This window comes from Copadichromis virginalis, linkage group LG5 (genome assembly GCF_057382275.1).
Source record: "Copadichromis virginalis isolate Kocher_CV1m ecotype Utaka linkage group LG5, C_Virginalis_male_GT1.1, whole genome shotgun sequence".
NCBI lineage: Eukaryota > Metazoa > Chordata > Actinopteri > Cichliformes > Cichlidae > Copadichromis > Copadichromis virginalis.
The window spans coordinates 20,330,220-20,434,447 of NC_140622.1; the positions used below are offsets into that span (position 1 = coordinate 20,330,220).

At 40.1% G+C, this 104,228-nt stretch overlaps 9 protein-coding genes across 25 annotated transcripts in view; 4 read left to right on the forward strand and 5 right to left on the reverse strand.

Annotated features, from left to right (window-relative positions):
- Positions 1 to 10,918, forward strand: part of b4galnt1b (beta-1,4-N-acetyl-galactosaminyl transferase 1b) — an 11,785-nt gene extending 867 nt beyond the window's left edge. Inside the window, exons 3-14 of one of the 2 annotated variants that reach the window (XM_085456567.1) lie at positions 1,129 to 1,230; positions 2,170 to 2,392; positions 2,470 to 2,646; positions 3,809 to 3,915; positions 4,159 to 4,196; positions 4,283 to 4,463; positions 7,041 to 7,133; positions 7,238 to 7,425; positions 7,505 to 7,645; positions 7,740 to 7,977; positions 8,966 to 9,054; positions 9,210 to 10,918. In XM_085456567.1, coding sequence (XP_085312693.1) covers positions 2,178 to 2,392; positions 2,470 to 2,646; positions 3,809 to 3,915; positions 4,159 to 4,196; positions 4,283 to 4,463; positions 7,041 to 7,133; positions 7,238 to 7,425; positions 7,505 to 7,645; positions 7,740 to 7,977; positions 8,966 to 9,054; positions 9,210 to 9,269 — 1,527 coding nt within the window. In that variant the 5' untranslated portion in view covers positions 1,129 to 1,230; positions 2,170 to 2,177 and the 3' untranslated portion in view covers positions 9,270 to 10,918. Of the gene's footprint in view, positions 1 to 1,128; positions 1,231 to 2,169; positions 2,393 to 2,469; positions 2,647 to 3,808; positions 3,916 to 4,158; positions 4,197 to 4,282; positions 4,464 to 7,040; positions 7,134 to 7,237; positions 7,426 to 7,504; positions 7,646 to 7,739; positions 7,978 to 8,965 lie in introns of both variants that reach the window. The other variant, XM_085456566.1, reaches the window with a different exon arrangement.
- Positions 10,919 to 13,754: 2,836 nt separating this feature from the next.
- On the reverse strand, positions 13,755 to 47,101 carry arhgef25b (Rho guanine nucleotide exchange factor (GEF) 25b). 8 transcript variants are annotated; one of them, XM_085456570.1, is made up of 18 exons: positions 46,435 to 47,101; positions 39,412 to 39,567; positions 38,305 to 38,410; positions 26,527 to 26,849; positions 26,318 to 26,422; positions 20,636 to 20,757; positions 20,247 to 20,313; positions 20,005 to 20,108; positions 19,725 to 19,794; positions 19,017 to 19,106; positions 18,830 to 18,922; positions 18,087 to 18,137; positions 17,913 to 17,990; positions 17,620 to 17,811; positions 17,366 to 17,546; positions 17,070 to 17,275; positions 16,832 to 16,972; positions 13,755 to 15,201 (listed from the first exon to the last, which is right to left on the reverse strand). In XM_085456570.1, the coding sequence occupies exons 2-18, from the start codon at positions 39,466 to 39,468 to the stop codon at positions 15,100 to 15,102; spliced, it is 2,088 nt and encodes a 695-aa protein (XP_085312696.1). In that variant the 5' UTR covers positions 39,469 to 39,567; positions 46,435 to 47,101; the 3' UTR covers positions 13,755 to 15,099. The 8 variants fall into 8 exon arrangements, with proteins under 8 accessions (XP_085312696.1, XP_085312695.1, XP_085312694.1 ...); XM_085456569.1 differs by having other exon boundaries at positions 45,419 to 47,101; XM_085456568.1 differs by lacking the exon at positions 46,435 to 47,101 and adding an exon at positions 42,112 to 42,169.
- ankrd33ab (ankyrin repeat domain 33Ab) lies at positions 41,266 to 50,438 on the forward strand. The gene is made up of 5 exons (XM_085456577.1): positions 41,266 to 41,329; positions 42,081 to 42,387; positions 42,487 to 42,616; positions 43,471 to 43,611; positions 48,672 to 50,438. Exons 2-5 carry the CDS (start codon positions 42,127 to 42,129, stop codon positions 49,496 to 49,498), a joined length of 1,359 nt encoding a protein of 452 aa, XP_085312703.1. The 5' UTR covers positions 41,266 to 41,329; positions 42,081 to 42,126; the 3' UTR covers positions 49,499 to 50,438.
- Positions 50,439 to 51,225: 787 nt separating this feature from the next.
- On the forward strand, positions 51,226 to 61,164 carry LOC146709553 (activin receptor type-1B-like). The gene is made up of 9 exons (XM_085456576.1): positions 51,226 to 51,450; positions 53,776 to 54,021; positions 54,536 to 54,787; positions 54,896 to 55,126; positions 55,305 to 55,472; positions 57,114 to 57,270; positions 57,395 to 57,519; positions 57,645 to 57,775; positions 58,882 to 61,164. Exons 1-9 carry the CDS (start codon positions 51,384 to 51,386, stop codon positions 59,005 to 59,007), a joined length of 1,503 nt encoding a protein of 500 aa, XP_085312702.1. The 5' UTR covers positions 51,226 to 51,383; the 3' UTR covers positions 59,008 to 61,164.
- Positions 61,165 to 61,287: 123 nt separating this feature from the next.
- Positions 61,288 to 67,575, reverse strand: prkag1 (protein kinase, AMP-activated, gamma 1 non-catalytic subunit). Its single transcript, XM_085456578.1, has 13 exons — positions 67,400 to 67,575; positions 66,335 to 66,386; positions 66,154 to 66,254; positions 65,991 to 66,072; positions 65,835 to 65,893; positions 65,624 to 65,669; positions 65,482 to 65,536; positions 64,146 to 64,272; positions 63,788 to 63,953; positions 63,652 to 63,689; positions 63,348 to 63,494; positions 62,496 to 62,595; positions 61,288 to 62,388 (listed from the first exon to the last, which is right to left on the reverse strand). Exons 1-12 carry the CDS (start codon positions 67,406 to 67,408, stop codon positions 62,497 to 62,499), a joined length of 981 nt encoding a protein of 326 aa, XP_085312704.1. The 5' UTR covers positions 67,409 to 67,575; the 3' UTR covers positions 61,288 to 62,388; position 62,496.
- Positions 67,576 to 70,219: 2,644 nt separating this feature from the next.
- On the reverse strand, positions 70,220 to 75,518 carry rhebl1 (Ras homolog, mTORC1 binding like 1). Its single transcript, XM_085456589.1, has 8 exons — positions 75,085 to 75,518; positions 73,296 to 73,367; positions 73,110 to 73,177; positions 72,918 to 73,000; positions 72,444 to 72,500; positions 72,273 to 72,320; positions 72,045 to 72,126; positions 70,220 to 71,942 (listed from the first exon to the last, which is right to left on the reverse strand). Exons 1-8 carry the CDS (start codon positions 75,134 to 75,136, stop codon positions 71,850 to 71,852), a joined length of 555 nt encoding a protein of 184 aa, XP_085312715.1. The 5' UTR covers positions 75,137 to 75,518; the 3' UTR covers positions 70,220 to 71,849.
- LOC146709556 (zinc finger protein Eos-like) lies at positions 74,778 to 82,773 on the forward strand. 9 transcript variants are annotated; one of them, XM_085456584.1, is made up of 8 exons: positions 74,778 to 74,976; positions 79,331 to 79,388; positions 79,494 to 79,601; positions 80,235 to 80,489; positions 80,733 to 80,900; positions 81,014 to 81,163; positions 81,374 to 81,505; positions 81,860 to 82,773. In XM_085456584.1, exons 2-8 carry the CDS (start codon positions 79,349 to 79,351, stop codon positions 82,744 to 82,746), a joined length of 1,740 nt encoding a protein of 579 aa, XP_085312710.1. In that variant the 5' UTR covers positions 74,778 to 74,976; positions 79,331 to 79,348; the 3' UTR covers positions 82,747 to 82,773. The 9 variants fall into 9 exon arrangements, with proteins under 9 accessions (XP_085312710.1, XP_085312708.1, XP_085312705.1 ...); XM_085456582.1 differs by lacking the exon at positions 74,778 to 74,976 and adding an exon at positions 78,117 to 78,217; XM_085456580.1 differs by lacking the exon at positions 74,778 to 74,976 and adding an exon at positions 78,239 to 78,303.
- Positions 82,774 to 86,438: 3,665 nt separating this feature from the next.
- On the reverse strand, positions 86,439 to 88,116 carry LOC146709557 (small ribosomal subunit protein eS26). Its single transcript, XM_085456590.1, has 4 exons — positions 87,997 to 88,116; positions 86,942 to 87,119; positions 86,724 to 86,854; positions 86,439 to 86,533 (listed from the first exon to the last, which is right to left on the reverse strand). Exons 1-4 carry the CDS (start codon positions 88,099 to 88,101, stop codon positions 86,498 to 86,500), a joined length of 450 nt encoding a protein of 149 aa, XP_085312716.1. The 5' UTR covers positions 88,102 to 88,116; the 3' UTR covers positions 86,439 to 86,497.
- A 1,737-nt stretch (positions 88,117 to 89,853) lies between these two features.
- fkbp11 (FKBP prolyl isomerase 11) lies at positions 89,854 to 101,168 on the reverse strand. The gene is made up of 6 exons (XM_085456591.1): positions 100,644 to 101,168; positions 100,492 to 100,554; positions 92,419 to 92,506; positions 92,263 to 92,296; positions 92,070 to 92,140; positions 89,854 to 90,106 (listed from the first exon to the last, which is right to left on the reverse strand). Exons 1-6 carry the CDS (start codon positions 100,770 to 100,772, stop codon positions 89,898 to 89,900), a joined length of 594 nt encoding a protein of 197 aa, XP_085312717.1. The 5' UTR covers positions 100,773 to 101,168; the 3' UTR covers positions 89,854 to 89,897.
- Between the last annotated feature and the right edge of the window lie 3,060 nt (positions 101,169 to 104,228).

The window sequence follows — 104,228 nt, forward strand, 5'->3', positions numbered from 1 at the left end:
GGTGTGCTAATTTTGTGCTAATTATCCCAAATAGTCCGAAACATGCGAGCAAATCTTTGGTAGGAACCCACGGACTATATGCATGCCCATAGCATGTTCACCGCGGCACTCCCTACCATAGGCTCGTTTTTAGGTTAATGACAACAGCGTGCAGCACACAGCTATGCTATGTTCTGATTGGCTTAGATTATCTGTTATGTCTTAGGGCTGTTCCACTATCGCTGCTAATTATCATTCAGACGGGGAGATCAAATCTGGGAGGCCTGCAGTAATGCAAAGCAATGTTTTGCATTACTGCAGGCATATCTTCACAGATATGCATCATGTCATGTTGTCTTACCTTACAATCTCTGTTGAAATACAGTACTATGCAAAAAGTCGAGACCAACCCCTCATTTTTTATATTTTGTGAAACCTGGATGAGAGTTGAAATGTCTTCAAGCAACTTAAAGAAGTCCAGACGCTTTTCTTTGCAAGCTCCTTTGACTACGATGACCTGGATGACTGAGAACCTTCACAGACATGCTTACAATACATATAATCTAGGAATGTGTCAGGCCTGAGGCCTTAACTCATTTAGCTTCCAACTGCATTTTAGCCTACTTGGTAACAGATGACCGGAGTCGACAACCAGCCCTCAGAGACCTCGAAGGCTTGAAGTTATTACCTTGTTTGGAAGATGTTATAGGAATGAGAAGTTCTATGTCTGTTTATAGCCATCTAAAATGTACCATTTACTGTAACTGACGTCTTTAACCTATTTTTACGCCATGGGGGGGCGGATACCTCACTGCTTTAAAAGTGTTCTCAACATGTATTTTTGTCAGAAGACATATGCTGATGTTTTCTCCTGGGTGTTAATAAACTCACCGTTTGATTGCACTTTCCTGGGGCCTCCGTGGTTTGTGACACTGCTCTACATTGATTGATTTCGTGACAAAAACTAATTTCCCCCGGCAGCTGTGGTACCATGCAGTCACTTAATGACACTACATGGTCACTTACCTCATGATAATATAAGTTTATATGCACTTCAGGTTTCTTAAGAGTACATTCTGTTATATTATTATTAGTTGTTATCCACTTTTTCAGTCTGTACTCTTTGAGTTGTTTTTTTGTTCTTTCCAGATGGAGAAGGCGCTTGCTCATTTCCACGAATGTTTACATGGTTTCTGGAGATGCAGGTGTCAACAGAGGTTTTCCTTTCAATGACTGGATAGAGGCAGTGAGGTATATATTCCTATAAATACTTTTTAAACTGCTAGAAATGAAAGTCTGTCTGCTAAATGGTTACAGAATGTTTAATTTAATGTCTTATCTCCTCCATTTGTGGCAGTGAATTTTGTCATTGTAAGCAAGCCTACACACACACACACACACACACACACACACACACACACACACACACACACACACACATACAAGAGACAGAGTCTTGATTCCATCACTTCAAAGGTTTTCTACATTATTTCTAACACTAGACTTTTCCTACTCTGGACATAAACAAAGTCGTCATCATTAGATGTAAGCATTTATGTCTTTAACAAGAAGGCTGGATTCCTACTTTGTAGCTGTGTATAATATTTACGTTCCCACAATATGAGCAATCCATTTACAAGAATACCATCTCGCCCACACCCAAGTGCATGCAGAATCAGAAATGGAGTTTTTGTTTCTCACAGCTGGAGGAGAAAGAAGTAATTGTGTGCTGGCAAGTTTCTAGAAGAATTTTCTAGAAGAATCGAGGAGAAAAAATATGGGAGGGGAATGAGGGATCGGAAGGCATTCATGATTTCATTATGCTGATCCTTTCAGCAGATATATAGATCTCTTTTAATGGCTCCACTGTGAGTGCAACCACAAAAATGCGAATAATTTTCCATCGATCTGTAGCTGTGGTGACGACTTAGAAAATCTTCTGAGACTATAATTAAACAACTGCGATTAAACAACTTCCTGTGGGCTGTTTTTGGGGTTGAGCTGAAGTGGAAGGGGTGGTGCAGGGGGATGACATAACCTTTTAACTTTAGCAAAACCTCACAAAGTTGTCACACAAAACAGAGACTGTTGATTTTGTTCCCGTCACTTAAATCGCATTCCTGTTCGGAAATATCGTCAGAGTATAATTATAGAAACCAGAGCGTCATCCAGCATTCTAATCTCTGACAGGTTCCAGGATGCGGTCCATGAGGAAGACGGTGTTGCTAGTCATCTTGGTGTCTGTGGTGCTAGTACTGGCTCTCCTCCATTCGTGGCCCACTCGGGGTTATACCACAGTGGATGTTTGGCAGCGACCAGCGTTTATAGTAGAGAGGCATCTGGAAGAGAGGGTCCCTGAGTCAGACCATCGATTGAGCAATATTCCCTTCCATGTAAGGGATAATGTGGCGAGGTAAGTAATGCTATTTTGAACCAAAGCGGACGGACCTGAGCTTAAATCTGATCACACGTGTCTTATAATCTGTCCAGTTTGCTGGCACGTAATGGATGCATATGTGAGGGCGAAAGTGGGGGGGTAAACCTACCGTTCGCACAACTCTTGTTCCCGCGGGTGTCAGCTCACCCGCTGCACACTGCCTTCGAGGCTTCAGAGCTGGAGGAGATGAAGAGGAGACGGGCTAAAGAGTACAGCAGCTTTCAGACGAGGTAAGGAGTACTTAAGAGATGTTTCACATTTTTTTATCTGTGTGGCTAAAATATTATTATGTGGCCTGATGTGTTGTTTTATTTAAATTAAATAATGATGTAACAAAATGTGTTACTTGAAATAATCCATCTGTCTCAGTGCACGCTACAGGAAATTGTTTTTTAGACTTATCTATCTCTAACATGGAAAATCATCCATGATCTCACATCACTATCTGCTGATCTGCTTCGCTTTGTGGTTTGTTACTACGCGGTTTGAATATACATGCATTAGAACATATATAAACACAGACCTTGCTTTTTGCTTGCTTCCTGTACACAACTGGCAGCCTTAAAACCTCCCCGCATCTCTGTGGATCGTGCAGGAGTTGTGCATTAGTAAGGCTACATAGACGGGTATTTTTGAAAATGCAGCTTTTTCTATTTGTTCGGGCCTTTCGTCCACACGTAAAAGCGTTTTGGATCACTGAAAATAGAGGTTTTTTAAAAAGTCAAGTTTTGCGTTTACGTCTGTACAAAGAAAACAGAGATTTAGCCACGCAACGTCAAAGGTGAGCGCCTTTTTTTGACGTCAAGCTGTGCGTCACGTTATTGTTTACATGAGATGAATTTTGTACAATGGCAAGTATAGATAAAATACTGTTGCTTTTAATCTTACTATCTGCAGTTTTTACACGCTTACATACACACACACAGTTACTGTCCCTCCATTTAGAAACACAGAGGCATCATAGTGAACATCGACGCGGCTTCTACATGCAACACAGACGCTGTCACAATCCAAATCCCGACGCCATTATTATGAATCACTCAGACTAAATTTTCAGTTTCTTTATTGAATAAACTCTGGCTGAGAGAGCCAGTGAGACAAAATCCACTGAATACTGACTCTAGTTATTAACATTTGAAATGATGAAGGCAATTAAAAAGTAACACAAAATTAGCCACCTTTCCAGAAAAATTTAAACTTTTCAGAAGTACTGAAATTAATTCCTAATACGACAAAACTTGTTTTTATCAAAAGCTTTGCTCTCCAGTAAGAAACGTGAGGTCATTTTAATAATGATATCCGCGGATAATAGTAATTGTGACTGTTATTTGCGAAGAGCTTCCTGCTTTCTGCTTGCTGTGCTTGTTGATGGAAAAAAAAATCTCATTTCAGGTCAAAGACCCCTGCAGATCTACTCATTATTGCTGAGGCTAACAGCCCCTTGCAGTATCCAACACAGGGGGTGGAAGTACGACCCCTGAAAACAAGCATCATCCCAGGTACGACTTCAGCGAGTGAGCAACTCAGATATTTTTGAAAGTCTCATGGTTTTATCATTTGAAAGTAGTTAAACTGGCCCCTAAACATTAAAAATTAACCTGAACTAGAGGTGGTTTATATACTGGATATTCTTTGTACCTACATATATTGTAAGGTCACCCCTCTGAAAGGCCTTATTTATCCAGCTGGTGCATACAGGAAATGGACTGAAAATCAATCAGTGTTTGTTTCTCCTTTTCCAGGCTTGGCCTTACATGACCTTCCCAGAGATAATTACTCAGTGAGTGCTCAAAAGTGTCTGTCTTTAAATATTTTAAATGCCTGCAGTCCTCTGACCTTGACCGCTATTCTTTCCATCATATGCAGATAAACATCACTGCCACGCTGGGAACTCTAAATGTGGCCGCGGAGGTAGACGAGGTGAAAATCAAAGGTGATGGCGAGATGCACATGACTCTTTCCAGCCGCCTGCTGCCGAACATGAACCGACAGCTGCAGTTCGTCACCTACACGAACACGCTGTTTCATCCCAGCACGGCAGACACAGGTGAGCCCTCGGAAACAATCCACCGTCTTATCAGCTCTGGACTTTGTTCTTCTGTATTTTTCAGCAAATTCCACAAAGGAGAAAGTAAAGATACAGAAAAAGAATCATCTCACACCCTAATTTGAATCTGTGTTTAAATTTAAAGCAATATGTGGATTTTTTTTCACTCTCGGTCATTAGATGAAAACTCTGATACTTTGATCATGCATATACAGTATATACGAAGGTACAGCAGGAGGTGACTGACATGCATGCTTCCATCTCCCGTTTCTGGTAGGTGGCAACTCATACTTTTAGACTCTCCTTTTTCTCCCTCCCTCGTGCTCACAGACACATAACGGGTACAGCAGTCCATTCTCCCTGCTGCACGGACTACACTGCCCATGAGGCTACATTCTTTAGGGCTATGCCTGTAACACTCTGCCTATTGCCTTGATATTAAATCATTTTTGGAGTAAAAATTCAAAAAAATATTTCTTCACGTCATTATGCGGCCCGCAAGTAGGGCCGCGAGATTGAGACACAGGCATTAGAGCCTCTTCATGCGCGTTTTGTTTGGGTTTTCACCGGCGTGGAATTACCAAATATAGAGAGGGCATAGCCTAACATATGAAACAGGAAAATACCGCAGTGTAATCCATTTTTTTCAACAAAGTAACTGTAATAGAATACAGTTACTCATATTTTGTATTTTAAATATGCAACGGCGGTACATGTATTCCGTTACTCCCCAGCACTGTCTGTACAACACCAGGATTGTTTTGTTTGTTTGCCATCATCGCATTATCAGACGTGGCTAACCTTCCCGAGTGTCTCCAGCCTTTATACTAAGCTACTCTGTGTACCTTGCTTTTTTTTCCCTTTTCAGTGGCCTCACACCTGCTCTTGTATGGTATTCCTGGCAGAGAAAATTATTTGCAGAGCTGTTTCTCTTGAGCTAGAATTGGGCAACCAAGCAGGATTCAGTCTGATATCAGAGCCTCTTTGTTTCGCACAAAATTAACAATAGTAAGCATGCACAAAACCTGAATGGCTGAAGGCATGTTTGCCCTTGTCTTTTGACTTTCTGCCTGTATAGTATAACCCAGTTTCAAAACAGCTGGGGCACTTTTTAAAATGTAAATAAAAACTGAATGCAATCGATTTTATTCACAGCAAAACTTAGAAAATACATTGAGTCTTTATAATGAGAGTATGGACCTTTTACAAAAAGGCAGATCAGCATTTTGTCTTCATGACAGAATCATGTCTGTCTTTAATGCACGCGCATCTGAGTGATGTAGGACATTAAATCGAATTTGCCTAACCACAAGTAGGAAAGGCTTTCACAATCTTTCCGCTGAGGATGACAATGTATCTGAACACTTGAACATGACCATAGCTGGACTGGTGCATCAAACCCCGTGTTCCTGTCTCACAAGAAAAAGTAAAACCCACAGTGAAAAACTGTCTTTAAAGCTCTTTTAACAACTTTTTGCCATTTCAACCAACAGAAACAAGACATTGCCTTGTCTTGTCCCTTGCAAAAAGAGATTTATCAAGGTTCTCTGAATCTTTCGATGATATTTTTTTACTGCAGATGACGAGATATTTAAAGTCTTCACAGTTTTACAGTGAGGAACACAATTCTTTCACAATCGGTAGACACTGTTTTATGCAGATTGGTGAACCTCTCCCCTTCTTTACTTCTGAGAAAACTTTTTAAGATGCTTCTTTTTTCCTTAAATGGTCCTCTAGCTATTTCTTTTCTATTTTTAGTAACACTTACTTTTCCAGCATTTCCTGTCTCAATTGGGGACATGTTGCTTCCATCAAATTTAAACTGAACTAATATTTTCCTTAAACTGGCCGTTTAAACACTGGATATGCTTTAATACAGTGATCCCCAACCTCCAGTGTCAAACAATATTTTCACGAACTGGCCTTTAAGGTGTCGCGGATAAATACAACAAAATAAAATGATATGACCAAGACAAAAACCGTGGTAATTTGTAAATATGATAATAAATGCGAATTCACTTTGTAATTGTGTAACTTTATTAGCATTTTCCTCCTGAAAATGTGCCAACAACATTGCGAGTGACATCCTCCTCTCTGCCCCTTAATGCTCTCTGGTCACTATGGTAACATTTAAATATTTCTTTCAAAATAAGACACACAACTACAAAGACCCAGGGAAACCGAGTTGACAATAAAAATGCTGAAAACCATAAATTTCACACCTGAGCTTCAACTCTCGCGTCCCAGTACCGAACGACTCGGCCTGGGGGTTAATATCTGTTAATAACATCTGTCTTTACTTGTCATCCCAACCCTGTAGAGTTTTTATGAAAGGTAAATTAGCCGTAGGAGCTAAAAGTGCTTTGTGTTTTGTTTTTTTGTGTTGTTTTTTTTACTGGAATTGTCTATAAAATGCTGTAGAGTTTAGCATTTTAACCTGAGGGTCTGAAAAATTGGTTTTGTACAAAGACATGACATTGTTATGTCTACATGCTTTACGAGAACCAGATGAGAGTGAGGCATTCATAGTTTTATCTTAATGATACTCGTGTTTTTTTTGTGTCGGGGGTCTTTTAGTGCAGCTTGAGACAGAGGGACATCAAGCTGTCTTCAGCATCAAGATCCGACACGGAACAACACCTAAACTGTACAACACTGGATCCAAAGGAGGTACAGCACCGGCATGTTGACGGTGTTTGTAACTAAAGTCAGACGTCCTTTCTGAGTCAAACAGCACTTTCTAAAGTCAGTTTTCCTCCATCAACTCTCTGCAGAGTACAACATCAGCGCCCTCGTGACAATAGCCACAAAAACGTTCCTGCGTTACGATAAGCTTAGAGATCTTATCGACAGCATCAGAAGATACTACCCTACTGTTACCATAGTTATAGCTGATGACAGTGAAAATCCCCAAACCATCTCTGGGCCTTACATCGAACATTACATCATGCCCTTTGGAAAGGTAAGGACACACTGAAGTCTTCTCCCTGCTGTCACTGGTGATGCGATCTCAATCTAAACCTCAGCGTTGCGTCTCTTAGGGTTGGTTTGCCGGCCGAAACCTGGCCGTGTCCCAGGTGACCACGAAGTACGTACTGTGGGTGGATGATGACTTCATCTTCACAGCCAACACCAAGCTGGAGAAGCTTGTAGATGTTTTAGAAAGGACCACTCTGGATCTAGTGAGTAGCAGAAGAATATTTTTTTTCTTTTTCTCAGTTAATATTAAAGTTTTGGGGCTCTTGTAGAGACAGTGTATCTATGTGTGTGAACTAGGTGGGTGGTGCAGTGCGGGAGGCCACGGGGTACACCGCCACCTACCGTCAAACCATCTCCATTGAGCCAGGAGAGGAAGATGGTGACTGTTTACACATGAGGAGAGGATTTCATCACGTCATTGAAGGCTTCCCCAACTGCGTTGTGACTGATGGGGTCATCAACTTCTTTTTAGCTCGCACAGACAAAGTCCAGCAGGTCGGCTTTGACCCACGCCTCACCAGGGTCGCTCATCTGGGTGAGTACAGGGCTTCCTTTCATATCAAAGGAGCAAATTTAGCATCATGCCATCTGTTATTTATTCAGTGTTTTGACTGCCGGATGCAAAAATATGCCAAAATTGAAAAGAAAAAAAAATGTTATCATTATTATTATTTACGCATTTATACACAAGTCTTGAGCCACCATTCTTTTTTTTGTAATTGTCTTGGGAAATATTTCTTCAGGCATTCAGAAGCTCTTTGAAAGTTTTTCTTTCTTTGAGTGTCCAGAACCCAGGCCTCAACATTGTTGAAGCAGTGTGGGATCAGAAAACAGAACAAAAGGCAGCAAACACTCAGCTTTGAATGTCCTTTGAGAAGCCTGAAGAACTATTCCTGAAGGCTGCTTCAAGAAATTATAGGAAAGCTAAAGCTCAGGCTGTGTTTAAGGAGAAAGGTGGTAAAACCAAATATTTACTTTCAAGCTTGTTAGAATTGTACAAACACTGTTTTTGATCACCTATTTCCCATTTGTTCTAGAAAAATATATAGAAATGAGGTGTAACTCAAGACTTTTGCACTTTATCGTATATTCATATTCATTGTTTTTCTATCCTCCTGCAGCACTGAGTCAATTTGTGTGCCATATCAAGTTAATTTAATGTTTCCTTAATCATTTAAGAATAAAAGAGAGATGAATATCTCAGATTAAGGTATTGATAGCAACAATATCTTAGCAATTTAAGAAAAAAGATTCATATCTTATTTTACTTACTGAGACGATAACGTGTGCAAGATAATTTTTGCTAGCAAATTATGCTGTGACATTTTCTTATCAGCACACACCACCATGGAGGAGTCGCAGCTCGGCTTTAATTTACCTACATTAAACTGAATGAAATCTGATTTAAATGGAACATTTAGCTCACGCCACCTTCTCCTCACTTTCATACCTGAAATATTTCATCAATTAAAAGTGTTCCTGACCCACTGAGGGATGTTTACCCCTCTCCCTTTTTTTTCTAGAGTTTTTCATCGATGGCCTCGGCTCTCTCCATGTGGGCTCTTGCGATGATGTCATTGTCAATCACGCGACCAAAATCAAACTACCCTGGGTAAGCCAGTCAGAGAGCGACAAGACCTACGCCAAGTTCCGTTACCCATCAGCCTCCTCTGATGCCACGCACACCAAAAACGGCCTCCTGTACTTCAAGAATCGGTTTCAGTGCTTGACTCATAATTAGCTTCCCCTCTCCTCTTTTTCTCGAAGGTTCCTCCGCTCTCCCCGAGTTGCCAAAGAAGTTCTCCTCCCCCACGCCCTGTCAGATAAAATTTTGGTTTGCCTTCTCTTGAGAACCTTGAAATTATTTTTCCAGCTTCAGCCTTTAGAGCAGTTTTAGCATGTTTTATCTGTCAGTGCACAGCTCTGCAGTGAGCTAAAAAGTCCTCTAGCATCTAGAAGCCCAACAGAAAAATTTAGGCTTCCTTTTTGGTGTGAAGACAGGAGAAAATGAGCTGCAGTGCCCAGTAACATCTCGAGTCATAAAGGAATCTTGCTCATACCCTGCACAAAGACCAGGCTTTGGGAGAACCGAACAGGTAGCAGCCAGTGTAACTTCATTGTCATGCTGTTTTGGGTAGATGTGCATGCATTCTCCTTCGATTTGCACTAGCCGAATATAGAATTGAGCTTGGAACAAGGTCTTTCTGTCAGTGACAATAAACCCTATCAGTTAAGTGACAGAGCTGCAGACTCGGAGCTCCAGTGTGACCTCCTTGCCAATGCCACATGAAGAACGTGTTCCAAGTCTTTTCATTTGTCGGGTTCTGGTACTGACTGGCCGTGCCAAAGGTCTGGATGCTGCTAGCTCTTGGGTGCTTTAATCTGTGTGTGCATTATGGTTTTACTGCCCATTACCCAGAATCCTTTTGTGTCACCCATGGAGAGATAAGTAAGATCTGAGGAGGAGAACCTTTTGGTCTCAGTTCATCAGGTGTTACCTGGTTGCGGGAGCAGCTGTAATCGTCGTCTTCTGCTGTTTGTCTGTTTCCCCAACAAGCATCTGAGGAAAACGAGGCGTTTGAGTGCTCACCACCGGATCTTTACATGTGGCCAAAAGAAACATTGGTTGAACTAAAGTACTTGTAAAATACTCACATCATTATGAAAAGAGGATGGAGAAGGGGGGGGGGGATGAAGCAAGAATACAGTTTTTATACTCTTTGGAGCACTCCTGCATGTCAGAGACTCAAGTGGTGATGCTGTTCTTTTATACCATGGTCTTTAGATGGCACCCTTGTATCACTGTATTTGTTTCCTAAGCAAGTTTTTTAACTTTGTTTTGTTAGCAATAAGGTGCCAGAGATTTATCAACTGTTTTTTTTAATCCCCAAGAGAAATATCGACTTATTTGTAACTATTTTATTTATTAATTTATTAACAATTTGTTTGCCTTTTATTAGATAGAACAGTGAAGAGAGTCAAGTAAGCAGGGGGGTGTCGGGTCAGAAAGCAGCACATCGGAATCGAACCTGATCTGCTCTGAGCTACACCGGCATCTGTTTGTGACTTTTAATTCATTTCTATTTTTCACCAAAATGTGACGTTCGTTCTGTTGATGGAAGAAACTAACAGCAGTGTTCCTGCTGCTTGGTTTGTATGTAGTTGTGTACTGAAGAATTTGTCTCACATTTTAATTTGTAAGTGTTGACAGATGTAGAATTTTTTTTAACAGTGATGTTTATTGTGTGGACACAGAAATCATTTGCTGCCTGCTTCACCCACCCACCCCCACACCCAAAACAAAAAAATATGAGTTGTTTGAGCATTATGAGAGTTTTTACATTCATTTCAAATGTTATAAAAAATGTGTGTGGGGAAAAAAAACGAAATCTTGTGTTCAATGTTGTGATGTTGGTTCAAAGGATGAAGACGCTGACTTACAATAGATTACAGTCTTTTGATTACAGATTACAGAACTTAATTTATAAGCACATCTTTTATGCTACTGAAGCAAATGAACATGATAGATGAGAGGCAAAAACTGTCAAATAATAGCAAGCATGGTTTATATTTGAGACTAAAAGCCTGCGTCTAAAACCAGGTTTTGAATTTAATGACTGAAGTTGTCTGAGAGTGTCGGAGCCTGGAAGCTGAAGGCTCTATCCCTGAGCGTCTGAAACTTGGAGAGAGGAATGTACAGCAACCACATGTCAACACAGGAGGAAGATTTCTCAGGTGGGGCTGGGGGTGTAGAGCTGAAGGAGATCAGAGAGGTACTGAGGGCCATGAACATGAAGGAACATGCAGGTAAGTCTTATTTTTAGCTTCATGTTGCTCGTGCCAGGTTGTGCCCTGTCTTTCTTTCAAAACAGCTTTAATTATTTGTGGCAAAGATTCAACAAGTTGTTAGAAACATTCCTCAGAGATTTTGGTCCACATCAGCGTCACACAGTTGCTGCAGATTTGTCTGCTGCACATCCATGATGAGAATCTGCCGTTCCACCACATCCCGAGTCTGGTCTATTAGATTGAGAGCTGGTGACTGTGGAGGCCATGTGAGTACAGGGAACTCATTGTCATGCTCAAGAAACCAGTCTGAGATAATTTGAGCTTTGTGACGTTGTGCATTATCCTGCTGGAGGCAGTCATCAAAATACCAGTTCGATGTGGTGATAAAGGGTTGAACATGGTCTGCAAGAGTACTCGGATAGGCTGTGGCATTTAAACAATTCTGTGTTGGTATTTAGGGACCCAATCTGTGCCAAGAAAATATCCTCTACACCCTCACACCATCAACAGCAGACTAAACTGTTTATACAAGGCAGCATGGATCTGTGCTTTACTGCTTACCACCAGATTTTGATAGCAAAAGTTCAGTTTAACCCTCGGTTTCCTGTTCTTAGTTGACAGGAGTGATCCTCTGTGTGGTATTCTGCTGCCGTAGCCCAGCTGCTTCAAGGTTCTGCTTCTTCACACCTTGGTTGTAACAAGTGGTTATTTAAGTTACCGTTGCCTTCCTATCAGCTCAACGCAGTCTGGTCAGTTTCACCCAGAAAAACTGCATAATGGATGTTCCCTTAAAATTCCGCCAAGCACAAAAATAAAAAACAAAAGCCTTCGTATTAATTACAAGGTTTCGTCTTCATTTTCAGTAGCAATATTAAGATGTTAAACAAGCAGACAAACATGTAAAAGATGAGGCAGTGTGAGTCTATGCAATGCAAATGAACAACGAGACCACTAGGATGTTGTGTGTCACATAGTCAGATGACTGAAGGACAAATGGCCTCTGTGTGATGCAGAAATTTCAGGCAGTCTTTTGCTTGGAGTACTGAAATTTTTTATGTTCAGAAGTGTAGAGCAGGTGCCAGCAGCACGAGTTTATGCCTTTTCATGATTTTGCTTACTGTATAAAAATTCTGTTTATATGTATGTGTATAGACCCAGCTGCAATTTTTAATATAAAAATATAATAATTAATTAGTTAGACCATATAATTAATCATAATATAAAATATTTGACTTGTAAACTGGTAAATTAAAGAGCTCACATTGTGACTCACTCTTTAATTCATAATGATGAGCATTTCCCTCCACTAGAGGGTGCTAAGCACCATCTGGTTCCCTGCTTTGTAGACCAGAGATCAGATTGTGTGCAGCTTCGATGTTTCGTTTGGATTTTCTTTTTAAATAATCTTATAAAAACAAGACAAAACAACCTGATTATTACACATTTGGGAACATAAATCTTCTGGATAGCGACCAAAGGCATCCATTAAGTTATACACTGCACATTATAATGAGGCTAGGAAGGGGTCCTCTGGCCTGTATTAGGAAAACTAATTCATGGAAAAGACAATAAATGACAGGAAATAGCTGCTGACTTACACTCTGACTGATCGATTGCAGACTGTTGGTTTAAGATGGAAATAATTCATATTTCCCAGCAACTATGCTTTAATGGGTCATTTATATTTAAAATAGACGGGAAACATGGAAGGATAAATGAACTGACCTATCAGCCTTGAGACCTCATAGGCACAAGGGCCAAAGCAAATATCGAGAACAAGTTACTCAATGGGTCCAAATAACAAGAGACACACAACAGTCAGGAGACGCTAAAAGAGACACATGAAGTGAAAAACTAAAAATGATGATAACAAATATCTGAACAACTTCTTTAATTCCACGAGTGTATCAGGACAGCACGAGATTCACCGATATGATCCAACACAAAATTATTTACATTCAAGACGACAATGACGAATGAGCACCTCGGTTTTATCTGTGTTCCCTTTTTCCTCTCTCTGCTTGGTTATGACAAGCTTTGTGTAAGTCCACAAACATGTTTAGTTCAGATAAGACTGACAATGGCAGGGTTAAAACAGGCCACCAGACAGAAAGCACAGCTATTCGCTAATCTCCAGGGACTGCAGGGATACACATAACTCGTGTGGATTGAGATCCTGGACTATAACTGGGATTTACGGTCACTTGGCAATTTCATGGATACAGTTATTTGAGGAGGGATTTAAGATCTCAGTTCTCTGTGGGAATAAAGTGGAATTGGTCTCCTGTGAAAATATTACGCATTATGCAAAGATCCATCAAAGAATTTTCAAAGGAAACAGGAAGAAATGAATACATAAACACCGTGAAGCACAGTCTCTGTGGTGACACAGATATATACACTTCATGTACACACACACACATATACATATATATATATATATATATATATATATATATATATATATATATATATATATATATATCTATATATATATATATATATATATATATATATATATATATATCTATATATATATATATATATATATATATATATATATATATATATCTGGAAACTGGCGGGCACACCCTGAGAGGAAATATATGCCTGCATTTACACCAATCAGCCAAAACATTAAAATAACCTGCTTAGTGAAATGACCTCTTTGGAGAAAGGGTGTCAAACATAAGGCCTGGGGGCCAGAATCTTCCTGACACAGACACCAATCTGGTCTACTGGATAATGTGAAAGAGGGCGTAGTCTCGACTTTTAACTCTATTTTGGTATATTTAACAGCTTTTTCTGCTGATAAGGACTGCCCTCCTGCATTCATGCTACACTAAAGTATTAACAATTAGAAAAAAACAGAATTTTTGTTTGCCCCCATTTTTTTTTACTCTTAAATGTCTACTCTTAAAACATTTCTTGTTTGTTTGTTTTATAATGGGTCCACATTAAAAACAATAATAATAAAATAATTCTAAAAATGTGAATTAACAACAATGTTCTGTTTTATAATTACAGGACAGTCAAGGAAATGAGGTACCAGAACTTTTTCTGTAATTTTACACAATTATTTCTTACAATTTAACCCCAAAGTCATCCTGATAAAATTAGTTCATGTCTTATGGCAACATTTTTTTTAATCAAGCAGAAAAACTGAGACAAAATTTTGAAATTGCACTTTTTTCTTATATTAAGATATCACAGGCATTAAATGTGTAGATAAACCTAACCCACTTGAAATCAAAGTGGGCTATATGTGCCCCCTCAATGTAAAACAAATTTGGCATCCCAGCTTTGGAGGCATGGATGCAGGTTCACTGAGTCTGTGGAAAACTTTGTGTTCTGTGGAATGGACGTGTTGCCTGTGGACGGGGCTTTCTCGTGCCTTCGTGCAGATCCTCAGTCAGAATGGGTAAAGTTTGGAGGCCAAGTCAACAAATCTGACTTTACGTCCAGTTTTTGCAGTGCGTATTGTGCACTGTCCAGCTGGAAGAGGCTGCTTCGCTAATAAGGTGGAAGAAACATCCAGATGAATGGCAGCACCTAAGGCTTCGCAGCAGGTTTTTGCATTGCAAGAGATGATCGGAATTGTTCGGTTCATCTTGTTTTTAATGTTATAGCTGATTGGTAATGTATATGCAGATGCACTCAAATGAATACAGTCACACCAAAGTAACTTCACTAGAATAGTCCCCACATCATAAGCCTAAAGGAAATATGAGACAATATGTGAAAACAGAGACGCGCAGACTCGGACAGCTTGTGTACATGAGTGGAACAAAGTGTCCTGGCAGTCAGACCTAGTCGAGGTACTCCAGCTCCAGAAGGGTAAACTGAGTTCATGTGACACTGCAGCGCATTATTGCTCGCTCTCCTTGAGCTGATCCAAGTTATTTAGTTGATGCGCTGAATAAGTCCCAGCGTCCTTAAATGTGATCGTCTGGAAACTGGCGGGCACACCCTGAGAGGAAATAGGCAATTTTTACACTGGCATTTGAAGCAAAGACACACTGCAGATTTTCAAAGGCTTCCTGTTAATCAGGTGATTGATTCTGGCATCAGTGTAATTTAGTACATTTGCAAAATAAGACTGAAAAGGCAAACTTTAAAAATAACACGGAGATAAAAGAATTGTGCTGTTAAGGCTGTAATATTAGCATTTGCAGAATAAAGTGATTTGTTTTCACCACTTGAGGTAAATTTGAGGTAATTTAAACAAAAATTGTTAAATTATTTAATACAGTATGCACAAAAAAAACTATAAACATACATTTTAAAAATAGAAACTTTAATCAATTAAAGTAATACGAGAAGTAAATAAGGCTATGCTTGCATAATAAAAAGCCAGGAAACCCTGCTCAAGTAGAACTCAAAGCAAGCAAGAACAAATAGGGGTTTTTTAGTCATTAGGTAAATCATATGTGAAAAGGTCAGTTGTTGCACCGATTATGAAGGCCCTGTCACCTCTGCTCTTTTAGCCTGGATCTAGGAGAATAGGGCTGCAAAAGTTATGTGCAGTTACTTCATCAGTAATGAAAAATGAACCGGTACTCAGTGACTTTCTTTACATAAATGTAATTAAGAAGCTGTTACATAAAAATGGCACGGAGTCAGGAATCATGCATGACATGTGTGATAAAGGCTGTGTGAAAAGGTAGATAGGAAACTTTTATTTTATTTTCTTGTGCATTTAAAGCACAATAGAAACACAGCTGATCCAAAACACAAAGAGCAAGCCAAGAGGACAAGAACAACTTTGTGGAATCAGGCCAGATCAGCACGTCTAATAAGTATTGTAATCAAACTGCTTCCTCCTCTTGGTGGAAGTCTGAATGAATGAGATAAAAGAGCAGGTCAACGGGTTTTCCATAAACTGGCTGCAGGTTAGGTCAACCAGGTTTGTAAATCCATGCAGTAACAACAACAGGATATTTTCACAAAGGCATACAGAGAGTCATTTCCCATCACCATCAGTGATCGCCACAACAAACAGCCTCAGTCCACGCACACAGACCAGCTCCACAGAGCTGATCTACATCACTTTATTTTATTTAGAAATGCTGACTGCATTGAATTATATCACATTCTGCAGCCGACTGCAACTAGTGTTGACTAAATGGCTGCCCAGAGCTTGATGGTTGTGCACATTCACCATCCCTTTGATGACAGGGCAATTGTCCAGACGACTGATTGGATCTTTCTGCAAACAGTTGCAGTCTGACTTGGACGGACTGCAATCACTCTTAGAGACATTGTTGAAATTTTGCAAAAAAAACCTGCTAATTTATAAATGCAGACAGACTTGTGACATTTTGCCATCAGTCTGAATGAGTCTTTGACCAATGACCACAGCTCAAAGGGACCCGACTCAATTGGCTGCCTGCAAATGTAATCGTTAAATGTGAATTTCTACCTATACAGATAATTTGGGTTCAAATAGACACTTTAAATGTTCATTGATGACACCAGTGCATAACTATAGACCGTAAACAACTTTTACTGTATTTTCTTTCAGGAAGAATAAATTATCAGCATGGCAGATGCCTCATCTGTTAAATAACTGAGGTCAGTCAGTGTTGTGTATTATTTACCTGCAGGCTGTGATAGCTGCAGGGAGCCAGGCCATTGGATGTGCCACAGTCACGTCTCACCTCTGAGCACAGACTGAGCTGCATGGGGGAGGAAAGTGAGGGATGAGCTGCACAAACTGTTACCACGCAAGGGTTAGACACCTTAAAGAGACAAAGAAGTCAAAGTTAAATCGTGAGAAAAATACAGATGCATGTTTGTGCATAAATATGATGGTGAGCACTGCTGTTTCACACGCACCGTTTGCGAGGCCGGGCTGTGCTGGGATGAATGCATAGAGGGCAAGGAGGTGTTATAAGACAGAAAACAGGGCTGCTGACGCCTGTCCACGGATGCTGAGGAGTGAGGCCACAGGCCAGATGCTGATGTAGATGGAGACTTTGTGTTCCTGCCCAGGCTGTTTGACTTACTTTCCCTCCGTTGGTATTCTATCGGAGATTGAAGAGCTGCAGCAGACAGGAAGATATGTTGCATTATTCAGACAGACCAAACTCTTAAATCAACAGTCGTATAGAAGAAAGACTGAGCTCCGGTACCATTAAGGAAGTTCCTCTGAGTCTCTAATATCTGGACCACATCACTGTGCCAAGCCTGCTGTATATCCGGAGATGATGCCTGCATGATGAAGCGCGTCACACTGCCGTCAGTGCCTCGAGAAGTCAGGACCAGACAGCGGGGATCTTCTTCAGAGTGCTCCTCCACACCAAGGCAGCTTACCTGCAAAACACAACATGCTCATTTTGAACATTAACAAAAGCACTCAACACTCAGCACTCAAATATAATCTCACCTTGATGCTGTTTCTAAAGGTGTACCCCGGCAAAGGGAAACCCTTTTTCTTATCAATTGGCTCACTGAAGATGACCAGCTGCTCAAACAGGAAGACCCGCCTCTCCCTCGCTTTGGACAGGAAGCCACTTTCCTGCTCGCTGACGGAGAAGGTATCCTGCTGGAGCAGCTTCCCCTGAGCCGTGATTTTCCCCTGAGCAGTACATATATCATATACCATTGTCAAAGAACACAAGTCATCCCGGATATGCGTCTTATTTTTTAAGAACACATTAAAAAAACGGCGGATCTTACCTCAAAACCTTGGAGCCTTCCCACATTCATCATATCATTACATCGTTTTGGCACAAAACACATAACCTCCACTGCTCTCTGAGTCAGATGGATAGCAGTGAAAACATAATTTTAGTGTGCGATTGAAATGATAAAGCATTTTATTGGAGTTTCCATTTCATAATGAGCTCGTACCTGCAGCTCCTCCACATCCTTCCCAGCTTTGCTGTAATACTTCAAGAAGTCCTGAAGGTGCCAGTCAATAAGAGATTTATTTTAATTTTCATAAAATAAACTGAAACAACTTGAATAGAAAACTGTAACATAAAGTAAGGAAATAAGGACTTATAATGGTTCAGTATAATAAAAACCTCCTTGTGACTAGGATCAAAATCAGTGGCTGAATTTAATTTTTCATATTTGGCAACCGGTTGCAAAAAACTGGGTGACAGCTGTTTGCAACCAGTTGCCGAACCTTTTGCATTCACTTTGCACAGGTCACCTGGACCTGTGCAAAGTGAACGCACAGGTCACCTGGATTGAAGGAAACTGTCTCAAAATAATCTTAATCTCCCTCTGCAACCACTCTCAGACAGATTGGAGAAGGTTTTTAAATAGCTGCCCTCTAATTTATAAAAGCAAATGGATTTTCAATAAGTTGCAATCAGCATGAGCCTGAGTACAACTCGTTCGCAAGACATCTTTCTGCAATAGAGAACGTGACTCAACTGGTTACCCGCTAGTTGTATGCAAGGTTGCTGAGAGCCTACTCACAATTTTCAGTTGTGAACGTTTTAATTTAAGTAAATTAACCCTTTTACTATTTAATATTTTGATCATTTTGATGTTTCCTGAATCAAACGAATGACAGATTATTTTAATATTAACATGTAGCAGGTGCCATGCAAGTGAATAGGTCATCTTTTTAAGTAGCAAACCTTCAACAGTAGCTGATACTTCATGATCCTCTGAACAGGTTTGATAAGCAGGTCATTGAGCTGCAGCCTGTGACCCAGCTGTTGTCTGAGATCCTGTCAGAAGACAAAAATGGAAAGAAATGTGAAAAACAAGGGTTTTTTAGGCTGAAAAAGTCATCTCTGCGGACAGAGACCATTGGGCTCTCACCTCAAAGTATGTCTCGATGTATTCAGAGACAATGTGCTCGGACTTGGGTTTGTTCTGACAGTAAACCACATACATGTGAAGACGCCGCTCCTGGAAGTGGAAGAGGGATAATGGAAATTATTACAAATAAGTGTGGAGCAATGAGCAGGGTAAGAATTACACCTTAGTGTCCAAAGCTGAATTAGACATGCTGCAGAAACTTAAAGAAATAAAGATGTTTGGATCGAAAATCAAATCAAAATTATGAGTTTATTCTGTTTATATTCCTGCTGTAGCACAGCGATACGGATGCTCGACTGTAAAGTGCCAATAATCGTTTTCCACACCCTTCCAGTTTCTCCACATTTTGATGTTTTACATCAAAACACAAAATAAAAGTTGCTTTCTTTGTGTTTAATGTTGCCGTTTGCAATGATGATCATCAAATCTTCTGAAGTTTAGAGTAAAAACAACAAAAAAATTTAATAGAGCTCAGAGAGGTGTAGATTCAGCTCCTTTTTACAAACAGCAGGGTCTCAGTGGAAGCGTCTTCGACACTGATTGCTGCCTGTTATTTACCAGCTGCACCTGCAGTCAGCTGATCTACAAAAAGAAAACACATCTGCACAGCAGCAGGCCGAGGCATTACATCACTGGGGACTGTGATGACTAAATGTTCAGACTGAGAAAAAAAAAGGACACTAGTCTCTCACTGATCTTTAGGCTCACATGTTTGATGAAGAGCCGGGCCAGGCTGTCTGGATCACCCACACATTTCTCCAGCTCTCCCAGGAAATAACTGTGTGACACGAAGCACAGAAGGTCAGGCAAAAGCAGCCAACCAGCCAAACACACACACACACGTACTCAGAGGCAGGAAACAAACAGCAGCAGGGGGTATGACACATGCTTAACAGCTATGAAACATGAAAAGTTTAGGGGGAAAACTTGTTAAACATAAGAGATGTTCATATTCAGAGGAACTCAGGGGGGAGACATTCTGACTCACTCCTTATGCCAGTCATAGATCTGGTGGATATTTCCAAACACAATCCTGTCCTTTCCTCTCAAGTCCTCAGGAACGCCCTGATTACCCATGGTGGCCATGTAACCCTGTATAAACACAAACATGTATCTAAGTTGCTTATTTCTATACGGGAAATAAACTCCTTTGCTTTTGGTACAAATTAAGCAATGTCAGGTGTTTCTTACATAAATACAAATAAGTAGATCATTTGAGGTGAGGCATACCTGCACTATAAGTCCAAGATCTTCAACATATAGCCTTTCTGTCTCTATCAGCTCTGTTAGCACGTATCTGAAAGACAAACATTAAAAAACATGATGATGATCTCAGGGCTCTGTGCGAAATATCAATCATAGTTAGTCACAGTTCTCTCAGCATAAAGGCATGAAACAAGGGCAAACACATAGCCTTTATCTATAAAAGGGAAAAATGATAAAAGAGCAAGGGGATCATTCCACAATTTGGGGGAAATAATTGAAATCGGACAATTGCCCGTGGTTTTCAAAGGGGCTTTTGGGACTGCCAGGAGCAGCTGGTCCATGGACCTCAGCAATCCCGAGGGGATAAAGAAGTTAGAGAAGTTACAGTATTTGGTATAATGCTTTAGACTTACATGCTCTTCTCTAAAGCAATGTTTCTCTCTTCTTCACTGTCCACTGTACCAGAACACTGGCTGGTTGAGTCATCGGTTACAGTACAGCTGTCCTCCCGTTGCAGAGTGTTGATGCTTTGACTCTAAAACACAAAAGGAAAACATAACATCTTTTGGCATTTCTGTAACATACAGTATTACATTCAATCAGAGAGGTCAGTTGGTTAAAGAGCTCTGGATGACTGTGAAATAAAGAGTAGAAAAGTAACTCTAGGTACTTTTATTCAAGTAGTATTGTAGATACAGCAGTATTTTAATCTGTATGCTAGTTAAAAATTCTGTTACTTCTTCCCCCACTGCAACACAATGCTGTGGAGCAATCCATTCACACACACTAAAATCATTAGGCTTCATGCACGGCACATCCAAGGCAAGTTTATTTGTATAGCAGTTAGTAATCGCCGCGGGAAACACATCAGTGGGGCAATTTTGAGTAACCTGAGAATAATAAGCACATTTTCTGTGCTGCTGAGGAGAGTGTTGGGCAGACAGCAAGGTTAATAATGAGCAGTTTGTCAAGTCATATACTGTAACTGAGAGCCTGCTAACTGAAAAATGCACAGAAAGCTGTTAAGTAACAAACATCACTCTTCACCTAAAAGCACTGTAATCTAATGTGAATTTAACTGGAATCCTAATTTTTATCTTTTGCCTCAGTGAACAAGAGCCTATTGCAGAATCAGAACATGTTGTCAAGTAGATCAAATGTACATTTTATATTTGGAGAATGATTCAAATGTGTGGAGCTCAACTGGTTTGCAGGGATGCTCTGTTCTGCAATGACTTGCTGTTGTGCTGTCAGATAACTGGTAATGCTCTGAGATCAGGGAGCAGCTCAGCGGCTTCTCCAGCAAACAGTTTAATTTTCTAATTTATTCAAATTACTGAAAGAAAAAGCAGCAAGTACAAGTAGCACATGTACAAAGCACTACTACTTTAGACAATGTATTACACAACATCCCAACTTTCCATATCCTGGCCCGATTCACCTGACAGTGTCCAGACTTTTTGAGTGCAAACAAATTTATGGAGCTGCTCATACATGCTGGTGATTAGTGGTTGTTACTAGTCTCTGCGCCAGGCTAACTGCCTTTTGGATGTTTGTTATACTGACCATACAAACCATGTATCCAATATATTTTCCAAACTATTAAACTACTCTTTTAAAGGGACAGTAAGACTGTTTATAGTAACCCAGGCAGCAGCAGAGTAAACAGTTAATAACTGAAAATAAATATGAAGCTACAGGTATCTAAGCAATGACATTTTTCTGCAGGGCCATGAGTTAAAAAAAAGGCTAAAAGTGAGAGCAATCATTTATTAAGAAAAATAATGTGCTTTATGAGTTAAAGGATTAATTTAATCATTTAAAAATTCCTCTTATCACCTTTGCAAAGCTTACAAAACTTTACTCTGTCATCTTTGGAGAACTGTCCAACATCCACAGACCTGTTTCTCACCTTGCCTTTGAGGCTCTTCTTCTAATTTTGGCATGCACTCCGCCCTCAACCCTAACCCTGTTAAAGGCTGTTTTCTTTACTTAATTACTTCCAGATGCGATCAACGAAAGCCCACAGGATTCAATCTACTCCACTCCCTCTCAAAGATTACTCAGTACAGTGTAGGGTTTCTGAGAAATATTGTCGGTGCTTTTATATATTTATTTGTGTGTGAGCGTGCACATGAAAAATGCAGCAAAATTGAGTCATAATGCACAAAGGTCAGGTGGTGTATATGAATAGGAGTGCTTTTATATGGGCAGGATGTAGATGGAGACATGTGCAGTGTAAGTGTAATTATGCTTTAAGTTATTCATTATCTGCTACAAGCTCTGCATTACATTATCAGAAGATTTAATAACAAGAGACACTCCATGGAAAATCTGTGGGAAAGTGCAGAGGACTTTACTGTTTTTTGTGTTTTTAAAATATATTCTTAACCAACAAATTGCCCAATTAATTGTTTAATTCACAAATCAAACATTTGCCTTAAAATCTGTCTAATAAAATGTTTTTTATGGCCCAGAAGAGGCAGCGGAGTTTCTATTGATTTGATTTTGCATGATAGAGCTTTAAACTGAATCCATCCATGGCAAGTCAGATTGTGTTCACAGACAATGTTTTCTAGAAGTGTTCCTGACCCATGCAGTAATTTCCATGACAGAATCATGCCTATCTTTCATATAGTACACACAATTCTGATTTGTCCCGTGACCCTTTGATGATATTATGGACTGTAGACGATGACATATTTCATCTCTTTACAATAAGTCTTTACAATTTTACATTGAGGAACATTATTCTGAAATTTTTCCACACGTTTTTGCAAATTGGTGACCCACTGCGTCTTTAAGATGCTATTTTTATACCCAGCTATGTTACAGGTCTGTTGATGCTTAATCTAGGTAGTTTTTTTTTTTTTTTTTTGCTTGTTTTTTCTTTTGATTGTCAAATTGCAGTCCGAGAGTCAAAATACTTTAATTAGTAACATACACAGAGGAAAAAAAATAAACGAAGGGCTCTTGGAGTGTGCATATGAGTGTGTGTTTCTCAAGAATCTTTCATCTGATCTTCTTAACACTTGGCAGGTGTACTCCTGTTGTTCAGTTCTCATATTCTGGCTAAAAGCTGTTTTCTGTTAGGCTTTCTCAACAGTCTGACACACAGCCTGAGAGCAGGAAAGAGAGGCACATGCAGAGTCTCTAACAGAGGAGAACCATTACTTTAAGAACTTACATTTTAATCAGGGAGCTAACATAAGATAAATCTGAATGATACTCTATAGAGCTATGTCTAGCCCCCCACTACAGACTGGTGGCATGTCAAGGGTGTATTCCAGCTTTTAATTGAATTTCAATTCAACTTTTGTATAGTGCCAAATCACAACAACAGTTGCTTCAAGGCATTGCATGTTGTAAGGTAAACACCCTACAGCAGTACAAAGAAATAAGAGAAAACCCCAACAATCATATGACCCCCTATGAGCAAGCACTTTGGCGACAGTGGGAAGGAAAAACTCCCTTTTAACAGGAAGAAACCTCCGGCAGAACCAGGCTGAGAAAGGGGCAGCCATCTGATGCAACTGGTTGGCGTGAGTAAATGATGACAGGACAAAGACATGCTGTGGAAAAGGGCCAGAGATTAATAATAACAAAAAAAAATAGATGAAGAGAGGTGTATAAACATAGTGAGTGAAAAAGGTGACTGAAGAAGACTCAATGCGTCATGGGAATCCCCCAGCAGCCTAGACCTATTGCAGCGTAACTAAAGAAGGATTCAGGGTCACCGGATCCAGCCCTAACTATATACTTTATTAAAAAGAAAAATTTTAAGCCTAATCTTAAAAGTAGAGAGTGTGTCTATCTCCTGAATCCAAACTGGAAGCCGGTTCCACAGAAGAGAGGCCCGAAAACTGAAGGCTCTGCCTCCCATTCTGCTTTTAAATTATTTAGGAGCCACAAGTAAACCTGCAGTCTGAAGGAGATATCCTGGTCAGAAATGACTCCAAGATTCCCCACAATGTTGCTGGAGGCCAGGGTAATGCCATCCTGAGTAAGTATCTGAGTAGAAACAGCATTTCTAGGATTTTCAGGGCCGAGTACAATAACCTCAGTTTTATCTGAATTTAGAAGCAGAACATTTGAGGCCATCCAGGTCTTTATGTCTTTAAGACATAGGTGTCAAACTCTGACCCGTGGGCCAAATTTGGCCTTCAGCCTAATTACATTTGGCCCGCGAAGCCATACCAAATTACTATTAGAGCTGGCCTACTGGTATTATACAGCTAATATATATATTGTTTAGTATAAAGCTTTGCTTGTTCCATATTCAGTTTTACGTGTTTGAGTCCATAAGAAAAGATTCATTCTTATATCTGGAGGATTAAATATATTTCAATAAATATTAACGTTAGCCCGCGACTTTGTTTCAGTTTTGAATTTTGGCCCACTGTGTATTTGAGTTTGACACCCCTGCTTTAAGACATTTCTGCAGTTTAACTAATTGGTGTGTGTCATCTGCGTAGCAGTGAAAATGTATGCTATGCCTTCTGATGATACTGCCTAAGGGAAGCATGTATAATGTAAACAGAACTGGTCCTAGCACTGAACCCTGTGGAACTCCGTAATTAACGTCAGTGTATGAAGAGGACTCTCCATTTACATGAACAAATTGGAATCTGTTATATAGATATGATACAAACAACTGCAGTGCAGTAACCGTAATACCTACAGCATCTTCTGAGAGCTAACGGGGCTAAGCTACCTGCAAAAAAAACTGCAAAGAGGCTACATTTATTACAAGTATCATTATTACTAAAGGACACCGAGGAGTAACTAAACATCTGACACACAGAAGGAAGGTGCAAGAGGGCCATGCAGCTACCAAGTTGGCTACAAGCTAAGTTAGCGAATCCCTTAAGAAATAGTGAGTGAATACTGTGAATATAATTAGCAGCAACAGAGAGTGTGCTGTAGACTGTAAATGAGTAATTCAAACTTGTTGTGACAATTAAACAAGACTATTTTTTAAATTGCATTGTCACATTATTTTAGTAAGGACTCGTTAACAACAAAAATGTAAAAATGTATATATATTTTACACCAGATACCTTTCCTGTTGCAATCCCCAAGGAAAATAAGAGTTTATGTCTACTTCCGGGGTCTTTTGCTTGTTCTGCAAATACATAAACCACTACAATATAGAGCCACCATGTTAAAGAAATGAGCTCATTGTTTTTTATGTATGAAAGATTCAAAAATATTGACTGATACTTCCGATTTTTAAATCACCAAATATGGGTTGGAATACAAAGCTCTTCATGCACACATGTATGTTTGTGTGTGAATTCAATTATACCTCTAACGTAGTCATCATTTAATGTGTTATGTTGTGGATCAATGTTCAGTCCTTAACTGCCCACAAGTGACACAGATCATTTAGATGACGATGATGGGCTGATAACTCGTGGAATAATAAATGAATTAGTATTGTCATGTTTTGGCATTCCTGCTGTGCTTACTGTGTGAGTTATTTCCTGTTTTATTTTGTTATCCTTGGTTACGACCTCTCAGTTGTACTTCCAACCTTTGTTCTGTTTTTTTCTGGACAACCTGCATTCAATTAGTCAGTCAGTCCCCTGAGAATATATGCCATCAGCTGTCCACGTTTCACTTACCAGACTGACTTGTCTGGATAATAGTCAAGCTTTTGTGCGCATGTTTGTTCCTAGATTTCTCAGTGTATCACTTTTGGGATTTTTTTCCTTTTTTCTGCCCATTTCAGGATTTGTTTTCTTGGATTTTGAGTTTTCCCTGTGTCTTGTGTGTCCTATGTTTGGGTCTTGCTTCTTCTGAGAACCATCATAACTACCCTTTCAAGTATTTATTGCACAAATACACAACAAAATTGTTAGTTGTTTTTTTCTTCATGTGCATCAATGTACCAGGTTGTATTCACAGCATGCAAAAGAAACATTTACTGCCTGTGTCTGATATGGATGAATTTTAAAAGTGTGCTTCTAGCAGAGTTACTTTTATGACTTCTATGAGACCTATTTATGGTGTTTAACTGCTGAGAAAGAAAGAGGCTTTGAATCAGTTGCATTTATAGGTGTGTAAAGACAGGTTAGGCGTAACATCATTACTAGACTCTGTGCGTTTCTGCCTTGCAGGAGGTCCGATAAGTAGCTCGGAGAAGCTGGATGTAAAGGAGAATGAACTGCTGGATTCAACAGGCCATCTTTCCACTCCTGGCAACAAAAATAAACTGTAATTAGGAATAAATATATCATTATACTAATATAGCATATCTCAGTACCATAAATGAGTTTATATGTCTGTCTTAAATACTAACTGTGTCTCCAGAGGTGAGGATGGTGTAGTTATTGTGCACTTCCATAGGCCTTTGCTGAGTTTCAGTGTGGGAAAGGATCAACATTGGTTGCCTCCCATCTGACCCAAACATCTGCTTCTCGCCTTTCCCCGCTCCACTTCTGGCATCAGAGCTCAGCTTGCGGACGGGATTGGTAAGCCATTTCTTCAGAGTGGTGACAGGGTGCCGTGAGCCTCCAGACGAGGAGTGCGAGCAGGGACTGGAGCCGCCTGAGGCCTGGTGAGGCACAGAGCCCACTGAGGGAGTGATACTGCCATCACTGCCTGCCACAGAGTACGACTCTGCTGCAAAAGGAGCAAGAAAGAAGGGGGGGAAGAGAACATGAATAAAGTCCAGGAGCTAATTGCAGGGTATATCCTCATAGGTCAAATGTTGCAGACAGAATTCTGCACAAAAATGTTCAATTTCCTGTCTTTATCCCACACTGTAACTTCAGTAGCTGCAGCTACTGTACCTACGGGCACTAAATGATTTTAAATACCAGAGCTGGTCTGTTCTCACAAGGAAAGGCTAAATAAATTCAACTGGAAATGTTATAGTAAAAGTTGATTTGCGTGCATTTGTTGTGCAAATTCACAGGAAAATGTAGTTAAAGCAATACTTTTGTAAAATAATAATCATTTTTTTAAAAGATCTCTCCTATTTTAACATTCTTTTACTCAACACTATATAATTTGATTTATTTTGTTATGCATTAAAGGAAATACAAACCCAGCACCAGAAAACAGTTGGAGCACTGTGTAAAATGTCAAATAAAAGTAAGCTGCCAAACCATGGATACTATCAGAAGCTTTTCATGGTCTTGCTCTCTTCTGTTTCATGTTTTCCAAGCAGAATTTCAAATTTTGATTTGTCTGACCACAGAACAGTTTCCACCTTGTAGCCTCAGGCAATTTTAAGCGAACTTCGGCCCAGAAAAGCCAGCAATGTTCCTGGATCATATTCACATGTGACTTCTTCTTTGCATCACAGAGCTTTAATCTGCATTTGTGGATGGCACGGTGATTTGTGGAAGTGTTCCTGAGCCCATGCAGTGATTTCCATGACAGAATCATGCCTGTTTTTAAAGCAGTGCTGCCCAAGAACAAAATACACAACATCCAATACTGATTTTCTGCCTTGTCTCTTGCACACAAAGATTTCTCCAAACCCTCTGAATCTTTTAATGATATTACGTACTGTTTACAGTTTACATTGAGGAGCATTATTTTGAAATTGTTCATCCATTTGTAGATTGCAGTTTTTTGCTGATTGGTGAATCTCTGCCCATCTTTACTTCCGAGGAACTCTGCCTCTCTAAGATGCTCTTGTTACACCCAGTCCCAAAACTGATCTGTTGCCAGTTGTTGTGAGCTGTTTGAGGGCCACTAACTTTTCCAGCCTTTTGTTGCTCCTGTCCCAACTTCTTTAAGATGCGCTGCTTCCATCAAATTCGAAAAAATGTTTTATTGTGAATAAAATATCCACTTATGAGATTTACAAATGATTGCATTTTTTTTCTCAAATTTGGGGAATTGGGGATGTAGTAGTGTAGTAGTATTCACATCATTTAGTTAAAAAAGTAGGTATAAAAAGTTAAAGTTGGCATTATGAAGCAAATGAACTTGTTTATATATCGTGTTATATTATTTATTGTTAGTTAAATATTTTCATGGAAAACTAATGTTTTAGCTTGTCATTGTAGAGCATTTTCTTTAAAAAAAAATAATAAAAAAATAAAGTGGCAACTATGTCAGAACTCTTCTGGTAAATATAGCTAGTGACCCCCGGATATATATCATGTTCATAGGATCAAACCTTTCTGATAACACAAATTAAAGCATTTTAAAATAGTCACAACTGAGATCATCATGTTTGCACTGAATGTTCTCAGTCAGCAGCTCAGCCTGGACCAGTACCAGAGATGACACCGTTTAACACCACAGCTGGATCTTGTTTCCAGCTTTAAGTCTCTCCACTGTGGAAACTGGTATCAAATCGTGAACCACACGGTTTTAATCAAGAGCTGCAACCTTAAAATTTCACTCTGTTTTGCTGATCATAGCAAAATGAAATCTTTCAGGAGCCCCATTTTGTCATTTTGGATTCTTCCCAGAAGCCACTCTTCCCTGTCAGCACATTTATGTAAGCTGTAATCATAATAACAAGCTTTCTAGAAGCCAGTGGAAAACTGGGTCAGCCATTTGCCAAAACTGCCTGATGCAGCCATTAAACAAGACACCATACTGACAATAAAATACTAAATCATGTGGGATTTTTTTTTCCTGTTCCATTTTAACTCCTTTTATTTTAAAAAAGACTGGAAAAAAACTGTTCCCTGTGTACAAAAACAGACAAATATTAAATGCACTATTCATGATATTTGCACGATTAGTGATACCGACTGATGCTTTCAGCCGGCATGAAGATATCCTACAAAACAAAACAATACATTTAATGGAGGCTGCATTCAAGTAAGATTATATACTAAAACAATTGTCTGCTGCTTTATTCGTGCAGTGAATAACACAAGCCGATTTCTGTAATGGGATGATTTAGACAGAGGGGAGGTGTTTGTGTCTGTTTAGAGTTTGGGATTGTTGACACGTTCAGAGATGAACTTGTCAACAGCTTGCTTATATTCTAAATGAACATGCTGACCAAAAATAATGGAAGAGTCTGGAAATGTAAAAGAAATAATGGTGAATCCAAAACAAGTTGAATTTAGAGGATGAAGAACACAGAAAATAGATGCATGAGAAGGTGAGAACAAGAAGTAAAACAGCTAGAAGACATTATCCAGTACTAACAATTAGGTTTATAACGTTCTTCTCTTTATGTTAAAAACAAACAAACAAACTGTGGAACAGCGGTAAGCAAGCAAGTTCAGGGTTCAAATCTGACTGACGCTTGCATATTTTCACTGTGCCTTCATGGGTTGGATGCTTTTCTGTGTCCCTTTCTCATCAGTACTGTCGCAGATGTCGACCCTGTCCGGGTGTACCATGCATGTTGCCCACTGTCAGCTGGAAACTACTAAGATGACAAGTTAGGATAACGAATGCATATATTAGTTCTCTGGACCACAGCAGAGTCACATCACTGGTGAGTGCTACAGCCAAAATCACGCACAGTATAAAATGATGTTTTTTTCAGTTAATTTTTTTTATTTTCAAAGCAGATGTTTCAATCAGTTAAGTGACTGCAGCATCTTTATCAGCATCTCAACAACTATGTGATCCAAATAAGTACAGAACAAATTCAAACGAGTCACTACAAACAACCCCGAGCAGAGACTGCCATCTGGTCTCCTTTTTTTTTTTTAAATAAAAAAAAAAAACAACTATCAAGGTCATTCATGAATGCTGTCAACCACCCCAACATCTGTTAAAATGAGGTATGTACAAATCACTGCTCGTTTTTCTGCAAATACACTAACATTTACCCTGAAATGACTCTTAGTATTCATAGTGGCTTCTCTGACACCCAGATCAGCGCTGAGCTGAGCAACTCAGCCGGTCATGTTTGTTTAAAATTGTTATGTAAGGTGTCATTTTCCAACAGAGCAACAGCTGGACCACCATCAGGACTTAAGGGAGTGTTTGAAGTGCATGCAAGGATGCATGCTGCTAATGCATCCACGCATTCAGACATTACAGACATAAGATTTTTATTTTAAATACATAGTTTTATATTCAGTTTAAAACCTGTTGATTTAAACTGTAACATTAGCAACTATTTTCAGGTGGTTTCACAACATAAATGCTCAACAACATACAGATCCATGGATAGATGAGAGTTTGGAAGAGGATAATTTTCTCTGCATCCATGCCCAGATGGAAGGAGATGACAGTAAATGAGACCAAAACATTAAGGAGGGGTCACTCACTCCAACAGTAATCCTTTCTGGTGCATTTTACTACAGTATGGAGTTTGATATGTGAGGGCAGAAACTGACTCACTGAACTGGAGTAGACCATCTGGGTAGTTGTGGATTATTTCTAAAGCTTCTAGTGAGTCAGCAAATCTTACCCCAGTTGGAATCACATCGAGAGTCATTCATAGTCAGTTATCAAGGAAAAGGAGGCCAATTGACCTTTTTTGAGCATTTAACTTGCTACTTTGATGTTTTTCCACTTTAAAGAAGTGTAGGTCCTCCCATTCTCTAGTTTTATAGTTAGTCTCCTGACCAGTGTCAGCACTGACCACATTTCCTTGATGTGTGCACAGAAAGAATAACTGAATAACTTTTGCAACTGAGTGTTCAAATAACTCACTTAAATATTTTGAATTAGTACCATGTCTGGCTCACAGTGAGTGACAGCAATCGGTACATATTATCTAATTCTAATTTTCTAATGCTTTAAAAATTATGTTAAACATTTTGCAACATAACTGAACGCTTAATTACAGTTAAAGTTACAGTTAACATCATAAAGTATTATCCATCCAGGAAATTAAATTGATTGTATAATTTGATAGAAAATCTCTCTTAATAATCAGATGCCAACATGCGCTTTCATTTATTTAATTTATTTCAGTGTTTTCATCTCATTAAGCGTCATGTGAGGGAGCTGATTATTCATCTGTGCGTCACATTATCTTCCTGCTGATGGAAGAAATGATGATCACTGCAGTCTCAGTTTATACTTCTTCTGTCATTAAAAATACAAATCAAGCAAGGTGTATGTTTTCTGTGTACACCCACAGAAGTATATATCCAGTGCAATACACAGAGAGGAATATGTCTGTTTATATGCCAATGAGTGTTTTTACTCCTTAGCCACAAAGACGACTTATCATGTAGGCATGAAGTTATAATTATTCCAGTAAAATAGATTTAAACAGGATCTGATCGAGACCTACCTGTGCACAAAATACACACCTGTTTAGACATGAGCCGCAACTTAAAGCCCTGTTTATTTAATTCATAAAGACCTCATAGTACCATATTATACAAACTGATCACTTTGCTCTCAGACTGCTGGTTTACTTGTGGTTCCTAGAGTTTCTAAAAGTTGATGGGAGCCGGAGCCTTCAGCGATCAGGGCCCTCTCCTGTGGAACAAGCTCCCAGTTTGGATTCAGGAAACAGACATCCAGGAAACAGGATCAGGTGACCATAGGCCATCCTTTAGTTATCCTGCTCTTATAGGCTCAGACTGCTGCAGGTCCTCTTAGTACTTCTTCTCCACTCACCATTTTCCCTCCCTATGTGTTAATACACCACAGCAGCGAGTCACTACATGCATTTTTCCCCCACAAGGTTTGTTTTGTCCCGTCTCCCTCTGCTCTCTCTCTCTCTGCTGTTTTCTTTCCTGTCACCCCTCCAACCAACCACAGCAAACAGCTGCCCCTCCCTGAGTCTGCCAGAAGTCTCTTAAAAGGGAGATGTTCCTTCCCACTGTCACTTGCTCATAAAGGGTGGTCTGACTGTTGGTAACACTGTAGGGTCTTTGCCTTACAGTAAAAAGCACCTCATGGATTGCTACAAAATAAACTTGAATTGAACTGAATTTTGAATTACATTAATTTTACATGAGTGTAAATTAATTCTGCATGGGAAGTTCACTACAATATCAAACCATGAAAGATCCACAGTGGAACAAAACAGTGTGTCAGCAGCACGTACACAACTTCCTGCATAAAGTCTTACAGCAAGATATTAACTTATTGTACACATGAAGTGCAATAAGTGATGATTTAAGACACAGACTGTGGGTTCCCCTCAGTGCTTGGATTACCTAAGAATAAAAAATAACTTTGAACTAACCCGCTTTTACTCATACTGGTTACTTACACACACTGTTCCTGCTAACGTCATTATTGTTTGCATCGTGTAGCTAATGGTTCCCAACAAACACTGATGTAGAAATATATCACAACCGTGTTTCCTGTTCCATGATTTTAGGGCATTGTTTGTGTAAAATATGCACTATAAATAAAACTGCTTTGTCTTAGAGAAGACTGAAACCTTCCCTTGCTGCAGGTACTGTTTAACTTTATGCTGTGATGTAAATCTGGTTAAAATCAGACATTTAGTTCAGCAGGAAACATACCATTACCCAAAAAAGTGTAAGATGGCTAAGTGAGTGTGTAAACTCCTGTATATGGAGGTGATCTGTGAAACTAGACACTTTCATGCTTGTTACTCATCGGGTTTACTTCTACACATGCTGGCAAGGATGATGTCACACACACTGGCTAATTGGCTATTAATCAAGGCAGTTTCTGCGCCACAGTGAAAGAATGTCTGGTGACACACCGAAAACTGTAGATTTCCAAGCAAGTTACCCAAAAATACTTTAACTGGAAGTGTTTCTCTGTCTTTATAAATAGCACTTGGACATTGTGCCAAATGAAATGAGCAATCAGTGAGTAGGATCACAGAGTGAAGGAGAAGAAGGAGGTCTTGTAAAATAAAGGAGAAATCTCCATACCAAACAAGATAAACACTATAAAATGAGAAGAAAAAAAAATGCTGAATAAATAAAAGGCATGAGTTTAAAGATGTTAAAAAGCAGTTAGTGTTTTAGTGTCATCTATGACTAATCCACAAATAGAAAACAGATATTTTTAGAAATGTCTAGAGGGGGGTGGCGGGGGGGGGGGGGGGGGGGGGGGGAATCACATCACTAAGAAGATGAGTATCCCAAAGGAAATCAGGAGGTGAGAAAGTGAGGCAACGCAACGCTGCTTTCATTTTCACATTTTACATGCCTGGTTGCAGGGTCTGCCACAGTGCGGAGAGCTGCCCTGTAATCACTTCCTGAAACAACTGGAACAACAGAGGATTTAAGGGTTGCAGTTGTGGGACATGGCTCTGTGTCTATGCATGTGCCTTTGTGTGTGCATGTCTTAATATGTGTGTATTTACAGCCGCATTAGCTATGAGGCAGTGTCACAGTATTAGGGGAATGATTTTTTCTACATAGAACAGCACTCAAAAATGCATCCAACGTGAGAAACAACCAGATGAGAATTTTTTTTCTTTTCTAGCCATGGCTATGGGCATATCCACCTAATCTCAGTAAACTAATCCTTAATCAAACAAATAAGGAAATCCAGTGAAATGCAGTTTGTTTGTCAAAGGCTTTTTGTGGAAGTGATTCATTATTTGAGCCAACGAGAAAACAAGGGAATTTCTACAGCAACCCACACAACATGTCATAATGAAATAAGGACTTAGTCAGAACCCCTTGGCATCAAATTTTAATGCATCGAGTACCCTTACGTGTTATTGTTCAGTGTGCAAGGTTAATGTTGCAAATGTTCCAATGATGCAAAGGGCCATATTTTAACACAAACCACAATGCTTTCTTAAATCTAACCAAGTCACCTTCATCCCTAAATCAAGCCATGGACTAGTAAATGACATAGTGGGGGTATTCTGAGAACATGGCCCTGATCCAGGAGCTCACACCTCACACCACAGCAAGGCTGGGCCCAGCAGACGTCATTTACTAACAGTGCACTCGGACAATATTTAAGACAAAATGTAAACAGCTGTTATTAGTAGCAGTAGTAATCGTAGTAGTTATAGTGGTAGTAGTTTTAAAGACTTCCTAAATATACTAGGACAGCCAGACCTTGATCATTTTTTCATGCGCATGGTCACAGTATGAAAAACTGGATAAGATATGCCCTGACATCCTCAAGCATCTCGATGTATCTGCTGCAATACTGCATGGAGTTCTGAAATAGTGCCAATGGTTAGCAGACCGAAGAGGTGGTCCCCCTTTTTAAGCGAGGGTGCTGCAGAGTATGTTCCAGCTTCAGGGGATCACAGTCCTCAGCCTAGGAAGGTTTTTACCATGTTACTGGATAGAGCAGTCTGTTAACTGAACCTTTGAGTCAGAAGGTTTAAAGTTTAAACTTATTGATTTGGAAAAGGCATATCTCTGTGCTATTTGGTCCATGAATAACTGTTGTGAGAGCTTGGTCCAGATTCCAAGGATTAAGACTAGCTCCCAGTTGTGTAGGACTTTAAATGCTTTCCCTTTGTCAGAGATTCTGTTCATAATTTGTATGGACATGACATTTTAGGGGCAAAGGGTTTACCCTATGGTCATGTTAGCTTCACTGACCAATGACCTCCAGCTCACACTGGGGTGTATGTACTGTATGTGTGAAGAGGCTGGGATGGGAATTAGGACTTCCCAGACAGAGGGCATGGTTCTCAGTGAGAATGAGTTGCTACCCCCAGTGGAGGAGTTAGAGTATCTTGTGGTCACAAGTGAGGGAATCGTTGTGGTGAAGAGACAGCTGAGTGTGAAGTGAAAGCTGCTTATTAACTGATTGATCTACAGTCCTGCCCTGACCTTTGGATAACAAACTGTTGGTAGTCACCAAAAGAATAAGACCGTGGATACAAGCAGCAGAAATGAGTATCCTTCGAAGGGCATCTGGGCTCTTCCAAGGTCAGGAGATAGCTTAGGAACTCAATCATTCCGGAGGAGCTCAGCTCAATCAAAATGAACCAGTTAAGGTGGTTTGGGCATCTGGCTAGGGTGCCTCCTAGGGAGATGTTTCAGGTTCCACCCCAGGGTGGACCAAGGACACGCTAACGAGATTATGTCTCTCAACTGATTTTGGAATGTCTCAGTATCCCAAAAGCAGGTAACATTCAGATAATTTTTTTGAAAAACATCCTTCTTGGCAGTTTACCTCCATCCATAGGATTATGATGATCTTCTAACAGGTGAAGTCGAGGGAAGAGATTTTTGGTTGAAAAGTTTGCATAACTTTTCACCTGAAACTTTCCTGTTTCCTGTTTTCCCGTACAATGAAATGGAAAATATTAATAATTACCCGAAACCGAACAGATGAAAGATACATGCAAATAATTAAAAGATTAAAAATCAAAAGTAAATGAGGAAGGATCGATGGTCTTTATTATATTGTATAACTGAATAAAAGCTCTTACTTTGCAGTGAAACTACAGAGTCTGAATGCATCTCCTCATATTACAAAATATGAACACTCTGCAACATCTTGCAGACACCGCAACAACAGATGAATAAACCTGCAGTAAAACTTCTACGTACCTCTGGCTTTGACAAAGCAGCAGCCACATTTGCTGAGTAGTTTTCTAAACAGGTGCTGACACCCACACCCTCGGTGATGGTGACTCCCTCTCATGGTGATGCACTTCTGCCGGTCCATTCAACACCATCAGAAATAGGCATAGTGCTGAGCACACACACACACACAGAAGCACATGCACACATGCACACACACTATTTCTGTGGTAATCCCCGCAGGAGAGAGGAAAAGTGTACACAGAGCTTCACAGCCATATTCCAAATTCGAGCAACAACACCTGATGGGGAAAAAAACTCCACCACTATCCCATGATTTGATGGCAAATCGCAGGAAAACCAGAGAGGCTGTTGAGGGCTTCGGCTTATGAGCCTCTCTGCGCTGGGAGATAGTGGGCAAAGATTATGAGAGGGACCAAAAGTAAGTGAGGGAGCGACAGAGGGGCAGGGAAGGGGAGGGGCCCTGATGAGGGAGGGATGGTAGCGAGCATGCTGTGCTGCTGCACCAGCATCTGTTTTCCAGTCCCTCCTCTCAGCCTCTCCCCTCCCCTCCTGATCCACTCTCGCTTCACACCTCCTTCATCAGCTTCTATTATCAGTGTTTGCTCTCTGCTTACCATTAGCAGGCATGAATAACAACGAGCATGAACTTTTCCACTGAACAGGCAAACAGTCATTTTCATTAGGCAATGCCTGCCTGTTGACTGGTCCACGTTTGGTCTGGGCTGGGTTAGCAAGAAAGAAAGTACACTATAAATCATGTTTTTCAAAGGAAGAAGTGCTTATTTGAATAATTTTGATGTTGACAACTATTTGCTACAAATTTGTTACCAATTAATCTCAGGTGTTCCCCACTTCCAGATTACAAAAACTATTCTACTTCTACTATTCAACACCACTTGACTCCAAAGGTTGCAGACCGTGGACTCTTAGTTAAAACAAATCACTCAGCTAAAGTAATAAAAGCTGAGAACACATTGTGTGCCATCACAACCTACTAAGAGACAACAAGCTGCAGATTTGGAAACACATCAACGACCCACATTTGTGTATTTCAGGAGTAGAGGGGAAAAAGTGAGAAAGTGTGAAAAGAAATACCACAAGCAGTCATAATTTCGTTTAAAGTCTATAAAAAAAAAAGCACCCCCAGTTACTCAAATGGGCCCGCACTCTCAGCTTAATCTACGATTTATGTTTTCAAAACTTTTAACTAAACCATTCTCTCAAATCAGTATGACAGCCTACTCTTCCCCGCTCGCCACCCGTCGATACCAAAGCACTGCCGTGGAAAAGCCAACATATGAAAATATCCTGCACACAGCCCACCGAGGTAGCTAGATGGAGGCGGACCGATTTAATCTCAAAGCCAAGATTAAGTATTCTTGACGAGATGATCTTACGAGCACAGCTGTCCGTGCTCGCAGCGGTGACTCAAGAAGATTTACGGGTAAACTCGCATGATCCCAAATGTGGACAAAGTCAATGAAGAAGGGGGAGAAAAAAGGAATAGAAGAATTTGACACAGCTTCATTTTTTACTATATGCAAACTGCACAGTTTCACACACACATGCAAACCATCATTCACACATGACCAGTGCAAATGATGACATCTCAGTCCACAGAGGGGGAAATTACGGCTGCAAAAATGTCAAAATGCTCTCGTTCTGCCGGCCGTCGAGTTAAGCTTTTAAAAACTCTGCTGAGACGATGATCCCTCTGAGCTGAACTGCACTAATCCCGCCACAATTTAGGATTACAGTCCGTGCGTGCATGTGTATGTCAGCTTGCGCATGCCTAATCAGTCAATAACTAATCACCAGAATAACATAATGTGGGGTTGCATTCGGTGTTTATTTTGGTGTGTCAATTCTAACTCTTGTGCATGTGTTGCTTTTCTGTCAAACAGCTCCCCACTATGGGTGATGTAAGAGTTGCACCCAGCAGCAAACAGTGTGTGCAAATCACTCACTACTCACTTTATAGCAAGTATTGACTATATAGACATTTTATAGCACTTTCACTACACTACCTGAATTCAAAGTATCCCACAATTCCTCGTTAAATGCCGTGTACAACCAGTGGTCACTCCCCAACCACTGTATAGTATCATGGATCAAAAATGGCAGACAGATGAGAGGAAAGAAAGGAGCACATGACACTACTAACTTTGTGTATTAATTTTGGAAAAAATATGTTCTGTGTTTAATACAATGCTGTGTGTCAGTATTTATGTCATTATTTAACCTTTTTTCTTTTGCCACCTTCTGACTATCTAACAGCAATGGTGCATTTAATGGTGCAGAGAAAATTACTCATAGAACTCAGTAAACATGGAGCAGGGAGTCATGCATGAGTGAATGATTATCACTGGTCCAAACCGTGAACCTATCTTAAGCCAAAACAAGTTGTATTTGGTGCCGAAATCTAACCAGCAAGTAAACTTTAAAGTAAAAAGCAAGTGAAGATGAAATGAATCAGTCAGTAAAAACTAAGTAAAACATAGCCTGCTTTCCTGGCTGATAAACTCTGAGTTACTTCAGACTCTGCAGCACTTTAAAAGAGGACCATTATCACTAGGTGTACAGTAATGATGCAGGTGGTGGATTGTGAAACAACAGTGCAGGATAGCATGTGTTTAATATGGAAAACTAGTGAGATTTGACAACCAGGTGGCATGACATCCTGGGATACGAATCGATGCATACACTCACTGCGGTACCTTTGCAACCTGCGGTCACAGGTGACTTCCCGGCCCACTTCTCCCGAGTCCATATGTCCCGGCTATGACCATGCAACAACATTTTCTCCCTGCTGGTGTCTGAAATCTTATACATGGAAAAGACAAGTGAGTGATCAGTGAAGGGAATTGGATTTGTATTTTGATACATATATATGTGATAGATTAGGGGGGTAGGTAGATCCTACCAGACAGAGCTAATTATACCAGGCTAACATTCTGTTTCACCTCTCCTCCACCCCCTGTCTCTCTTATTTTTGCTTCAGCTTAAGTGGGTTCTTATCTTATCTGTGGAATTTCTCTTAGAGAACAAAAACGATCAGGAGAGTGGATGGTATCACAGCCTGGGGTCAATGATGTTCACTCAAGTTAAGCCAGGGTAATTGAATCTTAATAGTCAGCTTCTAGCCTACAAAACAAAAATGCAGAATGCAGCTAGATTTGCTGATCACCACCCCAACAAGTCTTACTGCATGACATGTGAGAAAGATCACATGCAGCTTATTTCATTTGAATAGATTTTTTTAAGGAAACCACACTGCTCTGCATGTTGTTGTCTTTGCATTTATGACAAATTCGAACGTGTGGCCATAAAAACAGCAAGAAGCGCGTGTCTGCATGCTGGCTAAATGACTAAGGCTCAGGATTTGGTTTTCCATAACAGATGACGAATTAAATTAAACTGAAATGAGCCCTATTTTAGGGCAAAATAGTAATAATAATTTTAATAATAATGTTAATTTGTTTGCACTCATATTAGCAAGAATGGAATCACTTTTAATGGATTTTGGAAGAAATTACATTTATGTGATTCTTTGCATTAGAAATCTAAAGACTACATGGCAAAGAGAACAAGATTTGAAAACAAAAAATATATAATTTGAATCAAATAATAGTTGCACAGTTTTTGAAAAATTACTTATTTTCCTGTATTGAGATGTCTTCTTGTGTTATGTAATTCAACATCCATTATACTGGATAATATTTGACATAAATTAATACCTAATTAAACATTTGTTCAAAAATATGCTGATATATACATAAGATTTTATATGAGACCATTTCCTTTTATGTCACACGGGTACTCACTTTATCAAGCTTGTATTCCAGAAGTTCTTCATTCCTCCCTTTTTCCAAAGTCTTCATTTTTCTTCCTCTTGAGCTTCTTCTATCATTGCATCATCTTTCTTCACTTGGTGCTGTACTCTTTCCCCTCATTAAATCATCCGTGCGCCAAGTTTTGGACTTTAATCAAAGGTAGAAAACAAGTTAAGCTTAGGCTTCAGAGAAACATCCAACTCATCCTGCCTGACAAAAAGACAAAAGCAGACAGCTTAAACTTTGCAGCAGGTCTCCTGCGGGAAGATGAGGACAGCTGGTCAATTTCAGTGGGATTTCTCCTTAGGCCGCTCTGGATTAGAGAGGGTCAAGCCATCCAGACAGGTCCTGCCATGTCCAGCAGATTCCTTGGGCTAATTTCAGACTGTTACTGCATTCCCAGAACAAAAAAATATACTCAGAATAGTTTATTAAAAACCTCAACTGTCTTATTATTATAATTATTATTATGATAAAGAAGTCTGTCCCATCTATTCCGAACACACTGGTCATGTCTAATGGGATTTGACTTTCTGCTAGTTAGTCTTAACAAATTAATTAGATTCCTTGGATTAAAGCAGCTTACTGTTAACATTTTATACTCGTAAATGAATTAAAGATGTCCACCAATAAAAATAATTTTGAAGACTGAAAAAACTTTTATATGGTAGTAGCTACTTATTTCCAGATTTTTATAAGGTGGTCAAAAAGAGGAGTGTATTCCTGTAAGCTACATCGACCTCTAGGTGACCCTGTAGAGATTGCTCTTTTTTTTCTCCTTCATAATTTGAAATATGAAGGAGAAGAAAGCTATAATCTTTTATTTCACAGAAACATTATGAAGGATTATATTTGTTTGTCCACAGCTACTCGTGCACATGTTTATCTTCATTCTTATGACCGATCAGGGGTAAAGCAGCTCATCTACTAATGGGAAGGTTGGTGGTTCAATCCCTCGCTGCTCCAGACTGCATACCAAATATGTTTGGGAAACATACCGAACCCTGAGTTGCTTCCAATGCAATCATTCAAGTGTCAATGTGTGTGAATGTGAGACAGAAAGCACTTAGGCATAGAAAATGGGTGAATGAGTCATGCTGTATAAAGTGTTCTTCTACTCAAGTTGAGTAGAAGAACCAGTCCATTTACCATGTGAAATGTGTGATTTTAATATGTCGATGTCTGTCTCAGTTTTTTTTTGTACACAGGTCTCTTGTGAAAAAGAGATTTCAATCTCAGTGAGACTTTGTGTTTAAATAAATACTTCAATAATAATAATAACAACTGCATAGATAAATAGTCCTCAAAATTCAGAATGGTATGGCTGAATATTAGTCTAAACCTGCTACTTTGTAGCTTAGCATAAGGCCTTTTTAAACTGTTTAAGAGCAGTCCACTGCAACAGAGGAGTCGGAGCGTCAATCTGCATATTCATAAATCGGCAGTAAAAGTCGTAAAAGCTATTTTATTAAACAAGGGTATTATTTATGAAAAGTAAAAATCCAGATGTGGAGCTGAGGTGCTTTTTGAGGTTTGCATCAATGCTAGCAGTGGAACTTGAATAATTTGTAGAAGGAGAAAACTTAGTTCATCCAGCTAAGACATACTTAGCTTTTAACTGCTATTAAAAGATGAAGAGAGCAACAGGTAATCCCCTCTATAAAGCTGTTACAAGTGGGATGAGCTAAGCATAGGAGATGAGCACACAGTGCCTCAGTGAAGACTCAACGAAGACTCCTCCTCTTAGTTTTATGTCATGATGACAACATGTGGGATGGAAATGGGTAAAGTATCTCTGTTCACAGGCCTGGGAGGAAACGGCTCCTCTGCAAACAAAGCAGGAGGGCTGAAATCAGAAGTCATTTAGCACGAGTCACAGACAAATGCTGACAGGTTCATGCTACTTATGGTAAGTGTATGTATTTCCTGTTCATGTCTATGAGTGTCTCATAGTTTGACAGTCATGGTATTATTATTTATTACATAATGATGAATGACAGTCAATGCAGCAGATGCGCCTCTGAATTTTTATTTCTTTACTTCTGTTTTATGAACTGTGGCTTCACAGTTATGTACTGATATAAAATACTTGAGAAGTCTATACTGAGCGAATAAAAAAATGTACAGTTCAGCCATAACAGGTCATGGCTGTACCATCAAAACACCTGTCAGTGATGTTCTTTTTAGATAGATCTTTAAATCATATATTTGCAGTTTTGATTTCAGCGTAAAAATATGTAAACTTAACTTTTTGCTGTGCGGAGTAAAAATTATACAAGTCAAAAAGCAGAAGTGATTACTTTCAATACCTATGTTGGCTTCAGATTGAAGCAAGCAGGTTCACATGTGACCAAGATTACTCTGAGGTGGGTTGTTCCTCATTTAGCCGTGTTGTGTGTTCAGCAGGGCATTTAGATTCTTATCCAGTTAACAGTGAGGCAGCGCTGAGCTCGGACTCATGTCACACTTCATCTGTCACCAAGTGAACCTTTGATCTTCCTGAAGCCTGATATATAGCATGTTGTGATGAAACAACAGCTTTATGCTTAGAATAAGTGGACAGATTGTAAAACAATAGCTTGCTTTCCAGGAAGCCAAAAAAACATACATCTGACAGGAGGTTTCTGCCTGACCAGTTTCTTTTTTTGATATTGTTTTAGATGTAGACAAAGGCATTTGGGCCCATTTCACCTGTTCTGCTGGAAGATGGCCACTGCAGCGGAGGACCCCCACCTGGGATCAGGCCCTGACGATAGCGAAGTGTCTCCATCCGGGAGAGAGTCAGACTCAGATAGCATTCTTTCGGATGACTCGGTGCTTCCAGACTACACGCCAGAGAGAAGAAATGGGAGTGCAGCATCAACACTGTATCAAGCGTGCGCCCGTAATGAACCGGTCTCTCTGCAGACAGTGCTTGAGAGGGGGGTCACAAAAGAAGAGGCGATGGAGCTGGACATCAATGGCTGGGTGAGAGTCTCATCCATAATGAACTCATGATCTCTATGACTAGCAGTGAGCAACATATTGCAACATCGCTGATCTTAACTGTTAACTTCAAACCAACAGAATGGTTTAATGGTGGCGTGCTGTAAAGGTTTCCTAGAGATCGTACATGGACTTCATACCTGTCCATATGTTGACATAAATCACCAGGACAATGAAGGCAACACAGCACTGATGATTGCATCCCAAGCAGGTATGTTTTACCAACTTATTACAACTGGGGTGCTCACGAAAAAGTTAATTTGATGCAAGTGACATGTTTGCTATAAAATCTGTTTCAGTAAAGATGGGGATGGGTTCCCCACTCACTCTGACTGCATGGACAAACAGTTCAGGAAAGAGATAACTAAATGCATTCCTTAAATGCTGGTTAAAGCTTTATCAAGCAAAAAAGAAGCCATGTAAATGGACTAAAGCTCATTCAAAATGAACTGAGACAAAGTAGAAAATGGTACTTTGGTCAGACGTATCAAAACATTTGACATTCTTTTTGGAAAACATGGACAACAGCTGTGTCCTTCCAACTGACCATCCAACTTCTAAATCTTTCATCAGCTGAAAACATCTGGAACAACATGAAATTAAAAATATGTCAAAGGAGACCCAGGACTGTTGAGCAGCTAGAATCCTGTATCAGACAAGAACAGGAAAACAGTCTTCTCCCAAAAGTCCAGCAGGTGGTCTCCCCCGTTTCCAGATGTTTATGGACTGTTGTTAAAAGAAGCGGGGATGCTAGACAGTGGCAAACTGCCCCAACTGAGAGTTATTGGTGCCAGTAATCTCAAAGTGAGCTAATATTTTTGTATGTATGTTTTTGTTTGAACCTTTGATATGGTTTATGTGTTCTATTGTGAACAAAATCTGGGTTTATTAGGTTTGTAATTATTCCATTTTGTTTTTATATTTTACACAGATTCCTGAGAACTTCTTTGGGATTGGGATTGCAAATAGCTTGAGCTTGATTTAATCGGAGATTTAACCAGTTGCAAATATGCACTCAACTCGTGTTTTCTGATGCACTGTTGTATAAATTCTGTGTTTTTACAGGTCACATCATGACAGTGACGTATCTCCTGAACTATTATCCTGGAATAGACACAGAAATAAGGGATTGTAGAGGTTTCACAGCTCTCATCAAAGCTGCAATGACTGGCCGCACTGACGTTGTGGCAGCCCTTGTTATGGCTGGTATGTAAGAGTAGAGTGCAAAAGCACACTTTATTTCACTGGATCATTACCTATACATTTCAGCTACCGGTATAAAAACAAAGGTATGGTATATTCTCTGTTTCTTAATGCTTTGGGAAATAGCAAATATGAATAAATATCCATCATTAATTGAGACTAGATTCTTATAGAAATATGTAGCACGCCCCTGCGGGCGGTTTATCCTTCAAGCTCGGGTCCTCTACCAGAGGCCTGGGAGCTTGAGGGTCCTGCGCAGCATCTTAGCTGTTCCCAGGACTGCGCTCTTCTGGACAGAGATCTCCGATGTTATTCCCGGGATCTGCTGGAGCCACTCGCCTAGCTTGGGAGTCACCGCACCTAGTGCTCCGATTACCACGGGGACCACCGTTACCTTCACCCTCCACATCCTCTCGAGCTCTTCTCTGAGCCCTTGGTATTTCTCCAGCTTCTCGTGTTCCTTCTTCCTGATATTGCTGTCATTCGGAACCGCTACATCGATCACTACGGCCGTCTTCTTCTGTTTGTCTACCACCACTATGTCCGGTTGGTTAGCCACCACCATTTTGTCCGTCTGTATCTGGAAGTCCCACAGGATCTTAGCTCGGTCATTCTCCACCACCCTTGGGGGCATCTCCCATTTTGACCTCGGGACTTCCAGGTTATACTCGGCACAGATGTTCCTGTACACTATGCCGGCCACTTGGTTATGGCGTTCCATGTATGCCTTGCCTGCTAGCATCTTGCACCCTGCTGATTGTCTCTGGGGCATCTTTACACAGCCTGCACCTGGGGTCTTGCCTGGAGTGATAGACCCCAGCCTCTATGGATCTTGTGCTCAGAGCTTGTTCTTGTGCTGCCATGATTAGTGCCTCTGTGCTGTCTTTCAGTCCAGCTTTGTCCAGCCACTGGTAGGATTTCTGGATATCAGCCACCTCCTCTATCTGCCGGTGGTACATACCGTGCAGGGGCCTGTCCTTCCATGATGGTTCCTCGTCTCCCTCCTCCATGGTGGATGGAACCATATATATATATATATATATATATATATATATATATATATATATATATATTAGGGGTGCAACGATACTCGTATCGATATTGAACCGTTCGATACAGTGCTTTCGGTTCGGTACGCATATGTATCGAACAATACAAAATTTGTAATTTATTTTATCAACTTTCCTTCTGACGATGCTGTCTGTGTTGAGCGCTCAGTAAATCTGCGTTCGACTACTCAGCCTAGGCTGCACTGTCGAGCGCAGATCCACTGAGCGCTCAACACAGACAGCATCATCAGAAGGACGAGCGCAGGGCAAGCTAGCGAGACAGAAGTTAAGCTCTCCTTGCAACATGGCAAATTGAACCTTCCCCACCCTCATTCAGATGTGGCGTTTGGAATTATTTTGGTTTTCATGTGACGTATGACCCTGAAGGTAAGCGCGTCATGGACTAAAGTAAAACAGTATGTTGGATGTGCCACGCAATGCTCAATTACATGGGTGGGAACTAGTGTGTTAGCGAGCAGTTAGCTCGTTAAAGTGTTAGCCGTCTAGCCCCACGCAGGGGTAGCTCGATAACGGAGCACTAGTGGGAACACAACGAATATGACTGCACATTTACGCCGACATCATCCTAGTGCAAAGACAAGTGGAAGCAGACAAAAACAACAAGCATGCATGTTACAAACTTTACCCGAGTCATTTAGACAGCCGTTAGCACATGATTCTCCTTATGGGGACCTGATATGTTTAATATTGTGGCGAGCTCAGACAAGGAGGAGAGGGAGGTGTCGTTTGGTCTTGCTTACCGTGAGCTAGCCAGGGAGCACAGCCGTTTATTGACATCTGCAGAAGAACACTGCCGCTAGCTAACTCCTCAGCGCGGCAACCGCACAGCAACAACAACACACAGAGCGCCCTCTGACCCCGGAAGGACACACCGTCGCAGCGAGAAGGCGTCACCCGTCACTATGGCAACATAAACAAAACATAACTGTACAAACAGAACCCTGAACAGCCCTGACCCGCTACATAGCCCCCGCCTAAGGGGTCAGTCGTCCCCGACGACCCCATTGCCCCACACAAAGTCCTGCAAATGTCCAGGTGCCTTCTTTTGGCGCACCGGCCGGTCACGACCGGCGGGGGAAAAGTCACTCGGGTCAGAACAGAACATGGGGTGCCACCATCATCCCACTTCTGACACTAATGTGGCGAGCTCAGACAACGAGGAGACGGAGGTGTCGTTTGGTCTTGCTTCCCGTGAGCTAGCCAGGGAGCACAGCCGTTTATTGACATTTGCAGAAGAACACTGCCGCTAGCTAACTGCTCAGCGCGGCAACCGCACAGCAACAACAACAACACACAGGGCGCCCTCTGACCCCGGAAGGACACACCGTCGCAGCGAGAGGGCGTCACCCGTCACTATGGCAACATAAACAAAACATAACTGTACAAACAGAACCCCGAACAGCCCTGACCCGCTACAATATGCTGCTGAGAATATAGCCCAGAAGAAGCGTATAGTATAGCTTTTATTTTGGAAAGAGCCTTTTCTCTGTAATAAACTCTCTTTTCCAAAGATGAGTGATTCCTCAATCAGATACAGGTGTTACCGCGCCAGATCCGCGGCCCCGAACCGTAGTAAGGAAACCTCTGGCAGTTACTTGAAGGTTCCGTAACTGACTCGTAGCCGGCAACAGCTTACTATACAGGTCAACTCCGCTAGCAAAAAGATCGAAGGAGGCGTAGGAAACTGCTTCACCGGACTTTATTTCTTCTCTAAGGCACGAACACAGCGTACAGTGGGCTGAAACAGTTTACTCACAGCGAGCATCGCCGACACAACTCTGGCTGTCGAGGGAGTTATTATATTCCTTTTATTTATTTTCTTTCCGTCTCTTCTGTAGCTAACCGTTACTTTTTCCCCTTCTCCGCTCTCTCTCTTCACACACACACACACACCAGGCAGTCCCGCTACACACATCCCGAATACATTTCCCATCAGGCTTCATCCTTAAAGGGCCATGCCTGTAACACAGGGCTTGCAAAATCGGGCTAGCGATTTTTCCAGTCGGGCTACCAAAATCTATCTCTGCCCTGCCCGTCGGGCTATTGTAGGAAGGAAAAATATATGTCAATGCTTTTGCATTCTTTCGGAAATGTAGCTGGGTAATTATGTCATTGGCATCGGTGAGCCACTGTCAATATGTGACATATTGAAATCGCGTTTGAATTTGCGCTTGTTTTTTGCTTTCACTTTGCAAATATCCAGGTGCCTTCTTTTGGCGCACCGCCGGTCACGACAGGCGGGGGAAAAGTCACTCAGGTCAGAACATGGGGTGCCACCATCATCCCACTTCTGACACCAATGTGGCGAGCTCAGACAACGAGGAGACGGAGGTGTTGTTTGGTCTTGCTTCCCGTGAGCTAGCCAGGGAGCACAGCCGTTTATTGACATCTGCAGAAGAACACTGCCGCTAGCTAACTGCTCAGCGCGGGAACCGCACAGCAACAACAACAACAACACACAGGGCGCCCTCTGACCCCGGAAGGACACACCGTCGCAGCAAGAGGGCGTCACCCGTCACTATGGCAACATAAACAAAACATAACTGTACAAACAGAACCCCGAACAGCCCTGACCCGCTACAATATGCTGCTGAGAATATAGCCCAGAAGAAGCGTATAGTATAGCTTTTATTTTGGAAAGAGCCTTTTCTCTGTAATAAACTCGCTTTTCCAAAGATGAGTGATTCCTCAATCAGATATATTTATTTTTTTAATTATTTTTGTTTCAGCAACATTAAATTTAAAAACTGTACTTTTGAGTTAAAATATATATTTATAATTTTAATAAATGACAAATTAAAAAGGCATAAACATTTTTTTGTATCGAAAAAATATCGAACCGTGACACCAAAGTATCGAACCGAACCGTGAATTTTGTGTATCGTTGCACCCCTAATATATATATATATATATATATATATATATATATATATATATATATATATATATATATATATATATAAACAACAGATTAGTCACTTACACATATGAGCTACTCAGCTAGCTCTTTTTGCTACAATTCAAACTATACTGATGTTCCATTAAAATAACTTTTTACAGTTTGAACATACAAATGCTAGCCCCAACTGATATCACTGGATCGTTTCTGAAACTCTAACATCAGCTCTTTAACTCTGTCTTTCACTGCTCTAAATAAAGACTAAGAGCACTGCTAGTGAGAACGGCTGACTACATGGTTTATCTGACCGTATTTGAACCCGGCTAACTCTGCGCATATGTCAACGTGTCGGTGACGTGAGACTGGTTTAAAGGATCAGTCTGAGGACATTATCACATCTTAACAGATACTGACTCTGTAATCTTTACCTTACTAGACTTGCGGGCTGGTCGCAGATTAGTCGTTTCCTTATTTTTGGACTGCACGTTTCCTCAAATCTCTGCCAGGAGTAACACTTAGTCCAACATTAATATCATACAATAAACTGCCCTCATAATGAAATCCATAAAGATGGATTTCTGAAAGAGACTGTGGGAAAGTCAGCTGAACTTTACAAACCCCTGCCTGCTTTATTCTACCGCATTTAGACAGCATATCACTGTATCAGAAAATTTAAGTTAGTAAGTCAAATAAAACATTAGTAAACAGGCATTGGCACACAAGTCATTTTCACATTTCACAGTATGACAACCACAGATGTAGATAATTTTAACTGTGCAAAACGGCTCAGGGCTGTGCTGTAACTTGCTGTCTCACAGTTTGTAGATAACTAACACGTTTATTGCAAGCCACCATGCGCCTCATGAACCTCGAGAACTCAGGTTTGGCATCAAGTCTGACGTGTGTAGGCTGTATGCGATAAGATTTACTAAAAAGTATTAATACATTATCAAGTCATTCACTTTGATGTTTAACATTTTTTTGTAGGGCAGCCCAAAACAGCACTTTAACAAGTTATTAATATGAACTTATTATTAATGAGTTATTATTAATCAGTTCTTGTGTTTGTTTTTCCTCGTGGTATTTCTTTTCAGGGGCTGACATACATGCAGTAGATTCCACCAGAGGAAGATGTGCTCGGGACTGGGCCTTTAAGACAGGTCGCTACGAGACCTTGCACCGTCTCCGTCGCCTCAATATGCGTCCAAGAGCTGAGCAGTTCTGTGAGGGTTATGTCCCTGAGTGGCCTGAGCTCAAGGAGAGAGTAGCCAAGGCCGTATCTCAGAAAACTCCCAGGGAAAAAATTGCCCAGCAGATCAAAGACACCTTTGGATTCAGATTACCTCATGACCCCGAGGACAACGGGGTGTTGGACCACATGGTGCGCATGACCACCAGTGTCTACAGTCCTCTGATTTCAACTGGATGTCACCCACTCTGCCCCACGAGCCCTCCAGAGATTGGCAAGAAGCGTCTGGCCGTACAAGAGCTGGTCAGCAAACATACAAAAAAGGACCTTGAGGAAAGCTCAGTGTGCCACAGTAATGGCTCAGTGTCGCACATTATCCCCACAATCCACTCTGCGGAGTCGATTGCTACGACATGCTGTGCCGACACCGAGCGGCGAGGCAGTATGCTCTCCACCAAAGCTGCCACAACTTTTATTTCCCGGAGTATGGGGAGGCGGAACAGCGTGTTCCCCTCTGGCTGCATCCCAAAGATCAATGTAGACAGGCCAACAGAAGCAACGCCAAAGAAAGAAAAGAAGAAGAAGAGGGAAAAGGGCTATCTGGAACCACCCAAGTGGAAGTACAAGGAGATCAAGGATGAGAAAAAAAAGGACAAGAAGAAGGCTGAAAAAGAAAAGGAAGAAAAGGAGAAAAAGAAGAAAGAAAAGGACAGCAAGAAGGCCAAAAAATAAGGTTTTAAAAAAGAAAGGGCTGTACAAAATATCCTTTGTGAGAAAAGTGAGTGTCTTTTCAACTCAGGGCTTAAAATGTTCAAACCAAAGAGCATTCAAGTGAATACTAAACTTAAATCTGAAAGGGAGTGACAGAGGAAGAGAACTGTAAAGACTCTTCAGAGAAGGTTTGAAGCATCTACGCTAAAAGCAGTACCTATATTTGGAGTTAATGTGAAAAATAAGTCTATTATTCTATTAGGGATTAAAAGACTTTAAAGAACTTCTTAAAAAAAAGAAGAATATGGCACAGTGCACAAAATCCATATTTACTGGCTCATTCTTACCGGTGCTAAAGCATCCATGATGTCTACCTCATTATTCAAATAAATCACAGCCACAGTACGAGTAGACCTGCCTCCATTTATAACATGAGATGTAAACCTAGAAGCATATATGCTACAGCTAATTTGTATTATTAAGTAGTATGTATAATATTTATACATAAGAAGAGTTTATGGATGAAAACATGAACTGAAAATACTGTATAGTGTTTAGACAACAAGCATCAAAACTCAGGATCTGTTTAATCCTCTAGGTTTATTGCCACTTTGTGATATTGCCAATAATGTTTATGTAATCTTTGAATACCGTGCACACAGTCATGAAAAAGGAAGTTTGCACATGACTCCGTACAGTTATGTACAAAATCATGTACACCCTTACTGAAGGGTAGCCGATCAAATGCACTTGATTAACTGATCATCAGCAGGTGTGAGTTTCTATACAGATGCGGAAGTTTTGGCAGTTTGCTGATCTGGAGCATTCAGGTGTCTGTAAACACAATGCCACAGTCTTCCCAGGAGAGGATGTCCCAGGAGATTCAGCCCTAGGTCAGAGCGTGCAATCCTCAAAATAAGCTGCAAAAAAAAAAACTCCAAGAGCTACATCTGAGACTCTACAGGCCTCAGCTAGAATGTTAAATGTTAAAATTAATTAGAGAACAATTAGAAAAGTGAGGCTTGTTTGCTTATCTTTGCAAAAGTTGCATTTGAACAGACCACAAGACTTTTGGAACATAGATCCAAAGAGGAGATGTCTGGTGGCGGCACATTTGGCGAAAACCAAACAGAGCATATCTGCACAAACACCTCATACCAACTGTCTAGCACGGTGGTGAGGCCATCTGCGAAATCTTGGCTGAAACTGGGTCATGCATCAGTACAACAATCTCAAACTCAGCAGCAAATCTGCAAACGCATGTCTGAAAAAGAATCAACGTGTTGCAATGACTCAGTCAAAGTTCGGACCTTAACCTGACTTAAATATTGTGGTGGAACCATAGATGAATGCCTGCAAACCTCAATAAAATGAGGCATTGCTTGAAAGAAGAGTGGGCTGTTAAGATGTGAGTCCTAATGCAAAAGACTGCAAAAGACTGGGTCAAATCATTGCTGCTAAAGGTGGCTCTTTATGCAGGACTTCATAGAGTCCAGTGAAAACTTCCTTTTTCACATGACTGTAGATGGATTTCAGCTGTTTGAAATTATAAAAATAAATGAATAAATAAAGGACAGTGAAGATCTATTAGTAGATTTGTTGGGTCTTAAAAGCACAGTGGTTAGTAATTTTATATCAACCAATTTGTAAATATAGCAATTTATAAATATTGTACCAGAGTATTGAAGGCACAGGATGTAACTGCGCAGTCTGCGTGTCTCCATTAAACATCTATCTATAGTTAATCTATAGATAGATAGATGTTACCTCCTCGCTGTCTGCGTGTGTCACTGCCTGCTGCTGGTGGAGCCTCTACACTACTTGCGCTGTCTCACTGTCTACATGACGGCTCACCAGATCCTTGGTTAACAACGTGTTAATGCGATGAACCTGGAATGCATTGATTATGGCTGACCTACGGATGTCACTCGCTGTCCTGGTTGTTCACACTGTCCTATACACAGCCTGCCAGGGTGAGTAACTTACTGTTTGTTTTGTCTGAGGACTGTCGCTACCGCTGTGGAGCCGACGCTCCGCGAAGTTAGCTGCTAGCTAGCGCTAAACTAACCATCATTAACCAGAAAAAAACAGGTCAAACCTCCTGCTGTCGATACGGGGAGCCTTTCACTGCATGTTTATAAATCATGTTATGTTATCTGTCTATCTATGTTATCTCGTCCACGTCGAGGTTTGTTAGGTGAGTCTGATACAGCAGGTAAAATAGGAGCTCAGGTAGCAGTCTGTTTATACTGAGAGCTACCTTAAACACCAGTTCCTGTATGCGTCCTTTAAAAGCATCCAGGTATCAGGCACCTTTGAAAAAATGGCTTAAAGTGTTGATGCAGAATCGATTTAATGAAATTACTCGTGGGTAGGAGTGATGCGTTGATGAAACTCTGCTAATCTTCTAGCTACAAAGGTAGTAATGTGTGCATTATAGCCTATTGGAGTAATGCTGGACAGTAGGGATTAAATCATGATCATGGGAGCGATTTTGCAATTACTTTATATGGCGCTATTGATGATGTGTATCATAATATGATATAGCCCAACTGGCATTTAATTGTCCTTAGATGAGATGGTCACATGGGGCATGTCTGCTTTGTGCATTCATCTGAAAATGCTGCTTCACGATGAAGTCTGATGTTCATAATATATTTTCCCTCACATATTGTGTTTCTGCAAAAGTTTATTTTTAATTTATTAGTTTTTAGTATATTGAAATGCTCTAGACAGCAAACTAATGCTAGTTATTGATGTTATTACATTAGAAAATAGTTCCAAAAACTTGGCGGACATTTTTTTCTTGTTTTTTCTTTAACTTGTTGAAAGCTTTCAGTGTGGTTGAAAACAGGAAAATTAAAGTGAACAAAGTCGGTGGCTCAGCCTGCCAAATTCCTGTGCTGATTATGAAGGCTTGTGTCACTGAAAAAAGCAAAGTAGCATGCTTCCATTGTAAATTACTTTACCCACTTGAAAAGTTTTATAGGTAGCCATCTTTGCTTTTGCATTTCTATTTTATTTAATTTTTTTGTCAGACACGGTAGCTTTGTGCCGCTTGACATCTTTGTGGTTTCAAACACAACAATGTATATTAAAATTGTGACATTTCTAGCTTTGGAAAATCTGAAATGTCAGTCTTGTTTCATGTTTAGTCAGCGTTTATCTTCCTTTTTTCTTCTGTGGTTCTTCTATTTCTTGCGTCCAGTATGTGTGGGCATCGTGTGAGTCAGCACTACAAAATACATTGTAGCCCATTATATTTCCCCCTTTATCTCCTGGATGTGTGGCTTTCTTGTTGTTGTTGTTTTTATCAATCCCATCCGGCACACAGGCTGTTGAAAGGTCATTTTCCCACTGAGAATTCCCTGGCAGCTCTTTGAGAATAACTGGAATGCCACATCCCATTCTTGCCTAAATAGCATTACTCCATTTCAGATGAACCCAGTCTCTTGGTTGCCTAATTATACTAAGTGAGTTATTAAAAAGAAAAAGAAAAAACACTCTCCTGCACCTAATGCAATGACTGCACTTTTAACACTTCCTCTACTTCATATTTTTAGCACTTTGCATTGAGATATTTAGTTATGCGGTATATTTTGGTTCGCCATCCTTGGCAGGAAGTAGCCTTAAACAGATCCCCCCACAAACCAGTAAGAAGCCAAAAAGGGAAATAGCTGCATGTTAAACAGCAAAGCTGATCATTTAAAAATATTTAGGCTTTATTTATGGCTTTATAAGTTGTAGTAGATAGTAAAGCTGTATGCCAAATTACCAATACCAATATCAGTTCTTCACAGGTGTACTACATGTACCAAATCATCAAAATCTTCATTACTTTAAGCTCACAGGAAATATAACCACACAGTAACATGTGCTTTCAATCAAACTGCAGCTTTAAAAAGGTGAAAAACAGACCTTTTTTGAATGATTTAAAGTAGTATGTATGTTTCTGAGATTTTCCTGAAGCTGCCTCACCACCCTCTCAAAGCACATTTCCATCATGCAATGTATTTTAGGAGAAGAGTGTGCTTATTTACAGGGCACAGTACCTCCTTTGAGGTGTTTTAATGTCTCCTGACATGCTAAAACCAGCCTACAATCCTCACATATTTGTGTGAGGTTTTGGGACACAGCGGTAAGTCTTCAGGCTGTTGCTGCCCCCTGCTGTGTATTATAGGAGCTGTAAAATTCTCTCGAACTCTTCAGTACTTAAACAGTTTTGTGCCAGCGGGTCACAGTTCGCTTGACTTCATGCAAGCTAATGGTCTTGCAAATGTTTTGCTATGTCTCTTCAGCTCTGTGGTGTAACTGCACCACTCCTCTGTGTAAGAAGTCTGACTTCCAGTGTGAGACCGATGGGGCCTGCACGGCTTCCACCATCTTCAGCAATGGAAAACAGCAGCACAGCCGCGGCTGTATCCCACAGGAAGATCTCGTGCCCCCTGGAAAACCGATCTACTGCCTCGGTGTAGAAGGCTACCTATACACGCAGTGCTGCTACACCGACTACTGCAACAGCATTGACCTCAGAGTACCCACTGGTGAGATTCACATTTAGTTACCTGTACTGTTTATATCACCAATGTCTGTGAAAGTCTGCTGTGCTAAATTAAAATTACATAGTGTTAAATGTCCTGCCTGTTCAGTGATCCCTCCAAAAGAAATCCACATAATATTCCACATTGGGAATCACCAGTAAAATTTAAATCAAAGCTGTGGGAAGTAGGGGGACAGGTTCTAGTCAGCTGTTTGCATATAGCCTTATTGTATTTCTTGACTGTCTTAAAAGACTTTGTAGTTGCAATGAATGCAACTCATTTACTCACATGCGTCTCTACAGAGGTTTAATTATTCTGGTGTCTTGGAGTTAAAATATAGTGTGTATATTTTTCCCAGCTGTGCGGATGAGTTCACTGAAGTTTTGGCTGTTTACCAAACAAAACAGAATAATTTGGATATTTTAAAGAAAATGAGCCTTTACAGGATTAATTTGCAATTACTCTAATTCAATATTTTTGTGATGCTTTTTCTTCCATTCCATTGTGACTCCATCAGAAATCGGGGGAGGCTACGGCCCGGGTGGGACATGGAGGCTCGTGGAACTGGTTGCTGTGATCGCAGGGCCGCTGTTCCTGCTGTGTCTGCTACTGTTGGTGGGTGCGTTCATATATCATTATCACCGGAGGGGCTACAACCACAGGCAAAGGCTGGAGGTGGAGGATCCGTCCTGTGACCATCTCTACCTGGCCAAAGACAGATCCCTGGAGGATCTCCTTTGCAATCTATCCACGTCTGGTTCAGGCTCTGGTCAGTACGCAGTTTGGTGGTGGAACTGCAGCCTGACAGTCATGTTGTGGATCTTCATCAGCTGGTATCTAGTAATCTTTTTCTATTGTCATTTTTTTTTCTGGGCAGGTCTCCCTCTCTTTGTCCAGCGGACTGTAGCCAGAACAATCGTCCTGCAGGAGATCATTGGTAAGGGGCGTTTCGGGGAGGTGTGGCGAGGACGCTGGAGGGGTGGCGACGTGGCTGTGAAGATTTTCTCATCCAGGGAAGAGCGCTCCTGGTTCCGTGAGGCTGAAATCTACCAGACGATCATGCTTCGCCATGAAAACATCTTGGGCTTTATAGCTGCTGACAACAAAGGTGCAACCCAGTTATATGCAATATTTAATTTATTTAGTCAAAGAAACACAGTTCATCTTTTCAGCAGTTTACAAGACCTTATTATGCATTTTTGTTTCACTGTACTGTATAATAACTAGTTATCCTAAAGTAAAATGATCATTTCTCGAGTATCTTCATTTATATGTCTCTCCCTTAGACAACGGGACGTGGACTCAGCTGTGGTTGGTGTCAGATTACCACGAGTACGGCTCTCTGTTTGACTACCTAAACCGCTACTCCGTCACTACCGAGGAAACGATCAAACTGGCACTATCAGCTGCGAACGGCCTCGCACATCTGCACATGGAGATTCTTGGAACGCAAGGTAGTGTTTGTTATTCTATTGTGTAATCATGTTAATTCTATTTATGTGTCCTAGATTACACTTTCAGTAAATATGCAGTTTTTTACGTATGTTTCAGGTACTACATGTAAACTTCTGCCTTGAGTAAATAGCCTTCCTTGTTCTTCTGTATTGTGGCTGTGTTTGGAGTCTTTGTCATAAGATGATCAAGACACCTCCCTGATAGTATTGTTTTAGATAAAGAGTCTCTTTCCTGTACAGCCACAGTCACAGTAATGACGCAGTAACACAGAGGCAGGTCAAGTTTACATTCTCATTTATACTCACCAGCCAGGCAAACCTGTTCAGGTGTTCCATATCTCCATATCTAATCAGCCAATTACATGGCTCGACTGCATGCATTTAGGCATGTAGACATGCTGAAGTTCAAAGTCTTTTAACATGGCATGGTCAGATGGGCTGGTCTGAGTATTTCAGAAACTGCTGACCTGCTGGGGATTTCCCACACAAACATCTCTATAGTTGGTGTGAAAAAAGAGAAACAATACAGTGAGCAAGACATTTGGAAGAAAATGTCTGGTTGATGCTGGAGGACCGAGGAGAATGGCCAGACTGCTCTCAGCTAATAGGAAGGAAAAAGTAATTCAAATAATCATGTATTACAGCCAATGTGTGCAACTTTCAATGCACAACGCGTCAAACATTAAAGCAGGAAACTGAGGCCACATTACACACTGGCTCAACAAAATTGCACAATAGAAAAACAGGAGATTAATTTCATGAATGTGCAGCAACTGTGTGATCATGTGATCTGTCATATCAGTATGGACAAACATTTCTGAGGAGTGTTTTACTGCACCTTGTTGAATCTGTCACACAAAGAATTAAGGAAGTTCTGAAAGTAAAAGGGCCAACCCAGGACTAGGAAGGTGTACCTAATAATTTGTCTGGTAAATGTATTCATGTAGAAACGACTGGCAGTTCAGAACATCAGTTTTCTGACTTATGTTTAAACTGGTATGCTGTAATTCAGTTTCATAAGCCAGTGAATTTAAGCATTGCTTGTGTGCACCTCCCTTACACTCTGTGCATATCTGCGTTATCAAAAAGTGCTTTGATCAACACCTTTTATCACTTCCACAGTAGTTTTAACTTTGCCTCCCCCAGCCACAGACAGGAAAAAGGCATCGGGCGTTGACAGCTGGACTTTTCCGTTTTTTGCAAGACTCTGACGTAACTGGCTTGAGTCAACAGACTATGTCACAACCTGATATTTAAATGTTACTCACAGAGATTGTGCACTGACAAAGGCGACTGTGATATTTTGTAATGTTTTGCATATTTTGGTTAATCAAAGAACAATGTTTTTTTTGTTGAATGGGCGTGTAAGCCGTGTTAAGTTACAAAACAGCTGCTTTTCAGTGATTTATGTTCCATTTTTTTAAGGCTTGGTCTCACCTATACTTATCTTTGAACATTTTTCTCTGTTGAGTCTGCTTGATCATAAATTGTTGCAAAAGTGGAGGAGTAATTCTAACTTGTAGTAAATGAAAGTTTAAAAAAATGGTACTTGCACGAACAGGCTCTATTTTCATGTTGACAAAACAATTAGATGCAGAAGAAAGTATTAACAAGTGACTGTTTTCCTTCATGTCATGATAGGAAAGCCAGGCATCTCCCATAGAGACTTGAAGTCCAAGAACATCCTGGTGAAGAAGAACTGCACCTGTGCCATTGCCGACCTGGGCTTGGCTGTCCGTCACGACTCTGCCACGGATACGATCGACATCGCGCCCAATCAGAGAGTGGGAACCAACAGGTCTTTCTCATCTGCTGACTTAACGCTGACCATCGTTTCTCACAGATATCTTCTGACATCTTTCCCAGAATATCCCTTTATCCTTTACGCCAGCACAAACCAGGACTGTGTTTATGTTCCCCAGGTACATGGCCCCAGAGGTTCTCGATGAGACCATAAACACAAGACACTTCGAATCATTCAAATGTGCTGACATCTACGCTTTAGGCCTGGTCTACTGGGAAATTGCACGCCGCTGTAACAGTGGAGGTTGGACTCTCTTTGTTTTCTCTTCGGATACTTGAACTGCCTTGTTTGTTGTTGTTATTTTTTTCCTCTCGTTGGATATGCCAGAGACGGCACTGATCTGACCTCACACTATTCTGTGTTATCAGGTATCCATCAAGAATACCAGCTGCCCTACTATGATCTGGTACCATCTGACCCGTCCATAGAGGAGATGAGAAAAGTGGTGTGTGACCAAAAGCTTCGACCCAATATTCCAAATTGGTGGCAGAATTACGAGGTATGAAAATTAAGTTCAAATCGAACTAAAATCTGCACTTACATCAGAAAGATCTTACTTTTGCAGTTTGGGCCTTTATTTATATTTCTAATTATAACATTGCATTCATCATCTTAAACTAACAGTGTAACCTCCACTTAGGTTCTTTGCTTGTGGTGTTTCTGAACTACACTGTTGGCTTTGTTACAGCTAGGACAACACATAATAGAGTTCATTCATTTCCAAGATTCACTAGTTTGTGAGTCTTTTAGTAATTTCTGTGCAGCTCCATGTGTAGCGTGATAAAGCATAGTTTCCCCCACCAGAGAGCAATGATTACTTTAGTTTGTTAGACTGAGGCCACACCTCTTTATCTTTAAATACACACATTTGTGAAAGAGGTAAAGAGAGCTCACTAAATTCCAGTGTGGTACTGTAACAGGATGCTAACAGTCAATTCATGAAATCAGCTGTAAGTGGTATCATAGCAAAGTGGATGCATTTAGGAACTACAGCAGCTCAGCCGCAGAGTGGCAGACCATGTAGAGTTACAGAGCAGGGTCACCAAGAGCTCTTCAGCAGAAAAACTGTGCATTAGGGGCTTCGTGGCATGGGTTTGCATGGCTAAGCAGAACGTGTGGAGGCACTCTGGTATTTTTGTTTGCATACATTGCAAATCTTGATCACAGTTCCCAAAAAATCCACATTTGTTGAGATTTTTTTTTAAGCCAATCATGAAAACTTTTTAAGTTTAAATGATATTTTTCACAATGATCTTATGTTTTTGTTTCAGTTTGTTATATATATTTCCGTGTTGCCTTTTCCGTAATGTGTACAGATCATTGGTGATCTGCATTCATGCTGAATCTGATAGCCCAAACTACAAAAATAAGACCCAGAATGAAATAAACCGGGTTATTATTAAAACTGCTTTTCTACATTGTTTTGATTCTTATTAGTGTTTTATGTGAATGAATTAGGGTAATCTGATACTTGTATTCTTCAGTATAAAGTAGCACTCAAATGCTGTTCATAGAGTGTCTGAACTACTTTGTGTCATCACCACCATTATTTATATTGCAATACAAGCTCTTAAGCCTTACTGGTGTTTTCCTTGTGCTTATCAGGCCTTGCGGATCATGGGTAAAATCATGAGGGAGTGTTGGTATGCTAACGGAGCTGCACGCCTGACGGCCTTGCGCATAAAAAAGACGCTGTCCCAGCTCAGCATTCAGGAGGACATTAAAATCTGAGCATGTGTGAGACAGCAGAGCACTGAAGAGGACCCGGCCCCTCCATCCAGACTGAGAGGAAGGGGTCAGGCCTTCTAAAGAGATGGCACAATGAAGAGTGGCACTTTGTAAAATTTTACCGCACAGACACTTCTGTCAGGTTTGAAACCACTTTATTTCTGACAAACCCTACCTCGCTTTACCCAGCCAAAACATACAGGAACACCTTCCCTGTCTCATCCTTAGCTCCCGCTGCCAAACCTCGCCCTCTTTCCTCACCCTGTACGCTGCACTAACAGTTTCCTGAATTTCTTGTGTATGCAGTCATTAACAGCACATGTACTTAACCAAGTTACATTTTAAAAATCAGTTGCTGGTGTTTTATTGTTTCAAAGTGTGTTGACAGTAATTATTAGTTAGTAAACAGCATTTGCTTGTTTTGTCTTAGCAGAAGAGCATTAACTCATTTATACTGATTCTGTTATATCAGTAATTGAACACTGTGCGGGAGCTTGTGGGCTATCTGTGTAGGTTAATTCCTGCCATACCTGCAGCATTCAAAGGAAGATTTTATTGATACCAGTGTCATAGAGATCAGGACTCCTGGTACCCTTCAGCCCAGGAGAAATGAGGCCTGCACAGTTTTTACTGTTTCATTCTCTCAGAGTCTGAACACAGTGCAGAAACAAATAGAAAAAAGACTGTGGGGGACTCCTTTGTGAGTTTGTTATGAGATTGAAATGATTGCTAATAGGAACAGATAAGCTGTGAGTAATATTTACATTTCCTGATTCCTGACATATTGCATTGCTTAGAAATCCTTTAGCACAAATAATTCACCTGATTTTAGTCTGTTCACATTTAGAAAAGTACATATTTAGGAATTATTAAACATCACTAGGATGAAGAGCAGCAGCTACTGCTGACTTTGATCTTCATTAGCTTCAGACCACTCACGTAAAATACAAGATGCATGCAGATCCATGTGTTGTATGTTAGTATCATAGTCTCCTGTTATGAATGCATAACCTCAGATAAGCTTGTATACACAACATTCAGATATTACACTGCCCCTTCAGTGCAGTCCAGAATCCATGTTTAAGCTCATATTTTATACTCTTACAGCATGTCAGAGGTTTTTTTTTCCCCCCCGGGCACTTTCCTCCTGATCAAGTATATTTACTGCACTGCACATACACTAGCCTTTTAAGGTGATACTTCAGTTTAGGTCTGAGTGTGTTTTTAGATGACTTTTTTAGCCTTTTTTTTTTTTTTTTTTTTTTGTAAAGACAAATATTTACCAAATTACTTTGTGACCTGTGAAGTAACATCATTGTAGTTGTCAGGTGACCTGCTTATAGTACTTTATTACTGCCAAGCAGTATAAGTTAAATTCATATTTCTTTCTGTGCCCCCGTACCCCCATCATGCTATACCTCCTTAATGTGCATATTTTGCCTTATGTATATCACTTCACTCTTAACATTGTCAGAAATCACTGCATTTTTTTTTATGTATTCAGGAAAAATGTGCACTTTCTGTCTTGAGCTGTATGCAGATTCTGCAGGTACTGTTTGCATGTATTCATGTGAAGTCTGACAGACCAATTGTGCACTACTACTGACCTCGCTGCATTAACACCAACCTTTTCTCAGAATCATCTCCGGCCACGGCCTCCAGTGTTTAAAATCACGCCACTGAAAAAGAGAATGTTTACACAAATCATGCCAGTCAGATGACCTACCTTTCTGACTGAAAATTGTAAAGATAATTTTGCTTTTCTTTAATCTCTGGGAGAAAGAAGTGTTGAAACTAAATACTGCTGAAATGCCTTCGTGTTAGCTCACATTTTTTTTCCAACCTGTGTTGTTTTTTTTAAAAAGACCGGGGAGCTCTACTGAATGTGAAGCATATTTATACTTTCTTTGTTTGCCTTACAACTTAAAAGTGAATATTGCGTTCAGTGTTTTTAATACTTCGGTGTCTGTATCCCTTTGAAGGAACGCTGGAGTGAGAGTCAAAACAAAAAACAAAAAAAATATATATATATATAGGTATTATATTACATGTTGTAAAACTCTGTTTATGTTATTGAAATTATTCTACTTAAAAAAAATCCTTCAGGACAATTATCATGTAACATTCAACACAAATGTAATAAATTCAGTCATTTTCCTATGTGGTGTCCTATTTCATTTTCGTCACCCTCCCCACTCAAAGAAATATTTTTATACTCAAAGGGGGTCGAGGATTGTATTCATGTGAGAAATTAGCCACTGAAAAAGTTAGAATAAATACAAGCACTCTTAAAGAACCTTTATTGCTCATTGTTTAAATTATAATATCACTGTAGATTAGTACAAAAACTGTGCAGTTACATAGTTGTACACAATCCATTTCACATATCCTAAAACAGGAAGTGTGACATGTTCCTCACTTTATCTTCTTTAGAAAATAGAAAACGCTGGTATGTAGTGATTTTGATAAAGTCAGTCCTCTAAACGCAAAAAACCCCATAAAAACTACATAAACCTATAACAGCCGATGTTCTGACACAGTAAATAAATCACATCAACACAACACAGAACAAAGAAAACAAAAGTAGAATAACTGAAAGTAATGGTCAAATTAACAAAGTAGGACTGTTTTTTTAACAGAATGAGATTTTGGAGCACTGAAGCCATAAGCAGATCCCTTTACGACTATTAATGACACCGGGGTGTGTGTGTGTGTGTGTGTGTGTGTGTGTGTGTGTGTGTGTGTGTGTGTGTGGGGGGGGGGGGGGGGGGGTCTCTTGAGTAAAGTATAGAATCCATTACACATGCAGTTATAAGACAACACACTAAAATGGCAAAATATAACACCTATAAATATCCGGAGACAAGCACTCAAAGAGGATACAGCACAGTTAATGGTTGTCTTCAACAGCAAATTCATTTTAGACTTCACTCTAAGTGCTCTTCCAGGTTTGCTTCGTGGCTGTCTGGCTACACAACAGATTGAACTCTGAGGCCTTGGATTCTTTACAGAAACCTCATTCAGGTGTTTTGGGGGAAACTTATCAGGCCAAATAATGGTTCATTCTTAACTGAAAGGTACTGAGTGGCTGTTTTCCAGTGACTCAAAATTTGGCTCAATTTACAGGAGGTTCTGTATAAGCTGTAGAACCAAAAAAATATTTTATATAGTTTAAAATTCACAATATTTTGGTTTCTGTAGACAAATAGAATTATTCATGGGTAAATTACAAAAAAAACAAAACAAACAAAAATTATTGATAGAACTTCCATTTGCTGTCATAATTCCCCTCTTACAGGCTTGGTTATCTCCTCTCCTATGCTCTGGTGTCACCTTTAAAATGTGCAGCCTTTCATTTTTTTGAGTAACTTTTCCAATTTGTCCCTGTAGGCAGAAAAATCAAATAATCACTTCAAGTTTATGTTCAGTGAATCCCCCTTATATAAAAAAAATAAAAAAATAGGTAGGCTTCAGTACAGAAGTGTACGTACTCTATTCTCTATCTGTAAGCACTAAGGCTTGGAGGATATCCGAAAGGGAGACGATTCCCTTCACCACCTCGTGCTCATCCACTACCACCAGCCTGTGCACCTGCAGGGAACACAAGAACATCGTTGGTGTTACACTTATCTCAGCAAGGTACCATTTTTACATAAGGAACGTGGAGAGAAACTGGTGTAAGACAAACTGTACACAGACAGCAGCTTTGATAGCAGAAGTAACAAAGAGTTGTTTTTTTTTAATATGATTTCAAATTATGTTTTGAAACAATTATGACAAGAGGTGTGCACACAAATACCACACAAAAAGGCCCCGGCATGGATTCAAATGCAGGATGTTCTTGCTGTGAGGCAAACGGGGGTGTGCTATTATTTATTATGGTGCTGATTTTTTTTAATGTATACTTAGTTCTTTAACTGAGTAGTTTGGAATAAATCACAAATTTAACAATACCTATTTTGTCCATCTACATGGCCTTGCTGCAAACCCTCGGTTTATCCTCTTTTTGAAACAATGTAGTAATATGCTAATTAGACATGTGGTAATACTGATTATAATCCTAATCCTCATTCATCTCATAGTGAGCCTTGATACAGCCCCTGAATTTCTCCTCTGCCCGAAACAAACAGCTTTAGCATCTTTCCCTTTAAGGCCACCCTCTCTTTAGCCAGCCTTCTCCTGATTTGCTGCACCTCTCAAACAGAATGTTTGAACAGCAGGTGGGTGAGGCTTCTATAGTCACAGGCAGAGCTGTGTTCCTACAATGACCATCACAGGGATATCACCTCTCACTGAAATCATACTAATAATGTGAACAAATAATGTGTACATCCTCTTCTCACCTCAGCCTCCACCAGTCTGTTGATAATGGCCTCGAGGGTGTCATGCCTGTTGCATGTCAGCACTCCTTCAAAGTACTGTGAGCGATGCTGCAAGGCTTTGGTCACCGTCACATCCAGGTTGTTGTACGTCTTCTCTGCTGCTAGATTCTGTAAAAAGACATGCTCTTATATGATGCTTCTAATGCATTGTTCATGATTTACTGTCATCATAAAAGTGCATTTATGGTGTCACAGACAGCACAATGTGCCCTGTCAGATGGTGGTGAGACACCTAAACAGCATGCAGTGAGTGCTTATAACTTACTATAACATCAAATTTTGAGTAAATGTCCACCACTCGACCTGCGAGACAGACACAGCACAATGGAGCATAAAATTCAAGATTTCTGAGATGGTTAATGGAAAACCAACAGGGGCATCATTTCAGTCAGTCCTCATACCTTTGTCATCAACAACAGGGAGCGCTGACACTCTCTGCTCAACAAAAATACCCAGAGCTGTGTAGAGCGGTGTGTCTGCACGGACCACTGCTATGTTCTTGAAAGTCCCGATATTCAGTTCTTCTAAAGTTTGCCTCAAGAACGAGGGTTTTGGCATCTCTGCTATCTGAAAACATAACAAGCATTTTAGATAACTGAATAAAAACTGTGGGTGTTTTAGTTAAGGAAATGAGATATTCCCAGACTACTTAACTGCAGACTCTTCTCTATTCAAAACAAAAATGAAGATGGCAGATGATTTAAAGTACTTAATGCAGCTGCAGTGTGGTGAGGAGGTGAGGAGCCCCGGGGGACTTACAAAAAGCTTCAAGAACTTGAGAATCCTCTTGTGTGTGAGAATATAGAGCGTGTTCCCCGTCAGCGGGTCAATTACAGGCAATCTGTGAATCTTGTTCTTCAGCAGAGATGACACAGCATCGTACAAACTGTAACACAGAAAGTTAGTTAAAGTTATTTAGTCTGCTAAATGAGACAGAAAACGACTGAATAAAATATTATGAAGAGACACATTGATGAGCAACTTTATTAGTTACACCTGTTCAGCTGCTCATTAATGCAATTATCTAGTCAGCCAATCACATGGCAGCAGCTCAATGCATGTAGACAGATTTTACTCTGAACACTGCATGTTTGTTAGCATTTCAGAAACTGGTTATCTAATGGGATTTTCCTGCACAGACATATCTAGGGTTTTTTAATAATTAAAAAAAAAAACCAAAAAAAAAAAACACAACACTAAAAAGGTGAAAAATGCCTCGGTGAACCAGAGGTCAGAGGAGAATGGCCAGACTGCCTCAAGCTGATAGGAAGGTAAGAGTAACTCAAACAAACACTTTCTGCATACCAACCAAAGTATGCAGAAGAAAATCCCTGAACACACAACACACTGAAGCTTAAAGCAGAAAACACTGAAAACATCTGGAGCATCGAGAGATGAAAAATATAACAAAGATCGTCCATGACTGCCGAACAGCTAGAATCCAATATCAGACAAGAATGAGACAACATTCCTCTTCTAAAAGTCCAGCAGCTTGTCTCCTCTGTTTCCAAACTGTTGTGAAAATGAGAGGCAATGATGCAACAATGGTGTTATATAGCCCTTTAAACCGCCAATCATGTGTTTTATTGTGAATCTCAGCCCATCACCACTTGCCCTATTTTTTGTTGTTGTCGGTTTTTTGGGGGGTGAAGGGGGGTGGAGGGGTTACTTTATTTTTTAGTTATTTGATTTGTATGCGAGTGTTGTGTTTATATGATTATTTGTGCAAAATGTGAATACAAAGAAGAAAAGACACACTTTTTCAAAAAAAAAAAAAAAAAGGACGCTACACATAGCTAAATATGGCCATGTCCCAACATTTGAGATGCGTTGTTGACATCGAATTCAAAATTATTGTGGGTGGGTTTGCCATGTTTGGCAAACACGCATTTCATTCGTTTTTATTTAGATTTCAACACAGGATCCCAAGGTTTGGGGGAATCGAGGTTGTATACTCTAGCCTTTCCTTCTCGATAGTATATCTATGCAAAGTGATTCTGGTCAACAAACTAACATCCAAAGGGACTTTTCAGAGTTTAATATTATAGTGCAAATAAGCATTCACAAACTTAAAATAGCACATTCTGTTACTTACCTTGCATTAGGAGATATGCTAACCAGGGGCTTGAAAGAGTCTTGAAGATACACCTCTATTGGAAATAAGAAAAGACAAATATGAATTTTCCCTTTAAGATATTACAAGTACATTATGTTACATATTAATAAAGGATTTTCACCTCTCCAGGTTTCAATTTTGTGCTCTTCCAACTCATATATCTGAACCTGAAAATTTACAATAAGTGAATGGAGGGATCAAGTAATGCAGAAACGAAGAGAAAGTGCATGTTTGACCAAAAATAAGGTAAAATATACATAACTAAAACAACCGTGGATGGAGTTTAAGTTTGAGATTTAATTGGTTACATCTATTCAGTGTCTACATCTTACCAATGGAGATTTGTAATAGCGATGAAGAATGTTAATGAAGTCTGTGATGGTTAGCATACCTGCAGAGCAGAAACAGGAGTCCATTATTATTCAACTTCTTTCTTTTTTTTTTTTTTAATTTTTAGTGCAACAGAGCCAAATGAAAGTTACTCTTACCAACGAAACACTGCTTCTTGCTATCCCATAAAGGCGCAGCTCGCACCCCGTTAGAAACAAGAGCAAAAAAGGCCTTTTTCACCTGAGGATGAATTGCACAACAGATTAAAGCTATACTAGATCATGAAAAATATATGTATTTAATTTAGGGCTTTTGTTTTACCTGAAGTGATGTATCAAACACAACTAATTTGGAGCTGGTGGGCACAAGGTCATAACAACGATGGGACTTCATAAACCTGGTGTACACATTGTGTTCTGGATCTACAGGAATGAGAATCAGCTGTCACTATTTTCTAAAAATAACTTTCCCAGCATGACAGACTGTGTTGCAAGCCCCTTACCTTCAATGACTGGGTCCTTCTTGCTCTCAAGATCATCAATAGTTACTGGAATCTGAAAGATAACGTTTATATCACCAAATGAAGTAATATTTTTTGGTTGCGTTCTATTATATCACACCAATATTGCTCTGACGCTACAACACTTTATTTTATACATTTTAATATTTACAATTTTTGGGGCACAAAAGAGATACATCCATACAAAGCATTTCTAGAAATAACCTGATATTTCTAGAAGTGGTTATTTCTAGAAAAATGGTTGTGTTTATGTAAAGTTTCGCAACCTGATATATTGGGTAAGATGTGGGAATGTCTGTTTTTGACATGCACGGCAAAGTCAGATCTGAAGTTTATTGTTTGTTTTAAAGAAGTTTATCGTAGCTGATGTCGGAAAAAAGTTTAAAGACCGTGAGAAGTACAGCCCAATGAGTCCTCTGATAAACATGTATTCACTGGAAGTGTCGCTGACAGGTCAGCTGTTTCCAGTTTCATTGTTTATGACTTGACTCTGAGACGTGGGTAACTGTACTTTAACACCGAGCCATAGACTGCACTTAAGCAGCTGGCTAAACATCAAACAGTATAACTTTGCAGTCAAATAAGATCCTCTGTAATTAGTGAGATAATTTTGTGATTTCTAGGTGTCCAAAAAGACTCGGTTACACTGACAAGTAACGAAACTTTGGAAAATAAATAAATAAATAAATACTATAACAGAAAGGTTAGCGGAGTATTACCTAGCCTGTCAGTCAGTTGACATTACTGAGCCTGTCGAGGTGACTTTCTATTTACGCTAAGGCTCTTAAGCTGCGTCATTATGTCGCGTATTGTTACATTTGACTGGTAATTGTGACAGGTACCGGGACTGATAATTATATCCGTTTTCCTGACAACTGACTAAGCGCAATAATAAGCGGGTTGGCCCCAACGACCACTCCACCAAGAATTTGCTCGCTAGCTAGCTTGTACCGTTAGCATGCTTCAAAAAGTCGGGTAAGTTCATTTGGTTTAAACGTGAGAAAGCTGGGTGGAAAACCTCTCTGTATATGCAAGCTACTAACTTACACACTCCATGTTCCATTCGCTGATTCGCTTCTCTGTAGCCGGTTTCGTGTGCAGCTCTCCAAACCTCGAAGGTCTTCCGCTAACTAACTAACAACGATCAGCATGAATGGTTGTGTTGTCTCTGCCGTAATTGCCGTAATATTGCCGCACTCCAGGGATGTCATTTTAGCTCTGAAGCAGGTAGCGCTCAGGAGTAAAGAATTTGTAGTTTGTTTTATTATTGTGTAAATAAAAAAGCGTTTAGGAGTCCTATGGAATATTACTTTTAAGGAAAACTGAAAAATTCCCCAACTATTTAGAGTTACTCTGTTGTCTTGGAACTCTTGCATTCAGATGCTACGTAAAGTTTGGTTGAACAAAAAAAAGTTAACGCTTAAGAAAATCTTCTCTAGTGCTTTTTGGCTCAGACAACTTCAAAAAAATAAAAAAAGGTTTTGGTTGATAAGGTATATTCAGGTATATACAGTAATATGTGGGACTCAGCCACTATTGAGCAGGATGAAGATGGGAAATTGGGGACATTGGTAAATATTGAAAAAACTGGCTGAGAAAATATGTGAGTCTTCTCAGTTTCAGTTTCAGAGCAGAATAATTAGAAGCAGCATAACCTCTAACATATAACAATAATACTATATAATAAAAGAAGAAAGTAGACTATACACGTCACAAGCATCTCTCTCTCACACACACACACACGTACAGGATGGGCCATTTATATGGATACACTGTAATAAAACGGGAATGGTTGGTGATATTAAAGTCCTGTTTGTGGCACATTAGTATATGTGAGGGGGCAAACTCCTCAAGATGGGTGGTGACCATGGTGGCCATTTAGAAGTCGGCCATCTTGGATACAACTTTTGTTTTTTTTTTCAATAGGAAGAGGGCCATGTGACACATCAGACTTATTGGTAATGTCACAAGAAAAACAATGGTGTGCTTGGTTTCATCCAGTATCCGTAGTTTCAGGTGCTGTACATCTCGTATCTTCACACTATAGACAATTGCCTTCAGATGACCCCAAAGATAAAAGTCTAAGGGGGTCAGATCGGGAGACCTTGGGGGCCATTCAACTGGCCCACGACGACCAATCCACTTTCCAGGAAACTGTTCATCTAGGAATGCTCGGACCTGGCACCCATAATGTGGTGGTGCGCCATCTTCTGGAAAAACTCAGGGAACGTGCCAGCTTCAGTGCATAAAGAGGGAAACACATCATCATGTAGCAATTTCAAATATCCAGTGGCCTTGAGGTTTCCATTGATGAAGAATGGACCCACTATTGTTGTACCCCATATACCAAACCATCACTTTTGTTGTTCCAACAGTCTTGGAGGGATCCATCCAATGTGGGTTAGTGTCAGACCAATAGCGGTGGTTTTGTTTGTTAACTTCACCGTTCACATAAAAGTTTGCCTCATCACTGAACAAAATCTTCTGCGTGAACTGAGGGTCCTGTTCCAATTTTTTGTTTTGCCCATTCTGCAAATTCTGTGTGCCGATCTGGGTCATCCTCGGTGAGATGCTGCAGCAGCTGGAGTTTGTAAGGGTGCCATTTGTGAGTAGCTAATATCCGCCGAAGGATGTTCGACTAATGCCACTCTCCAGCGACATGCGACAAGTGCTACGCTGTGGGCTCTTGCTGAATGAAGCTAGGACAGCCACTGATGTTTCTTCATTAGTGACAGTTTTCTTGTGTCCACATTTTGGCAAATCAAACACGGAACCAGTTTCACGAAACTTAGCAAGCAGTTTGCTGACTGTAGCATGGGAGTTGAGTGGTCTCGTAGGGTGTCTTGCATTGAAACCTGCTGCAGTGACCCAGTTGTGTGTGTATATATATATATATATATATATATATATATGCACAATTTTACACCTGATAACTGTTTTGCAGAGCAGTAGAAGCATCTCCCTTTATGAATATTATCAGAAATACCACCAGTATCTCTTTTATAAGGCAAAAACATTGTGACTTAATTGCAGTTTTTGGAAAAATACAATTTTGGTTTGACTCAAATATAATGCCAGTACTAACTACCAGTACCATTTATTTTCAAATAATATAAATATGGCTATTTTACAGGACACTGAAAACCCAAATCACACCTCTAAATTTCTAAAAAAAACAAAAGAAAAAAAAACCTTTACTACACCGAACTCAATATATTTCCTTACTCCTTCTCTTTGTATTTTCCAAAGTGATTTATTTCTTCCTCATTAATAGCTGAACTTTTATCTGGTGAGACTTCTGCACTGTATCTGCATCAGCTGTATCACATAAACAAAGAACTACACGCAACTTAAATCCCATAGCTTTATTATTATTTGTGATTTTTTTTTGTAAAGAAAGTATGTCAATATGAATATTTAACATGATTTCAAAACTGAAAAAGAACCCCTTTTTATGCATTTAGTTTAAGTAGCTTTGGGAATCACTATAGAACAACAAAAAAAACCCAATTTGAATCATCTGCTAACAGCAAAAATTTTCATCACATATATCACCAATATAATCAATATTCACAATATAAGGATGCTCTAATATATTGGTATCTGCATATAATTGTCCTATTGACCGTCATTGGCCTGTTAAATAATACTAGATGGACTGATGTCAGCAGTTATAGTTTCTCTATTGAGTAACATCAAATTTGAATGGGTAGAGTACTCAAATCTTGTAGTAAAGGGCAATAAAACTTAAAATTAAAAAATAAAATAAAATTCTTGTACAAAAAGCAGATTTAATAAAACTAATTTCACAAGCTAAGTTCCAAAAAGGAACGGGGGGAGGGGGGGGCAAAGTCATCAGGCACATCAGATGAGTAACAGATTTATTTATATACAAAACTGTTTACAGCAAGATTTCTGAATCAACATTGACCCATAGGAAAATATTGGTGTTCAGGTGTACGACACCTACACCCAAGGTGTCAAGTTAACAGAAGGGGGGAAAAATACTTTTAAGAGCACCTTGAGTCATGAAAGGAAGCAGATGAGGGAGTTTGAACAACAGTAAGGCACAAGACACAGCATCACCAGCTTCTGTTCAACCATCGTCATCAATTTGCAGCTATTCATTCAGCACAGCACTTGATAAAAAGTTACAATTAACCACTAAAGGTACAACATCGGGATTATGGGGAGAAGCTCCACAGTTTGTCACATATTCATAAGGCTACAGATTCTATGAGGAAAAACAAAAAACACATCATCATTAAGGACCTCAAGTATCTGACTGCAACCATGCAAGTCCACAGTTTGAATTCAGTGGACTGCATACCATACTGACTTGGCTTTATCGAACCCACAGGAACCATCAAATCAAAACCACCAGATCAAAAAAGATAATAATAAATTCTAAGCTAACTCAGGCATTTTGCCACTTAACCTTACACAATGTTAAAAAGTATTTAAAAAAAAACCCTCAATGTTCATAATTAACAATGCACATATATGCATAAACTCTACTTAGGATATTTAAGAGAGCAAAACTGCATCACTCAAGAGATAACCAATGATACCAAAAACCAATTTCTAAGATTAAATTTTTATTTTTATTTTTTTTTAAAAAGGCCATAAGTGGTAAATAGCAAAGATCTACTCAAATCTATCCTAAATCTCTGAGTGCTGTCCATAACATCTTTATTACAGTTAATCAGAAATTAAAATGTAGAAACAATGACAGTCTGTTTATCAGAACCTAAGATGTGAGTTGTCAAATATTTGAATATATAACAGACTTCTCTTGTCATAAAGACACAGCCCCACAGTTCATTAGTGAAAGGTACCTGAAGATGAGGAGACAAAGTTATTACAGTGAGGACCGTGAAACCACAGTGGGATATCTAATGTACAATGTCAGTATAGGCTATCCAAGGAAACCCACCATTTGTAAGAAACAATGACACTTTAACACCACATTTAAAGCAATGTGAACTGCGACTCTGCATCGATGCCAAAAAAGACCAGCTGAAGTAATACACCAGTCCTCGGAAAGACCATTAACCAGCCATCACTGGAGAGTAATAAGGCATATGCCAGTGATTTCTCAAAGATTAGGGGGGGAAATGATGCAATCAACATGAAGCAACAAATCTGAATGTCTAATTTTTTTCCGAGGATTTTGTTCAACTCAAAAAAAAATAAAAAATAAAAAAATAAATCAAGATTATGCCCAGACGTAGCTTACATTTCAATATTGGAAGGTGGTGTTCATCGAAGATGCTGCTTTGTTTAAAACAGAGTTTAATCCTTGTTTTAGAAACTTCTGTCTCAGTTTATCAACTGTCTGAGCAGTTGCTTTGCTATGTAAATTAATCTAACATCACAATGAAGCAGAAAAGTTCCACCGCTGTGTCTTGGTGTCGGTGAGGTCACGATTGGCAAGCTGGTGAAGTTGTGCCTCCTGTCTTCAGTAAGTTAGCTTACTGATGTGTTGGATACACTTTCACATCACAATGCACTTCTTCTCCTCTGGGGGAGCATTGCCATCAGCTTTCTCCATCTCCAAAATGATCCGCTTGAAAACCTCCACAGCAGTCTGCATCGCAAGAATTTTGCCATTAGAGTGTTAATGTTCTCAGAAATTAATGTGGACTCGCTAGCATTCAGAGTTAGCATTCAATAAGATATTTCTCACTACCTCGTTTTCCTTGGCTGAGGACTCCATGAATGCAGCACCCCAGGAATCAGCAAGTTTTTTTCCCTCCTCTGGCTTGATAACCCTGAAAGGAAAAAAAAAAAACAAGCAAAAAAACAAACAAACAAAAATAAATACATAAATATTAGAATATTAAAAACAAAAAGGTGCCATTGGTACAGTTACCATTCTACTAAGATATATTTTTACACTTTCCGAAATCTGGATTACCTTTCCATATGGAGATCTTTTTTGTTCCCTACAAGAACAGTTGGGACCCTAAAAAGACAAAAGCCTGATTGTATTAAACATAACTTAAAGAGAAAAAAAAAAAAAGAAAAGAAAAGGGAACAAAAAGACAACATAGAAAATATTGAAATTTAAAGAACCAGCTAAACTTACTGAATCTTCCCAACCATGTCTAGCAGTTTATCATGTAGAACCTGCACAACTTCAAAACTGAACAGAAAGATATTTCAGCATGTGAGACACTGATCAGACAGTAGATTTAACATACATCTTATGTATCTATAATTTATCACGATAAACATTTTGTACAAAAAAAACCTAAAAAAAAAAACAAAAAAAAACTACAGCCTGGAAAATTATAATAAAGTGGATTTGATTGAAAAACACTTTATGACAGTAAGAAAAAAGAGAATATAACATGACTGCAAAAAATAAGGGTAAAAAAAAGACTACACTTGTGTTTTCTGATTAGTGTATTATCAGCTTCCCTCGGAGGCTATATCTGAAAATATGTCAAATCACAGTGTTGGTATGATTTTCTAGAAACATAAAGCATGGCAGTTGTAGTACAAAGAGTCTGGAAACCTGTGCTAGTGTATCCAAAATTAGTCCCAATCATCAACTCACCTCTTCATGGAAGTCACTGAATAGACAAGGACATAGCCATGGATGTCCATTGAGTGGGATTGTGGAAAAATTGAGTACTCATCCTACAGACAAGGGCAAATAAGACATCTGAGCACATGTTATGACATGGGCAAATTATCGACTGAAAACAAATGCTCGGCGTTAGTTTACATATTAACATAAACTACTTACTTGTCCAGCTGTATCAACTAGCTGAAGATTGAAGTCTTGACCATTCACACTGACCATTTTGTTAAAGGCTTTGTTAAAGGAAAGAAAGGTGAACTAGTTTTACAATTCGCTATATGCAATCAAACAGGAAAAAATGTCTTTGTTGTAACACTGTACCAAAAAAGAAAAAACTAATGGCAAACTTACTGTTTTCAATGGTGGGGTCATAGGAATCGACAAACTGCCCTTCCACAAACTGTATTGTAAGGGATGACTTTCCTGAGCGTTAAAAAATAAAATAAAAACATAAACAAACATTATGCAGTTAGTTACAATTATTCTGAGACATGATTTAAACATCTTGTGCTTGTTGTTGATTTCTTGATCGTTTAAGCCTTTATACTGTAGATAAGTAATTTTAACGCACTACAAATCCTACAAATTCTGTAACCTGGTCAGGAATTTAAGATGTATTGCCACAGATGTATTGCCACAGTAAATGTTTCACATAGTTATTTTAATGTCCAATTATAGTCCCCCTGTGGTATCTAGATAAGCTAACATGTTTTAAAAGTTAGGTAATGAAAGCAAAGGATGGCTGGCAAAAAGTGGAGGACTGTTCTTCTGATAGGCAACTGCCTCGAGTGCCAGTGTCCTGCAGGTTTTAGATATCACCCTTTGTCAACGTACCTGAATCAAATGATTAGTTTATTACCAGGCCTCTGGAGAACTTCAGCACATGTTGGGGAGGTAATTTAGCCATTTGAATCAGCTGTGTTGGATCAAGAACACATCTAAAACCTGCAGGACACCGGCACTTGAGACCTTGAGTTGCCTACCCCTGTAGACGTATCTGCTATACAACCATAAAATGCTGACATGTAGCATTCCTATGGGGTTATGTTCTGTTACAGCTATAAACGTTTTATGAGTATATACAAATTTTATGTAGGCATGTAAATGAATTTAGAATTATAATTTATCTAAGTAATGATGTGATAAAAGTTTTCACAGTGACAAAAAAACCCTGATATTTCTCTGTAAAACACCTGCACATATTATAGTACAGTTTCTGAATCAGAACTGTAGATTATTTAATTATGGACATACAGAAAGAGAAACGTTTTTAAGTGCTATTTCAAAAGAACACAGTTTTAAAGGAAGTACTGTACAAAGTCTTAAATCTTAAAGATACTAACAAGTAAGTTAAATTACATGTATATTTCTTTAAATACCAGAATTTTTACTTTTTAAAAAAAATTTCTAATTAGGTAATTAGGTTTAGTTTTCAGTTAGTGGGTTTGTTCATTTCAGTTTGGTTTTTATTATTTTAGTTTCATTTTTAGTTTCTGTGACAAATACTGATATTTCTCTGTAAAACACATGCACCTATTACTATACCGATGCTGATTCAAAACTGTAGTTGATTTATTTGTAGACTTTTAGAAAGAAACTCTCTTTCAAGAGTTTTGTTTTGTTTTTTAAAACAACAGATTTTAAAAGGACATATTTTACACTCTCCTTTTTAATACAGACGCCGACACTTGTGTAAACAAAAAGTCACTAGGCCAGAACAACAAATTATGGCGCTTCATTGGTCACACAATGAGGTTTCATAATTTAAACTAATTTAAATAATACAATAAGAGGTTTATTCTTGTTGCAGATTGAGTTTCTTAAAATCTGGACGTTATGATTGACCTGCTAAGCTAGAAGTTTGGAGCACACATTACTTGGCACTCCACCAGGGTATCCCCGGCTAAGTTTATTTTCACCGGTCACCTTTCACCTAGAAACGTGTGGATACAACTGTACAGCAACACTGGTTGACTTGAAGGTGCTTTAGTAGTTAATGTAGAAGAGAAAAAAAGAGCCCTGAGAAACAAAGGTAAGCTAGCGTTACTGTTGTACTTCGGATACGCTCACAAGGAAAACAAAGCCAGGACGTTAGCCTGTTACCCAAGCTAGCTGTGCAAGAGCTCGAACCTGTACTCACCTACAGACCGGTAACCTATAACGGCGATCTTTCTGTATTTCGGTTGAGGCATTGTAGTGAAAAACGGTGTTGAGTAAGTCTTTGAAAAATGTAGTACGCCACCTATATTTACTATCTAAGCAAACTTTTATCGCCACATTCGTCTCGCGTCACGTGACAACAACAAACTTTTTCGAGCCGCCGCTCGAGTTCTCCGCTGGGCCTCAAACTGGAACTGCAGAGTTTAGCTACCGTAAATACAGCTTATAGTCGTATAAAACTAAGCCCCTGCCTTCATCCAGTACATCATCGATTCTGGTGGGTATTCTGAAAGGATGTAACTGTCGTTCCAACCCAAAGTGGAAACGGGGAGGGGGGGAGGAAAAAAAAAAAGCTGGTTCAACGCGGTCGCTGCTATCTGCAAGTCAAACTGACGGAAACTGTCATTGTGTAAGCACACCGTCGTAAAATCAGCCCACACGTCAGAGCGGCACGGGCCGTTTGCACAGCAGAGGTCACTCTTTGTACGTCCCAGCGTGTGCGTGACCACCATACTTACTTTTTTTTAGACTTTTCCAGACCGACCTTCAATGCACAGTACTCGGAGAAATGTCAGATAAAGCAGTGTTGATTTTCCAAGTTTCAGTGCAGACATGATTTTTTTAGACTTAGGGGGCATTCTACAATTGGGGGACAATTTACTTAAAAAATAATAATAAGCAATAAATCAAAGGTAAACGTTTTATGATATATATTATTTGTTGTGTGCTATGCAATTTTAAAGATATTGTGTGGAGAGAGATTTGTAAGTAATTTTGGACCCGCTGAAGTCTAAAAGAAATTACTGTATCTCTGGCAAATACATACTCAGGACTGTTTAATAATATTTCATATGTTTTTAATAAATGTTTGTAATGTTTGTTTTATATGTATAGTACCAGAGTTGCATATCTGTGCTAGTTTTAGCGTTTTCTTGGAAAAAGATGTCAGCTGCAGAATGTGATGTAGTGTGAAAGTCGAGAATGAATTTGGGTAACATGTTAAAATGACACTCAGAAAAGATTAAGGAAAAATAAAAAATATGCCAAAGAGGACTGACTTTTGGTCTAGCCATGGTATTAGCACATGTCAACTCCTTTTTGTCATGTTGCTTACTTTTTTGTCTCTTCCTTTTCCAGGCCAAGTAGGTTTCAGGAAGTTGATTGCACACACGCTGTGGGAAACAATTTGCAGAATATAATTGTTGTTCTTTAAAATATGTTGATGTTGAATAAATGGTTTAAAAAATATAAGGGACATATATGGATGAACAGAAATTGTGGATTTATATCTTATTTTAACTGTTATATTTGACATGGTTACCAAGAAGCTGGGATGAGAGAGGAGGAGTTATAGGTTTGGACTATTTAATTAGTTTTTAGGGAGGTTTTTTTTTTTTAACTTTTTTTTAAATTATTATTCTTAATTCAGTTTAGTTTCAGTTAGTTTCATAGCAGGTTTGACCATTTGAGTTTTTGTTGTTTGAAAATGTTCAGATTTTTTATTTATTTATTTAGTTAGTCAGTTTCAGTCTTTGTAAGTATTGTTTGGAGGGCATATGTGAGACGCACGATTTAGGAAAACTAGTATAACGTTCAGTCTTGTAGAAATCCAAGGTCTCAATAAACACATCCACCAAAGTGTCATCATAAGGAAGATTGTTTCCACCACTAATTAATTTTTTTTCCTGTAAGTTGATCAGGCTATCTAACGTGAAAATTGGAGATAATAACTTGACATTTTTCACTTGCTTCTTTTTGTTGTCATTTTTCTTCAGTGGCAGAAACAAGCCTTAATATCACCACACATGTTGTAATAACAAATTTTACCAAACCAACAAATACTAAAACAACATTTCCTCTAAATGTTTTATTTCCTTTTGGTTTTTTCACAAAATAATTTCAGTTATTTTTAGTTTTTTAAATCTTTTTAAAATGCATTTCATCAGCTTATAATGTATTTATTCAAAATATGAATCTCAAAGATAACCGCTAAAGGATATCATTTTAATACACTGGAAAAAACCACACAATTTACCTTTTGTAAACACAGTAGAGTATGTGGCAGGAAGAGAAAAGTACCCAGCTCTGATCCACAGCAGTAGTGGGAAAAGTATTATGATTCCTTGCTGAGTACAATTATCTGTATATTGATGCAAAACACTTTTAAAAACAGTCTGATGGGAAGAGGAATCACTCATTGCTGGATCAGTGACTAAAACCTTTGCCCAGGTCTTTAAAACCTGTATGAGCACCACCGGGAAAATGTGCAAAGAAATTAGTGCTAGTGCCAGCTGCCACAAACATATATACTAAAACTGAAATAAAAAGAAACGTGTATTTAATTATTTATTTAGGCTGGGTTAAACAATGCCGCAGCGGAATACATTTATTTGAGTGACTTGTTTATATGTTCAGCTGAAGTCATAATCATGTTTAAAAAAAAACGTATTCTCTAACAGTGAAGATGCATACCTCACCATTTAGTTATTTCGTTTAAGACAAGACATACTGGGAATTGATCAGGAGCTGTAAAGAAATCTCTCTCCAGAAGAATGCAGTCCTAGGAACAGAAAGCATACTGCATAGAACCCACAGGCTTGGGATCTTAGCATCTGTTGTGTGTTAACACAATGCCATAATTTTCCCAGGAGTGGATGTGCTAGCAAATTCACGCCAAGGTCAAACCATGCAGTGCTCAGAAAAAATGCCAAAAAAACCCCAAGACTCACATCTTGGACTCCATATTCCTCAGTTAGCATGTAAATGATAAAGTTCATGACAGTACAATTAGAAAATGACTGAACAAGTATGACTTGTTTTTAAAGGGTTGCCATGAGAAACAATCTTCTCTCTTAAAAGAATATAGCAGCACAGCTAAGGTTTGCAAGGTTACTTTTGAAGAAACCATTAACAAAGAAATCTTGGGCTATTTGTAACTAAAAGTGGTTGTGTTGAAAATATTTTTAATTTAATATTCAACATAAATTATTAAAAATTAATTTGCATGCTTGCTTTATGAGCCGGGTGATGGTTGTGCAGTTAACCAGAGCTCTGGGAAACGGGTAGCTGTTGCTGCGTTGGAGATGTAACCCGGAAATTATTTGAAGCTGGAGGTAAACCCTGCCAGGAAATGCTGCTGTCATAATCAAACAGATGAAAATACGGAATAAGCTCACTGAAACGGCCCTTACAGGGAAAGGTAATTTAGTAGTTACTGGACAACTGGGCAGCTTTAAAACTACTGCTTCTGTGGTGTTGTTTTATACAAGTCAGCTTTAAAGCTGCTAGGGGAGCAGGCCAACAGCTAGCGGGCAAGCTGTAGCATTGTGGCTGGCTGTGGGTGCCATAGCAACCGTTTAGGAAACACTGGCAGTAGTGGCTAGCTCGTTAGGCTAGCGTTGGTTTGTTATGCTAGCGTTAAACACGACGCCGAGGAGTGTCCAAGTCAGCCCTAGTTAATTATTGTCACAAGTCAGCGCTATCTACTCGCATCGCCGCGCATGTTACTTAATTCCAACTTTGCTCCGTGCTTTCTAGCAAGCTGTCGGTGATGGCACACCGCCGTAACGTTAAAGTGTTAAGTTTAGCTAACTTGGCCAACGGTAATTTCCATCACATGCAGTAGGCTAACGTTAGCCGCCAAGGCCGTAAACTTAGGTTACCTCAACGCCACCGTTATGTAAACGTTTGCACCGTTTTTTGTCGTTTATTGTCTCAATTTCCGATTTAATCTTTCTCATGTTAGATTAGCGCAACTTTAAGTCACTTTAGCAGCGTTGTCATCGCTCACCTCAATTGTTAGGGAGTCTTATCTGGGGTTGGTAAGGTTAGGTATGATGCTGAGATTAGCTGCTAGTTAATTATTTTTTTTGATTGATCTTATTGATAGCAACAGACACGGATTTGATTTGATTTTTTTAAATTGTTGTTGTTATAAATGAATGGCCGTTCTTGCGCCGCAACAACAAATTAACGATATTACGTCTTAGTTAGAAAATTAAATGTAAGCGTTTATTTAGTTTTTTATCCCTTTGTTAATTGAAAGGGGTGTAGTCTAACGTGCTGTTTACAATCTAAGCCACACCACAATTACTTGATTTCAGAAAATGTCACGTTCCGACCTCAACCTGCAATAATTCATGTTTAAAGAATTAAGCGATTGTAGACAAATGGTTAGGTTTGTGTGCGTGAAAGAGAATTTATGTTTGTCACAAATGTCATTTCAGTATTCAGTCTGAACTAGTATGGATGTTGATGACTGCAATGGACGGTCTTACATATCAGGTGCAGCTCTGATTTATTTAGTCACCCATATATACTTACCTTCTAAATTAGGCATGTTTTTTTTTTTTAAAATGATATATCTTATTTTGGTTCTTTTCTTGGCAGCAGGTAGTGGAGACTCTTCATTGGAAAGAGAGTTTTCTGGAGCTCTTGGAGGTCCAACAGTGAGCACCCCAAACAGCAAGGAAAACTCTCCCAGTCGCTCCCTCAGTGGTCAGTGAGAACTTATAGCATCTTCATTAGTTCCATCTATATGAAGCTTTTTATTCTCTCAGTGTGATTGTCAAATTTTTATTTTCTAATCTAGATAAATATTTTTATAATCTTCTTCTCATAATCAGATTATGTTTATACATTAATAATATGAATTTTAAATTAACTTACTGGAGCAGCACTATTCACCCTACAGTGCTGGGGAAAGTATTTTACAGCATTGTGAACTACATCCCATGATTTCCCACTTACATGTTTAAGATCACCGAACAAAATTTAAATATAGTCCAAGCAAATACATTATATAACATATATAACTGCAATCAAGCATTTGTGATAACTAGCAGTGATTCTTTCACATTGCTGTGGAGGAATTTTGGCTCACACATCTTTGGAGAATTGTTTTCAAAATGTTTTGAAAACACTGTTGGGTTTTCAAACATAAATGACCTGTTTAAGCTCATGCCAAAGCATCTCAATCTGATTTAAGTCCGGATACTGACTAGGCCACTCCAAAATCTTTTTTTATTTTATTTTATTTTTTTTAATTTTTAGCCAGTCTGAAGTAGGCTTGCTGGTGTGTTTCCAATTATTGTTTTGCTGTATAACACAAATGCGCTTGTACTTCTGTAGCCAACTCCATTAAAGTGGAGTTGTATAGTGATGAAGACCCAGGTCGGAGTACTGAAGATGAGCGAGGAGAGCGGGTGGAGGAAGGAGGTCCAGAGCAAGGTTCTGAGGCTGTCACAAGCTATAGAGAGCTCACCAATTCTGAAACTATGCCAAGTGGAGCCACCAGACTGCCAAATGGAAAGCTCAAGTGTGACATCTGTGGAATGATCTGCATTGGGCCTAATGTGCTTATGGTGCACAAACGCAGCCACACAGGTGATCAGTCAGTTGAGTTTGGATAAATATAGAGATGGTATCTTTGCTTGTTATTAATGAAACTAGGTCAGATGAGGGGGGGGACGACATCTTGGAATTTTATAGAAAATCAGCATTGTATACAATTGATGTACTATATTGACTTAAAAAAAACCCTTTGAGGTATAGTTGCAACTAACTCAAATTTTTTGAAATATAAATTATGCTTAAGAGGTTGAGTTACCAAGTTTAAGTTTTCTACAGGTGAGCGACCATTTCAGTGTAATCAGTGTGGCGCGTCCTTCACTCAAAAGGGAAACCTACTCCGCCACATCAAGCTGCACTCAGGGGAGAAGCCCTTTAAATGTCCCTTCTGCAGCTATGCCTGTCGAAGACGGGATGCACTTACCGGCCATCTTCGCACTCATGCAGGTAGGACAGATTCAAGCCCGGTAGGTGTTTGTGTGTTGTTTGCTTCAGTTTTGTTTTTTCCATTGTAGTGTACAATAACAGTGAAAATGCTGTATTTCCACTTGTTTTACCAGTGTCTTCTCCAACTGTTGGGAAGCCGTATAAGTGCAGCTATTGTGGCCGTAGTTACAAGCAGCAAAGCACTCTGGAGGAGCACCGTGAGCGCTGTCATAGCTATTTACAGAGTCTGGATTTCCAGCAGCCAACCAGTGCACCAAATTCAGGTATGTGTTCATAGATATAACTTGCACAGTATGGTGTTAAAGAAATACCAGCCTCCTAAAGGGAGTGTAGTAGCATCTAATGTAGACATGTAGTTTGCCAGCTTAGCAAGTTAACGCTTAGAACCCACTTTATCCAAACCGGAATTTAGGCAAACACAAATAGAAAATCCTAAAATAAAAGTAATAATAGTTTGTTTATACTCTGTACAGGAGAGGAAATGAGAGAGCTAGAGTTTATACCAGATCCTCTACTGCAGCCATCCTCAGACAAGATGGCATTTATCGATCGGCTCGCCAACAGCATCACCAAACGCAAGAGATCCACGCCACAAAAATTTGTAGGTGAGCATTTGGTCTCAGTGTGGACGGTTTCAGGAAACTCAGAAAGCAATAATCATTACTTGAATTGGAATACAGCATGAAGTAAGACAGAAATCTTTTGTTGTGCTTATATTACCAGCCACTATAATTTTAGATATCCAATTAGCACACAGTATTTATTTGGTTAGGAAAGGTCTGAAAGCTGCTCTCAGTATAGCAATCTAACTGAAAAAAGAAACACACAAAGAAAAAACTAAGTTTTGAGCATCTTGTAAAATTAGGAAAATAACCAGCATCATCGTAAAATAGAGAATGTATCCAAAATGCTGACTGTCATTGTACTGTATTATAAAGTCATATCTTTCTGTGTTGCAGGGCAGAAGCACATACGCCTCAACCTTGCAGATACACCTTACAAGCTCACTGCTAGTTTGGATAAAGATGGAGACATGCACCCAGTGGACCTTGATGCCCCACACTTTACTGGTCTGGGAGGAGAATATGTAGGTGTTGCAGGTACTGGAAGAGGAGGGGTATCAGACACACTCAGATCCTTGCACCTTCCCACCAGTCACTCTTCAAGTTTATCAGAACTCAGGCCGATTCACAGCTTCAGTCATGCTCCTGTTCCCCTTGGGCCAAGGTTAGATTGCACAGGGGCAGGAGCTGGCCTGGGAGCTGTGGGTGTTGGGAGCAGGGAGGCAGCAGAGGGTCACGAAGACCTGCCTCCGGGTCGAAATCACGCCCCTTCTCCTAGCAATGGCTGCCAGGATTCTACGGACACAGAAAGCATGGCAGATGAGCCTTACAACAGCTGTGCTCCGACTCCGACTTTGTACAGTAACAACGGCCATCACCTCCTCCACTCTAACAACCATAACCCAGCACCTCCACCCATCGCACACCACAGGAGTCGGGGCAGACACAGCCCCAGTCATGCCAAAGACCGGGAGATGAAAAGAGAGGATGGAGGCCATTCTGCTCTCCCTCCTCCCACACATGCTCCAACACCGAGCTCACCTACGGCACCCTCTTCTACCTCCAAGGAGACTTTTCGGGTTGTAGACGGGGAGGGGCGAGCTGTACGCTCTTTCCGCTGCGAGCACTGCCGCGTGCTTTTCCTGGACCATGTTATGTTTACAATCCACATGGGTTGCCATGGTTTTCGGCAGCCTTTTGAGTGCAACATCTGTGGCCATCGCAGCCAGGATCGCTATGAATTTTCTTCGCACATTGTCCGTGGAGAGCACATCTTTGACTGAGAATAAAAGGACAGCCTGCTGCCCTTAGTTTTTTTTTAAAAAATTTATTTTACACTGAGAATGGGAACTGGTTGAGTTTGGTCTGCACAAAAGCGAAAGGCATCTGTGATGATGTGAAACTGATGTTCCTAACGACACCGACACAGTTGGCATTAGTGGAAAGCTCGTGTATATGTTTAAAGAATTAGAGTAGTAGTTGCTTTCTGTCCACTTTTAACAAGAAATCTATATTAAATTATTAAAGTAGATGAAGAGCCAACACTTTTTCATCCACAGATGTGCCTTGCTCTAAAATTCTGAATTTTAGCTCTGCTGCACACATTATTGTAGACAAATCTGACTTTTGTTGCTGAAATCTTTCACCCCTTGCACAATTTAGCAGAGATGAAAGAAAATGCTAAATATAAAGTTTGTAGGCTTGCAATCCCTACAGAATTTTTTTGACACCTTCTAAAAGCACTTTTTCCAATTAAGTGATTCTCAAACAGACTTTAGGTTCGGCCAGGTTTTTTCCTAGCCCGGGGTTGATTCTGTACAAGTTTTATAATGCAAAGTAAAGTGCAGACCAAACTTAAAAACCAAGTCCAAGTCATGTAGACTTTAATGTTTGAGGGTTTGTCATTGGAATAGAAATGCACTTTGGTTTCAGTGTGAATGGAGTGAACAGAGTGTGTGTGTGTGTGTGTGTCTGAGAGAAAGGAAAGCTGCAAGATTGTGTGTGATTGTTTTTGAAAGTAAATTTAAAACGTAAAATGGAAAATGAAGGCCTTTATTCCTGTGAGTGAATGCCGTGTTGGAAGTGTATGAATTGTTTTCCTTTTCTATAACTGCTTTTGTTGCACTGATACCTGCCAGAATACAATGACTATATTAAACTATTTTATAGAATACATTAATGACCTGCACATTTCTCTGAAAATGTGAGGGAAGAACAGGTGGAATGTTTTTCTCACTAGGAACAGGATTCGAGCATCACTGCCACAACTTGAGAGATTACCGAAGGAGGTTAAGGTGTTCATTTTCTCCCCGTACAAAAACTCCCTCATACGGCAAACCAACAATAATAATCAACAAATCTGCTTATGCTGTATTTAAACATGATTTTGGTGTTGCGTCATTGTCCCGTGCCTTTCTACACGTTTCTGACCAGACTGAAGGATGTGAGATATAAAATCATTTCTGTCTTGTAGTTGACTGTAGCTTTTTAATCTATCTAACAGAAGTCTGGCTCCCCCCACCACCCCCAACAGTTTTATCAGCAAAGATCAATTCTGATGCCTGAGCAATGTTGATGATGATGAAATGTGCATGGCTTTTGAAACATGCTGCTATGACATGGGTGTGCAGTAAATCAGTAGCACTTCACTACCGTCCTCATGGGTTAGAAACAAAGACTTTTATTTACATTTTTTTCCTGTTAGGACATTTTAAACCAGTCGCTTGAGTTACAATAGAACGAAATGGGAGTCTTTCATATCGCGCATATATATATATATATATATATATATATATATATATAAAAACAAGGGGAAAAAAAAATATCCTGTCTTGGTCATTTGTGTGGAAATGAAATGTGAAGAGAAATGTGTCAGCTTTTGGTTCTATTTATTTTCATGTTAAAACAGCAGAGATGGTTGTTGTAATCTCTGTGAGTAATTAGTTTAACACAAGCACAATACGTTTACTGTTGAGAAGGATGCTTTGAATTCTAAATTGAAGACTTGTGCACAAAAATTAAAACTTAATTGATGTTGACTGTAGCTAGGGTTTCTTTTCACATCCTCAACAACAACAAAGATCAATCTGGGACATGGTGACAGATTTACCAAAGATACACAGATATTTGCAGAGAAGACTGGAAAAACAGTGACTCTAGTCAAATTCATCAAGTAACTTGATCCCATTAGGTTTTTTTTTAAGTTCAGACAGTGTCTTATTGAGTAAAGTTTCCCTTGTAGTTATAACTGGTATTTCCTATTTTCATAATAGATGCCCAAGAAATATTACTTCCTGTAGAACCTTCACAGTCAGATCTAAGCATATTTTGGGTCATGTCAGTGTTTGAGAATACTGAACTTTATCTTGACTTATATTTAAACAGCTTTCTGGATGTTTTGTTCTACAAAGAGAAATAAAACAGTAATCATTTTTAAACTGTTTTTAAGATCAGCAGTACCGTGGTTCTCTATAAGCACCAAATAATTTCCCCAATGCTGAGCCAAAGAACCACTGTTTCCTACTGTTAAGCACTTTTCCCTACTACAGTGGCAAAAAAATGAAAACATAAAGTAAATAATATTTGTACATAAAGTATAAGTTACAAGAAAACCTCAAGGTGTTCTTGTTCTTTTAATAACGCTGTTATTAAAGCCTTGATATATTCAAATTTTTTTCTCTTTGCAGAAGATCTTTGAAAATACATGACATAATGTTCAGCTTGTTTCATTTGATGGTGGATTAATTGTTACAAGTGGATCTACATTTGTTTGGTTATTGTTTCAGTCCTTTATTGTCAAAGTGCAGTAAGGTGATCTGGTTGCCACTCTAGTAACACAACCTAAACACATTTTAAATTTTTGTTTCTCATCAGGTTACGGTACTTTAATATTCTAATCATCTTGCCTTAATTTGTGAGCAGACTGTTAAATTAAGTTGGGACTGACGTTAGTTTGCAAATCAGAATCTGAAAGTTTCTTGGGAGTCTAAAAATCTACAAAACATTTGCAGTAACACCAAAGCTAGCAGTGTCACTTCATATCATCTTACACTGTGTATATTCTCATTTAGGCCCACGTGACTTTTCTCCAGTTGGTGTGACGTGCGTGAATTGGGTTGTTGCTGCTGTGCCTTCCGCTGGAGGTCTTAAATGTGTTTTATGTCTAAACGGTTCAAATTTATTTTCAGTGTGAAACTTTATGCTGTGTTAGTGCAAGAGGCTCCATGTTTTGAGTATACCTCAACCCACCACTCAGTGACCCTGCCCAAAACTACTTTTTTTTTTTTTTTTTTTACCAACAATCCATTAAATACTAATTCATCAAAAGGACTTGGGTAATGCTACTTAGGAGCCAAAGAAAAATACTGAAATAACTTAATATTTGATGTATCCAGTTTTGTTGACCTTCAGTGAAATATTGTACAAAAACATTCAAAGTAAAAAGGTTTTACTCTATTCAATGGTTCAGTTCTTTGACAGAATTTGGATATTTAATTAACAAGTTCTGCATTATTAGTGGAGCAAATTCACCATTAATTCATGTGTGCTACAATGGTAATGTGCTTTTAAACCTGATGCATGTGGTACCAATGCTGTTTGCTCCTCAGCTTACACCCAGCCACCTTTGTTTTAATCTTAAAGACAACCAAATAAACAGTCTACTCCAGTTTTAGCCTATACTTACAAAAATAAACTCCAGCTTTGTGGTATTCCGTGTTTTTAAACTTTCCTTGTTGCACTTTGTTCTTTTCAGTTTTTCTAACCTGCATTTCCCTGCTCTCCAAGTGGTCTGATATCGCTTTAAGTAACCGCAGAGCGTTTTTAAATGTATCATATGTAATTTTGCATTTGCATAATTTGATCTTAAGCTACTGTTAGTTTTGTACTGTAAAAAAAGTTATTCCAAATAAAATATTTGAGCAGTTTGTCTTTCCTATGAGTAAACATCGTTCAATTAATGAGCTTCACACGTTCATGTTTTTGTGAAGATTTCTCCATTTATTTGTCAGGTTTACAGCATTTTCAATTTCTGCTTTACACGGGCTTCGGAGGAGCTCTTGGTGCACCAGCCTGTAAAAGAGAAACATTCTTAGATTAAACAGGTGTAACCACGGATGGAACTTTGCCCAAGTTATACTTTTGTGTTCCTGTTATTAGTAATGAGATTATCTACCTAATTAAGGTGCTATACAAAAATAATTCTAAACACTTAATGGAGCTACACAACAGGAGGTAAGAACTGTGTTTAAATAGTACTTACAGCAGGCCTAAACCTGGGTGGTGGGGTGCGGTCTTTCCTGGCCTCACAGGAGCGGTTCCTCACCACCTTGCTGTGGATGGCACAGCTGACACAGTAGTGCAGCTTCACATAGAGCTTGGGCAGAATATATGCTGCAGAGTGGACAAAGGTACAGATGAGTCAAATCATCGGGATGAAAAGGGGGTTTTATGAAATTAAGTACAATACAATACACTCACAGTCGAAGACGCTGGCCTCTGAGATGTCTCTCACGGCTGCCGCCTCCACGATATTCCTGATCACAAACTTCTTGATGGCCTTGTCCTTGGGGACACAACGGGCACAGTTGGTGCAGCGAATGGGCTGCACATGCCCACGGCCCTTCTTAGCACGACCGTTGTTCCTCCTCTTCTTGGTCTGCCAAAATACATTAAGGGTTACCAATGACAAAGTAAACCTGAGTAAAATGTTAAAACAGAACTACATTAGGCAGTCTCAAAAATTCAGCTGTGTTAAGGTGGAAACAATTAACAATCACAAGAATATATCTGCTTTCCCCTTGAAATCCCACATCAGCACTGGTTTCAAAACCTTTTCACCACCACCCAGCCACACCAGTTATTAACACTGGCCACAAAGCAGTCGCTTCAAACTGACGGTCTAGTTTACTATAACGTCTCAACGTTAGTGGGAATCAGAATACTTTATTGATCCCTGGGGGAAATTATTTTTTTGTTACAGTGCTCCATTATAAACCAAGGGAATTATAAACCATCAGTTTAAGGGAACCCCTTAAACTGATGCACGTGCAATCTAGTTCCACATACACGTATGAACTAATGCCATCAATCACGAGACATTTAATCATTATTGAGTTTTGTACAATCATCTATCACTCTTACACGGTATGACTGACTCAAGTCACGGTTGGGGCTTACTGAAAAACACATTTTTAACCATGAACTGTTATATTTTATCGGTTGCTTTGTCAATCGCTGTGATGTGGCTTTTCTTTTTAGCCGCATCTCTTAGCTATGTTACAGCCCAAACCTGCACCGTCGTTATCCTTTGCTAGCACACGGAACACATGCACAAAATGGCTAGCGTGCTAACGGCTAGCATTAGGCCCAAACTCATTTTTAATCGTCCAGGATGAGAGTTAATATCAATTCTCAGTTTTGTGACTTACACGTGGGATTAAAATACCCAAAGAAATGTAATTATGTGCCACTAGTCGACTAAAACATAGGTTTATTCTGTTTTCACGATTCGGCCATCAGTGAAACACACTCACCATGTTGCACGGGAAGCTGGAAAGAGGACCGGAAGAGGTTGCACCGTGAGAAGTAGTGCGGATGCTCCGCCCTCTAAATGTTACGAACAAAACGACAAAGTCCATTGATGTCTTGCTTTACTTTTCAATATTTGCAAAAGAAATGTGGCTATTGTGCACTAGGCTGAAACAAAAGCAAAAATATTGATTTTTTTATGGGAAATAACAAAAACAACAACATTAAATTCGCGGAGGGATATCAAAACGCGCTTAAAACTCCACGCGTCTCCCGAGTGAGCGGAGTTAACAGTTAAGGCAATGCTGGAACGGCAAAGGCGGTGTCATCGGCCTAACCGGTTATTAAAACAAGCTCACCTGCGACTAAAGCCCGTTAAAAACTGGATTTGTCTAGCTAAACAACAGGTTCTAATTGTTATTGAAATGAGAGTCAAATAAATTAATCACATTATCTCTCTCTATATATATACATATGTATGAATATATAAAACTTGGGGTTCACAGCAAAATGGCCTTTAAGTTCACTATATAAATATCAGTATGGATAATAACACCAGTACCTGAAGATATTTTCTTAATCTGACAGCAGAATTGTATTAAATTACTATATTACATCATCATTATTATTATATTGTATTGTATTATTATACTGGCACACTCTTTCTTTTCCAGGAAACAGTGTTTAACTAGACCAAAATTGGCTGTGTAGTTGCAATAAAGCTACAAGACATTATGAGTCACTGTGCTTAAAGGACAGTGTAGTGCTCAAAAGAAAAGCAGGTGAAATGCTGATAATACCACATTAGAATAATTTTTCATGACTGTATTCTGATTAAGGTCCACATGACTCTTTTTACAACTTGATCTTGGGGTTTCATGCGAGTTATCTTCAAAAAGGAAAAATGGTCCAATTTATTTATGGACTTATTAGGTGATGATCAGTACCGCAGAGAATATCTCTTAGTGGCACACCACAATTTGGCTTTTAATTAATGTGTCTTTAAACATAAGCCTATTCAGTGGACATCTTTCAAAGCTTCCTGTCCTTTCTCTGTACACGAATGAGCAGGTCCTTACAAAAGAGAGTCTTTAAAATATTTTCAAACAAAAGGCCCAAATAAAAAAAGGTGGTTTAAACTCGCTGTTGTTACATGAGGATGTGAAGCAGGTGCTTCTAAACAGTCCCTTTATGCTTCTTCTGGTGAAATAACTTTTAACAAATGAGGGGTTTTTTTGTAATAAATAAACATCTAAAAGTCTGCTGTTCCATTGGTTTACAGCTTACCAGTTGCCCAAATTAGTATTGCTATAAAGTAAATGTGATCTTTCTTTTCAGTGACTGAACTGTAGGAAATTTATCAGGATTATGACAGCCAACTCCCTGGATGATGATATGATGTGTGTCTGGACACATCCCACTAGATACTAATATTTGACCTGTGAGTCTTTGCTGTTGAACTTCAAAATTAAAATACCTTTCTTATTAATCCTACCCACACACTCCACTTTTCTATGTCACTGTATTTGCTGTTCTCTGCTCTCTCAATTGCTCCCAAGATGATTTCCACCTGTCAGATCAATGCAGGACAGTGCTTCTGTATGTATGTTTGAAGCTGGCATGCTGCATGGACTAAATATACATTTGATTTGAGATCTGAATACAGTGTGAGCCTAACCTCCTAGAAAGAGCCTGTTCAGATACAAGCACTGTCAGTTTCAGGTTCTTCACCTGCAATTTTCTGTTTGTCCTGAGAGGACACTTAGCACATAACAGCCTTTAAAGTCTTGGCATACTACCAATGGACAAGGACCTACTCTAAATCCATCTCATCTCAATTCAACACAAACATAAAGAACAAGTTCAATTAAAAAAACATTTATTTAAATAGTTCAGTGATTTGTCCTTATTTCTTCTTGATCTTCTTATCCTTGGCCTTCTTTTTGCTAGCCTTCTGGGCACTGGCCTTTTTGTAGAGGTAAAGTCCCACCAAGCCCAGCAGAGTGGGCACCAGGGCCAAACACACCAGGGGGAACACATCGTTGACCATCCTCTGCCACTGCGTCTGCTGCGAGAGTGAAATCACCTCCACCTCGAACTCCAGAGCAGCATTACCTAGGACAGATCCATATCACAGTCACTATTCTGCAAAAAGCTCTTAAAGGTTATATCTATTGTTTATGATTATATGTTACATGAGTCAGAAAATAAAGGGGAAAAACATATAAAAGTTAACTGGAGAAACAAAAACAATGTAATGAAATGCTTCCACGCAACGCAGTGCCTCTCTGCATATATTTTCAGAAATTAACTCGGAAGAATCAAATCAGGACACATCAGAAGATATCGTTTCCCCCATGTAGCAGAAAGGCTTAGACAGGGGGGTGCAGCTCATCCTGAGGGCATGATCAGACTCTCTCAGGCAAGGCAAGTTTATTTGTATAGCACAATTCAACAACAAGGTGATTCAAAGTGCTTTACAGAGACATTAAAAAACAAAAACAAATAAAAAGCATGATTTAAAATAGATTTTTTTTTAAAAACAGATAAAATCAGAACAGTAGATAAAATCAGTAGTTAAAATGTAAGTTTTGAAATTTAAGCTTAAACGTGTGGATTTGGTGCTTTATTCAAATGCAGCTGAGAACAGGTGAGTCTTCAACCTGGATTTAAATAAACTGACTGTTTCAGCTGATCTGAGGCTTTCTGGGAGTTTGTTCCAGATATAAGGAGCATAAAAGCTGAATGCAGCTTCTCCGTGTCTGGTTCTGACTCTGGGAACTGATAAAAAACCGGATCCAGATGACCTGAGGGATCTGGAAGGTTCATACTGGGTCAGGAGGTCACTGATGTATTTTGGTCCTAAACCATTCAGAGCTTTATAGGCCAGCATCAGAACTTTAAAGTCTATCCTCTGACGGACAGGCAGCCAGTGTAAAGACCTCAGAGCTGGACTGATGTGGTCCACTTTTTTGGTCTTAGTGAGGACTCGAGCAGCAGAGTTCTAAATGAGCTGTAGTTGTCTGACTGATTTTTTAGGTAGACCTGTAAAGATGCTGTTACAGTAATCAAGCCTACTAAAGATGAATGCATGGACTAGTTTTTCCAGGTCCTGTTGAGACATCAGATCTTTTATCCTTGATATATTCTTGAGGTGATAGTAAGCTGAAAGAAAAGCCACGAGTGATCGCCTTTATCTTATGGTAAAACACTTCTACTGATGATGAAGGCCTTCAGTTACTAAACCTCACTGAAACAGACCACTGATGGTCAGTTCATGAGTGACCTTAGAACTGAAGAAGCTTCTCGGATGAGAGGTTAAAGAAGTCCAGATGCTTTTCTTTGCAAGCTCCTTTGACTTCATGAGTTATGGCATTCACAAATTTAGCTGCCCAACAGTGTGACGACTATACCCCATCAGCCTATTATGGCTGATGGGTAATAAAAGTACATCTTAGAAACCTGGTATTCAGATGTGTGGTGGAACAGCAGCTTACTAAGATGCCTCCTATACTTTTTTTCCTTTAATTTGTCAAGTGTTTATCTACATATATTTTACTGGACAAATGATCTCTTTTTATGGTGTTTTGATGATGGTGCCAGAGAGTGTGGGCACGTCGCTGCAGAAATGTGATTCCTGTAAATCATTAATTCTTTAACCAAACTTTGTATGACCTGTCATCTTGTCGTCATAACTATGTATAAACTTTTAAATACGGGTCGGTATATATTTAATGTTTAAATACTGTATTTTGTATTTATATTTCTGTCAGAAGTTTTTGCATCACGTGAGGGAGTATTGTCTTAATTTTGTTATGCTTGCATAATTATAATAAAGACTCTTGAATCTCCGTCATGGAAACAGTTGCTTTTGCTGTTTTTGTCGTTCATCTGTCATCCACTCAGCATTTTTTTTAACAGATCACCTAAAGCTGTAGTCCTGGAACAGACTTCGCTGGATTTGACACCCATAGGGTTTTCCAAATTTGCCTTTATATTATATATACATATGGAAATATGATATTGATTTTATATTTGTCACGCTGCCATGTGCTGTAGGATATTTCTAGTCTAGTACCTGGAATTGTTGGAGGGTAACCTTTCTTTCCATATGCGAGGTGAGAGGGAATAGTGGCTTTGATTTTCTGCCTGAATGAGAGAACAGAAACATACAGGAAGCATTCCTCAGATTCACTTCAAAACTATCCACTTTGGTATTTCTGATTTGTGACGGCATGCATCGTGAATTAACTGGTTTGCTATTCACTTACCCTTCACAGATGCCAATCAAGCTTTGCTCCAGACCTGATATGAAATTTGTACAGAGACATTCGATCAGTATAAAAAGCACGCCCACCACTAATTATGTAATATAAGCTAATCAGTCTGACAGAGCTGCTCTTAAGGATTGTCATTCGATAACTTACCAGCGATGACTGTCCTCTTCCCCAGCTCGACAACAAGAGGATCCCGGGATAGAGATGTGTCAATCACCTTTCCATCCATCAGTTTACCCTGAAAACATTCAACAGGAAGAGTGAGGTGGTGCCGAGAATTTTTAAAAAATGCTGAGAGATTTCAGTGGGTGCATATTTTACAGAGGCAGGTTTGAGCTTAAAGAAGCGTGAAACACTGTCTTTTTAACCACAAAACACATTTATTGCTTTAAAGATAAATACAAGAAGTCATTCAATATTATATATATATATATATATATATATATATATATATATATATATATATATATATATATATATATATATATATACACGAACGAACATCCAAGAATACATTGGGAAGATGGCCCCAACTGACCGAGTGCTCAGTGAATACCTCAGGCAGCAGAAACCCAAGAAAGAGGAGGGAGACGAGGAACCATCATGGAAGGACAGGCCTCTGCACGGTATGTACCATCGGCAGATAGAGGAGGTGGCTGATATCCAGAAATCCTACCAGTGGCTGGACAAAGCTGGACTGAAAGACAGCACAGAGGCACTAATCATGGCAGCACAAGAACAAGCTCTGAGCACAAGATCCATAGAGGCTGGGGTCTATCACACCAGGCAAGACCCCAGGTGCAGGCTGTGTAAAGATGCCCCAGAGACAATCCAGCACATAACAGCAGGGTGCAAGATGCTAGCAGGCAAGGCATACATGGAACGCCATAACCAAGTGGCCGGCATAGTGTACAGGAACATCTGTGCTGAGTACAACCTGGAAGTCCCGAGGTCAAAATGGGAGATGCCCCCAAGGGTGGTGGAGAATGACCGAACTAAGATCCTGTGGGACTTCCAGATACAGACGGACAAAATGGTGGTGGCTAACCAACCGGACATAGTGGTGGTAGACAAACAGAAGAAGGCGGCCGTAGTGATCGATGTAGCGGTTCCGAATGACAGCAATATCAGGAAGAAGGAACACGAGAAGCTGGAGAAATACCAAGGGCTCAGAGAAGAGCTCGAGAGGATGTGGAGGGTGAAGGTAACGGTGGTCCCCGTGGTAATCGGAGCACTAGGTGCGGTGACTCCCAAGCTAGGCGAGTGGCTCCAGCAGATCCTGGGAATAACATCGGAGATCTCTGTCCAGAAGAGCGCAGTCCTGGGAACAGCTAAGATACTGCGCAGGACCCTCAAGGTCCCACGCCTCTGGTAGAGGACCCGAGCTTGAAGGATAAACCGCCCGCAGGGGCGCGCTGGGTGTTATATATATATATATATTAGGGGTGCAACGATACACAAAATTCACGGTTCGGTTCGGTTCGATACTTTGGTGTCATGGTTCGATATTTTTTCGATACAAAAAAAATGTTCATGCCTTTGTCATTTATTAAAATTATAAATATATATTTTAACTCAAAAGTACAGTTTTTAAATTTAACCCTAACCCTTGTGCGTGTTTTTTATTTTGACAGCGAATGCGCACCTGCGGACCACTTATGTGCAGCCCTGGTTATTTAGCTCATCATATTGCAGCCACAGAAATTCTTTTGTCCATGAAACCATAAAGCTGCACTTTCTTTTTTTTGCCTTATAGTCTGATTTGTCATAACTTTTCCGTTTTGTGGTAAGCTTTTCTTTGGCTGTCACTTCTTCACCCTGACCTGTCTTATTTGGCTCAGCAGAACTAAAATATAAATCCTGCTGCTTTTACACACACACTCACATAAGCTCAGCGATTCTCTGCGCGATCAACCTCTCACATGTTTAAGCTTGCTGCGGGAGATTTCACTTGTCATGTTTGCATAGTAAGCTAACGATTAATAAGACGATGTCAGAGGAATTGGTGCACAAATTATCATCACTCACAGATCAGTGCTGTCGCTCTCTATACACAGTTCGCACGATTGCAAAGTGAAAGCAAAAAAACAAACGCAAATTCAAACGCGACTTCAATATGTCACATATTGACAGTGGCTCACCGATGCCAATGACATAATTACCCAGCTACATTTCTGAAAGAATGCAAAAGCATTGACATATATTTTTCCTTCCTACAATAGCCTGACGGGCAGGGAAGAGATAGATTTTGGTAGCCCGACTGAAAAAAATCGCTAGCCCCGGGACGTCGGGCTAGCGATTTTGCGAGCCCTGTATCTGATTGAGGAATCACTCATCTTTGGAAAAGAGAGTTTATTACAGAGAAATGGCTCTTTCCAAAATAAAAGCTATACTATCCGCTTCTTCTGGGCTATATTCTCAGCAGCATATTAAACAGCTGTCTAAATGACTCGGCTAAAGTTAGTAGCATGCTTGCTTGTTTTTTTTCTGCTTCCACTTGTCTTTGCACTAGGATGATGTCGGCGTAAATGTGCAGTCATATTCGTCGTGTTCCCACTAGTACTTTCAGGTTAATCTCGTTGAAATGACCTTAACGCCACAACACGGCAAATCTCCGTTAACGAGCTACTGCCGATCGCCCCGTGCATGGGGCTAGACAGCCAACACGTTAACGAGCTAACTGCGCTAACACACTAGTTCCCACCCATGTAATTGAGCATTGCATGGCACATCCAACATACTGTTTTACTTTAGTCCAGGGGTGCCCAATCCCGGTCCTCGAGAGCTACCGTCCTGCAGCTTTTAGATGCATCCTTGTTCCCACACACCTGAATCAAATGAATGGCTTGTTATCAGGCCTTTGCCAAACATGATGGCATGCTGAAGAGATCAAACCATTTGATTCAGCTGTGTTGGAGTAGGGATGCATCTAAAAGCTGCAGGATAGTAGCTCTCGAGGACTGGGATTGGGCAGGCCTGCTTTAGTCCATGACTCGCTTACCTTCAGGGTCATACGTCACATGAAAACCAAAATAATTCCAAACACCAGATCTGAATGAGGGTGGGGGAGGTCCATGTTTCAAGGAGAGCTTAACTTCTGTCTCGCTAGCTTGCCCTGCGCTCTTCCTTCTGACGATGCTGTCTGTGTTGAGCGCTCAGTGGATCTGCGCTCGACAGTGCAGCCTAGGCGGAGTAGTCGAACGTAGATTCACTGAGCGCTCAACACAGACAGCATCGTCAGAAGGAAAGTTGATAAAATAAATTACAAATTTTGTATTGTTCGATACATATGCGTACCGAACCGAAAGCACTGTATCGAACGGTTCAATATCGATACGAATATCGTTGCACCCCTAATATATATATATATATATATAAGCTGATCTACAATACGGCAGCAGTGATCAGTGAGATGCTTGGCTACAAGTTGAACAGCGACAAGGGGCAGTACCCTCCATGGAGAAGGAGGCTAGAGGGCAAGATCAAAGTAGCACAGAGGGAGGTTAGCCAACTAACGGAGTTGCAGCAAGGTGCGACAAATAAGGTGCCTAAGAAATACAGCAAGCTGTCCATACCTGAGGCCTTGGAAACTGCCAAGCAAAGACTCACAGCCTTGGCCAGCCGCTTGAGGAGGTACACCAGAGAGATAGAAGGCAGGAGAATAAACCAGCTGTTCTCCACAGAACCAGCAAAGGTGTACTCTCAGTGGCAAGGGAACAATAATAAGAGAACAGCACCACCAAGGCTGGAGACGGAGCAATACTGGAAGAGCATATGGGAGAAGGATGCAACCCATAACGGCAATCCTCAGTGGCTAGAGGATCTGAGGGCAGACCACAGCGACCTCCCTGAACAGGGTCCAGTAACCATCACAGTGGCAGATATCCAAGAAAGGGTCTCCAGTATGAAGAGTTGGACAGCACCAGGACCCGACATGGTTCACGCCTACTGGCTGAAGAAGCTGACTGCACTCCACGAGCGTCTGGCAGCACAAATGAACCAGCTGCTAGTTAACGAGAGACACCCGGAATGGCTAACTGAAGGCCGGACGGTCCTAATCCCCAAGGACCCCAAGAAGGGACCGGTCCCCTCCAACTACCGACCAATAACCTGCCTCAGTACCACATGGAAGCTCCTGTCAGGCATCATATCGGCTAAGACGAACAGGCACATGGGTCAATACATGAGCGGGACACAGAAAGGAATTGGCAAAAATACCAGAGGCGCAAAACACCAGCTACTGGTAGACAGAACAGTCAGCCGAGACTGCAAGACCAGACTGACCAACCTGTGCACTGCCTGGATTGATTACAAGAAGGCCTATGACTCAATGCCCCACAGCTGGATACTGGAATGCTTAGAATTGTACAAGATCAATGGGACCCTAAGAGCCTTCATCAGGAACTCAATGGGGATGTGGCGTAAAACACTAGAGGCCAACTCCAAGCCCATAGCACAAGTCACCATCAAGTGCGGGATCTACCAAGGAGATGCTCTGTCCCCACTGCTGTTCTGCATAGGCCTGAACCCCCTCAGTGAGATCATTAACAAGACTGGCTACGGATACCGACTACGGGACGGAGCAGTTGTCAGCCACCTCCTGTACATGGATGACATCAAGCTGTATGCCAAGAGTGAACGAGACATCGATTCACTGATCCACACTACCAGGCTATACAGCAATGACATTGGAATGTCGTTCGGACTGGAGAAGTGTAGTCGGATGGTAACAAAGAGAGGGAAGGTAGTCAGAACTGAGGGGATTGAACTACCAGAAGGCAACATTGCAGACATAGAGGACAGTTACAAGTACCTGGGGATCCCGCAGGCAAATGGGAACCATGAAGAGGCCGCTAGAAAGGCTGCAACCACCAAGTACCTGCAGAGGGTCAGGCAAGTCCTGAGGAGTCAGCTGAATGGTAAGAACAAGATCCGGGCCATCAACACGTACGCCCTGCCCGTGATCAGGTACCCTGCTGGGGTAATAGGCTGGCCAAAGGAGGAGATAGAAGCCACTGACATAAAGACAAGAAAGCTCCTTACCATGCATGGAGGGTTTCACCCCAAGTCCAGCACCCTGAGGCTGTACGCTAAGCGGAAGGAAGGGGGCCGGGGACTGGTGAGTGTCAGCACCACAGTCCAGGATGAGACAAGGAACATCCAAGAATACATTGGGAAGATGGCCCCAACTGACCGAGTGCTCAGTGAATACCTCAGGCAGCAGAAACCCAAGAAAGAGGAGGGAAACGAGGAACCATCATGGAAGGACAGGCCTGTGCACGGTATGTACCACCGGCAGATAGAGGAGGTGGCTGATATCCAGAAATCCTACCAGTGGCTGGACAAAGCTGGACTGAAAGACAGCACAGAGGCACTAATCATGGCAGCACAAGAACAAGCTCTGAGTACAAGATCCATAGAGGCTGGGGTCTATCACACCAGGCAAGACCCCAGGTGCAGGCTGTGTAAAGATGCCCCAGAGACAATCCAGCACATAACAGCAGGGTGCAAGATGCTAGCAGGCAAGGCATACATGGAACGCCATAACCAAGTGGCCGGCATAGTGTACAGGAACATCTGTGCCGAGTATAACCTGGAAGTCCCGAGGTCAAAATGGGAGATGCCCCCAAGGGTGGTGAAGAATGACCGAGCTAAGATCCTGTGGGACTTCCAGATACAGACGGACAAAATGGTGGTGGCTAACCAACCGGACATAGTGGTGGTAGACAAACAGAAGAAGACGGCCGTAGTGATCGATGTAGCGGTTCCGAATGACAGCAATATCAGGAAGAAGGAACACGAGAAGCTGGAGAAATACCAAGGGCTCAGAGAAGAGCTCGAGAGGATGTGGAGGGTGAAGGTAATGGTGGTCCCCGTGGTAATCGGAGCACTAGGTGCAGTGACTCCCAAGCTAGGCGAGTGGCTCCAGCAGATCCCGGGAATAACATCGGAGATCTCTGTCCAGAAGAGCGCAGTCCTGGGAACAGCTAAGATACTGCGCAGGACCCTCAAGCTCCCAGGCCTCTGGTAGAGGACCCGAGCTTGAAGGATAAACCGCCCGCAGGGGCGTGCTGGGTGTTATATATATATATATATATATATATATATATATATATATGTGTGTGTGTGTGTGTGTGTGTGTGTGTGTGTGTGTGTGAGAGAGTTATTGATGCAATAAGAAGACAGACTCACTTGGTGAGTTTCTCAGATGTGGATTAAGTCTATGCCAACCCTGAAAAGATTAGTAATTAACTTCTCTATTGCAAAAAGTTCTTCGTCTAGGACTCGTCTTAATCCATGTCTGGGAAAATAAGCCACAGTGCTTACACCTTAAAGGAAGGTCCTGACAGTTTTGTAATTCACTGTCTTGCTAAGAGTTAGATGAAAAGACTGATTGCCAGGCATGTCTGTGGTTGGATTACCTTGGCACTAAGACGGGAACCAGGAGGGAGCTAACGGAACAAAATCTGCCTTCCAGCTTTCTACACATCCACAACACATCACTTACAGATGTTAGAAACAAATTTTGTTACTTGTGACAAAAAAAACTAGCTCTTATTTCTGTTTTCAGCTAAGCAAAGCTACTGTAGCTCCAGTTGGTTATCTAATAAATATATAAAGCTTTTATGCAACTTTCTGCAAAAAAAAAATTCACCATATATCAGTTTTTATAATATAAATGTTGGTAAATGACCCTGCGACAGACTGGCGACCTGTCCAGGGTGTACCCCGCCTTTCGCCCTATGACAGCTGGGATAGGCTCCAGCGCCCCCCGCGACCCTGAAAAGGATAAGCGGAAGCGAATGGATGGATGGATGTTGGTAAACGAATGACCAAATATGAGTCAGATATGAGCAAAATATTTCCCTGCAGCAGATTCTTTGAACACACTTTCATTTAAGCAATCCTGTGCCATCTGTTTCACTTGAGTCCACAAAGAGCTAAATCATGAAGCGTTAATTAACAATTAAAAAGCACTCAGAGTCTAATTGAACCCTTAATGAATGTCTTTTTAACACCAGGTGAACTAGAGAGGTGCAAAAACAAAATGTAAGTTTAAAGATTCATAATAAATAAACATGTTTTTCATTTGCCTAAACTGAGTAACCAGGGTGTAACAGCGTAGCAAATGTTTTATTCTCTATTCAAACTGTCTAATTTCTTGTTGTATACAGTTTTATTTTTATGGGTATAACAGTGATGCTTACAGTTTTCTAGTTTTTTGTCTTTTTCGACGTTTGTTGTGAGTTGTTGCCACCTTTGAAGCACAAGATTTTTTTTTGTATTTGTATTTTTTATTATCTGTTCATCCATTTCTTCCACTTATCTAATTCAAGATGGCAGGGAGGGCTGAACGCACCTTGGATAGGTTGGCAGTCTATCACAGAGCTAATACAGAGAGACAGATGACCATTCACATTCACACCGAGGGGCCAGTTTAAAGTCACCACTTGACCAACTGCTGCCGTAAGATGGACCCGTGTTGGAGGAGCAGAGGACAGTGATCTCAGAGATAGAAGTAATGGGATTTTGATAAACTGACACAAAGTCAAGACCATGTAAGGTTTGTTGCAGCCATGTGTCCCACTGCGGATATTATGCATCAGCACTGGTAGCACTAATTAACACGTTTGCCTGTGGACTGTGGGAAGTTTGAGTACACAGAGAGAAAATGCAAATGCCACACACACTGGATGTGAACCCAGAATTCCCTGTGAGGCATCAGCAAACTAACTAATTTTTATATTAATTATTACTCCAGGTGAAAAAAAGAATTGCAGCAGTTAAATTTGGACTTCTGGGTTGTAATGGCAAAATTATGTACTTTAAAAAGCCAATTTTACATAGTTTTTAGCCACTTGAAATCTATATAATTAATCAGTAAGTTTCTATATTCAGGTTGAGTGGCAAAACTACGAGCTGTGGTCTTGGTACTGCTACTGCTGACGTGTTGCACCGCCCCATCGTTACACAGTAAAATCAGAGTGGATCTCCACATAAAACCACATTTAAAGCACACAGTGAAGCACTGGCTGACGATCAGAGCCGTTCAGTCGCGGCAAAGCCTTTGTTTTATTCACGTGTGTACGAAAATGCACAAACACAGCGCAGGTCCACATGGTTCACGCACACGGTGCCACATAGACAAGAACCGCGCACGCACTCAGCTTCTCTCCTCGCAAATCTCAGTGAAGCGATACACATCAGCAGCCGTGGACTCACCGTGTAGTGGATCTGCAGCGTGTCTCCCATTCTGGAAAGCATGGAGCAAGTTTCGGGTTTCACCTTTGGTCAGAAGAGTTAGCTGTTAATACTCATGCATCTTTGTGGCTGCAGTTGTGTTAGAGCTGCTGCTATTGCATTGTAATACTCACCAAGGTCTCCACCTGCAGCTCCTCGGGGGCGTCATCGTGGTCTACCTGCGCGAGTCCACAGGTGAAGACTGCGAGAAGGAGCAGAAAGACGCCCGTCCTCATTGTGAACTTCTGGGAAAGAGATGCCATCCGACAACAACAACTTCCGTGTAGGAGTCTTCTCCACTCATCAGCAGAGCGAAAGAGAGTGAGAGAGCCGTGCCCGTCGACCTCTGCGTCCAAAGTGGCTCAGCGCCAGGTAATGCTGATGTGTTGTAACACTGTAGCGATAAGCCCTAATAGCTGCTGGACGCCGTCCCAACACCTGGGTCCTCCAAAAGAGCCCGCCTCAAACATTCCGCATGCATCCCATCAGGCTGCCGTGGGTGTCAAGCGGAAACTCTGCAGAGGCGCTGGGGGGCGGTGCTGCGCAGCTTCTGCAGGCTCTCCTCCTTCACTGTGTGGCTGCTCCATGCTGGAGAAAGTCGGCGTGCTGAGGAGCAAACACCCCTCCGCTACAGACGCCACGTCTCCCTATGCCCTCCGGTTTAGACTGCAGGAAACGTAAAGGTGATGGGTAGTACCCAGCTTTAGTCCGGAAGTGATGTAAAATAATGTATCGTATTAGAAATATTCTAGAAAGTCTTTGTTTTGTTGTTTTTCTGAAGAACAGCATTATATTTGATTTCTCAACCAATGGTCAACTGATCATCAGTTTTCTTTTTTTCTAAGATGCCCCGCTCTTAAAGGTACAGTAAGTAATTTTTAGGTTATTTAATAGAAAAGCAATCAATGTTGTAGTCATAAACACACACTGATGTGTGTAATTACGTCTTCCAGCAAATTGAAATTACACATGGGAGCGGGAACTAGGTTGTGAAAGCCGCCATGTTGCTTTGCCATCTTGAATACAAGATGGACATCCATGTTCTGCTTAATGTTTTATATATGTGGCTAAAGACCGGCCATGTACTAGTTCATTCTGTTCATCTGGACGTAGCGTTTTTAGTGGGAGAAGAAGTGTTAGGTCATTCATCCAAGTGACTCCTTCAGTATCAGCTGACTGCACATTTCCCCAACCTTATAAACAATACATTTACATATTGAATGAAACTAGCAACACTAACGAACAATGGGCTGTGAAGTCAGTTTCTTGATCAATAATATCCATATTGTCATGACCATTGCATTGATCAGTGATCACTGACAAATGGCTATGAGTACCGTTCAAAAAGTTGGGGAATGTCTGCAATCACAACACTGTAAGATGGTGAAATATGTACCCTCAGGCCCCCTCGATTCAGAAATGGTCTTTCCCTTTTCACGTGGCCTCCTTGACTCCCCACTCAAACCAGCATTCCTCCCTGTCCAGGATGTGTACATCCTCATCATTGAGTGTCTACTGGCCTGTAGGTGTAAATAGACTGCGGAGTTTTGGCCTGACGAGTTAGCTCTTGTGTGTTGTGCCATCCGCTTAGCCAGAGGTTGTTTGGTTTCCCCCATGTATAAATCACGGCAACCCTCGTGGCACTTAACAGCTTACGCTATATTACTCTGTTTGTCCTGGGGGACCCGATCCTTGGGGTGGACCAGTTTTTGGCACAGCTTGTTTTGGGGTTTGAAAACCACAGAGATGCTGTGTTTAGAAAAAATGCGTCTCCACTGTTTCAATACTCCTGACACATTAGCGAAAACCCTGCCAGCAGCCTCATCCAGATGAACAGAGTCACCTTTGTAATTTAAAGATCATAAATTGATCTTTCAAGCTACATATAACCATTTAACATTTGTACATGTGTTTTTTCATAATCTCTTTTTTATTGTGTCTCCCCTCCCTCATCTCCACCACCTCTCCTCCTCAAGCCTCATTTCCTGAAAATATGTACGAACATGCTTGTCAGCAGCAGACATGTGACCCCACCCTCTAAGGACAGCTGACAGCGAGCCGACCAAACAACAGCAATAGTTGCATATAAGATAAAATTATGCCAACTAATGTTAGACTCAAGTGTCCTAAGAATCACACTTTCCTTCCGATAAACAGTTTCATTACATTCTCACATTGTATGAGAGTTTATTTGGTGTTTCAGAGTCCAACAATGTTATCTCCACTTCAAAGTAAGTTTCACTAACGCTATCTAACAGCAGCTAACAGCAGCTAACAGCAGTTACAGCAGCTAACAGCAGCTAACAGCAACACTTTCTGATTAAAAAAAAAGTGTTAAAATAATATCCTTAAGAATTCACCTCTGTATCACTGTCATCAGACAGAAATGAGCTTTACTGACTCATCAATCATGTTAAACTTCTTTCATAAAGTTTTACAGCCTCCTCCAGCGTAAATAGACATGGACGCTTTTCACCCAGCGTATTGACAGCTGAGGTAAACAGGCTGGCAATATACAGTCACTAGAATTATTTGTAGTACAGCACCTAGTGTAGCTACCATCATGCACTTGAAGTGGGAGGGGCAAGAAAACCAAAATTATTTGACTGCAGTCTACTGACATCCACTGGTGAGATTTTACACACTGTAACTTTAAAGGGGACAGAAAATCACGTGCAGTAAAATACAAATGAATGAATAGACAAATATCCAGAAATGCTGTACTGGGCTGTGAAACATAATGACATCTTTAACGTAAAGAAAATGTGAAATGGTATAAATTCAGGTACAACTGGTCAAAACATCCAACATTTTAATTATGTCAGTCTCTCTGTGCCACCCCATATAGTCACAGTCATGCATGCCAAATTGATTATTTGTATTGCAAATCTGTTGTGTTTCATTTCATTTGTATTTTTATGTCTTCCTTAAATGCTGCCAGTTCTCAAAGCAAATTTTAAAGAAATGGCCTTCAGTCTATACACATTTAACTCAGGTTCTCTGCAAGAACACTGTCCCAGATTGCAGTATTTGTGCCACATGCTCATGTGTTAGACAAAGGATAGTTTTTCGTGCAGAGGAGTTAATTATAGTATTTAGCTCTGGTGTTAACTAAAACAAACATATAGTCTTGCTTGCTATGTGATTCTTCCAACACCGCATGCCGGGATGAAGCACCATGTGGCTTAGTCATATCCAGAGACCAAAATCTAATTATTTGACTGAACTACAATGATGGTGATAATATTCTGATTTGCCATTATGCGTCGTGGTACAGTTCGTATCTACATGATAAATCAGGTTGATTTATGCTAAACTACTTCCTCTCGTTTATGCAGTCCAGAATGATCATTTGCCATGTTACTGTTACGCAACAAATGCTTTACTTTGTTCCCCATCTGTGCAGGGAAGTATTGCACAAGTGTTACTAAGTTCTGAAAAACAATTTCAACCATTTCCTGAAAACCAAGTAATTTTGCACATAACAGAAGTTTTATGTAACATTGTGTCGGGCACAGTGGCACTTGGATTTCTTTCATTTACAGTTGCACCCATGCTGAAGCTGATGGTGATTGACTCATTCAAAATAATTGAAGTAAATCTGTAGCTTTTAGTTGTCTCTGGGTGAACCTGCTGAGCTGGTTTAAGAAGTTGTTTTCTCAGCACTTGTTATTGTGACTGTTGTTTGAACCTGTCCTAAAAATGCTCTAGCTCCATTA

Excerpts from the sequence above, each read along its gene's own strand:
- arhgef25b (XM_085456570.1), bottom strand. The coding sequence starts at position 39,468 with ATGAAGACTTTGGAAAAAGGGAGGAATGAAGAACTTCTGGAATACAAG. Across the intron at positions 20,109-20,246 it reads ATCTTGGACTTATAGTGCAG|GGTTACATGGCCACCATGGG; the intron begins GTATGCCTCACC and ends GTGTTTATACAG. Across the intron at positions 17,812-17,912 it reads GAAGGCTCCAAGGTTTTGAG|GGGAAAATCACGGCTCAGGG; the intron begins GTAAGATCCGCC and ends TGTACTGCTCAG.
- ankrd33ab (XM_085456577.1), top strand. The coding sequence starts at position 42,127 with ATGGCCACTGCAGCGGAGGACCCCCACCTGGGATCAGGCCCTGACGAT. Across the intron at positions 42,388-42,486 it reads AGCTGGACATCAATGGCTGG|AATGGTTTAATGGTGGCGTG; the intron begins GTGAGAGTCTCA and ends TCAAACCAACAG. Across the intron at positions 43,612-48,671 it reads GGCAGCCCTTGTTATGGCTG|GGGCTGACATACATGCAGTA; the intron begins GTATGTAAGAGT and ends ATTTCTTTTCAG.
- LOC146709553 (XM_085456576.1), top strand. The coding sequence starts at position 51,384 with ATGGCTGACCTACGGATGTCACTCGCTGTCCTGGTTGTTCACACTGTC. Across the intron at positions 54,788-54,895 it reads CACGTCTGGTTCAGGCTCTG|GTCTCCCTCTCTTTGTCCAG; the intron begins GTCAGTACGCAG and ends TTTTCTGGGCAG. Across the intron at positions 57,776-58,881 it reads ATTGGTGGCAGAATTACGAG|GCCTTGCGGATCATGGGTAA; the intron begins GTATGAAAATTA and ends TGTGCTTATCAG.
- prkag1 (XM_085456578.1), bottom strand. Across the intron at positions 66,255-66,334 it reads GAAGGACCCAGTCATTGAAG|ATCCAGAACACAATGTGTAC; the intron begins GTAAGGGGCTTG and ends TCATTCCTGTAG. Across the intron at positions 66,073-66,153 it reads TGTTTGATACATCACTTCAG|GTGAAAAAGGCCTTTTTTGC; the intron begins GTAAAACAAAAG and ends ATTCATCCTCAG.
- rhebl1 (XM_085456589.1), bottom strand. The coding sequence starts at position 75,136 with ATGCCTCAACCGAAATACAGAAAGATCGCCGTTATAGGTTACCGGTCT. Across the intron at positions 73,178-73,295 it reads TGACCCCACCATTGAAAACA|CCTTTAACAAAATGGTCAGT; the intron begins GTAAGTTTGCCA and ends CCTTTAACAAAG. Across the intron at positions 71,943-72,044 it reads CCTCAGCCAAGGAAAACGAG|ACTGCTGTGGAGGTTTTCAA; the intron begins GTAGTGAGAAAT and ends CTTGCGATGCAG.
- LOC146709556 (XM_085456579.1), top strand. The coding sequence starts at position 78,258 with ATGAAAATACGGAATAAGCTCACTGAAACGGCCCTTACAGGGAAAG. Across the intron at positions 78,304-79,493 it reads AACGGCCCTTACAGGGAAAG|CAGGTAGTGGAGACTCTTCA; the intron begins GTAATTTAGTAG and ends TTTTCTTGGCAG. Across the intron at positions 79,602-80,234 it reads TCCCAGTCGCTCCCTCAGTG|CCAACTCCATTAAAGTGGAG; the intron begins GTCAGTGAGAAC and ends GTACTTCTGTAG.
- LOC146709557 (XM_085456590.1), bottom strand. The coding sequence starts at position 88,101 with ATGGACTTTGTCGTTTTGTTCGTAACATTTAGAGGGCGGAGCATCCGC. Across the intron at positions 87,120-87,996 it reads CCAGCTTCCCGTGCAACATG|ACCAAGAAGAGGAGGAACAA; the intron begins GTGAGTGTGTTT and ends GTATTTTGGCAG. Across the intron at positions 86,534-86,723 it reads CACCCAGGTTTAGGCCTGCT|GCTGGTGCACCAAGAGCTCC; the intron begins GTAAGTACTATT and ends TCTCTTTTACAG.
- fkbp11 (XM_085456591.1), bottom strand. The coding sequence starts at position 100,772 with ATGGCATCTCTTTCCCAGAAGTTCACAATGAGGACGGGCGTCTTTCTG. Across the intron at positions 100,555-100,643 it reads AGCTGCAGGTGGAGACCTTG|GTGAAACCCGAAACTTGCTC; the intron begins GTGAGTATTACA and ends TTCTGACCAAAG. Across the intron at positions 90,107-92,069 it reads TTACCCTCCAACAATTCCAG|GTAATGCTGCTCTGGAGTTC; the intron begins GTACTAGACTAG and ends GATCTGTCCTAG.